General features: G+C 39.9%; 2 protein-coding genes across 8 annotated transcripts in view; both read right to left on the bottom strand.

Annotated features, from left to right (window-relative positions):
• The window catches only part of pcbp3 (poly(rC) binding protein 3), a 67594-nt gene extending 12825 nt beyond the window's left edge, over positions 1-54769 (bottom strand). For 2 of the 4 annotated variants that reach the window (XM_065962320.1, XM_065962323.1), the window contains exons 1-13: positions 54442-54766; positions 37167-37209; positions 31335-31387; positions 31109-31177; positions 29010-29115; positions 28638-28740; positions 9847-10011; positions 7252-7275; positions 7110-7142; positions 6420-6536; positions 5543-5674; positions 4539-4667; positions 85-159 (exon numbers count right to left, since the gene is read on the bottom strand). In XM_065962320.1, coding sequence (XP_065818392.1) covers positions 85-159; positions 4539-4667; positions 5543-5674; positions 6420-6536; positions 7110-7142; positions 7252-7275; positions 9847-9921 — 585 coding nt within the window. In that variant the 5' untranslated portion in view covers positions 9922-10011; positions 28638-28740; positions 29010-29115; ... (2 more) ...; positions 37167-37209; positions 54442-54766. Of the gene's footprint in view, positions 1-84; positions 160-4538; positions 4668-5542; positions 5675-6419; positions 6537-7109; positions 7143-7251; positions 7276-9846; positions 10012-28637; positions 28741-29009; positions 29116-31108; positions 31178-31334; positions 31388-37166; positions 37210-54441 lie in introns of all 4 variants that reach the window. The other 2 variants (XM_065962321.1, XM_065962322.1) reach the window with 2 other exon arrangements.
• Positions 54770-63078: 8309 nt separating this feature from the next.
• Positions 63079-139355, bottom strand: col18a1a (collagen type XVIII alpha 1 chain a). Of its 4 annotated transcripts, XM_020636557.3 has the most exons (43): positions 139184-139355; positions 139018-139091; positions 91346-91887; positions 89247-89333; positions 87017-87088; positions 82285-82363; positions 80008-80073; positions 78956-79092; positions 77359-77385; positions 76931-77128; positions 76645-76671; positions 76446-76508; positions 76254-76331; positions 76084-76134; positions 75767-75889; positions 75558-75620; positions 74787-74831; positions 74037-74168; positions 73836-73907; positions 72927-72953; positions 72168-72266; positions 71939-71974; positions 71574-71663; positions 71401-71433; positions 70695-70730; positions 69830-69889; positions 69653-69730; positions 69516-69551; positions 69366-69419; positions 69000-69071; positions 68101-68169; positions 67790-67820; positions 67350-67403; positions 67214-67248; positions 66987-67118; positions 66700-66850; positions 66435-66499; positions 66217-66345; positions 65936-65968; positions 65518-65838; positions 65134-65331; positions 64625-64740; positions 63079-64457 (listed from the first exon to the last, which is right to left on the bottom strand). In XM_020636557.3, the coding sequence occupies exons 1-43, from the start codon at positions 139192-139194 to the stop codon at positions 64244-64246; spliced, it is 4116 nt and encodes a 1371-aa protein (XP_020492213.2). In that variant the 5' UTR covers positions 139195-139355; the 3' UTR covers positions 63079-64243. The 4 variants fall into 4 exon arrangements, with proteins under 4 accessions (XP_020492213.2, XP_020492211.2, XP_065818267.1 ...); XM_020636555.3 differs by lacking the exons at positions 139018-139091; positions 139184-139355 and adding an exon at positions 101259-101730; XM_065962195.1 differs by lacking the exons at positions 139018-139091; positions 139184-139355 and adding an exon at positions 99771-100377.
• Positions 139356-144179: the final 4824 nt, after the last annotated feature.

The raw sequence follows: 144179 nt of genomic DNA, 5'->3' as shown, positions 1-144179 counted from the left end.
CCGGCAACGGCTGATGCTGCATTTCAAAAGTCACAGGTTTGCTGTAGGCACAGACTAAGAAAGAGAAACATGCTCAACTCTTACCTGGCCGCCGGAAAAAATGACCGGGGTGGAGGCAGGCTTTGGGCGATAAGGGATGGTGGCACCTTTTGGCGGAGACTAAGAGAAAGGGAAGACAGAGAAGAGGCAGTCTGCATCATCTTACTTTATTTAAAACAGGAAAACGTAAAAAAAAGTTCTTCAACATTTTGAAAAATGCTCATTGGCTTTTTTCTTTTTACAGCACGAGAATTCAAATCTGTACACAATCTAGTTTTATCTGCAAATACGTAAGATGAAAATTATATCGATCTTCTCCTCCTTCTCCAGGTGAGGAAGCTGAAAAACCTGATCTCACCCTGCTATCTGTTTTTTCACATTTCTTGAACCTGCTTCACTGCAGAATAACAGCAGGAGAACCACTCTGCGCTGAGATTGAATCTTGTTTTTTTTTTTTTATCTAAGAAATGTTTTAATTTGCCGGCACTTCAAGAACAACACTGGAACATGTTAATGAAAACAGAAGGAAGCCCTGGAGCTCTGAGGTATTAGTAACCTCTGTTCATGAAGATTAGAGAAATACGAAGACCTGGTGCTTGTTAACTCTGGGGATCACAGCATGAATGCAACGCCTCATCTCAATGTTTTTTGTTGTTGTTGCAAATACCTTGTTTTTTTTATAACCCAGACAACAAGGGCGTTGTTTCAATGAGAAGGCAGGGGAGTTACAGTTTGCAAAGTCACTATAATGACATCCAGTTATTGATTCACGCTATGCAACAGCAACAGGGCTGTTGAGAGGGCTTCATCAGATTTCCTCTGTAGCTGCTGCTCTGTAGAGGGAGGAGTGTCCACTTATAGGGTTGTGCTTTAACACAATATTAAAGGTGCACTTTGTAGTTTTGTAAATCTGAAAGTTGGAGATGTACATATTCTGTGGCATATGTCCAAACCTCCATACACAAACTGTCCTCAGTGAGGTCCCTGTAACACTGTCTGAAGAGAAAATGCCACGTGAGAAGTCATGGTGGGGTTAACAGAACAGTAAAAACCGTAACTCTCATGGTAGATTTTAAGTTTTAAACAGTGATCCATTTTCTCTTTGAATAAAGTTTGTGTATTCAGTTCAGAAAATCTAGCATATAATTGTTTAACTTCTCCAACTTTCAAATTTCACCACCAAAACTCTGTAGTGCACCTTTAAGATCCAGCAAAGGGTTTTCTCTGATAATGAAAGCGGAATGTCAGTTTTCATCACAGTTCAAATAAGTGGTGGGCGATATGGAAAAAATCACATATTAGATTTTCTTCATACTGATCTTAAAGACATATGTTGCAAGTTACCGACCAGTTCAACTTATTTCCCTGTGTAATGTTTTAAATGCACAAAAACTGTGCTTATAAGTCTATTTGAAACCATTTTTAACACCAATAATGTCTTTCCCTGCATTCTGGTAATACCCATGCACTATTTGTTTTCTGCACCAATTTAAAATTATGATTTAGTAATGTTTCTCTTTTTTGTCTTCAAATCTTTTGAGTGTGACAAACCATGACAAACTGTTTAGTTTTATCAATCCATAATTGTCCTACATTAGCAAAGGCATAATTCATATTACTATTATACATATTAATTTTTGGGTTTGGCCTACATACATCAGGCAACATGGGCCTTTCAAGGTGTAGACAACATGGGTAGAAAGGCAGTTAATAAATAATTTTATGTCACATTTCTTTCCTGAATGAGGATGTTTTAAATGTTTTAATATCGAGGGTGTTTGAACAGTGCGCACATGATTATGCCATTGCTAGGCTGTGTTTTTCTTTTATGACATTTTTACTGAATTAACTTTAGGGTTTGTTTATAGACTGGAGAAAAGAAAAATATATAATCAAACATTAACCAGAAAGTCATTATGTTATTGATGATTACTGTGACACATTAAGTTTTACTGAAAGAAGAGTTCTATTCATAGAAGGGGTGGGGCATCAATGATTGACAGACATACAGTCACCATGGTTACTCACTCTCACCTGCCTGCTGCACTCTGAAAGAGAGCAGAAAGAGCTACTGACTGAAATCAATTCAAGCAGCATGCATGGAAATCAATGCATGGAAATGAATGATTGTACTGGATATTGATTTAAAAAAGTCGAAGTCTGCAACAAAATAGAAAGTGCATAACAAGATAACAAAATGTCCCTCTATCACTCGGCAGATTGCATGTTCTGATGACATTTACAGAAAACAATAAGCAGGTGATTCTTCCCCAGAAAGTGTAACTGGTATCTCTTGTGACATTTCCCTGAGAAAAAGTCCCATTCAAAAACTGGTTTCTGAGAAAACGCCTCTACCACCACAGGCAGTGAACATAATAATTCATGGAGACAAGGTGCAGGAGTGTCTAGCCAGAAAGACAACACAGCCCTCACAGCCTAGAACTATTCAGAACTGGGTTGCACCATTTTCAGTTTATTCCTTTAATAACTAAACTATCCAGGGAGGTCTGAGGGGTTTCCCTCAAAAACAACTGAATAAATCAAATTGATGATCCTTCAACATAAACAGTATACATCTATCATTTGTGCATCACTGCGTACTAATGCATGCTTTAAATCAATAAGTTTAAATAGATGCAGGGATACAGATCTGCACAAAGATGTGCAAATAGAGATCCACAAATTATTATGAATGAGGCATAAGAAAGAAGAATAGCTGTTCAGACCACCTGGACCGCACCACTATAGGTATCCAAGCATGCTTTAGGCAGCAAATTAGCCACTGCGAATTTACACAATGAATGAGGGCAAATTCTCCTCCACTTCTGCTGTGGTCCATTTTGTCATCATCATGCAATGAAAGAGAACTTTTCAGTTAACAATCATTTAGTACATAAACCAGTTCGGGAGCTGGTTTGATTGAAAAACACCCCGATACTCGCCAACCAGTGACGAGCGAGGCCGGGCGGACACCAGTTCAGTCAACTGGTGCTTCAGTGGGACCACACAGCAAGTAGTGAGCCTGAGCTTTAAACAATCAAACACATACCACACAAACATCTGTGGAAGACATTACAAATTAAAGGATTTTAACACATTTTTGCAGATCTTGCGAAAGTGCAGCAAGAGTAAATAGAAAGCCAAGTGAGAGGTGTGACTGATGACTGTGTACTCTCAGCTCTTGGAGAATTTATTTTAAAACATTTTTTAGCTGGACATGTTTTTAGCTATTTATAACTGTGTGCGCATTAAAAATTGGTCTTTATACTTGTGTTCACATTTGTGGACCTATATAGGAATCTATGCATTTGAGGTGCTATTGATTGAACAGTTCTGCATCATTAATATTGATATATTCATGTCTCTGCTGCTTTCTTTTTTGTTTACATGGCATAAGAATCAGCATTTGGCAAATATACTAAACAGACTTAAATAGAAATACAGCCAAGCTTGGACATGCATTTTGGCAATTCAGCCAAATGGCAGATGGGCCGGCCCACCTACTGGGGCCGCAAGGGCACCACGAGCAATGAGGGGGGAAAAGTTTTGAAAAAGCAAAAAAAAAAAAAAAATCAACCTGTCTGCCGCTGCCCACTTGATGTCAGAATAATCAAATTTATCTGATTAGACTTTGCACATTCCAAGAATTGTCAATAGGCTTCCTATACTGTAAGGCGAGGGCAGCGGTGCAGACTGTTCTCAGCTCCCTGTGACCCTTCAAATCAATTCATCCATGTAGGAAATCAAGACCGAAAGGGCAAAGGTTAATGAAATGCAAATGGAAACGATAATAATGGACAGAGGAGGTGAAAAGAGCGAAATAAAAAGGTCAGAATGAAGAAGGAGAAAAATCTGAAGTTATACGTTTACTTCTATAAATTAAGGTTGTTAGTTAATGCCATTGTTGTTCAAAATCAGGTTAGGGATGGTTATACCTGTGTGCGCTCATTTCTACGGCTCACTTCTGTGTGCAGTTAGATCCTGAAGACAGCTGTGGAATCAGCTATCAAATGTTACATTTTGAGCTCCTTTTGCTTCCTGGTTTCCAAAGGAAAATCTTTTATCATAGCTGTTCACACATTTTCTGTTTTAAAATGGAACACAGGTCAAAAAGCTAGCTCAAAAAGATTTGGGGTCGTGCTTCGACCGGGTACAAGTTTGGTCAAGACTGCCAATTTCTCCCTAAAGTTTGAGAGACGCTTGTATTAGCTGAGCTGAGAAGTCCAACAGGGACTCTGTTGGACTTGAAGGAGTGAAGGATAAAGTGAAGGATGTAACCTATGCTTTATAGTTTCAAAAAAACTAACATCATGTCTAGCCACAACCCAAAGAGTAACTCTTCTCCTTTAATTCACTTTGTACGCCCAGGTTCATTCATGCACTGGAAATGATTGTTGAATTAAATGTCAAGATCATCGAAACATTGATTTTATTATATATCTGACGCCCCTGCAAAACTGACTTTACTAAGGCTCTGTAAGAAGCATGTCATACTCTACCTCCAGCATGACCACACAGATCTGCTTGACACACTGGATGATGGCTTCTGGGGTCCCAGAGATTGTCACGGCACGCTCTGTGGAGTTGGGCAGCATGTCTCCTGCCACCTGGACCTGGGCCCCTGTGGACTGGAGGAGAGTGAGGGACTTTGAGGGACAAGACAATGTTTGGTAAGAGGAAGGTTGAAGAAATGTAGAGATCCACATCATCAGTCTTACAGCAAATAAAATCTGTAGGGCAGCAAACTCAAATAAATGTACTTATTCTGCCATTGATCCTTGATCCGCTTAATGCCACCTGTTGCAGACTCAATGTAGCTAAATGTAGAGTTAAAAGATGAGATCTGGGACGAATGTCAATCCATGACTGTTCAGTTAAGACACAATCTAATACAGTTTGAAACACTTCACAGCCTTTATTACTCTCGGGGAAAAATTACACCTTCTTTCCCTGATGTTTCTCCTCTCTGTAATAGATGCCATTGGAAAAACATATTTTATTGTTTATCTAGGGCTTCTGGAAAATGTTGGAAACCTGACCCACTGGTGGCCATCCTTGGATCTGCAAGAGCCTTATCTTTTGACCAATAAGTATGAAAAGAAAGCTGTTTTGTTTGGTATGGTGTAAAAAAAAAATAAAAAATCTGTGTCTTAACTGCACCATCCTGCTGCGTGTATGTGCACTGCAATAGACGTGCTATTTTTCTGTTCTTTTATTGTCTTTTCTTTCCTTTTGGGAGGGGGGTGGGGGGTTGGCTGGTTTTTGTTTAGTCTGTATTATCTATGTTCATAAAAGCAATAAATATATCTTTTTTTAAAAGAGAAAATAAATATTTTGAATGTTAGATTAAAAAAAAAGAATAATAAAAGTGAAACTTGACGACTAAATGAGCGAGAAAAAAATTATTGTTGGACTTTTTCTTTCCCATTAGTCAAATATATATACTGTATATAAAAAAAATGTATGAAACTGAAGGTTATTAGTACAATGCTTGATGTCATACCTCTCTCATCTCCTTTATTTTGGAGCCTCCTTTACCGATGAGGGAGCCACACTGGCTGGCAGGAACTACAAGCCTTAAGGTGACTGGGGGCTTGCTGATTGCTGGGCTGTTGCTCATGGAATTGATTATGTCCTACAACAAAACATAAAACAAACATTCAACTTTTGAGTGCTAAAATTCTCCCAATATGACCCATAAAGAAAACACAGCATTTGTCTGGTTATCAATATAAATCAGTTCAGATCAGAACAAAGGTCAGGACGGCTAAGCTGCATTATGCACAAGTCTTAATCCTGGTCTTTTATGCCTTGTCAGTAAGAAACAAAGGACTTGATCAAGGATACCAGATTTGACTCCGGTCACTGAGGACACAGCAGTGGGTCTCCTCTTTGGTTCCAGTCACAGTGCTTTAGTGTATCCATTTAGATTTATCTTTTCAAAGGCAGGATCAGAGGAAAAGATAGCTGAAAGGGCACAATTTCAATTCACCTTTTATAGCCGAGAATGGGTTCACTTCTTTGATCACAGCCAGCTTACACGTGTCTAACAAAATATTACACAAGCTCACTTTGGTATGAATACTGCTTTTTGTCAGCTAATTAAACATGTAATAGAACCTGTTAAACCAGGTAATATGTTAACTAGGAAGTAGGATCATTTTCATGTAATAGACTTCTTTTTACAACTAGTTCAGCTGCCCCCTGCTGGTACTGAGAGAGAATGCAGGGTTTAAGATACATCCACTCCCTACATGCAGTCTGTGGTGTAAATTAAGAGACTTCAGCTACCACTGGGTTTCATTGATTCATGTGCCCAGTGAGATGTAAATCTTTTCCTTTACAAAAAGTCGTACAGTCTTCATACAATCTTATAATACCTCCTCAAATTTGTAGGCAATCATAGCAAAAGCCTTGAAGATGGTGTCCGTCGGCCCAGTGATGGTGACAATCCTTTCAGGACAGTTGCCCTCGGAAATATTGATTCGTGCGCCACTCTGGAAAAAAACAACACGTGCATGTTGTCAATAAAGTCAATTCAGTGCTGAAGCCTTAATCCAGGAATATATGTCTCTAATTTGAATAATCTATTCCTGGTTTATAAACAGAAGGATTTGTTAAAACATGTTGTTCAAGTGATTCATATTGTTTACAGAGCTTTTAGTGAATCACTGCTGTGGAAAATGTACCGTACATATTAGCCCGACATTGGGCGCATAGTTTAGGGGAGGCTGCAGCTCAGTCAGTTTTTTTTTTTGCCGGTTCCAAGTCTGGAAATTGGTCTGGTAGTTGGAGAGGTGCCAGTTCACTTCCTGAGCACTGCCCAAGTGCCCTTGAGCAAGGCACCAGCCCTCTTTACTAGCTCAGGAGCGCTCCCTGTGGGCAGCCCCCACACATCTCTCCATCAGTGCATATATCCATGGGATCCTTTTTGTGCATGTGTGTGTATTTCAGCCTATGTGTGTGTAGCATGTTCAACATTGGAGTGTAAAATTGAATTTCCCCTATCAGGTTAATAAAGTATATCTTATTGCATTTTAGAAATTGCACTTTATGAGACTGAAACCCACCTCTTCTCGCATCTTCTTCACTGTTTCCCCTTTCTGTAGGAAAGAAAAAATGTCATGAAAACTGTTCAATCATAAATCAGAAAACTTTAGAACACATATTTTTCTCCATACTGGCATGCATGATCTAATAAAATGAACCTACCTTTCCGATTATGCTTCCAACTTCCTGCAATCAAAACAAAAAAGTCATGCATTTTTAAAAATGATTCTGTAAAGATGACTGCAGATGTAGTTAAAGGGCTATCACAGTGTGGTCTTGTATTTTCCTGGGCAAAGAGCAGACACTACAGGGGCATGCAGAGGTTTCACAGCTGTGTGCTGGTGTCGAGGGCCACGCTCTCCATATGCATGTAATCACTCTTCATGAGCTTGGAGTGGCACTGTGGGGAAAAGGGCAGCAGGGCAACGCCGGCTGGCAGCATCAACACTCCCTGACCCCTCTTAGAGACTGAGAGGGTTGCATCCGTTGAGGCGTTAACACTGCAGGCCACTTCCTGCTTAATGCCAGGCTCTTCCCTTAGCAGTCATCACATTAATCATGACTTTTGTAAAGTCAGTTAGTAAAAATACTTTTAGGTGCCCTTAAATATTTAACTTTTAACATTTGGTACTCAATCCAAGTGTACTCGTCTGGCACCTGGACCAAATCTAAGCATAAACTAATCAAATAAAAAGCACATTTTTCACCAAGTGCTTTAAACATTTAAACTAGTGGTACTCAGCCTTGTTAGACTTTAGAGCCACATTGACCAAAAAATATTTCTGCAAGAGCCACAATCAAAAAACCTCTTTCTTTCCTGAAATATGTTTGGGAAACACAGTGACATGACTTGCAAAGAATCATTTCTGCTGACAATGTTTCCCTGATTTAAATTACTTTCGATTTTTTTTCTTTCCAAGTAGGACATAAAAGAGCCACAACTAGTCCCAAATGAGCCTCATCTGGCTCGAGAGCCACGGGTTGAGTATCACTGATTTAGGCCAACTCATATTTCTTACTGAAAAAACGTTCAAATTTAAGGGTAGACATAATTCTACCTCCAACAACTCCTATGTTCTGGGCTTACCAGTCCTGCTCTTACAGAATCCTACAGGAGGGATCGTTTAGGACACTATCCATCCTACATTCAAGTCTTCCTCTTGTCCTGGATAACACCAAACATTTGAAAAAGTGGAAGTGTCAGAATAAGCACCACACCTGCATCAGATAGTATATTTAGACCCTGCTGCTGACCTAGGTCATGCTGCCCAAGTTCCCTGTTGGAGGTTGAACATGTTGTGGCTCCATGGCCAAAAGGAACCTGTGTTACTGAAGGGTCGTCTAAACTCTCACAGGGTCACTGGTGTCTGTACTGAAGGTCCTGAATCAGCAGGCAGTTCTCAGCTTTCGGAAATTCACACTTCTTGGCACCGAAAAAAAAAGAGAGGGAGATTTTGGCTCGAGTCTATGTGGAGCACATCCCATCAAGAGAGCTACTTTTATACAACCCTAACCTTTTCTTATTGAAGACACTTCCCTTTTAAAAAAAAAAACTCATCCGACTTAAACAAAAAATGATGCAAGCTCTGCAGTTAGATTTTATCACAAAATGTGAACCATCGCTTAAAAAACCTCCTGCTGTATGAGATTAAAAAGCCATGAATTATGTTTAACAAGGGGAACCAAGATGCACACATTTACTCCTTACTCTTACTCTTAAGAAAAGGAGAAAGGGGAGGGGGAAGCTACACCTAAAGGACTTTATTAGAATACATGATAGGGAACTGGACCATGCCTCTATTTCAGTAATCCAGTTACCTGAGACTTAGGTCAGTCAGCTGTGCCTTCCTAATTCTATCACCTGTACTGTTCTCTTATCTCAGTTATCTCTTCCACTTGTCCCTCTCTCCTTCCCTCCTCTCGTTTCCCCTGTGCTCATGACAGCTCAAGACAAACTACAAACCTATCCAACCATTGTTCATGGCTTCAAATCCACCTCCAAAAAGACAACCTGGAAAGCCTCAGAAATTTAAATACATAACAAAACAGATGCTGGTGCACACTAAAGAGAGTGCACAAGTAAACCAAAAGAAGGGCTGACAGGATCACACTGAGGGAATTTGTAAAGAAGCCTCACAATCTTTAAGTTTTGAAGTGGAGTTTTCAATTTAAAAAAAAAAAAAAAACAACAATACATCCTGATGACGCTGGTACAGAAAGCAGGAAAGGCAGATGACATAAAACCAGCTGTTACCCAGCTGCTGAGTTGTTCACATGCAGAGAAGCCACACCTGTGGAAGAGCGAAGAGTGTCACACCCCTATATCAATTTTGTCATATTATATAAAGGTTTAAGACTACAAATTACAATAAGCCAACCAGAGTTGAAAGCCAAGGCTAACAGACAGCATCATACTTTATTCCCAGGTGGATTTGACATGTAGCGCAGAGCCTGTTGTCATGGTGAGGCTGGGTCAGGAGGGTAGCAACGCACCAAGGAGATAACATAAGGCCATTTAAATCTCATTTTTCATTTGGAGCTCTGAGAATGAAAGTAGATGCCAGGGTAGGTTGTAACAGAAAAACAGCCGGCAGAGTGTTTTGATCTGTCTGTCAAACCAATTCACTGAAATGTAACCCGCCAAAGACGAGTTGTTTTGGTATAATTATTTTAAGTGAATCTCAAGTGCAGCTGGGATTAATCCATATAGGCGTGACTGAACAAACTTCAGAGACTCTAAGCCGGTGGGTTGCTTACTTTTCCATGCATGAGGAGGCGGATGGTAAGGGTGACATTGAGGCCACCATCTGACTGGACTTTGGTGGGCTCCATGCTGGGGTGAAGTGACAGCAAAGCACCGTCCAGGAATGGGATGTCCTCAGAAGGAGAAGGAGTGGGATGGTATTCCAGCCAGCCAGTCACCTGCCAATCGCAAAACACACCACGACAAAACTTTATATAGACAGCAAACTATGAAATGTGTAAACATGCAGAACGTAGATACAAGATGCTAAGACAGTCTGATGTCAATTCATTTTAACAGCAAAAGTGAACAAGTCTTTTAATGTGATTATTGTGCATATGGTAAAACATATGGTACAATATCATATAGAGTTTTTTGCATGTTAATTATCCACAAAGTCTAATAACCCGAATGACTCTGCTAATGCAACACAGTAAGGCATGAATGTTGAGGTCCCAAAACAATGTTTTCTCTGTCAAAACAAAATTGTGCAGAGAAGGTGAAGTTAGTCTGAAGTCAAAATCAGTTCCGCCAGGTCGATTCCGTATCTCTAAAGTGTCATAATTAAAAATTAGTAGCTGGCTTGTTTTGTTTTTAATTGGACACTGCACCTTTTACCCAGAAAATGTTTATATTGATAAATGCTAATGATAAAGGGATCGACTTTACACATGAAAATGAATATTATGAATAATTTGATATTGTTCATGTGACGATGCAGCATGATGACCTGAAGTCTCCATTGAGGGCAAAGTCTTCAATAAAAGCCTTTTTTTTCTACGAGTCAGAGATTAAACTTTTCTTTTCACTTTTTCTCTCATGCCCTCATCACAGTCCGTCGCATTACTCCGCTCCTCTTTGCCTTTGCTGCAAAGGCAAACGGGGAAGTAGGTATGCATAAAAGGCTGTATCAAGAATCAAGGGTAAAATCTGAATAAATGGTAAATGGACTTGTATAACACTTTCCTAGTCATCTGACTACACTTTAACGCTGCAGGTCACACCTACACATTCACACACTGATGGCAGATGGATGCTATGTAAAGTGACTATTCATACACATTTATACACTGATGATGAAGCGGCCAGAGCAACTTGGGGTTGAGTGTCTTGCCCAAGGACACATCGGACATGTGGCTGCAGGAGCTGGGGATTGAACCTCCGACCTTCCAGTTGAGAGACAACCGACTTTACCACTGAGCCACGGCAACCCCAGGATTTGAAATATCACTAAGAATTGAACCATCAAGGGTTTTGAACCATCACAAATAGAATAGGTTTACAAAACTGACTTTTATTTTCCACTTTATTGTAACCTATTTGTGCATGTTGTGTCATCTAGTATATATCACAAAAATATCTTGTAAAAATGATTGCAGAAATTGTTTCTGAGTTTCTTCCGAAGTAAGGGCTATTTCATTTCAAATCTTTTTTTTTCTTTTAAGGCTATTAAGGTTTCTCAAAGTTCAAATGCCATCAAGATTACAAGCTCAATAAACAAAGCAAAATGAAACCAATAGGTAGAATCAGTCACAAAAACAACAGGACAATACTAATTAAGTCAGTTATAATTTGAAACACGGTGTCTAGAAATCAAAGACCTAACCTTAAGCAGAGAGGGAAAATGTCTACAAACAGGTATAACACAACATGCTGCATGTGAAATACATTTTTACACTGACACAAAAGTTAAGAGAGTATATAAATACTAGATATAACAACTGCATTTCCATGTCCTTCTTATGATATAATTCTTCTGCTGTACATTAATATCTCATGCACTAAGTGAAATAGAAGCTTGTACTTCGCTCTTTTTAAAAACCCCTTCTTGGCCACAGGTTTTTTCCCCAACCTTTTGACAATTGTCATTTTACTCACAAAGCATAATCTAAAGTTTAATTTCAAGACAGCATTTCTATGCTATCCCTCTGCTATTCCATTTCAAAGCCTCTAAACGGCCCCAGGGAATTTTTAACGACATTTGGACATTTTTGGTGACTGGTTCGGCTACTTAATTCACGTATACGAGAAATGCTAATTTTCTGCCAGACACAACCTTGGGCCATTGTTGTTTTGGGATGTTACAGAAAAAAAAAAAAAAGAAAAGAAAGAAAAAAACCTTTCCTTTGCATCTGAAAACGTAGCCCAGACTTAAGGCAATGGTTGCACTTATGAATAGCGTAATTCTAATTTATAACACCCAAAACAAAAGAAAAATGGTCAAACACGCCCCTTCATTTTTTGGATTTAGAAGAGGGTATACAGTGCACTACACCACTGGGATAACCTAAAAAAAGCCTACAGTAGCTTTCTTCAAGGGAGAACACCTGTGGGAATCCAGGTGCAGCCTTTCTTAATTAACTGTTACCAATGGGAGACTGTGGACAAACAGAACTGTTGCTTATTTTGAAATGGAGCCAGCCGTACAGTGAAGTTTTCAGTGACAAAGACCACGAAAGTATGTCAACAAGTTTACTTTTTATGACGCGGGTTATCGTGCTTTGGCTCGCCTCTAGCAGTAATGGAAAGTGGAGACAGGACTGCGCAACAAGTGGGGCATTAACTTCTGAAAACAGCGATTTGTTTTCGTCGTCAAACTGACCTTCATGAAGAAACGGAGAGTGGCCCTCATCTTGATAATGTGAGTAAACTATCCCTCTTTCGTTCTAACTCTCGCTAACTATGATCTTTACTGATGGTCAAGGGCAGGGGCGTTTCTAGGTTTCTGAAACATCCGGGGCTTAAAGGCCCAGAGGGAAATGGCAAATGCGCACAAGGCAAATTTTTGGGTATGCGCATGCAAACATTTTCATAATGCTTTACCTAAATAAACAAAATACACAGTTTATTATAGCTTTAAATAACTACCTGACTGCTGTGCGGCTTATCCCCAGACATCTAACATTCCATTCAAGTTATTTCAGAGTAAAATGAATACAAGTGAGACAGACCTTACATTACCTATATGGATCTGACTGGGGATAGGATAGGTTAATTCACTTGAGGTGGTAAACAGTCTGCTTATGTTTTTAAAATGTTTATTCTCTTGCTAGAAGGACTATCTAGAACAGGGATGGGCAACTTTGGTCACAGCAAGGGCCACATTCATTTAATTCTCACTGCCAGAGGGCCAAATTAAACGATTACAGTCGATTATGTCTCAAATTAACTCAACATATACCAGTGATCAGATATTATATTATGGACATATTTCTGGTTTTCATGATTTCATGGCAGATTTCATCATGTTTTCTTCATGTTTCCAATTAATTGATGTGTAAAAAATTAACCTGAGGGCCACATTTAAGGTTGATGGGGGCCGCATGTGGCCCCCGGGCCGCCAGCTGCCCACCCCTGATCTAGAAGGACTAGGCTACTTTATTTTGAGATGCCCCTGGAATTCCCATGTTTCTTTCTAGTGTAAAGCACATGGGACATCCAACAAACCACTAACTACCATTAGTGACTAGAATCATTTCATCACTTCTAGACTGAATTGAATTAATGCATTCTGTGGTTACCAGTAAATATACCAATAAATACCAATGGTAAAAATACCAATTTTCACAAACTTCCCTTTGCCCAAACACAAACGTGCCTCATTCACGAAACACCAACAGCAAACATTCAGCAAAAGTAAACATTGAGATGTTTAATGAGTCACACAGTCATGTATGTATTCTTTACATGTTTTTCTTCGTTCATTTATTTTCTTGTACGGTGTGTCTCTGTCTTAACTTTACACTTTACAAATTGTTTCTCCTTGTACATTTGTCTTGTACAGCACGCATCTCTTAACTTTTACTCTATACTTCACATTTTGTTTTTCTTCGTTCATTTATCTTGTACAATATGTCTCTGTATTATTAACTGTTACTCTACATGTATTGTCTTTCTTTGTTCATTTCTTGTTTGTACATAACTTTTTACTTTCACTCTGCACTTGCCCTTCTTCATTCCCTGTTGCTATCTGACTGTTTCTTCCTCCTTTATTTGGGCCTTTGTCCTTTGAGCATAAGTGGGTACATCCTTGGTCTGACTTGGGCGAACCGGTCAATGACTTCACCAGTGTTCAGAGACACTCGGAAATTCCAAGGTTGAATACGGAGATTTTGTTGCTCTGTTGTCGTGCGGTAAATGAGGGGCGTTCAAGGACCGTTTTTAATATAAAAAATTACATTCGGGGCTAATTAGATAAAACAGCCTAGTGACGCCACTGGTCAAGGGCTTAATACAGTTTCTGACATTGTGTAGGTTATTGCTTGAATACGCATAGCCTAAGTTGTGATTGGTCCCTCCTGCTGCGCAAACACGTAGCCTACTGAACGCAATTGCCATTTTTCTCAAGTGGATTTGGGGATTTCTTTCTTACAGACACTATCGTGGGTCTGGTGGTACTTTTGCTTTCTGTATTCAGATGAATGAATTGGCTATTTTGTATGGATATGGATTTGAGAGGTGTTTAAGTCATGCCCTTGCACACTAACACTGACTTGTTTTGCAACACTTAAGAATTTTCAGCAATATCAAAGCGTCTCAATGCAATTTGAGCAGAATTTCCCTTTAATCATTGAAAAAACTATACAGTAAAATCTGCTGAGAAATTCTAAGGACCGCCGCCAGGGACATGAGGAAAAATAATCCAGTGAAAGTTTCTTGTTTTAACATTGTGATTTATTTTCTTCTGTCAGCCGTTATTATTGAGGGTATCTTTTGCTGAAATACGCGGCCGCATTCATTCTTTTTGTGTGCTCCAAGCACCTGTACCGTAAACCATAGACAAGCATAGACACGCATCATTTTCTCCTCGGCGGCTGGCTTAACAGGGGTTTTACAAAAGACGGCTCATTTGATTGCAGTCAAGTGTCTGCATGGCTTCATCCTTCACACTGGGCTTTCACAAAAAAAAAACAAAAAAACATTTTTTTACCAACATTTTTGTTTGAGGTTTAGTTTAACAGCCCCTTGATGCACAACACATCCTAGTCCTGCCTTTGTGGTTTAAATTGCCCAGAACTACAAAAGCTTCACAACATTTTCTGTCATGTAGCTGATTCTCAATGCCAGCTGCATGAGCTGTCAGTTTAATGCAGCAACTTTGAAACATCACTGTCACACTCAACCACCTCACATCACTCAGCACCTAGGAATGAAAAAGATGTGCCTTGTACTGTTTCTTTCAGTCCAGGAAACACTGGAGCTCCAGCTGCGATAGTGCTCCCACTGTGTGTTTTAGTGATCATTTGATTTTGATTTTTCAAGAGTATAATTATACTTACATGGCTGATTTGGCCTTATAGGTCACCTGTACTAAAACAATCTTCTGTCTTGAGATATGTGCTTTTGGTATACATTTGACTTCTGTTCTACTATGGATTACTTTTCACATAAATATATTTTAATAGGAGTTGCTCACAAACATTGCTGTCAATGTTGGTTGTCAATGTTCAACTTGGTTTTTTGCACCTCCTCGAGATGATGTTTCTTCAGACTGTAGAGTGCACTGAGAAAATGTGAAATGTGCAGACTTAACTAGCAAAAACCCTTTTTCTTTTGTGTCCTTCTTGTGTTTGTTAAAAGGTAGCAGACAGCAGAGTGTGTGTAGCACCTCAGGGTGATAACAAGCACACGCGTCAAGTAACAATACTTTACAGACTATAACCAATCAGGGACATGCTGGTTTCACTAAATTTCAATTGAATAGCAGTTTTTCTGCATTTATTTTGAGACATTACATCGACCTCTGTTTGTTCGCTGCCCTGCCCTGTCTTGGCTCAGGCTGGCTATGAATGAGTGACACTGATAAGATAATCAGAACTATCTTCATGACGTCACCCATTTCTAATGATTATGGGCTGGCAAGTACTGGCTTCAGAATTTGAAGTAGCTGTTTGTTTATTACCTACTCTAGTTTTCTACACATTTGTTAAAAAGTAACTCAAAATGAAGTCCATAATGAATTCAAATTGTGCTTCTTTTTTTTTATTGTACTGTGATTTTGTTGGGTGAGAGTGCCTAATACCCAGCAAAGTATGCATATTTGGCATTCCTTCAAACCCAGAACAAAGGCCTAAAATGTCGGTGTTACTCTGCTAAATGCTGGTCCGGCTTTGAGCACATGTCCAAATTGGATTTAGGAACAAGGCTGATGTCCCATCCTTTGTGTGTTGATTATTGTTTACCAATCGTATGTTCTATTGTTTTGTTTTTTTATAAATATATTTGACAGTTACCTTCTGACTGTGACTTCAAGTGAACTGGTGCAATAGTATTTGTGCATTTTTTCTTGGTGTCTGAAAGGTGTCTTTGTCTAAGGGCACACCCTGACGTTGTTAGGTCAGTCAGTCCTTTCGAATTCTGTAATGACCTGTTTAAACAGTTCTTAAGATAGGAAGATTACTAGTTGACAGCGAAAAACGTGTTCCTGAATGTATTAGGCTCAGCAAGAAGCTCACAAGGCTTTAAGGAATAATTTAGCATTTTGTGCAAGCAAGTAGTAAGCAAAGACATTGCTGATTTTTTATTTTTTTTTGCCTTGCAACTTCACAGTGATTTAATGGAGTAAATTATTGCAACCCAAGAAGCACTGTATGGCACATAAATTTAGCTCTTCTAGTCTTGTATAAAACAATGACAGTGCTGTCTGTTGAATGGGCTGCAAAGGTGTTGGTATGATTTTTACTACCATGGACAGCTCCAGACTAGCTCTTTGCTTGCAGTCTTTGGGTGACGTGAAAATGAAACGGATGTGGAACTTCAAAAAATCCTGTTCAACTATCAGCGAGAAGGAATTTAATTTTAAGCAAGCAACAACCATCTATGGCTCACAGTCACCATGGTTCACATATATATATATATGCTCCCATTACATACAGTCATTGCCTTTTTGTAGCTATTCTGCTCGAATGGCTTTACTAAACGGGTGTTGCCATGTTTCCTATTTGTCAAGGTTGGAAAAGCTAGAAATGGCGAGTAAGGGAATTAGTACTTTAGAGTTTAATTTTTCTTAACAATAGTTTCTGCAGTTGCTTTTGCAAATAGGTTTTAAATGTCACTGCTTTTAAAAGAGCAGCTAATACTACATTTAATACCCCAATTATTCTTGTAAAACAGCTTTTTTTCATCCTTGAAAACTGATTGTTACAGTTGATCAAAAGGTAACAGTGGTCAAGTCGAGGACAATTGTTTTTCTAATCAAAGTAAGTTTGTATTATTTTACCAAAGCTATTAATTATGTATCCCAGTGATTCAGAAAATAGCAAGAACACAGAATAATTTTGTCCAATCTGTTGGCTGAAGACAATCTGGCTAAAAATGTTTTTCACACAATCTGTTTATTAATTCCATGGGTTGTACATCAAAAATTGTATTTGTCCTCTTTATTTAGTTTATTTATTTATATTTTGACCTTCAACTTTTACCTGTAAATAACCTTATACAGCTTCAATGTATGCTTGTGCTCACTGTTTAGAATGAGTATTGAATGTCTAATTTAGTTTAGTGTCCATTCACTGCTATTCTCAGGACAACCAGTGCTTAAGAGATGCAATTAACCTTTGACATGCACTGAAAGCACGTCAGCTTACTCTGTGAACCCAGGCAGGAATAGGAATAAAAGAATATTACAATAGTAAGATGTTTCCAACCAAACCAGCCACATACATTTGGATTTGAATGTCACATTACTGATGGTAACATGACTGCTTTCTACTGATGCAGAAATGCTCGTGTTGCTTTTTAGGCAATTTTTGTAACTGAAGAGATATTCCTTGAAGTTGCAGAAAAATCTATAAATGTAAGAATAGTCAGACTCTACAATATGTCCAAAGAACTGTATTATGTCAAGCATAAAAAAAAAGATTGTCGTGGCTTTGGCTGTTTAAATCCCAAGCTATATTTGATCATTAATTTAGCTATCTTTGAAAAGACATGATTGCACATAGTAAGGAACCACGCAGACAGCTTTATGAAACCCTCCCCACCCTTACCATGCAGTTCTGATCCTCTTCTTCTTTTCACCACTAAAAACCACAAGGCTTTTGTATTGTTAAAACTTTTTGTCTGTTTTAGAGATTTTTGAGAAAATATTCCATTATTTATATTCGTGTCAATGCAGATGAGCACACACCAGTGGCAAAGCTTAAAAAACATAATTTAGCAGGGGTTAGCAGTTCTGGTGGAAAATTGTAGTTGAACTGACACATCATATTTCAGGGAGCCCTTTGCTTTTTCTGCCTCCTGTAGTTTAAATCACAAGAGCCTGCTGTGTTTCTACATATAGAAGAGGACCAATTAAGTGCATTTTGAGCTCAAACCTTGAGGAATAAGTGTCATCTTTTTGTTTGGGTTAAACATCACCTGCTAGCTACTGTGGCTAATTAGTGCGCTCCGTCATTAGCGGGGCAATTTGTACAATTTTAAAATGGTCTCTCAGCCATAAAAAGCCGAGATGCATTTGTGAAGATTTTTTGTACAGGAGGAGAAAGCGATGGTTGATTATATGTGCGGATACACATGCTGGGAAGCCTTTTGTTGCAGCTACTCACAGTCTAGAAAGCAGCCATTATGTCAGACCATTTGCCTCCATAAGCAAATTGGAAACCTGTCTCCTTCTATCAGCTGGCCTAGTAATGATCTCAACCTAAATGAGTCGACCCCTTGCATTGTTCTTCTGTCATCTAGCATTATCATGGAGTGCTAAAGTAGTCTGCTGATGCATGCCTACTAATAAGCCATGCTAGTTTTCAGTGACAGTTTCCACTTTTTTTGCCAGACCAAAAAATATCAAAGAAAAGACGATACTCGTTTCTGTTCTTCATGCGATCGACAAATGGAAAACCTGAACTACCAGATTCAATACATTAAGGTAGAGATTCAGCTTAAGGAAAACTGTCAACCCTGTTTTAATAGAAATAGAAGTAGCCACTGGTTTCCATGAACAGTTCCAGACATTTTTAAGACGGTCATTGAATGTACTTTGCCACTGTGCAGCCGACACCCATGCTAGAAAAAACGGCACACATTGCTGCCTATACATTACAAGAAATGAAATCATTATTTTGTGATCTAAGGTAGAGCCCTATTAGTTTAAGCTTTAACCCTTAAGTGAATTAACCCACATTTGTGTTGCTTCTGAATCCTTCAAATGATACATTTATAGTTCAAGTAAGTCGTGTCAGGAATTGACAAAACACAACATCTAATCCAATCAGGGCGATTCACTGGAAGAGTTTAAATCGGTTGTCTGCTTCAATTATCACCCCCTTACGTTATCTCTATAGGAAAAGTCGCTAAGTGGAAGGAACCTAGAATAAGACTTAAATTCTGAGAAATATAGCATTAGACCCGCAGTAGTTTTAAAATAATCTGTGACATCTTTAATAAGTATTTTAAAATGATTTACCTTTATGCCACTCCTACCAGTTGACCACCACTTCAGCTGTTAACAAAAGAATAAATAGAATGGAATTTAATTATAACATCTCCCTATCACTAAGTCTATACTAAATACTGGCAAGTCATTGGACAAGACGTGGAGTCATGTGGACTTTACGTCATAACTCGTGACACTGCCTTTGGCATCCAAGCCGAAAATACCCAGTTTTGAGAAATGCTAATGCACATCTAGCCGTGTTGTGATTTGACCAGTGCATGGGCGACTGTTTCTCGCATCATGGGCAGGAGACTTGACGGGTGCCCCAGATTGCGATGCCTTTAGGGCGCCAAGGGGGTTTGAGGTGGTAAACAATTGTAAAGGGTGCCTGGCTATTCTAAGTGACATGCCAGTGAAGCCGTCAAACAAGCTAGCTACTAGCTAAGTGCTACTGTCAGCTGTCACGGCTGTTTTTGAGCTGCTGCTCTGATTTTGTATGTAGTTCCTTGCAATGATGATATGAAGGTTAACATTAACTCTGATATTAATGTAGCCCTTCATCCAATTCACCAATTCCTTAATTCCTCAACACATATCAAATTCAGCCTCATACCACAATCCTATGGCTCATAGTGGAGTAATCTATAACACTATATTATAAAAGTAAACCCAGGTGAACAAACAAAGAGCCTCATTAGTTAATAAAGTACCTAAAGTCTGTTTGTGTTACTTCTTGCAAACAGACTGAGTAATATCCAGCTCTGAAATTGAATGACTCCATTTCAATGCCTAAGGCCACAGACATTTTTCACCACAGTTATTAATTGACTGATAACACTTTTGCAATTACTTTCGAGGTCAATAACAACACTTGCAAACCTTTTTTCTTATCGTGTTGTACTGCTATCATATTTGATTTATTAATTTCAGCCAGTCTGCTAGTGCTCACGTCTCTCAATGTCTGTGAGCAATATTCCATTATATGACCACCTACACAGATACTTTGCATACAAACTGAATGTATGTATTTTGTGTGTACATGTTCATATTTGTATGTGATAAAGTAGTCTGTCTAAAACATTCTCTAAAACAAGACCAGGACAAATGTTTTAACAAAACCTAATCCATGACCTCAAACTGGAAGCTGCTAGAGTAAAGGCACAGCTAAAGTCAGCTGTTGGCTCTCTCTTTTTGACAAATTATTATTTTGAATGTATTATTTTCTGTTGTCTTTTTCATGAACTATACCCCTCAGCCCTTGCACATGTTGTGTTGTCATTGCTGTTATGAGATGAATAATTTTAGTAATGATTGAGAGAAGCAAAATCAATTATAAATACATTATAGATTCTCATTGCAATGTTCTGGGTGATTACTTGATTCTGTCTACCCTGTAGCTCCTGTCTATACTTGTTTCTGTCTCATTTTAAAATCATTTGAAATATGGATTCATTATTTTATCTTCAGCAGCAAAGGCGTAGCTCAACTTTCTGTCCAGTATGCAGTTTTCCTCTAACATGTGTCAGTCTCAAGCGACAACCTCAGTCTTGTAAAATGAAGCCCATGCGGACGTGCAAAATCCCCACATACACACACGCAAACACACACAAAATGAAGAGAACATACATTCACAGTACAAACGTATGCGTAAGTGGTACCAGTGAGGAATAGAAGTATTGCACTGGTATAACAGGTAATATGGAATTACATTATTGCACTTGTTTCAATAAAATTAGAACATTGCACTTGTACTTGTGCAGGGGGGGAAATCAGTGTTGTACAAAGTGTCTGTTGTGACTTCAGAGCGGTGTTTAGTTGGGTGATGGCTTTGGTATAAAAATCTCTTTTTCAGTAGCTTGCTGGATTTGTGTTTGATGGATCAGATGTGCTTTCCTGAGGGCAGGGGGTCAAACAGATAGTGGGCAGGGTGAGATGAGTCCTTGAGGATGCAGGATGTCTTGCGTAGGCAACAGGAGGCAGGGCAGGCAGATGTGTGCTTGTGGTTTTCTGTGCTGTGTTGATGACCCACTGCAGGGCCTTCCTGTCAGCTACAGAGCTGCCTCCGTACCACACCAGGGTCCCGTGCGTCAGCATGCTCTCAATGGAGCACCAGAAGAAGTTCACCAGCAGCTGTTGTGTAAGATTGACCTTTCTGAGTGTTCACAGGAAGTAGAGCCGCTGTTGTGCCTTCTTTAATATGTTTATGTTTCCAAAGGCTTCTGTTTATAAATGCTATTGTTCTGCCATAGCTTTCAAACACTACAATGTGATAATACTCGTTGGCCATTGCTGAGTACTCCATTGCATAAAGCCTTTTGTTAAATACTGATTTCCTTGTGCTTGCCAGCATCAGCTTTAAACAACAGATAGGCCCTTGATTTGACGCTTTACGTGTGAGGTAATGCAGATAAATATCATTTTTGACATCATTGTCCCCTTTACTTTATACCGTAAATGCTTGTAACTATTTACATTGCAATAAGAGAAAATATGTTGCGTAAGACTGATAAAGAAAAGTCTCCTACATGCCTGGGGTCTGAAACAGATTCTGCAAAAGTGGAGAGATACAGTCAGTAAAACATGTTTACTTGAGGCTGTTTTTATGCATTGTTTTAATAGGAACCATAAGCCGTGGAGAGATACAAAATATGTCTACACTTGTTGGAAGTTAGAACAAAACTTCCAAAACAAAGTCACAAGAGGAATGGGTCCAAAGGTGACAAAGACCGAATAAGGCTTAGAAGCTAAAAAATCTCAGAATACACAGAATTCACACACTATTCCATGTGTGGAAGGTACAAAAATTAAATAAAAATCAAGTTTAGAAGTCAAAAACTATATTTCCGGAGGTCAGACCCTCCCGTTTTGCATAAGGCATAGCATCTGATGGTCAAAGCCTGAACACAGCAGTTACACAGTATACACACACAGAATACACAGTAGTGAAGCATTACCACTGACATCACAACTTCATGCTTTAGAGTGTGACAGTGTCAGGAAAGTCATAAAGTTCCCAATGCACTCATGCAAAGGGGCGAAACAAGCAATGCAGCGCTTTGAGCTGAAGTGATGTTTTATAGAAAGAAGGTCATTTTGTGGTTTCAGTGCTCCCCTAAGTCTCGTTTAAGTGCACCACACAAAACTGTCATAACAATCTAATAGAAAGTGTGCCTGATCCCATGTGTGAAACTGTACTCCTCAAAATGATGATATAATTACAAAGGGGTGTTTTATTTACATAATGAATATTCTACAGCTTGTTTGGGGCCCTGCCTTCTGTAGCTGCGAGATACTGTGCAGACATACTATTCAGTACAAGTTATGATTGAATGCTTTAAAACCAGCAAATATGAATCTGCAACTTAAACCAGTATCAGATCAGTCCTAAGAAACAACCTCCCTGTTTTCTGCATTATGTTCCCCATTGTGTAGGTTACATAGTCCCAACTCTCATGGCCTCTCAGGTTCAAGCTATTATGTTTCCAAATAGGGTTAATATATTGTCCATCTGAACTTTGACTTTCTCAACAAAGAAGAAAAGGTTAAGTGTTGTAATAATCCCAGTGATGTACCCAGGACAAAAGAAATCCATCTTATCAAGGTATTCCTCTGAAAGCCAGCGTGAAGGAGTAAAAGAAGGAAGCGCAGAGAGGTCACTATGATTTTAGAATCATCCTTTTCTCCTTCCTTCTGGATTATTCTTGTTTGGCTTTAAGATGGTAAAGTGTGGCTGGATTGTCAATCGTGAAGAAAACAAAAAAGTCTAAACATGTATCTACCAATATAGAAGAAGCACTGTAGATCTAATATGATCTGTACAGAGGTGCTTTTATCAAACCTAGAAGGATTAACAATTGGGCGAAACAAATGACTCAACAGGCATGTTATTGCTCAGTGTATAACAAATAACCTCAGGCGGTGAATCTAATTCTAATCCCATTGAAACATGTTTTCCATGACTGCATTTTCAAAGATAAATCCCAAAAACTAAATGGTGTTAACTAACAGTAGATAATATCAGCAGGAGGGACAAAGACCAACTGTGATCAAATACTGAACCCAAAAAGGAACTGAAAGCAACATCCTCCATCCTTCTTAACTCCTCCTGTAGCAACAGCACTGAACTCTGAACTCTTTCATCTTTACAGGCTGATTAAATCCTGTATCATAAACATAGTTCCCAGTAGTTGTCAGACAACCCCACGGAGTGAATCTTCTCTGTGACCAGGCCTCTTATGTTGGGGCATAACAATCATATTTCCATATTTTGGGGGGCTTTGACTAATGTCTTCTCAGTGGTAATTAATATTAATATTCCTTGCATAAAGGTAAAAGACTGCTAACATGTCTGTGTCTGTATTGAGAAAACAGATTTTCTAGCTTAGTCTGCATTCATCTTACTCTTTAATGTCGACAGATGTTGTTTTCTGTCAGGCAATCCATACCTTGCGAAAATCTATCAAGTAGAGACAATTTAAAGGTGTTTCATGTAATTATGGGGTGTTTAAAGATTCATTACAACAACACAGACAGGAGGCTGGAAAATAATTGTGACTTTTTAAAATGAAGAAGAGTTAGGGGTTGAATTAAGACTTGTTAAATTTCCCAGTCAAGCTCACAGGTAGTACTCCTATTCCCCTTTCCCCATTCAGTTTTCACAGGGGGTGGGGGGGTTAACCTCAATTTCTAGCTCTGCTCCATTTCAAGCCCTTCCGCTGTGAAAAAGAGCTTTTTCCTTTCTTGAGACCATCAGATAACACTATGGCCGCTGGGAAATTAAAAAAAGACACCTGAAACTAGGGCTGGTTAAAAATATTGATTCATCAATGCAGTGCAATTATTATTTTCCCAATTCAATATTGATTCAGGGAAAACATGAGATCGTGTTTTTTTTTTTCATTGTAATGACGCACAACTCCACTAGGGAGCACTTTGGGTGCTGTGAATTCAGTTCAAGCACAATTGTGCAATTTACATACAGTTTTTGTCCAGGCCATTACAGCGCTGTTCTGTTTATTACGATTTTGCTGCAAATTTAGCTCAGCTATAAATGTGCACTTTAGATCATATTGTACTTTAATGTTTTATTCTTTGTTTATTAAAGAATAATGAAACGATAAAATATATTTTTGAGTTAGTTTGTTTCTAAACCTTGACAAACAATGCACACATGATTATTTAACAAATAGGTACTGTGATAAGTTATCTGGGTATTTTTGTCACCTGTATGTTTTATTAAATCAATCTCAAATCATATTGATCAATATCAAATATCGAATCGTGACAGAAAGAATTCAAATCGAATTGAAAGGTTAGGTCATGGACAATACCCAGCTCTAGCTGAAACTATGTGACTCATTGGAAACTGAAATAACATCTTATGGGAACTATGTGACGTACTCAGGTGTCAATCAAGTCTGTCTACATGCGAACGTCCGATTGGACAACATCAGTAAAAGCACCTGTGTGGTCACTTTGAGCTGAATAATCATACTCACACTAGGACGCTAGCAACACACACCAACACAGGACACACATCACCATTATCCCTACAAGTCATTAAAGTACAAGCTGAACTATAACATCTCCTTTCTTTAGTTTTATTTGAGCATATTTTTCATTCTGATATTCTTAAAGCTTTCACCAAAAGCATCAATATGGATACTTGTTGGTTAGCGAATGAAAATGAAAAACAGAAATAGTCGCTTGTGTTGGTAGATGTTTACTTTAACTCTTTTTTTCTGATCAAATAAAAAAAAAAAGTCTGGTGGATACGACTCAAATAACCAACTAAGTGACAACTTCTGCCTTTTCTGTTTCTACTTTCAAGCTGCATGTTTTTGCACTGGAGCGTAAATGTTTGAAAGAGTTCAATTTCAAAATCCAAAGTCATGTCACATCATGCTGGCTGTACTGACTGTCTCTGATGTTGATATTAAAGCGAACTAACGGAGGGGAATAAGCAGAAAATGCAGTTTATGGCAACTGATAAGAAGAAAGTATTTAAATATTTAATTCAGAAAATCTCTTTGGGCAGAAAGGGTAGCCCACCCGGCATCATCTAAACATAGTTAGGATCAAACAATCAAGTATGGCTGTTTAATGCAGATTTGAAACTATAAAGACGGGGAACACAGTGAATAGGAATCAGACCCACTCTTTTCATTTAGTGTATAATTAAAAGGGGGATGTTATACATCTGCAGTTGTTTGATCTAATTCAAACTGTCAGCTGCAGGGTCGACTGTAGTCAGTCGTATACTTAGGAGAGCTTTAACAATCTCCGTTCAAGACAGCAAAAAAGAAGCACTTTATTATAACACTTCAGAAACAGCCTGTCGACTAATAGGAAAAGTTTAGCTGGGCTGAACAACTTTAATTAGTCTCAACTGAAAGTACATTTAGTCATGACAAGCGATGACAGAAGGAGGCTATATCAGCAAGTGATTGCATGACCCTTTTAAAGTGTTTTTATAAGCACACAACAGTAGTTGGATTCAGTTGGTCAGACATGCAACTGTGCACACTTGTCATGGTATGAAAATATTATCTTTGCAGCTGAGATTAAACTGTCTGCACGTTACAGTTTCTCCAGTATGACTGATGATAGTGCCTATAGTGTCTCTCTCTGGCGTCTGTCCTAGTAGGATCATTTTGCACAGAATTGATGACTAAACACGCACATGACGTCAGTCAAACATCTCCTTCCTTTGTTTCCCATGTAAGCCCACACTGGCTGGGTTTTGATGCGTGTCAACCCACAATGACATCTGTCAGTTTTGAAGAAAAGCTGCAATTTTGTCACATTTGCTCCCTGAATTGGAATAACGCAGCGTCTGCACATGGGCTGCTTCTTCTGTCATGATGACTCATCCAGTCTGGGCTCTGTGCGTCTTCTGACACGCATCAAGTGCCTCAAGTGTCGGATGTTGGTTAAACTTTAGCCTTATTAAGAGTAGTCTCTAAATAGATGCAAACAAATCCAAGCTTTATAGAAATGTCAAACAGCTTCTTATTTCAAGTAAGTTCAAATCATCACAGTCTAAGGGCTGAAACCATCTATGAATGGTCTACTAACTTTGGTGTTACTTTAATGTCCTACTCGCTACACGGTTGTTTTTTAGTTCAGACTTCTTCACAAAAAATGAGCATGATCTGCTGCAGCTGTGTCTCCAGTAGCTCTCATCTTAAGCATCACAACGGAATCCTGACCCAACATCCGGCTCTTTTTTTATATTAGATAGACAATACAGGTAGCCAATCAGACAGAGGCATGTAGATGGTTGTTTAGCTAGCATTTGACACGAGGGAAATCTCCCTTGCAAAATTTGAGAGTTTAATTATGTGTCTGAAAAATCACGCTATGAAAGCAACTTTCAACATGCTCATTTATATTTGACATCTTTGTATTTTTGCAGATCTGGTTTTAACATTTCTCATTTTACAGTCTATGGAGCTAAAATAAATCGTCACAAGAGCTATGATGGTAAATACTATCCTCAACAAACTGCTCCCTGTAACAGCTTACCTGGTTATATATATAAAATCTGTCTGTATACAGACTCAGTAATATGCCCAGAAGTAGGACAGTGTTCATCCCTTCTTCCTTTTAGTGTTATGAAAGGAAGCCAGTATATGCTGATGTAGTCGCTGATCAGTCCAGAGCAGGACTTTGTGGAGACCAGCTTGGCTATATGTATTTCCTGAGGATCGATCTATAAAGCTTTGCTGCAAGTATTTTATCGTCAAAACACGCATGCATGTGTATGTGAAGGGATGTACAGACAGGCTCAAAGGATTGAAATTCAAACAGGCTGACAGCCTAATGTTTTTTTATGCAGAAAAACATTAAAGTGTATTTTTCCTCCTTCTTCCCCCTCACTGTATTGATGTTTATAGCTTTCAAATAATGCAGATGATACTGGGCTGACAGCATATGTTAACTTTTTCAGACAAAATTACAGCTATGCAATAATAGCCACAGCAATATATATTGGTTTGGCCGTGAGGCTGGTATTTATCAAAAGGCGCAAATTGCAGTTACATGCACACTCACTTATCCTCACATATTCTGATTGAAATTGTTCTGATAGATTTGTGTCATATGTAAGCATTGATCAGGCGGCTATCGTTCAGTGGAAGGTTGGTGGTTCGATCCCAGCTCCTAAAGTCTTCATGTCAAAGTTACCTTGGGCAAGTCGATAAACCCCTAACTTACTCTTGAGTATGAATGAGGCGTCTGAATGTGTATGAATATCATTAGTTTATACTGATTGACCCAATGTGACATGTTATGTAAAAGCGCTAAGATTTAGCGCAGAAAGACTAGAAAAGTGCTATAAATACAGTCCATTTACCATTTACCATAGTGATCTACAGTCTGGTGTCAAAAGTTGATCGCTGTATTTCATCAGAAAAGCAGAGTAACATGTGAACCCATTGACAATTCTTCTTTCCAAATAACAACTTTAAGCAGCAACACATCCCTGATGTCTCTCCGGCATGTTTTTAAGCCTTACAAGTGGATGAACATTTTCTGTCTTCACAGTAATTGCCGTTAGTACGCTGCTCTTTGTCAAGCTGCAGCTTACATCATGTGTTTCCATCCAACATGTGCTCGCAGTGCAAGAAGTGGTGTTAATGCACCTACAAACCAACGACCATTACTACTCAAACAAAAAGACAAAAAGTAGGCCAAACATATAGGTCAGCCAGGAAGATATATTACATTTTTATTATAACATTTTTATTCAGTTCAATGCAAATGAAAGTGTTTAAAACAAAGATTACAGAAAGGCCGCTGTTTCTCCATTGGAGCAATTCTTGTTGTCAGACCTGTTTCATTTGTAAATGTCTATTATTGCTTTGGCCACCCTTCTGAATCAGATTCTGCTTACAAATCTTTACCTCCCTACAGGCAACAAAACTAAAAAAGCTGCATCTTAAACCGTCCAACTTTTGATGTGAAGCTGTTACAAATACGTCCATATGTCATCTTGAATGAATAGTCTCGCCCAAAACAACATTATCTTACTAAAGGCACAATATAAAATATGAGCCATTCAGGAAGTGCATTGAGCTCTTATAGAGTTTTACTTGTCATTAACGGCTGTGTTAGAGGAAGAGAAAATAGCATTTAGAGTGGATGGGCCAAGAAAGTAGGAGAAAAAAGAGGGAGGAGAAAATGGAAATAATGAGCAGCCATTTGAAAATGTGACCGTCGACAAAAACAATAAGTACCCCTTCTATTGATGGACAATGTTTTCCATATTTTATCATTACCTTCTGAACAAATGTAATAACACAAATAGCCCACATCTGCCATCATCAACAGTTCAAGCACGGACACCTGCCTTCTTAAACTTCTCTGAAATGGAAGCGCGTGAATCCCATCAGTTTACTATCGACAGATCAAATGAGTGTCGTTACTCACCAGGTTAGCGCTGGTAGTGTTCTCAGGGCATATAGGACACCAGAGCAACGGAGGTCAGTTCATCAGCCTTTGGACTTCCCTTCAGGTTGAGAGCCAGCCCACGCTAAAGCCCAGAGAAAAAGAAAAGATGTGAAAAGAGACAGGATAAGAAACGTCTTAAACAAGTTTGTGTAAGTGCAGTTGACTGTGTATCAAACTTGTACTTCAAAAATGTTGATTTTGGATTCCAAAGCAACAAAATGGTGTGTTACACATGCAGCTGGTTTTTCTCTTAGGTATGTTTATGTAGGTTCTGTACATTTTGAAAGGAAAGCATCAATCATGTTGCTCAAAGTTTGTGTCAGTGAATAATAATTAGAGTGGTTGTCTGACCGAAGAGGGATCCAAAAAGTCTCCTAGGTTTTTTCTTCCAGGTCATGTGACCTGTGGCTGGCAGCCTTCCAGCAGAATGAGAGGACTGGACGTCTGGGCCGTACACCTGAACAGATCAGTGGAATAAGATGTAAAAACACAGGAACATGGCTGGATCTTTTTAAAAACTATTTAGCTGGATACTGGGGATAATGGTTTTAGCTAAATATTTATAATGACACTGGGCCTTGGGTCACTTTGGGTAAAACCTAATGTATTAAACAGGTCTATGATTTTCATTTTTAGTCATCAAACAAAGGGCTACAGGTGCCTAAACCTGACCAAAAGAAAATGTATTTTCTCCTGCAAATTAAAGGAATAGTTTGGTATTATTTTTGAAGTGGGGTTGTATGAGGTACTTTTCAATAGAAAGTTCTTGAGCCACAGGAGATACCAGTCAGTGTGGCCCCTTCAAGGAGAGACCGGCCAGAGAGAAGGCGGAAGAACATTTATGTGATGTGCTGAAGTAATGCTAAAACAAAAGAGCATGCTAGCAGAAAAGAAAAGTGTTGCACATTTTTTATTTATATATTTTTGTGTTTATTATTATTTTTTGGCCTGTATTAGAAAGGACAGCTGAAGAGAGACAGGAAATGTTAGGAGTAGAGAGCGGGGGATGACATGCAGCAAAGGGCCGAGGTCGGACTCGCACCCACAGCCACTGCAACGAAGATCACAGCCTTCATACACTGAGCGTGTGCGACATAACCACTAGGCAATCAACCTCGTCTGCATAACTGTAAGGCCTAGCTTCTGTGTTTGCACTCCGTCCGGTCTTTCTTTAGAGAGGATAAACGCTGTCCGACATCTCCTGAGGATTATAAAACTACTATGGACAAGTACCTCATGCAACCCAACTTTAAAAATACCAAAATATCCCTTTAAAAGCGTAATCTGAAGGGAGTTCATAAAAGCTAGATTTTATACACAATAAACACTATAAACTGATAACTGAAACAATGAGTCAGAAGCTTTAATAATTGTAATAATAATAATAATTTCTCAAGTGGAAAACAATTAAAAAGTTAAGACTTGTTACAGAGTCTATAATTGTTGATGGTCCAGGTGGTTCCTCCTCTCACTCCTTTACTGTTCAGGACCAAGACATTATTTACATGAATGAACCAATTACTGTTAAACAAACTAATCCGCTAATAAATCAAATAAAAAGTTGTAAATTACATTAATAGAAAAGAATATTCGACTCCCATCTGCCCCAGTACTACTATGAATCTGCTCCTGCCAATATTACCAGCTGTCAGTGATAAAGATACGGAGGCTGCTACTGATGTTCTGATATTACGGCTCGTTGGCTCCTGCTGTCACTGTCACAACTAAAACATTTTTACTACTGCTCTGAGTAACGTGTGCGCCACTCTCCTCACTCTGATGTCAGAGACACATTACACAGCGTTATCCACCGAGGGAGATTACCAGCTGGAGACAGCAAAACTTCTCTTATTTAACATTAAACATGGACTTCTTGTTAACAACTGTTTGAACACTCAGTTATTTTTGGGTTCGAATGAAGAGCAGGATTTGAGAACTGGTGATCCTGGACGTAGGTAAAAAAAACTATTAGATGCTAAGAAGCCAGTTAAGCTAAATGATGTGATTTAACCGATTACTTTAGATATTTTTTTTTCAGGAATATTGAAACTTTATGAAGATTTCTAAGATGATTCTGTACATAGTGGATTCAGACAGTTTGCAGAAACAAATGCTTTGATCAAATCCACTAGTGTAAAAATCGTTGGCAACTGCTGAATTGATGATACAGAATGATTGTTAAAAAAAAAAAACAGTAATTTGAATAATTATACTTTAGTGTGTTTGTAATGGCCATATGCTGCATTCAAATACTTTTCTGAATTGTCTTAAATTTGAATCCGCCTGTGGAAGTTTGTGCCTCAAACTTTCTTAAAATCTATACAATAGGCCATAGAAAGCCCCTGGTTATAAAAGTGCTCTTTCAGTAAGTGGGTTTTCTGACTTGAGGATAAACACTGGGCCTAATAACGCTTGTAATGACATAAATTCAATTTAATGAGACCTCTTACTTGGCTGCACCTGGCCAGCAGAAGTGTAGAAGATCAACTTAATTATAGGGAGTAGAAATGTCAGCAGATCTGTCAGAGAAAGGAAAAGGCAATTCTGAATATGTGAAAGCACAATAATGCACTTCTGTGCTGTTTAAATATTTTGTGCGTTATCATGCAGCATGAAGTGAAAAAAAAACATCAAGTGCTCCTTTTTCTGGAGGAGTTCCAATAATGGCTTTCTTACATTGTGCAGTTGAGTTGACCGAAAAACTCCAGGGGAGGAGAAGAGACGAGTTCCTGTGAATGAGATAAATGTATTCATTTAGGATCTCGTATAACTTTCACATTTTTACTGAAACAGCTCCCTCAATCTCCATCCATGAGTAGTGTTCCCAGCCACGCCCAGCTGTACGACGCACGCACACGCACACACACACACACACACACACACACACACACACACACACACACACACACACACACACACACACACACACACACACACACACACACACCATGTAGAGTATATACAGTAGTTTGAATTCCTGTGAGCTGCTGATTCTCTTTGCTTTAGTAGGAGATGACTGCCCTCTGTTGGTGATTCACATGCCTCACAGGATTCAGCTGATTTTTTTTATTAACAGTGAAGGCTGGAGGTTAAGTATTTATTTATTTATTTATTTATTTATTTAGGGTTCAAAAATTTCGGGGTGAAAATATATAAAGAAACGTAACAATAAGCTTCTATAATTGGTCACTGGAGATAACAGTGAAGTATTACCGCTGTGGTAACTGTGAAAAGTAATGCTTAAGTAATAAATTAATAAATTAATGTAAATCCATGATTTCTGACTATGTACACTCTCCTATCTCTGCGATAAAGGCACACAAAAAAACATGTAAGTATTTTTTTATTAATCCATAGTCCCTGAGGGGAAATTCTGTTATTTTATAGGGACATGCTTCTCACACGTACACAAACAGGACCTGTGGACATGCATTAGTGGAGGGGCTGCTAACCAAAGAGCGCACCAGTGCCTTGCTCAAGGGCACCTCGACAGTGCTCGGGCTACCAGACCACATTCCAGATTTGGTCCGCACCGGGAACTGAACCTGCGATTCTCTGGTTCGAACCCAAGTACCTACGGACTGAGCTACTGCCGCCCCGATTCATTAATTAATTAATTAATGTGTAAATCAACAACAACAAATTGTAAATGTTTTACAGTTAGTGAATTACCATATTTTATCTTGCAAACCTGACAACACACTCTACAGTTCTACCTTCTAGTTTGCTGGATTTCTGTCTTTTCATAAAATAATGATATATATGTATATATATATATGTATATATATATATATATATATATATATATATATATATATATATATATATATATATATATATATATAATATTTTGAAGTTGCATTTGTTGGTAAAGTAAAAATCTTAATCATAATATCACATTAAGCTATAGGGAGGTGGTTGGCCAAAAAATATGTAACCATGTTATGAAACCATAAATAACATCTGCAAGATTATTATCTATAAAGTTACAGGCCAAATGACATGTAAGTGCTTTTCCTTTAGATTAAAACATTAATGTATTCAGTTTTTAGGGTAATAAAGGCAATAATTTACTTATTTCCTGTCATGCAATTTGAGCTTTCTCTTCTTCAATTTGCTCCCAGGAGTACATAATGAAATAAATAAATAATTCAAATGTTTATAATCAGAATTGTTCTGAACAGGATTCAGGGATGTAAACAGAATTTCAAACATATCTTAACAGTCAGTCGATCTTCACACATTTTTAGACAAATGAGCAATGTGCTCAGTGATGCAGAATATTTAGTGTATTAGTAAAGACATGTTTGGTTCTAAAGGTAAAAAAAAGAGCAAAGGTAATCTAGGTCCAAACTATAAACTATATCCAGCCACACTCTACAGTATGTATGCAAGTATTTGAAGTTCCTTTTAGGATTAAGTGTAGGATTAAAATATGCAAATCTCTTCCAGCCTTTGATCGTTTTATCACACTTATAATAAACGTGTATCATACGTCATGAGCAATAGACAGAAAGAGAGCAAGAGAGAGTGCATGACCTCATATCATCTACACACACACACACACACAATAGCAGAGCCACTAATCTTATACTCAGAAGCGGGGGTGGCGATCAGATCTTGCTTTTAGCTTCAGCGCTGCACTGGGTGGGGGGGGGGGGGGGGGGGGGGGGGGGTTGGGGGGGGGGGTGGAGGTCCCCAGAGGTGAAACCGTATTAACACGCAGCATGAAAGTCAATGAAAAGACCCCAGTGCGCTCCAGCCCCCCCCCCAACACTATCAATGTTTAATAATATCTAAAAAGGCTAATACTCCTCCCCCCTTCTGCTTTTATCCTCTCATTAAATATCCTCACACAATATCATCCCCTCCTCTGATTAGGGTGCTGACCCCGACCACTGAAGGACTCAACCCCACTCTCTCCCTCTCTATCTCTCGCTCTCTCTCGCTCTCTCTCTCTTTTGCTCTCTCTCGCTCTCTCACTTTTCCTCATGCTCTCTCTCGCTCTCGCTCTCTCTCTTTCGCTCTCTCTCGCTCTCTCACTCTCCCTCACGCTAGCTCTATCGCTCTCTCTCTTTCACTCGCTCTCTTTCTCTCTCTCTCTCTCTCTCTCTCGCACTAACACAGAGACACCTACACAAAGGGAGGACCATCTAATGATATATAATGATATATATATATAAATAAACATGAAATAGTTCTTGTAATTATTAACACAAGAGTGTTTTAAAAGCAAAACTATGTCTTTGGAAGTGGAAGGGTTTTGTAAATCACTGAAACTTGTTTAGTTGGAACTACAGGTCAAGAGGTAGGATCATCTTATTTTTTATTCCATAGTTATAAAAACTAGTTTGTGGCTGCTGACAGAAGAAAAATCGGCACTAAATCACGACCTCATCACAGAATAACGTCCAAGAAAATGAGCTGAGATGGAGCATTAAAAAGGAGCTCTTGTGTTTTTTTTGACTGCATAACCCCCTGTTAAGAAATACTACTGTATCAATAATATGACTTTTGTATTTTGTCTGTGAACATTTCTGAGTCAGGGATCATTCTCTGTGATTGTGTCGATATTTTCTCTTTCTTCTTGTGTGTAATAATGAAAACACACCAAACTACAACACAATGACGCTGACGGTTAAAAATCACAGATGTACTCTCTCACACATGCAAACACAGCAAAATAACAACAAATGCACCAGTGAGTGTGCAGGCGCACGGCCTGTTCTCAAGGACACACACACACACACACACACACACACACACACACACACACACACACACACACACACACACACACACACACACACACACACACACACACACACACACTAAGAGGAGAGTACAAGCATGCAGAAAGTCAGAGGAAATGCTTATGCCTCCAAACACACTCAGGAGGGGCTGCACAGCACTTAAGTGGTCACTTTCACACACAAAGGCCAATCACAGGAGCTTAGCTTGCCCCATCGAGCTTTTTAGCAAATGCTGCCGTGCGGAAATTGCTTGTTTAGTTAACCCTGTCTGCTTCTGACAGAAATGTACTTCCATCACTCAAGTGTGTGTTGTGGCAAACGCTCTGCTTTGAAGTCATTTAGAGGGAGACCACTCATTGTGTGTAAGATGACTCGGCCTTGTCATGGGTGAGGGGGGGGATTAGTAACGCCACGTTTATTGGAGAGGGTGCATCAGCTCTCTTGACTGCTGCGTTTCAGGGATTTTTGCTTCAGAGGAGTTTTTTTTTTTTTTTTGTCGGATACTGCACACTGACACTTTAAAAAAACAAAAACTTCAGCGTCAAGAAAACTCTACAACTATAAGCCATTATAATAAAAATGCAGTTTAAGTTATTTAGTAAATGTCCCCTGAGTTGATTATTCAGGCATGTCGTGTTTTATTTTCAACAAAGTTATAGTTTTGGTGTCTGTAATTTTAAGAGATTGAGCAGCCTTGAAGTGCTTTTGGAAAGTGATGTTATTTTAAAGATCCTTGAATGCACGTTTCAGCAAGTTGAGTTGGGCCCATCCAACGGTCCGCACAGCATTACACTACTTTAAACCATTTTGTAACTCTGTTTCATGGTTCAGTTAGAATGGCTATTGATGGGGCGCTGATGGCCTGATGGTTGGGTCGGAGGCTGTGGTCCTCCAAGTGGACGGCCCAAGTTCAGTCCGATCTGCGGCTCCTTTCCAGCATATCAAGCCCCACTCTCTGTCCTTTATTTCTTGCTCTGTCCACTGTTCTGCCAAACCCCCAAAATACATCTTAAAAAAGGAGTCCTATTGATGGGGTAATTTCTCCGATCTCCACAAACTATTTCTTTCTCCCTGCAATAAAAAAAGGAATGTGCTCAAATTGAACCACCAAGATCAGTCGGCTAAGTAAGAACAGTAAAACATCATATGTTTTAATGTTTTCAAACATGAGCTGTGGTTTCTGAGCCTTCTTGCTTGTATTTGTTTCCTAAAATAGAATTTCTGACTTGTGAAAGCTCCACTTTAATTATAAAACATTTCCCATCAGCTTCAGTAAATACATGGAGCATACAGTACAATGCCCTCTGTCTTTCTCCCTGATCAATACTGCTATCACCTACTCAAAAGTGATGAACGTTCTTGAATTCTTCCAATGTGTGGCAGTTTTTATTTTATCACTTCAGGTGAGAGAAAAATTACCATCATGCTTTGCAGTTGCTTTCAGTTCCTATACTGTATTGTTTATATGTGTAGTATTTTCAATCACTCAGTGGCATGAAGCTTCTCGTAAATTATGATCTTTAACATTTCTGAATTCAGGCTACGCTCTATTTTGAAAAGTGAGCGAGTATTGCAAACAGTCGGGGATCACCGAAAGCTTGTGTGTGTGTGTGTGTGTGTGTGTGTGTGTGTGTGTGTGTGTGTGTGTGTGAAATTGAACAGAGGAGTGTTTGTATATCAGCTGTTACAAGTCATCAGCCACTCATTGTTTTGGATTCATATTGAAAGTGACCACAAAGCCCCCTGGTTCTAGATCTCCCATCCTGACCATGACTGCTCCCTTGGTTACAGGGTGCTGCTCTGCTGCACACACACACACACACACACACACACACACACACACACACACACGTCTGTGTGGATGGATGGCCTTGTTTGCATACTTCATTTTATAGATATCCCTTCTTTGACCCCTCTGCATTGTGTGTGTATTATGTGCCCTGTGTGGTGCGTGCACGTGTGCAAGGCCACCTTTTTTGCCGGTGTGTATTGCACGCCTGCATGAGTTGCAGGGAAGGGGCAAAAAGCAATCGACGAGGCTTCAACTGCAGATGGAATTGCCAGTTGTATATCTTGACGCTGGACATATTTATGCCCAGAGAGGCTCTCCTTTCTGCCTGCTCATCAGAGTGAATGTCGGGTGTGTGTGTGTGTGTGTGTGTGTGTGTGTGTGTGTGTGTGTGTGTGTGCGCGCGTGTGTGCATGCAGGGTCTGCTGGTGCTGTGTGTGCATGCAGGGTCTGTGCATGCAGGGTCTGCTGGTGCTGTGTGTGCATGCAGGTTGAAAAGACAAGGCCATGTGCATGTGAGCCTTTTCTCTTTGCATGTGGTGTCATGTTTTGGCTTATTACCAGTGTTTGTAGATATACTGTGCAAATACCTTAGAAAGGAGAAACTATAAGACACAATATAACATTTAAACTGCTTTCTCATCATACACACAAGTATCTTTATACCAAAGCATGGCCCACACAATATTTCAAATCTAAATCAACAGCTTGACTTCAGTACAATATGCCTTTCCACCTTATCTTTTTTAACTCTAATGAAGATATTTTAGAAAAAAACGTACATAAAATTACGTCACAGACGAATGCAGAGGACAAACACAACTCTTCAAATTAATCACATCTTCTTACTCATTCTATTCAAGAAGTTACTTCACATTCAAACAGACTTTGTGGCGATGCACCATAGTGACCGATAATTTAATTCTTCATCCCATTTTCTGTTAATTTGTCACAAAAGTGACTTACCTTTTCCAGAGAAGATCTAGTGAAGTCGGTCTTGTCGTGAAAACTGCAAAATAAAGAGAAAAAAACAACATTTGTATCATTAATGCTTTAATGCTTTAGTTCCATACAATTAAACAATAAAAAACATCATTTTAACACATCATGAAATTATGTTATTATATAAGAAAGGCAAAACTGAAGACCACAACAAAACAACATCACTTTTAAAACAGCTTTTTTGCTAAAAAAAACAACCAAGCTTATATAAGAGTGACAACAGGAATGATGAAAGCTGTGAGTGATCAATAAAAGCCTGTTTGTGTGTTTTTTAAGATCACAAAGATTTTGAAGACTGTTTCCTTGACAAACAGAAATCCACCTTGAGTGCTTAACCTCGACTGTAGTACAAATAAAGGGTCCTAACATGAGGCTCTTATATTGTAAAAAGGTTCATATGTCATATGATCAAATGTCACAAGTCTTATAAAAAAGTCAGCATTGTAGGTCGGGAATAATCTTCTACTGGTTTTATAAGTTAAGAAGACAGTTTTACATTTATAGGTAGTGTGTGCAGGCGTGTACAGGAATAAAGTGATGTCATGTTTATCACAGTGTTTCATACTTCAGCTGTATCTACAGCGTTGATGCTCAATATGCAAATAAGACTTGAATGTTTACTGAATGAATAAGAAGAAGAGGAGAGATGAATATATGATCAAACTGAAGCCTGTCAGGATCTTTTTATGGGCCGTCAGATCAATCCTGTTTCACTGTTTATTCACATCAGGTTATCCTTTGTGACGTCTGTGTGCGTGAGCAGTGAGGCACAGATAATATTATTTTGTATTATTCTGACATGCTGACACATCTGGGATACGTTTTATCTCATCAGGTTTTAAGACAATTGCGCCTGTTTTTTTTTTTGCAGTTTGATTGTTTTTCAGTCTGCCTCTAAAATTGTAAAGAATGATGATTAAATATATTCGGCTTTAGACTTCATCATCCCACCTTTCAGCTTCACGTGTCTGCTTAACCCTGATTTGTAATGTGGGTGCAGTATCCCCCTCCAACAGTTGGGGGTCACCAGCAGCTTACTGATTTCGGCACGGAGGATTTTGTGTGATCAGCTGTGACAAGCAACTCCTTCAATAAATAAAGTTCCACAACCAATTTATTCCAAGATCGACATCCTATCACGGCCCGCTAAATCAATTTTATGAGCATTTCTCAGATTTACAGTCTCTAGTCTGTTTCTAACTGCATGATATGCAACCTGCAAGCATCATTCTCATTTTGGGAAGACATTTTTTAAGGGGAATTTGTTGGGTTTTCTTTTTATGGTGTTGTGGTGTTCATTCATCTCCTAAATTCTCTGTCTCATTCATACAAGAAATGCATTGATGTTTCTCGTCACACCGAAGAACAATTTAATATGAATCATGCAAGAATTTTTATTTTTTTTGTAGTCTAAGGCACACATTTATGTAGTTCATGAAAATGATCTAATTACAGTTGAACTTATTCCTCATTGTAATATGAGAAACATAACGTACTGCCTGCAGAAGTGAATATGAGCCTCATTAATCCTGCAGACGTCTTCAGAATGAACAGGAAATGACTTCATCGCTCTACTAACGTGCAACACAGGATTCACATCTCGCTTTCATATATTTATTTCATTTAAGGAAAGTACAGTTCTATAATGTGCTTTATTAAGCCGTCTACACTTCTCTATAAATACACAGTCAGCCAAATGAGTTTTATGCATCGTGAGACATGCCGCCGTCTGTGCACACGAACTGCACAGCTGCCTTTCCCCTTAGTCGGACAATTTTTCTGCAGATGAAAAGCGCCAGTTTTAATAAATCTGATAAATTACCAGAAGTAAACTGTTGACCAGTCAATTTTCCTGACAAGCTGTATTACCTGATTTTCCCTCTTTTGGGAAGACGTACTGCAAATGGAGTCTGATTGCTCCCCAAGGTGCAGAGTTAGATTTAATGATGTTGAACTAACTCCGCTCTCTTCTTCCTCTACTGACTTTGCCCATGTGAGGACAGTGGGTTGCTTTGTTTTATTTGCCTTCCCCTTTTCTGTTACTCTAACATGTGTAAGCACAAAAGAGCTATTGTTCGAGAACCACAGGGCTATGATTACAGAGTCCAACACTAGCTGGGCTAACAGTTAGGGAATGATCTTTATGGCTTACAATCCCTGAAAAAGCAGCTTTCTTGTATTCCCTCATCATGGTTGGATGCATTAAGCATCATTATGTCCTGCAAAGACGAGGGGAATCTCCTTAATGTCATGTTTTTTTCGAAACCATGACAAACACCCCCATGACTTGTGAAGTTTAATTGATCCAAAAGTCTGTTAAGCTCGGTTGGAGTTGGCATCGCATGTGCTGAGACTGTAGTCCTCACTGCAACAACCCGGGGATCCCAGCCCTTCTCTGTCTGCATGAAATCATCACTCTCTCCTCCCTGCATGTCCTGTCTGTCTCTCTTACTCACAATCAAATAAAGACAAAATAGCCAAAAATAAAGAAATAGAACCTAACCACTACCCTTCCCCAATCCAAACCCACTGGAATGTATCAGCTGGTAGAAAACATTTGATGACGATCATAGAAGCACAATTTAGCAACTAAACATAACAATTCAAAAGTTTTTTGATAAGTCTGATTTTTAAATAGGCTGTCATCAGAGTTATGAACATGGATTGATTGTGATGGGGCTTGTCAGGGACCTCTAGTGGACAAACTGTAAAAATATCTCCTTCTTAAAGCTGTCTTTGACTTGTTTTGTTTTTTTAGATGTTGCTCACCAAAACATAGTGGAGCCTTGCGGTCTAATAATATGCATAATGCAGTTAATTACCCAAAAACATTTGCGAATAACATTTTAAAATCCTGCAGTGTGCATAGGTGGACCATGATTTTTAGTGTGTGGTCTGCTTCCTCTGTGTCTTTATTGGTGCTATGGGACATTTTTTAATCAATTACTAGGAACAGCACAAAGGATGGGAATTGCACTACTTCACATAAATACATTGCTCCTTTGTGTTACTATGGATCAGAAACTCCACAGGGTCTCTTCAACACTTACATTTACACAGATATTAGAGCTGTTTTCATCAATAAGCCTCTATATATACTGTATATACTGCAGGTATGGCTGTCTCTTTTGTGTGTGTTACAGTAAGTAAAAGTCCTCAATTTAAGACAGTCTGATATTTGAGGACACGTTAAACCACTTTAACTGTAAAATACTTGAAGTTCCCCGTTCAGGATCTTATTATTTGATTGTTGGCCGAAAAATGCAAAGCAGTAGAGTTATCCAAGAATAGAGGCACAACCCCGAAAATTGTCTTATAGCCCCCTGTGGCTTTCTGACCCTGCGGTGGAGAACCTAATAGCTCAATGTTAGATAAAATATGATAAAAGATTGTTTGATCTCACCACATTAATGAGGTCAGTGGCTAAGAAGACCTTTCAACAGCACTGCATGGTGCTCTGATGTAAATGTAATGAATGGAAATACACATCAAAGGTAAATCCCCCAAACCTGCATGCTTTGTATAGCCCCATTTAAACTGTTCAGATTCAGAAATATGCTTCTATATATATATATACCACTTAGTTGTAAGAGCCAATCATGAATGATGTATAGGCTTATAATGTATGGTGAAAGTGTGTGTGATTTATCTTGTGTGTGTGTGTGTGTCAGGGGAGGCCTAACATCCTGCATTAAGCAGCGTTTGACGTCTTCACACCTTAACACGACGACACTGAAACTCTTTGATGTTTCAGAGTCTTTACCCATAATCCCCACAGAGGGGGGAAAAAAATGAAGAACCTCCCACATTTTGCTGCATTTTTGTCTATTCTCTGCACACGACTATATGTTTATGACATGCAGAGTACAGAGATACTTACACAATGCTTTTTGTAATATCCATGCATTTATGTGTACATTTCAAATGGTTCCCTCTCTCCCTGCAGAAAGGAGTTACAAGATTTGCACACGACAACAGCAACAAGCTCATGGGTGGTGAACGATTGCGGGGGGGGGGGGGGGTTATCATGATGTCACACGGCCCTCCCTCTCACAGAGCGACAAAAGCGAATTAGCCGATGGATCAAGTTCTATCAAATCTGTGTGTGCAGATCACACCACGCTGGTTAAATAATCTGCTTCCTCTTTAGATTTTGCCTGCAGGGAAAACAGACTGTGCCTCTGCTCTGGAAAATCTTTGCAACATGTCAAAAAAAAATCATGGAAACATTTTGCAGCTATTGGCGTCTAATTAGCATCAGAAAATCTATTAACAGAAGTTGTAGCTGTTCCATTTTTCTTTTGACTTTTTATTGAACAACATCTTTCCAGTTGTTTCAATTGTTGTTTCCATTGACCAGGGCTGATCTCAACAGATGGTGTATCTCAGATATAGACCCCAAAATGTCATGTAATGTCATCAGGTGACTAAACATCACAGAGAAGGAGATAAGAAGACGAGGAAAGGGCGTGCACGCATAGAAGCAAAGTCTCGAAGGCAGGAGAGCAGGTCTGGTATGTGAGCAGTTGCACTGACACAGTTTCAGTATTCCATTAAATGAATAATAGAGGAAGAAGGATGGGTTAAAAGCATTTCCCTTTCCCTAATGTGAAAAGAAACATCGACAGGGGGAAAAAGGGAGTGTCCAACGAGGCTCAGCTGTAAGGTGAGGAATCTTTGACAGTTTAAAGTTAATGCACACTTTTTGCATTGTTTTAAATGTTACTCTTATAGTACATGATGGAATTCTTAAGTGGGTCCCCTGCGGGGGTCTCTGAAATTTTTAGTGATTAATGAATTAGGTTGTACATATGGGGAGGTGGAAAAGTGCAGTGAGGGCTAATGGGATTTTAAGCTCTCCATTTTCAGACCTGCCCTATTTCATTACGGCTGCTCTCTCACGTCAAACCCACAACCTAAGACTCTGAGCACCACCAGCGGCAGCGACCCGGGGAAGTGTTTTCTCAAGCTCCTGAAGCGCTCGCCTCCTTTTCTACATCTGCTTAAGCACACCCGGCTGAGTTCTCGCTGACTTAGCAGCCCCTCCTGCAGATGCTTCGGGAACGGCACAATAAAAAAATAAAAAATAAAAGTACAAAAATAAAAAAATAAAGACGACATTCAGGAAAAAGTGTGTCAGGGAAACAGGAAGCACAGCTGTACCTTCTCTCTCCTCTAAGATAGGAGGGCAGAATAAGAAATAAGATGCAGATGAGAGAGACTAAACATGGAGGAATATAAAAAGATGGACTTATAACTTCACAGCATGGTCAACAGCCTACCAACCTTACAGAGAATAAGAAACAGGGAAATATAAATCTATATCTTAATTTAGTTAGCTGCTGCATTCCTGCTATAAGCCTCTTTCTGCAGTAGCTTAAATACATTTTCTTACGACTTGAATTTTTGTCTTAAACACTCCTCAGTAATCATATTGCATTGATGGTTTTATGTCTAATCCAAGTGAAGTGAATTTTAAAGTCTGTTTGGTTCTCTTTTGGTTGCACTCCTGAGATGACACTACGTTATAATGCATCTAGAAAACCTCGTCCCTGGGTGGGTTTGGCTCCCTCTCTCTTCCCCCACGTGTTGGCAGGATTAATGGTTGATGAAGGAGGGGTTTGCTCGACCAACCATGTATGAAACATGTTGGAGCCACTGAGCGAAACATAAACAAGCTGAAGGAAGCGTTGTCCAGTACATATGAACACACACTGTAGCTGAGGAAAAAACGAATCAAGAGGGAGTTTGACTACACTCTCTTTAGGAAGTCATTACTCCACAATTTACTGTAACCACATAGGGTGTATTGGATTTTTGCAGTGTTAAGATTCAGAATGTCCCATATTATAATTTAAATTTAACATGGATTAGAACACTACAAAATCAGGACAGTGAATTGGGTGTCTTCTACTATTTTCATTTAAGCCATACTGCGCCTTTTTCCTCAGTACACCACAGTGGCTGCATGTTTGTGAAATATTTGAGGATTTCAAACAAAAGCTTCATTTTTAAAGATGCTGGTTTTAGCTCAGCAGTTACAGCATGCGTCCCATGTGCAGAGGTCCTGCGGCCAGTCCTGGTTCGAATCCGACCCTTGGCTTTTGCTGCATGCTTCCCCCACACTCTCCTCCTACTGCAGTATCTTCACTCTGAGCTGTCCTATCAGGAAAGGCATTACCCAAAAATAATAACCATAATAATAATAAGAAAATTATTTAAAAAAAACGAATTTTACAGATTTCCAAAACTCCGGAAAAATGAAAGGCAGAAGAGGGGGATTTTTCTGCACTCTTCCATTGTACATGAACATAATGTCAGCTGAATCTCTAGGTAAGCTTCTGCTGTGTCTGTTCCTCCCTCAGCCTCCAGCTGGGACCAATCTGTCGGTCAGGTGTGGCTCAGTGGTGGCAGTCAAGGCCTCACCAACCAGCTGAGAGACCGGCTTACAACACGGTGTAACACCTGATACAGATACAGCCTATATTGCCATTGTGGCATTTCTCTGTCACGTCTTGACATTTAACTGGAATGACAAACGTTCTTGAAAAGCTGAGTTAACAGGAGCAGCCTTTATCATTGCTGTAAATGAATATGGGCAGTAGAGTGGAAACTGTAATGCCAACACACACACTTGTAACGCTGAACAGGAACCGACTCGACATGCTGAAAACTTACTTTAATGGTCCCTAAACACAAAACACATGATCTAAGTTTTGCTGTAATGACAAAACAGCACAATGCTTTGACCCCCTTCTGGAGGACATCAGACAACCACTAATGCATTAAACCCCACTGGTGGGACTCTCCCTGTGGTCTGCAGAGTAGGACAACACACAGCCGGGTTATTGCTAACCAGCGTCATACAAGAAGTTGCGAGCGAGGACCCTGCACTGTGTGGATTATGTCTAAATAAAGCTGCAGCAGTGTATGAATCACTGTGTCACTGATCCCCTCTGCTTCCCAGACAACAGGTTTGCCTTCTGCAAGCTGTCACTGGCTTTCCACTCTTTCAAATGAAGAATAAAAGAGAGAGCGAGAGAAATGGAGCCTGTGTGAGGGAGGGAGGGGAGTTGACGTTCATCACTCGAGTGCCGTGGCTTAGCCTAAGAGGCTTGAATAATCAGTATGTTAAGCTGTCAGGGTGTGCGCTCGCACCTACCACGCGCTTACAAACTCCTGGGTGCTTTTTAATCAAGCAAAAACGCTGAGAGGCAGCGGCGAGTGCCAAGAGCCCGAGCTAAGAGATGAGCTTTAGAATATCTGTTACACTTTCTCCTGACATCACCAGACGTGAATTTTCACTGTAAGCTGCAGACATGTCTGTTTTTTTCCCCCCTCTTTGAAGAGGACACAGTGAATTTTCTGCAGGCTTTTACTTAATGTGAATCATCACATTCAGAGTAACTGCTGCATAGTTCTACAAATAGATTCCATTTATTGTGAATGAAGCTGTAATCTACATTGTTTTGGTGAAATACAGCCTACTGTGCATTTTTCATGACCCACTGCACTACATTTGAGACCCGTCTGTCAGCAGCAGCTGCCAGCACTGCTGAACTGTCACAGAGTCTGATTTTGATTATGAACATTGATTTATAACTTGTCAGCTTTTTTTTACAGCATTGGTGTGGCAATGTTTTTGGCTTTTTATGTTTCTCCATTGACAGATTATTACCTGACTCACCCAAAGACAACAGATTAGTAACAAGTACTATTTATTGCTTTCAGAGGATGATTTAAAAGGTCCCACTGATGGTGCATTCTTGAGCAAAGTTCATTTATAAGCTAATCTTTCATTAAGAGTAATTTGAAAAGTGAAGTGGCAGCTGATTGTTGGCATTTAAATTTGTCTGATGTGCCAAAATCTCATTGGTGTATTAGAAATCAGCTGTCACATATACACATACATTTTTATCATGTGTCCTTTGTACATCTTAATCTATACCATCTTCACCTGGACCAGTATCTGGTCCAAAAAGTCCTTTTATTGGTATTGCTAATATCATTTTTTCACTCTATGCAGATGTGGGCGGTAAACCAGTATCAATGCATTACGCTCTGACACAACATGGATTTTTTGGTTATAGTGCACACATGAGGCAACATCGATTGCTCAACCTACCTGCCATAATGATAGGTAAATAAAAGCAGTGTTCAATAGTGATTAGTGACAGACAACAACCCCGATCATCTGCAAGTTTCACTCTGACACTTAGAGCAGAGTCAGCGGTCTCACACACTCATTGATCAAATGGCTCCGCCTCCTCCTCGTATCAGAGCGGGTGTCAGTGCTTACAAAACACCACTCAGGTAAAATCGTTTAATCCCAAGTTTAAGTGGGTTAGCTCACTTGCAGCATGTGTATGGGCTGTAACATAGGCTACTGTAAGTGCTGGAATGGCTTTACGCTGTGTCACTTGTGCCCAGCACAGTATAGATTTGTGTCTCTACTACAACGAATCTACCTGTTGAACGTGTGTCTCGACTGATGTCTCGCTTGTCCTTGGTACTTGGTGATAAAAAAGCAGACTGTGGCTGTGAGTCGTGCTCAAAAGAGCGGCTGTAAATGCTGTTACGCAGTATGGAGTTTTTGAAAATCTCCTCTTGAAGCTTGGCTAAAGGTAAACTGATTTGATGAGACAGAACTCTGCATAAGAGAAAGGAAACTTCAGATTTTGTTACCCTACTTGTTTGCAGTGTGTCCTGCATCTTGACACTACAGGTCTACAGCTTCATGTAGATTTGGGTGAAGGGAATGAGTGTTTCAGATCAGTGAATCAAGGCCCATGAAGATAATTTGGAGTGAGAAATGCAAACAAACAACTCATCCTTTTAATCCAAGAAGCAAAACATCAAGGGCTAAAAACACCTTACATACTTTCTTATATACATATTCTGTATTAGAGGTAGCTGCATCAAGTAAACTTTCTGATTTGTAAGCAGAAGTTTTGAGAAAGCTGTGGGAATATAATGCTTCATCGTAGTAACATCTTTAATATCTGAGGTCCTAGATCCTCCCGGTTTTCTTTCTAATGACAAGTCAAACTAGGTTTGCTCAAGTGCAACTTTCTCATTGGACGAATAGGTTTCAAGAGGCGAGGAAGTAGTCACCCTATGTAACCTCTGGTTTTTGTTTTGTTTTTGATCATGGTGTGTCCGGGGTTCAAGTCTGTCTTCATGGAGGTGCTTGTTTGATGCCTCTCAAAGTTTGAGTTTCAGTAGTTTCTGTTGTGGTTTGTCTGATAACATTTCTGGGCGGTTTGTCTGACAGTTTGAGACGAACCAACAGTCCCAAAGATTCAGCTGAAAGGTTGACTTATTGGTCAACTGTGTAGAGTCAAGAAGGAGCTAATGAAGCCAGCTTCTGTACATCTTACTTTTTCCGTCTTAACCAACTCTTTCTTTTTCTTTTAAAAAGCAATCCAGTGCAAGAGTGTGTCTAAAAACAGGTGCCATTATTCAAATGTAATTAATTATTTAAATGTAAATTTGATATATCCACCCTCTCCATAAGGGCTAGCATTAACCTTTGTTGTCCTATTCAGCCCAGACATATATTGTATTAAGATACTGATTGGGTTGATTCACTTTTAAAACTAGATTATGAGGAACTCAGTTGTTGACTCAGGCTCAAAACACTCCCATTCATAATTCAGCCCAGATTATAAAAGCAATGCTTCGAGAAAAGTGGTAATTAGAGGATGAATGATTAATTACTTACAGTGTTAATAATGAAACACCAGCATGATACTATAGAGGTCAAACATGCAGAGATATGAAGCATATGTGGGGGTTTTAAGTGTTATTTTGCCTGCAGGATGGTGACACAGATTTGCCAAAAAATAGTTGCCGACAGGACTGAATCTCTGCAGAGAGGGGTTGGAGTGGTCCAACATTTTGAGTCTGCAGGTGGGTGCAGGATTAAAAAAAAAAACAATCCAGCTCAGACCTTTAAATAATTAATTACATCACATGTTGCAGACTTAGCCAAAGTGTGCAGATGCCTTTTCATCATAAAACTGGATCAACATCGACTGTGAACAACAATGACTGGTTTCCAGTTTACTGTCTAATCAAAGTGTTTTTTGATTGATTTAATTAATTAATATTTGGAAAATTGGCTGACAAATGAATGATCCCTCAGACAGTATACAACCTATAGCTCTAAAAATTATGCAACTTTTGCTTACATACATACATGCAAACAGCAATCTTAGCACAAGATATGAACAGTGAAGAAGCAATAAACGCCTGCAGACTGAAGACTATAGCTGTTTTTTTTGTCTCTTTTTGATCAATTTCAGCAGGATAATGCAAAACATGAAGCTGACAAGTCTAATAATCCATAACTAGCACTACGCTGCATTTAAAATATGTCAAACTTCTATCTGATTCTTGTGACTCACATTTGAACCGCCTCTCTTGGTCTCCAGAATGGTTTCTGCTGTTGCACATTTCCTGTTCTGTTAACCCAGAAAGGAAATACTCTGCACAAAAGTCAAGTGGTCATGAATAGAAAAAAGATTAGGCAATCATTTGGACTTGTTGCTGAACTTTTCACCTCTCCACCTCACTATCCTCACTATCACAATGTGGAAAAAGATCCAATATGTTAATGCTTCAACAGTTCCATAAATGAGAACATTTGAACTCTAATCTCATAAAAAGCAGCCACACCACCAGTCTAATTCTTCCACAAACACCCTTCCATGAGTATGTGCATGCTTCTTTTATCACTAGAGCTCTCTTAACTCGGAGCCAACAATAACATTTTCTTGTCACTTCACCACACAGCTGGTTCTCTAACCCCCCCTGTATTAGCGGGTATAAAAATAGCACTAACACAGGGGGCAGAGGGGCTGCCTATTTATGACCACACTGCACCACCCAGAGTGATGCTAGGAAAGCAGCAGGGAATGTTAAAGCTCTGTTGCTGCTCTCCACCTTTCCCTTCTTAACCAGCCTCTCTCTACTCCCCCCCCCCCCCTTCCTCTATCCTCTGCTGATTGATCCCATAACCCTCAGCTAGCTTGAATTACATCAGCCAGTGGCTTTGCATAAGAGACAAAAAGGCCCTCAGGTTTCACATATCATAATTCTCCCCAATAGCTTCAGATTTCAAAAGGTGCTGTGTTCAATTCCAGCCTCGGGCGATGCCTCAAATCCCCCACAACCCCTATATTCTGTTCTGAATTATGACTCAGAATAGATTGTTTTATTTAAGTTTAAAGCCCAGAACAGTGACGGAGAAATGCTCACCAATCGAGTGAGAGTGAATAAGGGCGTTAAAGATAAAAAACACAGAGGGGTCACAGGAGAGAGAGATGAAGTGTTTGAATAGTTTTCTGTGTCAGCAGCTGTGATTACATGCATACTTTCTTATTAGGCATAATGAAGATTTGACATGTGATATGTCTATGATCTTGCATGGCCTGACAAATCAAATTGGAAATGCTATGTCACATGTGCAAAAGCAATGAATACATTAAGCATTTTTGTATTCACAAAATATCATTTTCAGCAGCAACTAGTAAATGGCATTTACAGTAGTTTTACTATTTGAGTACTCTCTTTACTTTGTGAACGATACTTGATTCCTTGCAGATTACGTATTTTTTGTTTGGTTAAAAATATGTTGCATGTGGACCTCCTGGATCCAGCCTGCTATGTTTTCTGCTGTGTGCATCTCATCAGTTCTGTGAGTCTGTAAGACAGCAGTCCTCAAATCCCAGTTCTGAATGAAATAAGTGATTTGTAGTTCTTAGCTCTGCGTTCACACTGATGATGAGGCTGCGCTTCCGTCTGTCATGTTTTGCTCAGAGCTTCAAACGTGTTTCACACATGTTGTTTTTTTTGTTCACATGAGCCCCAACTTTCCAAACGTGAGCCCTTCCACCACGTGGGGGGAAGAAAGATAAGTTCGCCTCAGGACTGCTGTAAGTAAAAGTTTGTAGCAAGAGAACGATTCAAAGAGAACTACTGACATTTTGTCTTGGACCATTGGCACACACAACCAGCGGCCCTCAAACTTCAAGTAGATTAAAACTGCATCAGCACTAGAGCTCGGTATGTAGGGCAGCACCAGAAGAAGAAAGCGTAGCCAAGTAATTTATTCAACAAACATTTAGAGTAACATATGTTGCCAGCAATATACTATATGTCCCCACTCAGATCATACGAGCAGCTGGGCTTGACATATTTAAAGTCAAAGAGGATAAATGAATTATGAAAGAAAGCAGCCGAAAAGAAATCTGGTTAAGTTCTTATCAGAGCTTTATTTTCCTATGTATGTATAACTTGTTGAACAAACTCAGTGACTGTGATTTAGGTACTCTTAAGGCAACTTTCCTGAACAAACAGCTTATTATATATGTGTCATCGTTAAAGATGATCAAGTCAGCTGACTTTAGCACTGACCTCTGTCTGCTTCGCTGTTTTTCTCTGCTACAGGTGCTCCAAACAATAAGGCTAACTATGTGTACGTACATGATGGCTGCCTCCAATTCCCTTGCCACATATACTTTGCACTTGCTAAAAAAAATTAATGAAACGTGGACAGAGGCTGAGGGGATGTGACAGAATCAACACAGCAGCAAAGACAACAAGCTGCTAGACCTGCATTTATATTTGTTCAGTTTATTATACATGTCTGATTAGAATATTTAGACATTATGAAACACTACAAAAGAGGCATTTGGAAGGACCTTTTCTGTTTTCGATAATTGCTGTAACTACGACATCTACGGACGCTTCCTGCTGAAAGTCGTCGCATAACAGGGTCACTCATTAAACCGAAACACCAGGACTATAACAGCCTTCATGAGTATCAACATGTCTGATGTTTACGTCCTGCACATCAGGTAGTTGTATGTGAGTATATGTCTGGTCCTACTGGTGCAATTAGAAACTGGTTTGCAGTTTGTATTTCTGAAATGTGTAGACGATGTAGTGATATCATTTCTAGAATATCTAAAGTTTTTTTTTTTCTTGCCTAATCTGTACTGGAACAAAGTCTGCATATTGGCGTTTATTGGAAAGCTTGCACCCCAATAGCACTATATGTAAGAAAGGTCAATATGAGCAGATCAATAACTCTGGCTCCAGTAACAGTTTGTCAAAAATAGCAGGCATCGAGCTCCAATAGTAAAATAGAGTCATGTCAAAAAGGTCACATCTGGTCAGGGTTGTTTTAAGAGATTTCATAATCTGGTTTGCCAAGTCAAGAGAAAATAAAGATGACAGACTAATGTAATGTTAGCTTGATTTAAGATGATTACATTTCCTAAAAGCTATAGAGACATATACGTTATAGCTGTTATGTGACTGATGATATGATTTATTGGAGGAGCCCGGGATGAAGGGATCCTGTGACCCTGAACAGAGGGGAGGGGGGGGGGTCTTGTTGAGGGTCTGAATTCAGCCTTGACCGCAGGCACTGAACCCTTCATAATTGATTTTTTCTTTACACAAGCTTAGCAGCCTTTACATGATGTGCCTCTAGTCAGGTGGTCAACATAATCAAACAGCAAAATCACATTCATGTGTTACAAACCAGACTGACCAATGAAGAGGAGAATAATGACTGCATTACAAGAAACCTGCACGCTGGGCAGCTTGTTCAAAAACATTCAACTACTGAGTCCATAAGCAGGAGATGAGATGTCATCTGAAGGTATTTGATATTCAATTTACAAAGTACACGTGAAGGACATTTTAGATGAACTGAATCTGAAAACTGTTCCTGCTCCTGGTACAAAACAAAATGAAGATTAGATCTGATAAAAATGTTCTAATAAAATATATAAATAATTCAGACACATAAGTGTGTGACTCATCGGCAAACTGAACTTGCAAATGAAACTTTTTAAGTCCAAAAAAAAAAAAGTGAAATGGATTTACTTTCAACTTTGAATGTCATTTTCAGAAGCTGTGTTCATAATAAATCAAAACAACGACAACAAGCATCATTAACCTTATTAATCTCTACAAAAAGATCAGAATTAATAATAAAATATGTGTTTACTAAAAAAACAAGTCATAGAGTTCTGTTTTGTTCTGCGGTGATACTTTTGGGGGAAAAACATTTGGGGCTACAAGTGGCTGAAGATAATTTATGACCACATTTGGGTCGTAATGATGTTTCCTTCTGACTCATTCTGCAGCACCATTGTCTCTAGCTTTAATCCTGTCATAACTTAATAATTGAGTTTTATCAAATGTGACAAATGAGTACAATAAATGTATTCCAAATGTTTGATTTGGTTCCTCTTTTAAGAAGATAAGAGACCAGAGCGGGTACTAGACCAGCGATCATTTCTCTCCAGCCTTATGTCTGCATCCGTTCTTTCCCTCCATGTCTCTGTGTGAGCTGCTAAGACGGCAGCCAGTCAGTGTCCATGGCCTTCTTCACTCTGAGCCAGTCCCTACCCCGACAACTCGGTGTGCCCCGAGCCAGGCCAGCGGGAGATCCGGAACGGCTCGAAGGGGCCAAAGCACAAAGGGGCCAGCTGCTTGCAGAGCGTTGGCTTTACATGGAAGGAAGCCTGGCTGAATGTACTGGATGCATGTGATCCATTTTTTTTTTACAGTGCGGTTGTTCCCGAATGGAAATTTAGCGGCAGAGACAGGAAGGCGTTGCAAATGAATTCAGAGCAATAAAATGTATGTTACTAAGAATTCATTTTTTAAGTGACTGTGGGAGAAAGTAGCCCATTCATAACTGATGAATCGTAAGTCATCTTCAGATTTTACACCTCTTTTCTCAATGAAGTATGACTAAAACAAAAGCCTGTCCGCTCACATTTCACATACTGCCACTTCAATGCTTCACTTGTCGTCCTCACTCAGATGACATCACACCTCCACAACACCTTAGCGCACCTAAACTGACGCGTGTGTCAGCGTGATGACAAAGTATAAAACTGCCCTGACATGGCGAGCCACACTCATTGTCTGCATTAATTGCGCACAGCTCAACTTAAGCTCACAGCAGCGAGTAGGAGTGTGCAACCACGTCGCAGAGGCTCATAAATATCTCATCGTACAAGGGATTTTACGTATGCATTCTTATGAGAGCTTACCCTGAAAGAGTTGATGTGCTGTAAGTGCATTAAATATGTCTGCTGCATGGGAGCAGCTCGGCCAGAAAATGTCTCTGCATGGAGAGCTAATTCAGGTTTTTAACCCCCGTGCTTCTGTAGCTCCATCACTGTGTTTTAGATCTGTTAGCCTGTGACCTAACCTTTGTGCATTATGATTATTACAGAAGATATGTTGCGACTTCAACGTGCCACAAACCTGATTGATTTCAAGATTTTCTGAATATGTTTGAAAAAATAGGAGACAACTTTTCCTCTTTGACGATACATCATCCTGTCATTCATCCAAATGTACAACTTAATTCAGAAAATGCACAAGACTGCTTGATGCAAGTCAGCCTGCCAAGTATGCTGTTATTGATCACACACATTTTTCAACATCACTTATGTTTTTGTTTAATGAGAAACGCGCTGTAATGAGAAACTTTTTTTTTGTTGGCCTCCTATCGCAGGCTCTCTGTGATGATGCATGTTATTTGTAGTCTGGGTTAAATATGAGCAGGGTGAGCTGTTTTGATTTTGGATTTAATCCAGTTGAGCATCTGAGAGGAGCAGGCGCAGACGCACGCTTAACATGTTCCTTCAGGAAGTAGAGACAGCCAATTTACATTTCCTTAATAAACCAAACAACCTGACACCTGAATGATTCAATATGCGAATGCTGCCAAAAACATCATAAATCCGCCTTCCAATGACATGTTTATGTTTAAAAAACATCATAAATATGCAAAATGACAAGGCTGTTTGGAATTACATTTTGAAGCGTCAAAGGATGTCGTTCTGTCCCTAAGTTATTCCTCACAGATTCTCAAGGCGGTCCTTTTGGGAAGCCTCCATTCCCATGAGGCTTTGCGTCACAGATTTTTTTGTTTTTTTTCTAAATTAGAAAGTCATTGTTGGAGAAAGAAAGGTCAAATGAACTGATAGAGAAGCTTGAAAGTCACAGCCAGGAAAACTTAATAACGTTGTAAACATGCAAATTAAGATGACTATGATGAGAAAGGAAACTTGACATGTGATTGGAGGAGAATTAACTTTTGCTGGGATTATCTGAAGAATTTAAAATAACAGAACATGCTTATAGCTTTGCAGGTTTTAATATGGAGTTGTTTAAAAGATTATATGATATTATATATCAGATTGAAAAAAAAAAACACCTGCATTAAGACAATTGCCTCTTAAGAACTCTCCAAAGATTCAGAACAGCATGATTAGCAGATCAGCAGAAGCATTTCCTCAGTTGTTGATGTTGTAAGGTCCAATTTTCAGAAATGATAGAGTGGCTTTAAAAACTCCTGTCTGCCAGTATTGATGTCTAAAGCACTTTAGCAGTATCTCTGTCTCCCTCACAAACACACACACACTCCACTTCCCCTTCCTGGTAAAGTACAGGATGTGCGGATGGAGAACTAAGCAGTTTTTCTTTCTCCTCGGCTGTTGCCAGGAATGCTTTATGGGCCATGTTAATATTGGAGTTCTCCTCCTGGAACGATTGCTTGATTCAATCAAGCGACTCACTGCCTTGTAAAGTCATTACACTTTGTGCAATGTCATGCGTTCTGGAGCCAGTGGACGGTTCTCTGTTCTGTCCCGGCATTAGGAAAGTAGCCTAGCGATAGCACGTGTGTTTGGTACGTCAGCGTCTATAAATAGCCATTACCAACTAACATAAACACTCTAAAAGAAATCAATTAGAGATGCTTTTTTTTTCCACGACCAAAACACAGCATGTTGTCCTTGTCAACTTGTGCTCCAAGCACAATTGAAAACAAAAGATTTGACTCACTTTCTAACTGAATTTTGCACGTTGAAAGCCGGAGGGTATGCAAAAGACACGAGGAGATGAAGATGAAAAGATTGCGGGGACCGAGAGGGAGGGAGGGAGGGAAGTTGTTATCGGAGCAGAATATCAGAGGAAGAAGGAAAACTAGAGTGACCTCACTGATATCATCTCCTGCAACTGTGTCACTTTTCCGAGAGGGACAGAAGTGCTGCAGGGGAAACTTGAAATATACATGCATGGAGGACGGAGAGGCCGGAGACAAGTAAGTGTTAGAAAACAAAACAAGAGAAGAAGAGGAGAGAAGAGGACAGAGTAGGAAGTACTTTTTAAAGCCTGAAAAGAAGTCCGGTCTTACCTGCTCAGAGGTGGGACGGAGAAGTGAGGAGAGTCAAAGGGTCCCGGGGTGGTCTGGGTGGTGGTAGGGGGTCTCGGTCTTGGCTTGAAGCAGGGCTGGAGGGTGGTCCAGGAGAGGGGAAGAAGGATGGAGTGACAGGGAGCAGGGAGACGGGGAGGCTAAAGGGGGGAGAAGAAACGCTGCTGGTCTCTCCCTCCCTTACTCTCTCTCTCTTTATCTCTTTTCTCCCTCCAACATACACACTCACACACACACGCACAGGCTCGGAGGCAGACACCAAAACCCCGAGTCACTCAGATAATAGGCAGAGAAAGAGTCTTTACATTTACACGCTCTGCCACAGGGGGAGGATGGGGAGGAGATCTCCTCCCACTCTCCTCTAGGCGACCAATGGGAGACGGCTCAGGGGTGTCCAGGCAGCCAATGGAAGCGGAGGCAGCCGGTGCCTTGCCCCAGCCAATAAGTGCAATCGCTCATATCCAGTTGGAATAATTACAATATGGAAGGAGTCATGAAAAGCTTCCCCCCTCTTGAAGGACAGCGTGAGCGTTCTCTGCAGCCAGACTGTGTGATTTAGAGCTGCTACAGACATTAGAGTGATTAGATTGTGGGCCACTTAACCCGGCACTGTATCCCTGCACGCTGCACGCTGCACGCTGCACGCTGCCCCTGCAGACCTGCCAGAAACCAGAGAAGAAGAGGCTTCAGCCAGGAGTCACTCATGAACACATGGTGACACATGGCACATTTGCAGTAATGCTGAAACTAAAGATTATTTTCATTATCAACTAATCGGTTAATCTTTTAGTCTCTAAAATGTCTAAGAGTCATTCAGAGATTCCAATATAACGTCTTCAAATAGTTTCCTTTGCCCAAAACAGAACGACTCTTCAGTTTCTGGATCAGTGTTTAGTCTTGATAATATGTCGGAGTGTGGGGTCTTTTACCTGCTCTTTACTGAAGTGTCTAGAAATAACATTTGTTATTAACTGGCAAGTACATATAAAGATTGATTGATTGATTTCTGATATTCAAGATAATAACAAATACTCACATATGGAAAGCTGTAACCAAAAGCTGTGACGTTTAATTTTCTTTCAGTCAAGTCATCAGTTCATTGATTAATTGTTGCAGCTCTAATTTGCAGGCTCTCGCTCACAAACAAATCATTGATGTCCTTTTCCTCTTACAGTACTCCAACGTACAGCCAGGCCAGAAAGAACAATTAGTGTCTTCAGTGATTACTCTGTTGGTTAATTTACGGCTGAAATATTTCTGTATTTTTGTCTGTAAAATAGTCAAGCAATTGTGAAAAAGCACATTTGCAGGAGCTCAAATTTGATACTTCCATTTGTATGACATACAAATACCCAAATAATCTCCCTCGCCTGTTATTGATGGCAAGTAGAAATATTGAACACTAGAAGCCTGAACCAGCAAATATTTAAAAATTCTGTGTAGAGAATTTAGTGAAGATGTATTGTATTCATATAGATCACTTATCTTCCCAGATTCTTACATAAAATCAATCTGACTCTGCAACATTAAAATACCTTTGCTAAAAAACTCAGCGACAGCAGTGTTTATTATTTTCTTTCTTGATTAATCTGCCTATTATCTTTTGAATTAATAAATCTCTTAGCCTAAAAAATGTCATACCTAATCATGCCTGAGAGCAAAGTGACACCTTCAATTTGATTTTCTTCTCCAACCCCAAAACGTCTTAACACTTCTAAATGACTTTTAAATGACAAGAACACACACACACACACACACACACACACACACACACACACACACACACACACACACACACACACACACAAAGATCTCTCATTAACAACACTGTTTTCAGAACACGATTAAAGTATGACATTTCAGCAGGCCTTGATGTTGACTAAAAATACACACAACACATCCACATGTCATATGTCAGATCTCCATTCTGCTCAGTCGATGACTCTGGCTCGCTCCCAGCTTGATATATGATCAATGGTGATCGGTCAGTTTGAGGAATGAAACGCACATCCCCACCTCACTCCTCATTTGAATCATAGGAAGTAAGGGAGACACCAGTTATAATGTTTAAAAAAGTGCAATGGAGTTTTTCTTACCTCGTTCTTTTTTTTTTCTGTGTCAGCAAACAGCTTGGCGACTTGCTGAAAGGTAGATTTTTTTCTTTTTTCTTCGAGGAATGGAGGGAATTCTCAGGGGCCACCAGCTGTGGAGGATGCAGGGTTTTTCTCCTCTGCTGTGAAACTCTTTTTGTGTTCACAAGATCCGACAAAAAGCAGGCGTTACTGTAGCCCTGATAAAAAATGATCCACATCCACATTGTTTTTTAAAGTTATATTTTTTGGGCCATTTGACTTTATTGGATAGGACAGCTGAAGAGAGACAGGAAATGTTTGGATGAGAGAGTGGGGGGGGGGCGGGGGGGATGTCTTGCAGCAAAGGGTCGAAGTCAGATTCTAACAAACGTAGCCTCTGTACATGGGGCAAGCTTTATAACCGCTAGGCTAACCATCAACCCATTTTTAAATCATTGTGTCTGGTGGTCAGCTTGAGTCTACCCCAGCATGCATTGGACTAGAGTTCAGGAGTATCTGCTGGACGAGTCAGCAGTCAGTCACAGAGTTCAAATAAATGAACAGATTAAATCACAGTCACACTCAAACCTGTGGACACCCGAGTGTTTACTGTTTATCATGTACATGTGTTTGTAATGTGAGAGGAAACACTCAGCGAGACAGTGGGTTCGAATCTATAATCTTTGAGTTTCCCTTTCCAAACATTGACGTGAACAGAATTCATAGCCCTTCATTTCACATACAGACATATAATAGGCACCGTTGTTGAATACATTTTTCTGTAAAATGGACATCTTTTTGGCAATCGAAGACAGTTCTCAGTTACAGGAATGTTACAGAAATAACCACAGTGTAAATGTGAGCTGGTCCTGAAAGGGAAACATGAAACAGCTGATTTCCTGTTTGCTCATATTTCAGGGGGGAAATGTTTTGTGTGCTTTTTTTTTTTTAGGAATGGAGACTACGAGTTTTTAAATTAGCCTCATTACAGTGCTCTGTATGTGTATGTTTAGGGATGTATGTAATGTATGAGGTTTATATTCAAAATATTCAAAATTAAATATTTTAGTTATGATATTATTATTGATTATGATAGTTATTATGATATTTTGGTCTTCGATGATGGTCACTTTATGCTTACACTGTAATGCAGACATGTGCCACTAGGGGCCTCAAGGGGCTTGCTCTCCCCACTCTATAACCTGGATGTAAACAAGCACATTTTCTTGTCTTTCTCTTCTCTAGTAAAGGAAATGTACTTTTTACGTTAACCGACTTATTAGTCAGCAAGGAACATCCCTAGTTGTATTTACTCTCAGATGTGTAAGGTTTTAGACAAAATCATCTGCCAAATGAAAATGTAGGATTCCCACAAATTGTGAACATGGCAGGTTTTTACAGTGCCAAGAACAAACTTCCCTTTTACTACAAATTACTCAGGGCACCAGGTTATAGCAGCTCCCTGCCAAAACTCTTCCAAACAGATATTTTTCTGTCTCCCATCCAATCAATTTATCCACTAATAGATTTCAGTTCTACTCTAGAGACAAATTTATTACCATACTCAGATGTCCCCGTGCTTCTATTAGTCACTGTGCGTCTGCATTCACATCACTCTGAGGGTTTTATAATCACACTTTATACTGAAGTGACTCGACAACAACAAGTTGAAATGGACATCACAATAAGTACTGATGTGCACTCTCCACTCTCCACTCTCCTGTTCAGTAGTTGTCTCCTACAGGTTAGTCTCCCCATCCTAAATACTAGATTGAAAACACATTTTACACACTACACTAATACGCAGTCATCATCTGCTAACGAGCTCAGAGGAGATAAAACAGAATTGGGATCAGATGAAATGTATATCTGTGTGATTAAACGGTTGCATGTGTAGAGCCTGTAGATAACCACACCTCTCCCCACTGACTGATCTCTTGTAGGGGCCTGCGGATCAATGAGGCTGTCGATACCTGAGTGCATTATTACATGATCGGATGTGCGCGGCACAAGTGTGGCATCAAACCGTCAGTTAAGCGGTGAGTAAAATCAAGAAGTTTGTCTTTCTTTTTCAGTCGATATCAGTAGGCAGGAGTTGCATGGGAAAAATGTGCCTTGTTGGTTTAAAGAAAGGGCCACAATGGAGTCTTCTTAGTATAATAGAATATTAGATTTGACATACAGGCATTATTCCTAATAAGAACTTCATGGATATTTCTAATGATTGACAGGATTTTCCCCTTCCTTAGCTGCACCCATTTGTCTCTCCAGAACTGATTTTATATTATTTGTTATTGTGCATAACAACGTGTCGGTCTGCATGAATCCAGTCAGTATGGAAACCTGCAGTGGAGCAATCTATAGTTATAACAACAGGACACAGAGGGGTCACACACTCCAAAGGCGACACTGTAATTTACAGTAGCATAGACTTACAGAGCAGGGCTGATACGAGCCCCGTCTGCGTGCGAGTGGGAGAGGAAGCACATAAAAAATTCATTAGAAGATGGAAGGAGATGTCACATCGAATATGTAGCCAGCTGCGATGATGACCACGGGTAGTGAGCTGTGTGAGCTCGGTGAGGTAGTTGTGAACCGGCACTGCAGACCTGACCGGGGGGAATTCTGAGTGACGCAATCATGGAGGGCTCATCCCAAAAAACAGAGAACAACAACAGCTTCCTTTTTAGTGCTTATTTTGTAATTTGAAATGAAAAGTCTGAGAAATACCGCATTGAGGAAATCTTTGTTGGATTAAAAACGTACATTGGTACAGTTTGTTTTGAAGACGATTCCACTTAGTAGAAATAAAGGAGCATTTATTCTGAGCTCTGCAAAGTGATATTCTCATTCAGAAAAAAAAACACATAAAAAAGCAGTTCATAGGTCTAGGTTAAATCGATTTGATAAGTACTGTTTATAGAGAAGACGATCAGCAAATAAAATCCTTCTTGTCCTTTTGTTGAGTCATGATCTTTCCACCATTGTAGAAAACATCACATTGCCTAAAAAAAAATGTTTAAAAATAGCTTTAACAAACTGAATACTAAATGTGAGTGTTGGTGTTTGTATCCTTGGGATGGCTTAAATAGTTAGATTTTTGTATGGTTTATATGTTGTCATCAGAATATGTCAATAAAAATAATGTTTGAAAAATGGACACAACCAACATCTGATGTTAGGATATTTGTCCACATACAGGAAGAAAAAAAAAGTATTCATTCCAGAAAGCTAAAACGTGAATGAAATCAAAAAGATAAAAAGACAAAATAAAATAAACAAGATCCCCTCAGTAATCTGAATAATGATAAAAATGCTACCAAGTCATCAGCTGACTTACACAAATGACCAGAGGAGTGTATGGAGGGTTTTAAATCATTTCCATCTTCACTTTTATTTTTCCAATTTCAGATACTTTAGTGCTACTTTATAAAAGTTTCCATAAATTATTTTATTTTACTAACAAAAGGCTTAAAATAAAAAAATAAAAAGGTATAGGTTTAAACTAGGGCCAGACAGATCTGGGATTTTTGGGTCTGATACCGATATTAGGGATTTAGACAACCCAATTTAATATTAAGCATATCTAAGATTCATGTCAGCCAGCCTTATCACTGATATCAATCCACAGACTTTCAACATATGGACAGCAGACAAACACATTCAAAAGGAAATGGTTTCCACCTGACTATAATTCTCTAACCCTAAATGTAAAGCTGATAGAAGACCTCGGAGAAACACACCTGAGTCAGTGTAAAAGAAGAGAGCATGATGAAGTGGTCACACAGCCAGGAATATCCACTCCTGATAACACCCTCCTCATCAAATATTTAAAGACAGGAGGGAAAAAAAAATAGACTTAAATGCCAGAAGATTCACAAGGGGATTTAAAGACGGGGAGATTGTTGCTCATTATCTACCTAAATGTCAGGGAAATGTGAACGCCTCGCAGAAGGTCTAACACGCTTCAGACGCTACGCTAACGTTGCTTTAGGCCTCCTTATTACCCTTTAATTTGATGGGGAAACATGTTGGTGTAGTTAAAGGCAGAATGCATTAATATTATGACACTTGAAGACGTTTACTAATGATTCATGGCAGGAGCTCTTCATATACATCCCTGTGTATATGCTGAGGTTGGTGGGAAGCTAAAATAAAAGGTCACGAAACAGAACGGGCTCTGTGACTGCACGAAGATATTGTTAGATGTGGGTTAATGTGACAGTGAGTCACCAGCAGTGAATAAACACAGAGCAGCACATCTGACAACGGGCTTTTATTTTGCTGCCGCCCAAAAACGTAATTAAGCCCCCCCCGATATGGGCATGTCACCTTGTTGTATCATTAACGTGGCTGGATCATTTCACTGTGCTTAGTTATTACTTAGCGCCCACTAAATAGAGCCTTCACCAGGCAGCCTGTGTGAGAGCTGCAGAGCCAGCTGTGGGTTATTACATCGCGACCACCCTCTGCCCCCTCTAACCTCGCAGTCCAGAGGACTTAAGTGGATAATACGTCACTCAGTAAGTTTATTTTATTCCTGGAGATTTACTCAAACGCGGGCCTTGAGGAATTGGACAGGAGTTGTGATGCTAGTTTATTTTTTCTTTCAGGCGGGGACACTGCAGCGACACTGAGCTCCCCCAGTCAATTAATTTAATCCTTATAGCTCTCATAAGGCGGCCCAGCGGGTGGAGATACTTAAGTGGCAGATTGATGGAACTGAGTGGGAAGTGACTGTATTTACTGATTATTTTTAGGCAATCCCTCGCTCTTTATCAGGATGTGGGAGCATGGATAAGGTTTTGGGACCGAGTCTGATCAGCACTGCTTGATTCTTAAATGACATGTCGCTCAAGATGATGCCTTCAGGCTCCGAGTTTTTTTACTATCAACTTTGACATAACTACAAAAACTAGTCCTGCAAAAACTTTTGAAGATGTTTACTGCCGTGTGTAGTTGAAAACAGGCTCAATTAGTTTCCATTTTCAAGCTTTTCATGGGTCAGCAGTGTGAAACCAAAAATCTAATGGGCCCAGAGTCTCAATCGCAAACTTGTAGTTTGATCCTTATCAGTTATCGGTTACGACCTAAAGTGATAAAAGACCCTGAAGCCACCATGAACTGGGAGCTGACCCAAACCACATGACCGTAATGAAACATGGAACTGGACCCGTATACAGTTTTACATCCTCGGTTCTGGGTAGATGAAGACCTTAAGTCCGCATCCAGAAAATGAACTGTTTATTGACACCGTCTGAATTACCCGATATTAGGTGCTCATTTTATTTTATTTGAATACATATCATATCTAATTTCTGCCCACTTTAAAGGGGAATATATTAGACATGGAGAACCGTTTCCCTTCAGTGTCTGACCTGAACCGTGACCTTCTTTAAATACATCGTGTTAAATGCTGCATCGTGTTAGCCGGCCCTGCTGTTGACCCCGTGGCGTTCCCCTCAGTGCTGTCTTTTATCGCATTATTTCATCATATATGATTTCCATGTCACATTGTGAGAGTCTCTCAGCATTGTCTGCAGTCAAAGGAAAGAAACCGTGGATCACACATGGAAGGATATAATTAAAGTATCACTATCACCTCCTGAATGTATGAAGCTTTCTTATGGCGGGCATATCATTTTAAAGTGGCTACTAAATGAGGCCAACTCTGTATCATTCAAATTAATCTGCTTAATCGAATATTATCTTGAAAACGCCTTCCTACTTTAAAGACGAGATGTAAGAGGATTTCAGAAGCCATCATTAAGTGATCGGTGACCTAATTCAGTTCTCTTTTAAAACCCACTTTACATATAGACCCGCAGTGAGTGTATCTATGATCGACTGCTTACTTCACTCTTTTAACATGTTCGCATGTTTCGGACTATTGTGCTCGTGAGCAATCCGTGAATAATGTATCACAACAACAGTTATTGTACTTACATCACATGTAGTGTAGGTGTACACTAAAGGTCTCTCACACACCTTTTGGGTGCATGGGGTGTTGGATGAGCAGACCAAAACGGGTTCTGTCAGTTCTGTAGCAATTCCCGCTTCCTTATGTAGCGATCTTTAAAGTAACATCCGGTGTTTCCACGGCAACCATAAACTCTGTCTGTCATGGCGGCTCTGTACTCTGTAAGACACTTTTAAACAATAAAATGAGGTATTTCTCTGGCTTTGATAACTGTTGGAAATATTTGAGGTAATGTAAGTAGTCAACAAACAAAAAAATATAACATAGGTTTAGTCAATTTGAAATTAATTTGGATATTTGAATGTAAACATTGTCATAAAATTCTACATATTGTACCTTAAACTGTGAAGGTTAGTAAATGATATATGACCAGAGCATGTTGTTGAGCGGCCCTTTTTGACACTGGAGACGCTGATTTGTGGTGGAGTCAGCAGCTTCAGGGTCACATGGTAGAATAAGACATAAAACGGCTGGTCAGAGCTGCTGAGTGTCACACATGAAGGTCACGGTGCTGTCAGAGGTCAACATGAGATGAGATGGTACAGACATGTAGAGTACGTCACAGTATTGTTGTAGTTGTAAAATACTTTTATTCAGTGCCTGGGAGAAACAGTATAGCACAATTTGTTATAAAAATGGATATCCACAGGTTCAGTCAAGACGTCAAGCAGCACTGAGGCCGGGTTAGTGTCTGAGATTCAATCCAAAGCTGCTGCTGCACAAACATGCTGATGTCTCCGTCCCTAACACTTGTGACAGCAATCACTCCAACAAAGATTAGCAGCAAACTAATCATTTCCAGCTTACTCACTGATAGGCTCTTATTAAGTGGTAGAAAGGAAAAATAATCTTTTTTTTTTATTTATTCAAAAGGCTCAATTTCAGAGGGAGTCTTGCCCTCTGGATGTGGGATTATTCATTACAGCAGTGTGTCCACAAAAAAGTCATTTAAATGTAGTGTGAAGTAAGAGCGCTGCAACATTTACAGAGTTTGTAGAAAAATGCATGAAAAAGTATCTGTTCACTACATGAGCGTGTTCTCGTCTTGTAATAAGGCACAGTTTCTGTTCAGAGGCTCCTTTGATAAAAAAAACAAAAAAAAACAAAGCTGAATGTTCGGTGGTGTAAAGAATATAAATGAGGGTTTTTAGCTTTTTTTATTGCCCAAATCACGTCCTTACATAACTTCATTTAAAAATAAATATCTATTATCTTCTTTAAATTTAAAATAATCTTTAAACGTTTGCTCTACCCCGTCATAGCCCAAAGTTCTAAAAATGAAATCGGAAAAACAAATGTAGAAATGATCAATACCTAAAATAAAAAAACAGGATGGATATAGCATTTTTATAAACAGTTCAAAAGGAAAAAACATTGATAATGTCAAAATTTAACAAAATAAAAGCACAAATAACAAACATGTAATATACAGACTTTTTAAAAAATGGATACAATTTGAGAACATGTTAAGCCTCTTGGCTCTCGTTCCACCCCTTGTAGAAAATATGTGCCAATGCCCCCGAGAATAAAAGGACCAACACCCCCCTCTGTTCGACCCATCTCTTTGGCGTTTGTGGAGGGGAGGAGCAGACGATGCAAAGCGTCTATGCCAGGCAAAGAGCCTCAGGGCCAGTTCATCGGACGCCACATGTTCACAAGGCGTGTTGTCAGGGAATTAAAAAACTGTGTTTACCTAGGGCCCAGAACAAAAACAAAGACGGACGGACGGGATTTATTTTTTGGAGTGTGATGTGAAGGCGTTCTCGATACAGAGGATGATGTACGAGCCCGAGCAGCCGCTGGAAGTCTGCTGCAGGAGGTGTCCGCTCTGTAGCGATGATGCCAGACCAGACACAGCGTGCTCGCCCGCCCGCCATGTTTCACAGTAGTGGTCTGTTTGACGGTGGCCTTTGGTGCTCGATCCGTGCCAGACCATTTTCTCTGGCCTGGAGGAACAACACAAGAAATTAGGTTAGAATATATATAAAAGCTATTTAGGATTTTACCAGAGCACAGAGGCTGTAACTGCATTAACAGCTACATTATAGTGCACAGGATGTTGTATTAAGGTGAAAGATACAAACCAAAAAGTATCCAGTTAACAAAGACTCACCATGCACTGTCCCTGAGGGTGTCTCTACCATCAAAGGAGTAGATCGGTACATTCTCTCTCATTTTGCTCGCATTTTCACCAAATATAGACTCCCAGCTGCTGAACAATACTTGGTCCTGCAAGGAAGGAAATGCAATAACTTCATTTGAATTCCTCCAATAAAAATCGTTCCTATCTCACTGTTCTATAGAGATGATTAGACCACCATGAACTCAAAGCAAACTCAAACCCACCATATCTAAATTAAAATTGTCTTTATGTAGTACTGATAGATTTCCCACAATTTCTTTTTTTTTTCAATAAAAATCTACATTTTCCCAAAGTTTCATGTCCCAATTTGTCACAGAGGTCATACCAAACTGACCAAGGCCGTTATGCAAATAAGATGTGGTATCATTTATGTCAACACTTTTTCTGGATATGAATCGAAAGCTTGAATTGTAAAAACACAAGTCAGAAAAACCACTGATACACAACACTGCCTCTTCCCCCGGAAAAAAATGTCTCACCTTGAGGTTGACGATTGGGTGGCTGTCCCTGTCCGACCTCCGGACGATGGTGTAGAGGTCCTGAAGTTTGGAGGACAGGAAAGCTCTAAATGTCCCCTTTAGACCTATGGCACGGGCCTGCTGGAAGCACAGGAAGTCTGCCCCGCGAATTCCTCGCATGTTTCCACTCTGAGGGGCGTTCAGGGCGATGAGGTGTAGCTGATGGAGACGAAAGATGGAATGAGTTAAATGTAGGCAATGGAATATTTTGATGTCATGCCAACTTACTGTGCGTTAATTGTATATGATCAGCTGCTTAACTGAACTGTACTTACTCTCTGATGTACGTCACTTTGGATAAAAGCGTCTGCTAAGTGAATTGTAAAATTGTAGAATTGTACTCACTCCTGATCCTGATGTGTCCAGGTTGCCTGCAGGCTGGGGGACAGGTGGGCTGGGACGTCTCTGAGGTGTGACGGGTTGTCTGTTCTCGTTTTGTTTGTTGGCTAATCTTCCATCTGTCTGGCCTGTCTGTCTGGGGTCTGGGAATCTGGGGTCATAATGTGGGGGGTATCTGGGATCTACAGGTGGGTGAGGTGGAGGCTCAATGGGACGTATGGATGAACCACCCTGGGAATAATGGCCAGCTCCGTTGTTGTGGGACTGGTCCTGGGACTGAGGGTACTGGATCACAGGTGGAGGCTGGACCTCTGCGACCTCATTCTCCTTCAAATGAAAATTTGAATGATTAGAGAACAGTCATTGCAATTTAAAGTAGAATACATGTTTATTTTATTGACTTTTTATCTTTAGTGAAACTTACCAGATGTCTGAAGAAAGGACTGTACTCTCCAAGCTGAAAGAGAAAACATCGTGTTTAGTTTAGCGCCTTATTGTCATCACTGAGATAATTACTCCCTTTGCACATGTTAGTCGTGCTAACTTTTGGAAAAAGTAGTAGTTTGTAAACTTCCTCCAGTGTTCTGCCCTCTAATGACCAACAATCAAATACAGGAACAACTTCATATTTTAAAGAACCAAAGCTCAATGTTCTATAGATAAAACAGCTAGTTTGAGCTGTGAATTACAAATAGACCACTGTACCATTACTTGGCGCAGTCCGTCTCGTACTCTCAGATACAGGTCTGATTGGTCGATGATGTAGATGAGGCTGCCCTCTGTCTGACGCCTGGCTGTAGCAATCATCGTGTCGTATGATCTCAAAACTGTAACCTGTGGAAAACAAAAACACCCGACTTACTTAGAATTCAGTGATGATGCATTTTAAGGAACTAATCATGTAGTCAGAGGATGGCACGTACCCCTGAGGAAGGACCAGGAGTTCCAGGGGGACCAGGGGGACCTGGAGGTCCAGGATTATTGACGGCTATAAATAAGAAAAAATATATATTTTTAATTAATTGGGTTATCAATGGTTCCATTGGAGTGGATTCAGTTGTAGAAAGTAATGTGAAAACAGCAGCTTGAGGTCACCTCACACTAGCAGTGGTAGGGACAGTATAACTGCAAAGAGCAGTGAGTTTAGGAATTGACAGAATAGTTAAACATCAAGAAGAAGCCACTTACAGTGATTGGGCCTGTATGCTCCGGGAAGTGAGGAAGACCCTGGCGGCCCAGGTGGTCCTGGGGGCCCTGGACGGCCATCGTAACCAATCCCTGGTGGTCCCTGAGGCCCCTGAGGTCCGGCAGGGCCAATGACAGACTCTCCCTTTGGTCCCTGACACAAAAGAGACAAATTTAATATGAAACACTGGATTATTTGGTGATTTTTAAAGATAAAACCAGAAATCTGGTTAGTATATATTTACAGATATCTGTGAATATCAACTCATAATTTTGCTCTCAGAACTTACCGGAAGGCCTGGTTTTCCTGGAGACCCTGGTTGGCCTTGAACTCCTCCAAATCGTGGGTCATAAAATCCACCACCTGGCTCTCCTTTTTCTCCCTTCACACCCGATTCTCCACGATCTCCTTTCAGTTCATTCTGTTTCAAACATTTAAACATTATGATTCTTCTTCTTACAAAACATTGATCGTACTAATGAAACTGGTTGGTGATGAAACAATAAGACGGTTTACCTTGAAGGCGTAGATATCAATATTAGGGGATGTTCCTGGTAGAGAGAGACGGGAGAGAGTAAGTACAAATAATTGACGTCTAAAAGAAATCCTGCATTAAAACAAACATGAGACCTGTATGAATATTCGGATATACCTGGGATTCCTGGAGATCCTCTGTCACCACGCTCTCCTTTTTCCCCTTTAGTTTCTGCAACAAATACAAATGTGAACCTTTCTCAGTAAGACACAGCAGCTCTCAGGTGTATCTTGACATTGAGACTTAAAAAACTGTTAGCACCCTGTGTCATTGATAGTGATGTCTTCTGTGTTTTATCTGTTCATTCTTCAAATCTAGAAAGGCTTGACGGCTTAATCTCTTGACAATAGAGTGAATATCCCCGCCGGGCTGAGGCAGCTGGATCAAACTCAAATTAAGATAGAAGTGTTCATCTGTGCAGACTCTTTAAACCTCTTTCTAAATCTCTCTTCCTTGACTCGCACAATTACTTAACTTCAGCATTCTGATCCCCCTCTATCTTCCCGTATTATGTTTGATCTGCTAAAACAACAAAAGTTGTGTGTTGGAGGTCATACCGTAGTAATTCCTTGAATTTTCATCGTAGCGCTACAAACAGAAAGAACGACTGTCAGTTGAGGAAATTCAAGGCAACAGTACAGGAAAAAGTTTTATTGAAAGTGCATGCTACGTTATGCAAATTATGCAGAACATAAGAAGCAGATTATGACTCGTTCACTGCCCAAAAGACTCGAGTGTGATCTGGTTCAGCGAGAGGGTACATGAGGGACATGAACTTTGTGTCATAATCTGATGATTATTCTCAGCTGTACAGACACGTTTCCAAAATTGAGTTCAAAATAAGAGTTTTGGAAACTTGTGTACTCACGTTGAAGCGATCTATAGCTGGCGCAGAGGGTCCGGGGGGGCCGGGTGGTCCTGGTGGGCCAGGGACTCCCTGATAAAGAATGAGGTTGTCAATATTTCTTACCGCTCAGTGTGTGTCTGTGTGAGTGTGAAGAATGATTCCAATTAGGTAGTTGTGAGGGTCACAAACCATCAATAACATGCACAGTGACACTGTGTGCATGCACTGATGTAAACATTGTGTATGTTTTTACCATTAGCACAATCCTCTAGTAAAAAGTGACAAGTCTGTGCAGTGTACAGCTTGATGAGGATTAAAGATGCCCACTCCAGAAAAGGACTCGTTTATTTTAGTCATGTTATTGTCATGTCAACATTTATCACAGTGGCGTCTGCAAACTCTGCGACTTATTTAAATGAAAAAGGAAAGGTGCGCGCATGCTTTCCAGGCCACATACACATCAGAGCTGCAGAAAATACTTCCTTTCATTTCTCAAAACCCAGGACTCCTGTAACTTTTCCAAAGACTAACAGGTGTATACAAAGTGCACATTGGTTAGCTGGCCACTTGAAGAGATCTTAAAAAGTGTCTTTGTGGAAAATGTTACATTTAAATAAAATAAGCTAACAGGTTTACTGATGTAGCCAGCCAGCCAACCTTCACTCTTCCTTTTCACTGACTGTAAGTCCTAGTGAAAATGTCACCTGTGGCAGGCTAGCCTTAACCACCTCTGTTTTGACAGAATGCAGGTCACAGACGGGTCACATTTAAATCTTATTGAGACACTCGAAGCCGTTCATGACACACTGGCATGGCTCGGGGGTTCTACAGTAAGCAAGATTATGTCAAACTGTCTGTTTCAAATTCCCCCAATGTCACATCAGCTTTTCATCAAAGGCACATATAATGTTAACACTCACTGGGTAGCCAAAGCCAGTTCCAGCCGACGCCTCTCCTTTCTCACCCTTGTATCCATTTACACCAGGACGACCCTGAGGGGAGACAATCGTTAATGTTCACCTGCACTTAGAAAAACGGACACTGTGCGGTGGAAATGAGAAGGGGAAGCGTCTTTGTGTTTATTTTGAGTGTATCAGAGTAGTGTTACATATTTCAGATTCGGATTCCATTAATTATGAATACAACAACAAAGAACACAAGCACAGAATTAGTCACTTGTAGAGCCAATAGCAGCAGGGACAGGCTGATATCTGCGGCTGATTGGTTGCAACTTAAACTGAATAATCAAAGTGTACCAACATTACATATCAGGTCAGGGTACTTACAGGTCTTCCAGGCATTCCAATTTCACCCTTAAGTCCAGGAGGTCCATAAGGACCCTAAAATATAGATAATGAAAAAACAAGGTTTAGATGGAACAAGTGTTAAACTGCATAAGTGTAGAAATCTTTTTTAAGAGAAGCTCAGACACTTACAGAGGGTCCAACAGGTCCAGCATGTCCTCTGTCTCCCTACATGAGCAAAGATCATTTTCAACAACAAAATTCCTGAATGCAATGCAGTGCACCAAACTTGAATGTGCAGCGATACACTGAGACATAGGGAGACTCACCTTCAGACCCGTCAGCCCCTCCAGAGACATAAGGTTTCCGTCAGGCCCGATTACTAAGCCAGGCTCACCTTTCTCACCCTGAACACAGAACAGCAGCAGCACACATAAAGACTTAATAATGGTGGCATCCTCTTGATGATGAGCAGCTTAATTAATAGTGAACAACCAAGAGGTTACCTTCGATGCATAGCCTGGAATGCCGGGCTCTCCTCTATCACCCTTTGGTCCAATAGGACCCTGCAGGACAAAGATAATAAAAAGTTATTTACATACAAAAGGTCGGAGTAACAGTCCTTTGGCAGCAGGGAAGACTCTGTTGCACTCGATCAATTCAAGCCCACACAATCAGCCATTCTATTAAACTGTCTATACAGTACCGCTCCTGAACTGCTGAGTGGACTGATGTTTAGATATCGAGTGTAGAAATTAGGGCATGAGATGTTTTGAGCTTCACTAAGCAGATGCAATACCAGTATGTTAAATCAGTGGTACGGAAAAAAGCCTTTGAAGCTTGATAAGGTGTGTGGGTGACAAACTGTGCTGTTAAATTGTCTGTAAGAACTGGCCCTTCTTTTGGGCCAGAAGCAGTCTGTTTCTGTTTCACTGCTGTGTTGAAGTCAAATCTACAAAGACCAGATATTTGTTTGGATGAGATAAAGTTTAAGGATGCAGTTAGGTATCCATGAACAAAACGGTCAGCACTGTTAGATAAAGAACACAACTTCCCCTTTGGTCTGAGAGGTGGACTGACTATTACTATTACTGGCTCTGATCTTTACATGTGATGACGCCATGTAGTTTAGTTAAATATTGTCAGCTATCATCTTTTTCTGGTTAGATATTTTCTGGTTGGATATATTTGGGCCCTTTTATGACTTGAACAGGACAGTAGAGAGTGACAGACAATACTGGGAGGACAAAGTGGGGAGCGACAAGCTGAAAACATCTAGGCTTGATTCCAGTGCCCCCATTTATGTTTTTTTTAGGATTCTTGTAACATTTATGATTAAGATAGGAAAGTACAGAAACACAGGAGACTTACAGGGAATCCAGCCTGACCAGGTATACCAGGTCCTCCCTGGAGAAGAAAACACATCCAACATATAACAATATATCCTTTTGTTTGCAAATAAAACAAAAACTCAAAAGTGAAAACACAAACATCTTTTTCTGTCCCTTAATAGTCGGACATGTTTGACATGTAGTTTGTCAGATAGTAACAGCTTTCACTCGCTGCACATGGATGATATACGTCTGCGTTTAATCACAATGAAAGTTTAGTTGTGTTATTTTGCGGTTGTCTGTTAAAGGTCACACAGTAATGATGAAGTTTGATATATCTGAAATAACGACACCCTGTCATTACTGATGGTGGGTCAATAATTAACCACAGACAGCAGAGGACAAGTTAATAGTACGTTACCCCTCGTATTAAAAAAAACTTGTCATGTCTCAGCTGATGGACGTCTCTACAGTTATAATTACAAGGTCATGTACGTTACACAGAGCTCTACAACAAACATGATGCTCCAAGGATGAAGTTTTCCATATGAACTTAGATTTCTGTTTGAAAGAAACCACTGGGAACACTTTATTAACCCATGTGAACTTTAAGCTGGAAGAAATCAAATACCTGTTCCTGTACAGACCTGCAGGCGTGTGAAAATAAATCACTCATGTGTATGAGCTATATTTAAAGTAGAGTTGTTTCTCTGTCAGTATCACAGTGTAATAAAAAAAATACAAACCTGAGGTCCAACACTGCCAACAGTACCATCAGGCTGAGGACACACAAGGGCACACAAAGTTAATAAAGTGATTCAACTGTTTTGATTTCAGTCATACATTCCAGAGGCAGAGCTGGCTGTATTCCTTTAAATGTAGTTTAGTTACACGCCTGCCGACACATTGTGTTACTCACATTGCCAGATATCTGATAGACAATTTGACCTGGAGGTCCAGGCGGGCCAGGTGGACCCGGAAGTCCACTCCCGTCTCGACCTGACTCACCCTAAAAACACAAGATGCGAACAGACAAGAAGGATTAATACGTTTACCATCTTAGAAGACATCAAAGATTAAAACAATGCTCCATATGAAACTTCAATATTTGTTCTATTAGTGTATTTCTTAAAAAAAAAGATAATCAGTGTCTTCTTTTCCCCTCTGAGGTTTAAAAAGAGCGATAAAAAAATAAATAGAAAATGCAGAATAAGATGGTGTGTGTTGCAATCCAGTGAACTCTATAAATGAACATGTATTATTGAAGGTTAAATGAGTATTCACCGTCTCTCCTTTGTCACCTCTGTCACCCTTTGGTCCCTGTGAACAGGATGAAAGAGAAATGAGATAAAAGATGAAAGATTCATCCAGAGCTTTTAGCATTTGTTCAGCACCTTCATAACACAACAGGCTCCTTTACAGTGTTGTACTCCTGTCGATTCATAATGAGTTCAATCGAGTGCAAAATAACTGATTATTCATTTTCACACTCATCATCAGGCCATCCTCTTACCTGAGGTCCAGGGAAGCCATCCAACCCGGGCTGACCATCTCGTCCAACAGTGCCTTCATTGCCCTTCTGACCTGGAATACCAGGGAACCCAGGTTTACCCTGCAGAGGTACATTCAAACATAAAAATCAATTGAAACACATACTTGTGCTAGCTGCAATATATATCAATGGACCATATATTGATATGCGATGAAGCTGGTCCTGCTGACCGTGAAGGTACACACACATGGAAGCTGCTTGTTAGCGTGGTAACAAACCGACCTCTGGGTAAAGCCTCTGTGTTGCTGTGAGGTTGTCATAACGACCCCTATATTTTCCCGTCTTCTTCTCAATATGTTAATATCTGTACATTCCTATACATATTATTCCTCTGCTTTGTAGATCAGTGAATCCATTGTTATTAGCAGTATTGTTGCCTCTTAATTCCCCTAAAGAAGCAATTTTCTGCAGCTCATTTTTCTTTAGGCCTTTTTGTTTATTTAACAAACTTGTAATGACAGCAGAGGAGAGTCACAAGGAGACGTCGACAACAAACCTGAATGTTAAAGAAACTCATTAAGACTCTTGAGGGGGCACGGCGCTTAAACACTCGCTTATTGTCTTGACTCAGGTCAGGTAGGCCGACATTCACTTTTCCACCAGTCTCGCATACACATGTGAGCTGCTGTGGTTCAAACTATGATCGTTGTAGAAGGGGGCGTGAGGACCAGCTAATAACAGATAACTAAAATTCAGATTACTGAAATGTAAGTTACTTACTGGAAGTCCAGGCAGGCCAGCAGGACCCTGAAAACAAACACATGTGTCTTCATTATTGGTTAGCTCATTTTTCTTCCTCATGTATTTGCTACCTGTACTTAAAATTTGAACTAGTTCCAGTTAAATAGTCGGATTAAAGCTTCTGTTCTATTCGATTTCTACTGTTAAAGAAATGTTGTTTTTTTTTACTTTTCCCGAGAAGGCCAACAACCAGTGTAAAGATTGATTTAATAAATATCAAATGAAATGTATACTGAATGAGTGCTGCACATTTCACAACTGTGTTTTTAGAAGTGTTCAAGTACCAGTACATCCTTAAAGGAGATCTATTTGCAGCCGTGGAATCCTGCTTGATCTGAGCGAGACGTTTCTAGAACTTGCTGAGATTTGGCCAGAATCTGATGTCAGGTTCTGATGACGTATTAGAGCAAAGCATGGAGCGGAGATGTAGGACACGCCCACCTGGAAGCGCACTCAAATTTCCCTGCGACTGCAAACAGAGCTGGCCAATTAGCGGAAAGTGGGAATGTGGGGAGGCGGGCCTTAAAGAGACAGCAGCTGAAATGAATTGTTTCAGGCAGAGGCTGAAATGAGGGATTTTAGTGACACCAGTGTCAGATAAATAGGGAGGTTTTTGTGTGTCACATCTCGAAACTAGGTGTCCCAAACTGACATCATTAATGGTGAGAGTAAGGATCATAGATCTCCTTTAAGCGGTATTTGAATTGGAGAGAAAATCTGAATACATGAATCAGATTTTTAAAATAAGATTCAAGAGTATGTTTGTTGTTGTTTCATCTGATTTTGCTACTGATACCTGAGACTTGCTTTTTTTGTAAAAGTTTTTGTAAAGTTTCTTGAGATAATTTCATCTTCACATGACCTAAAAAATGTAGTTATATTACTGACCTGTATTCCTTCTGGTCCTCTGACACCAGGAAGTCCGTTGCTAAAACCTCCACCCGAGCCCTCCATGTCATCCTTCAGACACAGACAAAGATTTTTTTAAGGTGACATCCAAACAACACTTTATAGTTTATACTTCTCTACATTCCTGTTACATTATTTTGGAGCCGAACAAAATGTATTTTCACATGTAGAAGAACTCACAAATCCAACACGATAACTTGGTCCAGGAGGTCCTGGAGGTCCAGGTTGACCAACTGGTCCTATAGGTCCAGGCAGACCAGCCAGTCCAGGTTGTCCAGGCGATCCTGGTAAACCAGGGTCTCCTATAGCTCCCTGTAGGATGAAATGATAGAAGTTAGTACAGTGAAGATTCAAAACAGGATTTAATCTTCAGTGAGTTGTTTAGGAAACATTGTGTAAATCTGGTAGTTCACAGGACGGCTTCTACATGTATCATGCAGCATTTAGTTATCAGGTCTAGAAAGTGTGAGGTTTAAGTATTCAAAACCCATGCTCATTGTTCAGGAACCAAACTCAGACATCAACAAATGTTAAACCAAACCACAGCTAGCACTCAGAATAAACTGTGTGTCAGGTCTGCTGCAGACAATATTTGAAAAACATTTGCATATTGTTAAGACACAAATCCCCTCTGATGGCTGAAGTGCTGGAGCCCAGTTACCTGAGGATGGGAGGACTTAGAAAAGTAGGAGGAGGAGAAATAGTGAGGCAGCAGATCGGAGAGAAAAGAAAAGTAGGAGCTTGGCTGGAGAAAGAAAATAGATGAGAGAAGCTTTAGAAGTGGCGGGATGATGGTCGATATAATACTTATGAAACGGCCACCATTATACTGTTTTGGTGTTTTTTGTAGATCCCAGAATAAATGTGCAGCTACTCACGGCTAAACTGTTTAAAGAAAGAGAACATTCAAGTTCACAATAATATCCTCACCTTTGCTCCAACTGTTCCGGGAAGACCCAGATCACCTGAATCACCCTGGAGTGAGAAAAACAGTCAAACAAGACTGTTAGCAGCAACACCAGTCAAGCTCAAGAGAAAAGTTGAACTTCTACTTAAAGTTCAAGGAAAAATAGTCTTAAATAATGCCATGGCCATTGTTTATGTATTTCGAAAGAGACAGGGGTTTTTTTTGTTGTTTTTTTTTTTTTTTACATATTTGGCTCAAGAGCATCTTTGGGATGGCGGTTCCAAAGCGGCAGTCATTCTCAGACACCTGAAGCCGACTTCATGAGTAAAAGCAAACACACTGCTTTAGCCTACCTATACATGTTTTTATAAAATGCCATTTCCCGCCTCTTTACACTATTTAACATTTAACATTTTAGGAGTGATAACACTGGTGAGTTTGTTTTCCAAAGAGGAAGTTAGTTAGCCTAGCCCTGCTGTGACTGCATAACTACTACATGGCTATTGTTATTTTTTCAACACCTGCACCTCAATTATACCTCACTCTGTTCTAGTCTATAATGTCCTGAATATGTGCCTTTCTAACCACAGACATCACTAATCAAATAACACACTCTGAGGTTTTGCACACTTATAACTAAAACTGGCATGTTGATATTGTGGCTTCAACAGGTTCATTGTGTGTTTTCACTACAACTAACATTAAGAAGCTTTGTGGCTTAATTTCTAGGATTGAAAATGACTGAAAATGACTTAATCCAGACATAGAAACAATGGTTTTCAAAAGATTGATACCTTTTCTCCCTTGGGGCCACTAAGTCCTGGAGAGCCATCAGTACCTGGCAAACCGGGCAAACCCTGCAGTCCAAAAAATTAGTTTCAGTACAATACCATACTTGTTTATGCGGTGAGAATGAAAATGATACAATCAGGATTCAGACAGATTAAATGTTTAGAGAAATGTTTGGCTCTTTGTGTTGGCAGACTGAGAAGTTGATACAAACCTGTTGACCAGGCGCTCCATCTCTCCCTGGAGGTCCAAATGCCCCAGAACTGGACGCTGTACCTGCTGTAGAAGGACCAGGAAGGCCGGGGGGACCAGGGGGACCAGGAAGGCCAGGAAGTCCCTGAAACAAAACAGAAAATATTCATTAAAAGTGATCAATAATGATTTACAGGTGACAGATTTCCATCTCAGATGAGAAATGTCTCACACAAACATTGGATCTTTCTTCTGCTTGAACTTTGAAAGATGCTGGTAACTATCTAACCACAAGTACAAGTGTTGAGTGTTATTAGTGAAATATCTGTTTGTTCTCACCCGCACAGATTCCAGATCAGGAAATCCTGAGCCCTCCATGTCCACAAAGGTCTGAAACAACATCAAGTGAAATCAGCTGAAGTCCAAAAATGATTCATAAGAGCTGGTAGTCATGTGCTGATACAGTTTGATAATTTCACAGCATGTGACTGAAGCAAACATTCACTCACAGATCTCATCCCTGGGCCTGGAGGTCCAGGAGGTCCTGGTGGTCCCCTGAGGCCAGGTTGACCATCTCCACGATCTCCCTGTGTTCACCAGAGTGATTAAGAAAACTCAAATACGACTCTATTACAAGCATCACTGTGTGCAGCTAATATGTTTAGCATTTCAGCTGGTGTGTTTATCAGTGAGCATCTCACCTTCTCTCCTTTGAGTCCAGCGTCACCTGGAGTTCCTGGGAAGCCTGGAGGTCCTTCAGGACCCTGTGGTGAGGAAACAATATCGTGTGAGAAAAGAAGGGACTATTGACTAGGCTGTTTACATTATCTTTGATTCTTGGTACATGTTAAAGATTTTTGATCAGTTTTGTTGATATCTTGTAGAAAAAAAACAACTTACAGTCTTTCCATCCTCACCAGGATCACCCTGTAAATTGAAATACGGAATGAATGAATAAAGTCCTCTTTAGAATATTTACACGAGACCATTCACATTCCCAAATGAGTATACATTTTCACTTTGTAAAGATCATAAATATCTCTAACATCTTGTCTGATACATGTGCTCCACAAAACATATTTCATCAAACAACATGAAAAACAGGCCATCTTGGTTAAACAACCACAGCACCTCTGTTAAACGTTCGGCGCTTCCAAGTAAAGAATTTAAACTGTAGTCTACTCACTGGCTCTCCATCAGCTCCTGATGGCCCCTGGGGGCCAGGAGAACCAGGTGGCCCTCTGGGTCCAGGGACTCTGGAAGCAACTGCACCGTCACTGCCGACTGAAAACTCTGTTGCAGGCCCTGGAGGGCCGGGTGGACCAGCTGGCCCAGCAGGGCCGGGCTCTCCCTTGGTACCTTGGTAACCAAAGCCTGCAGAGCCCTGAAGATGAAGAAGCATAACAGTTAGCTGAGGTAACGGCATTGATATCGTATACAGTATATGCCATATTAGAAAAGAAAAGAAAAGAAAAACGATAAACACAAGTATCACATGGAGAGGATGAAACACCTGCTGGGTAACACAGATGTTGTAAACATGGGGACCGTCTCATGAACTTTGTTTCAAGGAGAACAAAGATACAGAAAACAAAGACTTTGTCTGTTTCTTACCTTTGTTCCTTTTTCCCCTGGTTCACCCTGAAAATACAAGAAGAAGAAACAGAGTAAACAGTCATTAAGCTGTCATATCTCTCTTGATTCACTAATCCAACGATTCAGAGAACTAAAGTTAGAAAAAGCCAAAGATAATATGTCGATTCTTAACCCCTAAACCACGATATGATTGATACTTTTTGCTCTTGTTTGTTTAAATATTTGTTAATCATTTTTACCATTGTATGTCTATATACTGTATGCCTCTTGCTTGATTGTAACTCTACACTTTTTATGTTTATGTTTCTTTTTTTGTGTAAATTTAAAAAACAGAGACTGATTATGCTGAAAAAAATAATCCTTGATACGTTGTTTTCTAATATTATTAATTTAAAAATCATTTTAGACATAATAATTATTTTATAATTTCTATTTTATTTCTAAAAAGCCTCTGGTGAACAGGTGTTGCATATTAGCTTCTCGCTATAAACACTAAGAGCAGTGCATGTGGGACGTGTGCATGGTTAAATATCACAGCCCCAATGTTACTGTACGTCCATGTCAAATAAACAAATAAACAAATTCAGTAGACCATGTGACCTGAGCTGTAAAATGAAGGTGAACTGAATTAAAGAACACTTGAAGGGTTAATGACTTTATTTGTATGATGCTTTCGGGGTTGAGGTTTGAAGAACATATGATATGCTTTGCATTTAGTTTTGTTTTTACACTGCCCCCTCCTGGCTGTTGAAGAGAGTTGTGAGTATGTGAGGAGTTCACAGTAGGTGCTGTGGATCTGTCACATTGATGCTTTGGACACTAACTGTTTGTAGGTTCCTCTATGTTTGACTTCTTTTACATACAAAGGAAGAAACGTCAGTTTTTTAGTTTGTCGCTTTAGAACATTTTATTGCAGTAGATTGATAGCTAGCAGAGCTTTAAGCTAGCAGCATGAATAAGACATTTTCAGTTCAAATTGTCGTTTAACACCATGCCTTATTTTCTGTCTTTTCTAATGTATTTTGAAATGTGTGCTTTGTTGCAGTTTTACAAAATACTGAGTGCTTGGAAATAAAAGGACTAATTTGTTTGTGGGTGTATTATCAGTCCTGTGTATCTTTCATCTTTATGTTAGCATACTGTGTGTAAAACTAAATATAAACATATCATGAAAAATCCAAATGAGACCTTTTCTGGGAGAAAATCGACAAAAATCCTGAATATCAGTGTCAGGCCTACAATGATGTCATCATCTTAAAATCATTGTGATGACTAGAGAACTTATCACATATGAAAATGTATCTTATACATTTAATAAACAGAAACCAGCTGTATAACAAATACATAAAAAGGCTTAATATAATGATGAATAAGCCTCCATAAATTAGGGCTTGCAGCTCCCTCTTGTGTTCCTTCAAGTTCAACACAGCTCATATACAGTTTATATTTCTTCAGTCCATGCTCATCATGGTTATATCCACTAACTCACTGTAAGCTTCAGAGGGACATATTTGGTTTTTCTGCATCACCAGTTGAACCCAAATCTTAAACTGCATATCAGAGTATTTCTCTTGCACTACTATATCATACAATATTTTAAAAAAAGGATCCAAACCTTCTCTCCTCGGGCTCCACCCCGCGAACTGGAGCTGGAGCTAGAGCTGGTTTCTCCCTTCGGCCCAATAGGACCCCTATCTCCTTTCTCTCCTCTATCACCTTGTTCGCCCTTCTCTCCTTTAGACCCGACTGGCCCTGAAAACAACAACAAAGAGACAGGGCCATTAATACTCTCATGAAAAGACCTTTCAAAAATGATGAATGATTGTATCCCCAAACCCCAAATAATACACGTGACATTTCCTGCAACCCAAAGCAGAAGAGGAGGACAGAGGAAAGGAAAACCACTTTCTGCTCGATGGAGAGAGAATCCCAGCGTGCACGGCTGCAGCTTAAAGGTCACGAGAAGATTTAAAGATGGTTACAGAATACACCGTCCCACAGTTGCATGCACTTCCAAACCAAAAAGTGTTTTTGGTGTGAGCTGTATTGACCATAAACTCTTCACAATGACTGTGTGTGACACCGCCATCAGTGAAGCTTGTCTCAACACTCCTGACACAAAATGGTGCATACATGTTTCTTTTTATGGTTTAGAGTAGAACAACACAAAATGTAATCCTATGCCTCAAAACAGATACATGAGCATAGAATATTAACTGAAAGATTTATGTGTCAATTCATTGCATTAGTATCCAAAGCTAATATGCAATCCTTGTCCTTTTCAGCAATAAAAAATCCTCCATCTTTTCCCCCAATTTCTCTCATTTTATCTCCCTCTTGCTTTTTCTCTCTCCCAATTGTGCTCCTCTATTTTCCCTCTCTGTGCATAATTCTTCAGGGGATTACAGCCGGAACAACCCCAATATTTTCATCCCTTTGGCTTATACACAAACATGTCTTAACACCCTTGGTGAATTCAAAAGCATAAAGCTGACAGTTTCATGCTTTCTTGAGTTTGTGTGCTTTTGAAATCCATGTGAGGTCCTGCAGGAGGAGTACACATGGAGGAGGCAGAACACCAGACCAGAGAGTAAAAAAAGGAAATGAAACACAGGACTTCTGGATACTTGTTTCTGTGGGGCTTGTTTTTTAGTCCCCTCGACCCACCTGGTGACCCAGGAAGTAGTCCAGGCCTGGACTCCACAGAAACTGAATCCTGGCGGGCGTCGCTTGCTGAACACAACGCAAAAGATTGTGTGAAAAAAATGGTCTCCATATAAACACGATGTAATGTCAGATGTTTCAGGACACGATGTAGGAAATGTTAAGCCAAGTCCTATTGTTATTGGACCATCTTAAGAAGAACATTTTCTAAGTTTCTAAGTTCAACACTACTGCAGCCCCTCACATCACAACTTAACTAAACACTACTGCAGCCCCCTCACATCCCAACTTAACTAAACACTACTGCAGCCCCTCACATCACAACTTAACTAAACACTACTGCAGCCCCTCACATCACAACTTAACTAAACACTACTGCAGCCCCTACCATCACAACTTAACTAAACACTACTGCAGCCCCTCACATCACAACTTAACTAAACACTACTGCAGCCCCCACCATCACAACTTAACTAAACACTACTGCAGCCCCCACCATCACAACTTAACTAAACACCACTGCAGCCCCCACCATCCCAACTTAACTAAACACCACTGCAGCCCCCACCATCCCAACTTAACTAAACACTACTGCAGCCCCCACCATCCCAACTTAACTAAACACTACTGCAGCCCCCACCATCACAACTTAACTAAACACTACTGCAGCCCCTCACATCACAACTTAACTAAACACTACTGCAGCCCCCACCATCACAACTTAACTAAACACTACTGCAGCCCCTACCATCCCAACTTAACTAAACACTACTGCAGCCCGTCACCTTTCTCACCACAACATGAATTCACACATCAACTCTCTTCTTCTTCTTGCTCATTATTTTACAAACATCTTTATCGTCCTCCTACACAATGTTTTGTATTCTCTTTCCTTGTATTGTCAAGCAACTTCACACATTAAAGCATTAAAAAACATTTATAGATATTACTTGGTCAAACTTGATACCCGTCAGCACCACCTGGAGGCAGAATCCAGGAGGAATAATTATCGGACAATTATCAAGTAAAAAAAGGTAAATTCAGCATTTTGAAATAGCACCCATCACAAATTTAAAAAGAAACTTTCAAAAGGATCCTACATCCCACAAACTGACATTGGAAGAATAGTGTAGTATTAAATATTGTTATAATAATAACTAATCATAGAGATCAGAAATACATTATCCCATTTCTGCTGACAAGATGCTGGGTATGACGTCTTTGCCCCATGAGCACTGTTGTTTTTAACATATAAACCATTTTGCTTGCTATGACCTCATGTCCGCATCCCTTCATGTTTCACTGAGTGTGCAATTTAAGAACCATCTGTATTTAGCATTGTGGCTTTGTGGTCGCTGCTCTCTTCAAATCAGGTTCAGTAAAATATTATAATGTTAAATAGTATTATTTGTTTGCACACATTATGTGGCAGACAACACAACCACAAGGTTATAAACTGAAGTGAACTGTGTTCTTATTTTAGATATCAACCTGCTCCAGCTGTCGTTCACATCAACACCACTAGGTGGAGGCATGCGGCTTTCAAAGTGTTTACAGGACACAGTCATATATTTTCTGCACTGGAATACAAAGATGCTACAGAGCAGGTTCATTATATGTTTTTATAATTAGTATTAAAATAAAACTAACAAGGCGCAGCACTGGAGAAATATGTAAAAAGTGTTGAACCAAACTTATCTTTTTAATTACAGAGAAAACCAGGGTAACATTATTTACTAATTTTACTTAACCCTGAATTTTAGAATATGTAAAAAGGTTTAATACTTTAAATATTTGACCATTTTCTAAAATTGATAACTATATAAACAAGATTAACCTTTCGTGTTCATTCTGACTTTGAGCCTGTGGTCCTGCATTACTCCTTTTGTCCACTAGATGGAGACCTGTATCAGTGAATCTGTCTGCATCTTCTAGGAATATGAACTCTGCAACAGCCTGCACTGTCATTAACTTTACCCTGCATACTCAACAGGTGAGATAAGTCACGTTTCAACAGGTGAGGCTACAAAAAAATGTTCTCAACTCTGTAATAAAGATTACAAATAATGTCCAACGCAGTGACATTTGCCAAACAGCAAGGGGCGAACCCAAAGACATCTGTGAAACACTTCAGTCAAGAGCTTGCATACATACATCTAGACTTATAAAAAACTATTTCATTTTAAGTTAGTGAAGCTTTATCTCTGGTAGAGGAATGGTGGAACTTCAAGTAGATGTGTGTTCTTTGTTTTTGAGGACTCGATGGGCAGATATACTCACCAGTTTCTCTTGAAATTGACACCTCCTGTTTGCTGGTCACCGGTGGCTGCTGAATGGGCCGGGAGGATGGAGGAGTGGTCTGCAGGAACATAAACATGCCACAGGGAGAGAGGTAGAAATTTAAGAAGGGGAACACATGACATTTATTGGAAGCAACACAAAGCCTGTTGTAGATTCTAAGTCTCTTTTTCATTGAAGGTCCTTAAGACAAAACAGGAAACCTCACTTTGCATGGGAGAACGTTGGCCTCTTCACATTAATCCTAAACAATCCCAAAGAAACATGACTCATGTCGTTGCACTGTGTGACCACTGGAATACTTGAAATGTTTATTGTTTGTGCAGCTAAAGCCGTTTTCCAGACTAACGAGATGTTTTCTATCTCCTCTACACCAGACTTTTTGTCTTCTTAAAAACAACTGAGTCAACATGTGCAGGGATAGAAATAAATTCCTCACTTTTTTGGCATGTTGTAAAGTTTTCAGTAATTGCAGTTTATGTGTGAGTCACTGTAAGACATCTCATTGCAAAAACTGCTCTAAATGTGAACATCATTAAGGGGAACACAGCGCCCAGTCTGTTATGCAAATCATTGCGAAAGCGAGAAAAAAAACATCCTGAATACAATAAGCAAGTTGTTTATAGGATACAAACACCCTCATTTATTGATTTATTTTTGTGTTTTTTTTTTTTTTACTCGTGACATAAACAGTTTATTAGGAGCGGCTGTATAATCTAGGTCTGAAAAAGGGAAGCAAATGCATCTGAATTGTTTTTATGACAATAATTGGCCAGCAGGAGGCGACTGCCCTTGACGCTTGAAGACATCTGGATGCATAACGAAACACTTAGACTACTACTCAGTTCTTTATTTACCTCAGTTATGATTTTTCTAATGAGTTCACAATGTTTATTACTAGTTTCGAGACTTTTTCAATACAGCGTGACTTTAAAATAGTTACCGTATTTATCATTTTCAATGAAGTGTAAAACTAAAACAAGCTGAGTATCATATATAGCACAGTGATCTGAAAAGAGTCTTTTTACTACAGAAACTCAGGAGTTGGCTGTTAATTATTCTGGTCAGTATATCTACAGGACGTATAAACAAGACGTATTTACAAGACGTATTTACAAGACGTTTAAACGGCCATATGTCATATGGATGCACTTTGCTAACCATGCTAGTGCTAGTTGGAGCTGGTAACTTTGCTTCTCTTCACCAAACACTCGGCAATTGCCAAACTGATGCAAGACAGGAAATATAAGGAAGCGAGGGTGGAAGGGTGTCATGCAGCAGGGAAAAGGCTGGAGATGGATGGTCAAACTTGGGGAAGGATGTTGTGTCTGCTCATAAGATTTATGCCTTTCACCTATGAACTGTATGCGATGAAGGCATTTATGACTTAAACTTGTTTTACCAAAGTAAATGTTCTTTGGAAATTACAGTTTAAGACTTGTTTCCTTTACTGTGTAAATTAGCTCTGTGGACAAAGAAAAGACAGACTAGCCTTCATCTAAATTCACAGCGGGGCTAAGAGAAGCTATAAGGAGTAATTGATGTTTGGGGGAGTCGGGATCCAAACAGCCTGTGGGTGAAAATGAAACACAGGGAGGGGATAATGCAAATACGCCCCCAGCGGCTGCAGCTCATTCTTCACCGGTGACACACCTCACATTGTCACCTGAGGAATCCAGGACAGGGGGGGGGGGGGTAGGCATGAAGAATGTGGAAGAGGGGGCAGCTGAAGGGGCGAGTGAAGCCAGCGTTGATAATTAACCAGCTTCTTCACTGGGACACTTTTCTCCCCGCTGTGTTTCACAGCGCTGACTATGCCAAGAATTTGGTCAGACCACTATAGACTGTCTAAAGTTGATAATGTATATTAATGTGATAAAGAATACCCTGCTTTCACTCCTGAAACTATCCATCATAGCTGCGTCTGACGGGTGGGAGGCGCTGATCTTTAGAACATACGTGTTGATGGATTTGAACCACACAACCCCTGAATCTTAAAGCAGGTATGCAGCTCCTTCGGCTATGAGCTTATTGCAGCTTCTTTCAATGCTAGCTTAAGAAGGATCGCAAAGAAAACTTTACAGAATATGCACATTTGTTGGTGGCTTGTCTCTACCACCCCCAAAAAAGTATTTTCACAACGACTGGTTTGACTTTTAAAAGCTCTTAACACAAAAAACGGGCTTTCAAAAAACAATCTTTGGCCTAAACTTTTCTGCACCATTAAAGGTTAAAGACAGAGTAAATGCAAAGCAAGCATCTCTAAGCCAATCAGTTAGCCAGCCTACATTTTCAATTAATAAAAAACTGATGGCAAGGCTCCATGATTACTTTGTTTCACATGTCAAATCTAATGAGCTGTCAACAAGGTTATCAGCCTTGGAAACAAAGCTGAATTAAAATGATCATTACAGCACACAAAGTCACATTATGACTTTACATTTCTTATAATCTGTCATCCATGAAAACAAATCTAATGGAGCTGCAGCAGCGCTCCCTGAGGCCTGTATTAAAAGCCACAGTGTAGAGCATTAGGTTATAGAATAGCAGAGAAGCAACATTCTGTTTCATACAATTATTACTGTTTATCAAATTCAATGTTTACTGTTTAGTCCCAGACTCGCTCTGCTCAGCGTAAAAAGGTAAGATTGTTACAGAGCAGCACGCTGAAGCCTCTTTGTACTTTTATTATAATTAAACATTTATAATATAAATGGATTGGAATATGTCCAATAACTCAGAGTAATGCAGTCCGGGTATATCCCTTAAAGATTACAGTTAAAGATGTGAAGTCGATTGAACCAAGTGCTAGTCAAGGTCATCCTCAGAAGTTAAGCCAAAGTCTCATTAAGTCTTTCTTGTCTTTCAGGAGGAGGAATATAATTACAATAAAATAATTAAGTCCAAATTAACATTGAATACTGACCCTACTTTTACAGATGTGCTATGTGAATTTGGAGAAGCCAAAAAGAGTTTGCTAGATCTGTACATGTGAGCCCTAACTGAACTGCTGGTGGAGTTAAGAGACAGTGTTTGGAAGCAGAGCAGAGACCCCCCCCCCCCCATTGTTCTTAATAATCTTTGCAGGCATTTCTTGATATTTTGTAATGGCCATGTGGATGTCATCTCCAGCTAGAGATTTGTTCCTGGGACTCTTCCTGTTTAGGCGTCCCGCTGAAGGAGACACTTGGTATCCTGCAGTGACACTGTTAAGGATGACTGACTCGCTCTGCCATCTATCACCATGAATTCCAGGGTGACAAAATGGAAAGTTTCACTTATTCAGCCCCCCCCCCCCCCTGTCTAACATGTCTCTGCCCAGACCTGCCTTTATTGCACTAGTTAGACAACAGCACACTGAGTGCAGGCTCTGCTCTCTGTGAACAGACATCAGATGGAAAGACGTCTGCAGGTATGCATTAAGATACCAGCTGTTGTGTTTTACATTGCATATTACATGATGTTAATAAATGCCTACTGAACAGATGGAAAAGCCCCTCGTAAAGGTTTCAGGGTATCAAGGCAGAGTGGAAGCAGTAATGATGCGAGAGACGCCCTCTCTAACCGTCTTTCCACCTCTTGTCAGTTCCTGTGCACAAGCTGATGGAGAAACCAGTCGGAATAACAAAGCCTGGAGGCCGGGGGGGGCCTCAGACTTGGATCAGATCAGGTCCAAATTGACATCTGGTTTTTCCAACTCTGCACTATGATCGTGAGTGGGAGTGCACACGTGCACGCACAGCAACAGTGGTGCAGGGTGGAGGTTGTGCTACAATTCAGTCTGCTATCTTTGAGGGTGGGAGGATGTGAGTGGGTGTCTGTGGAATCTGATTGTGTGTGAGTGTGGGGGAGACAGAAAGCAGAGAGAGTGAGACTGAAGGACAAAGAAGAGAGGGTAGAGAGAGTGAAAAGTGAAGGAAGACACCTAAAGATAACATGAGAACATGGGTTGATTTACAGAGTTTACAGAGATGGCTGTAAAATGATTTTGGATAAAACAAAAGTGTGAAAGTGTGAGAAAGTATGACAGAAATCTATACTTTGATTTATCCACACACACCTGACCTCACACCAGGCACATCTGCCTTTTAAACATGACAATTTAACCTGAGGAAATATACTGAGACTTACATTCAAATAACTCAATTCTTCATGCTTGCCTTGTTTCCTGTTCACAGAGCGAGCGCATATAAGGACAATAAACACGTCTGAGGATGTTATTGTCAACTCCTCAGTTTTAACCCACAGAGGTCACCTCCTTTGTACGCAGATCGGGTCAGACTCTCTCTGTAAAAAGCCTTTGTTTCTAAATGTATAAGACAGAAGCGGCTCGATCTCCAGACATCAACTCAGCAGTTTTAAATCTCTCTTAAGGGATGAGTGTTCGCTCACTTATACTGGGTAACTGGAGACATGAGTGGTAGATCTAAAACTGGGACGACTCCATTCACAGATGCAGCGTTCTAAAATCTTCTTAATATTTTAAAATAAAATCTCAGGTATACGTACACTTAGAGCTGTTTGAATCCTCTTTAAATCTTCATGAGTTATTAAGCTCATTCATTTGAGCATTTAGTCAAACTTATTCTCAGTGAAATAAAAAAAAAACATTCTGTTTCAGAAGAATGTACCAAGAAGAATAAGCAAGAAAAATAGTGCTTTGGCATTATTTATGAGGTAAAATGACTCATGATAAACAACAGTTGTCTCTTACCGCCCATCGATGTTTCTCCACAGTCGGTTTCGTGGGTCGACTTTCTGGCAAGCCGCTTCCTTCACCTGAAGCCTGGAGAAATAAATCATACATTTTATATTTAATTGTTCTTTTATTTCCTTGGTGTTCTGAAGTGTTGCTGGAGCTTTTTGACCTCTTTCACTCTTCTTGCACCTTGGAGGTCGGTGAAGTTATGCCACATAATCCTACTACCAGGATCATTTGTTTTTAGACACAGGTCTTATTGATTAAAATTAACACTGATTGGTCAAATAAGTGCAGGACAGTCCAAATGTCGTATATGGAGGTCTCTGTTTAAGTAAATATAAATGTGCTATTATACTGTTTTTTCCCAAAACGATGAGGAAAAGGTGTCAATCCTTGCTTCCCTGTTTATAGTGACCGTCTAGTGTTGGTTATATAGGAATGTTTGTGTGCTATCCTTGTGCAATGTGTGTCAGTTCAAACCTGTTATGGTGATTAGTACATTCAGGTCAGCTTTAAAGGAATTACGCTAATCGGGCATTGTTATTCTTAAAAAAGACATGTTTGTGAACACATTCCTCTTGAAAGCAATCTTTGACTCTCACTGAGTGTTTTCTGGTTAAAGGTGTGTGTTTACACCTCTGTCAAGTGTGGTGTCCTGTGTTCCTGAACCATTCTCATTAAGTTCAGTGATGGTGCATGTGTTGAATCAGAACATGTCATGAGCATTACTCCCTTCAGACTCAAAGTGTTCTTGGTGCTTCAGTACTTTGAATGTGTCCTCTGGCAGCTGTGTGTGTGAAGTTATCATTTAAAAGATAAAAGACGCATCCTGAAATCAGAAACCGCTCATTTCCAGTTGGAATGTGATTTTCCCCCGTCTGATCCCAACAACATCTAAAGATTTGATGACAAACAAGTGGTAAAGTCCTGAACCGTACTCTGTCAGTGAGGACCAGGGTTTTGGTGGTCTCAGCGGGCAGAACAGCTGCGATGGCAATGTTTGACTAAATAACAGTCCAAGCTGCTGGTGGGCTGCAGGGAGGCACCTGTGTTTATGTGTGGGTGGTCACAGTCAGTGGTGGAAAGGCTGGTGTCAGACTCTTATCTGCTACAGATTTACTACTGATTATAAGTGAAAGAAAATAAATGATACCAGTCAAGGGGAGTTGATTCGTTGTGATTTAGGACTGCACTCCCCTACATCAGCACAATATTTGGCTATTTTTTTACAATTTACAGATCAGTTAGTCTTCTGACTCTTAATATTTTCACTCCTAGGTTAATTTCTTTTTGTGCTCTCTTGTTGATCAAGCTTTCTGTTTTTCTACCAGCACTAGCCGTTCACAGTGATAACTAAGGCAGATACGCCATCAAAACGTTTATCAGATGAAATTCGATAAAACCTAAATCAGTTGCTGCTGTGACTCATGTTTTCCTGTTTCACAATGTTTCACAGTTAGTTACGCTTCATGCACACAGAGGACTAAACAGATCTGGGGACTTTTTGAAGAGGAACTATCCACTTGGGAGTTCCCTGAGAACTACACAGCATGGGGACTTTTTCTCTTCCTGCATTCGTATCGCCATGGTGATGGCTGAACCTAAAAGTAGCATTACCTCGGTAATAGTTGTAAGAGCTTTTGCCGACTGTTAAATTAATTACATTTAAAAATGGTGATCCCTGGTTCTGGATTGGCTCTTGTGTTTAACCAATCAAGTTACATGGATGCACTCACGGTCCCTCTTGTACTTAGAGAGCACCTACTCTGTAGCAGGAGCTAAAAAGGTTTCTCTAAACTGTTCTGGGAACTCTAATAGTTTGAGTTCCTGCAGTGCAGAACGAATAAAAAAAGGGGAAGAGATCCAACACACCCTAGAACTTTAAAAAAGTTCCTGTGGTGGGAAAGCAGCGATGGTTAAATGTTGCTGAGGACAGAGATCAAACTGTAGAATCCTGTGGACTATTTTTCTTAGCAGACATCATTTTAAAATCATAAAATAATTTAAAAATCAGTATTTGGAGTCAAATTATTTATTTTTTGATGTATATAGCTGTGTAATTTGAAATAGAATGTATAGTGAGCGGGTTGATGTAGCAAAGGAAACCTTAATCACCCTGATGAGGTCCAAACATCATACTGTACATCATCCCTCACTTACCCTGCAGAGACACAATGTTACTCGTGTTATCTTATCCTAGACAGTTATCTTTAGAATGTGATTCGTAACGAGTGCCACTCACCCCCATATCCGAGTCATCTTCATCCTCCTCACAGTGTCTCTCAGCAGCGCGGGGGTCTCCCACCACCCTCAGCTCACCGATCACCCCCTGTGTCAAAAAAAAAACACATGGACGTTTTAATGTTGTGACGATACATATAATAAAGTCAGAACAGCAGTTCTTCTCACACACAAGATGTCTTACTTTCAACATCCAAATATGTTTGCTTATCTCTGAACTCTCTGCCAGCTACATTTTAGGGGGAAATTCCCTCTTTCCACAAAATGAGAGAGGCTATTGATGTCTGCAGCTCTCGCCTGTGTCTGTGAAGTACCACCATCTTTGTCCCACATGTACGATCTGATACATGTTTCCCACACAGGATACTCACACTGATAGCTTGAATGCTATCTGAGTGTCTATCAAAGGGCCATTAGCTCCGTATGAGGGGGCGCGTTTTCTGCTCTGGAGTTATTTGAAGTCGACTCTTCAGGACACATTTATGTCCTGAGAAAAAAGTCAAATGGACATTTTTAAGAGAGCTTTGAAGATAAATAGAAAAGATCTTTGACATTCAAACCCTGACTCTACAAAGGCTTTTAATGGATGTACAGGGTTTTTTGTAACATGTAAGATGTTTAGTCGATGTGTTATGGGCTATTTTCTGACATATTGCTTCAGATCTTCTCGATAAATCTTAGATCCTGAACAAGAAAGGCTAAACTGTCCCTTAAGCATGATTCATACTAAAAAAGGACACACACTTAACAACCCCTTGTAAGGATGGAACGTCCAATTTGAAAAAGATAAAAGATAAAACATAAATAAAAAGATGCCAAAAAAAAGCTTTCCAAGTCTTAATTTAATTTGGGAATTAAGTTAACAAGACTTCTCTCGCTCAGGGCCACGCCCACAAAAAGCAAACATCAAACAAAGTCCTGAAAAATGGTTACCGTCTTATTCCAAAAATGCAGTTTATCAAACAACTTTCTGACAAAATATCCGACCATTATGAAATGCCATGGATGGTTTTGTGTGACAGTGGAGTAACAAAGAGGTTCAAAATAAACAGCTGTCTTCAAACATGGCAATAAAAAAGATTCAAACAAGAAGTCCAGCTGGGAAAAACACTCAAATCTTGTTTCAAGAGCTGAGGCAGCTTAAATTTGGATATATTTAGCCTAGCAGTGTAAACATTTCTTCTTTGAGATACAGTTTGTGTTATTTATATACTCTTTTAACATGGGACATTTTTCTTGGATCCACTAAAAGGTGAGTAAATCTGCTGATTCCTTTCGGCCTCATTCAGTCGTATTAACAGAACAGGAAGGTCTTTGTGTCCATAAGGCAGCATGTCTTTGCTATACTGGGTAATATTGAAAAGTGGAAACAGCAAAGTAAAGCAGAACTATGAGTGAATTATATTGTTAAGCAATCAAGTACTTAGTATGATTTTTAAATTGACCTTTTTTCACTCTACACTTAAACTGTGCAGGTTGACACAGATTATTACAGCTTTGAACTTTAACTGTTGTCTGATTTGTAGGCCTGCAGTTGCATGTTTTCTCGTGCAGGTAGCCCTGGGTGAACCGCTATAACCCTTTAACTGCTGAGGTCACCAGTTGTTGCGGTCATCTGCTGGGATTTACAGCAGTCAAATGACTGAAGTTAATTACATCCCAACTGTGAGGTCCTCCAATTATTTGTAGACCACTTTCAGGAAGATGGAGAGCTGGTTTAGACATTTATGTTGTGGTTTAGAGTAAGCCAATTTGGGCAATTCAATCATAGGAGGGTTATTCAGCCAAGATGTTACACATGACTGGATTTAGAAAATGAAAACACGGAGCTTCACTCAGCAGGAGGCTTGTCTCTGCACAGTTCTGATTAAAGTTGATTTGGCATTCCAAGATGTGCTGTCTTCTGACTTCAACACAAGATTATATCTGACTTACTCAGTGCTCAAGAGTCAATTTCTTATGTCTATCCTTCTCTGTGAACGCTTTTAAGTAGGTAAGGTCTATCTCTACATGAACATGTCATGTGGCTCTCAAATAACTTAACCTTCTGATTTCAGGAGCCTGATTATTGTTCGGCCTAAACAAAGCCCGTCTACCCACCAGAAATTTGTCAGGATCAGCTCCTCCAGCTTGTCCAACAAAGACTCCAGCTCCAGTCGCCAGCTCCATCTCATCCGGCGACCTCTCAATGCGCATCACTTGAGGGTCTGTGTCACAGTTGAGGTAGAACATCACCTTGTCGTCTCTTACAGCAATGGCAAAACGAGTCCAGGTATCCCTCATGGAGGGAACACGGAACCTGGCCGCCTCGTAGGACTGCTGTGAGTCGGGCTCTGTGTAGTAAAGGATGACGTTTTGGTAGCCTCCCTGCACTGCTGACAGTTTAACCCCCACGTACATGATCTGCTGTGAGGAATCTGTGACAGAGAAGATGACGCCGCCCCTGTCAGAGGTGGGTTTCAGGTGGAAGATGAGGGCGAAGTCTCTGTAGAAAGGACTCGGCAGGTGGGCGCGGGCCAGCTGGCCCGTGTTGGCGTCAGGACCAAAAACATACCCTGGACTGTTGTCCGGGCCATAGACCTGGGTGATCTCATTTGGAGGAGGGTCTCCAATCAGCTGTAGCAGAGAGACTCCATTCTCCTCTAGAGGGGGAGAGAAAAAAAGATGTGAGTGTAAAGTTAGAAAGGAATCGAGTGATGATTAGAGGGGAGGGCTGCATAACAGGGCTTCGTGTTAGACCAGGATCTATTAGGCTGCAGGGACGTGGCTTCAAGTGAATGTGCCTGATGGATGGATGGAAGATCATCTGCTGTAGCTTGTGGAAGAGTATTTTGGAGTCATTTAGTGAACAGCCCTCGCTGTGAGGGACTCTGCACAGGGGACCACCGAACAAACTATTCTATGACTTCTAGACATAAACAAAAAGAGGATTAACATGCCCAAAGAAGGCGAAGGATAGGCTTGGATGAGACAAAAAAGAATCACTTCAGCAGATATGGCAAGGGCTGAAATCGAAAGACAAACACAGCTAGCGCCAAACTTCTATCTCCTAACTAATGAGCACACAGGTAGAGTCCAGAAACGGAACATTTAGATATGACCTCAAAGTTGATTCATCTGGCTCATAAAGTATCTAAGTTCAAATAAATGCACATTCACAGGTCAGTGCAGTAAGATTTAAGGGTCGGACACAAAACGTGCAAGAAGATCTCAAAACCAGAGAAAGTCATGCAGAGCTGCAGCCAACAGATGTGTTCTCTGCAAAAAAACTGCAGATCAAAAAATTCAAACAGAAAAATCATATATTTCAAAACTCAAAGTATTTTCGATCATTTGGAGCACTGATTAAACCACTGTCTGATCAATATCGTGAATAATAATATATGTGGGATTAAATTACTAAAGAGTCTAAAGAAATGCAAAAAAAAACTCTTCTGAATTTTGTCACAGCTGTTAAATGTCACTGCTCAAGGGCACGCAGGGACCAACAGCTGGGCCTCCTGCATATCTCTGCTCACCCTCCTGTCACCCTGGGTGACTCTGCCGAGGTCACTGCATAATAATCGGAGTTGTTTAGGAAACACAGAGAACACAAAGGGCGATGTGTATTCTTCCACATACTGGGTGGAAAATTGTTTCATTAGTTCTGAACTTGAGACAAAAGCCTTTTTGATCAAAAAGTCATGTTTCCTCGTGTTAAAAGAAAATCACTGTTTTGGGAGAACGCTTGACGTAGTGTCTGCTGCTTTGAAGAAATGCTTTGCTTTACCACCTGGTGGCTAATGTGCGAGCTCTATTGCTTGGTTCAAAGCCTCCCCGCAGCCCTAAGTGCTGGAGCTCAGTGGGGTTGACACTTGGCTTTGTGTAGAGCTTAAACACACGAGGTGTTCGGCTGAACTCAAGGTCCTGCTTTCTGCTGTACGACCACAAACACGAGTCTGATTGTTTCTGCATGCTGTCCGAGAACTGAAGATGCTTTCATTTGAATCCGAGCTAACAGAGGACCGAGAGTCAAGCAGTAACAGGACAGCAATAAAAAGACTTTCCGGTGTTGATTATGCAGTCCCCTTCTGCAACATTCAGACTGACATGTACAAGCAAGATTCACCAATGAATGCATTGTACTCAATTCCATGTGGATGGACAAATATAAAGATGTTGCAAAAATACCAACAAAAACTGGATAAGCTCTTTCAAATAAGAGCCGCAAACGCCATTGTTGACTCGTTATATAATCAATTAATCTGCACATTACTTTTAACAATTAACTGAAGAATCATTTAGTCAACACAATTTCAAATGCCACAATTTCCTAGAGCCAAAAACAACAATTTAAAAATGAGTTATTATGTCAAACCAACAGATAAAAAAACTGAAAAATCAACCAGAGAATTCATTCAGTATCAAAATATAAGTTTGTCGATCTATCATCATATTTCTTGATTCATCATTGCAGCATTACGTGCATGTTCAATAGAAACAAATACCTTAAAACGCCTGTGTTAGCTAGCTTTAGGCAAGATCAAATCTCTACCGACGACAAAGTTGCTTTTACATGTCAGTTGATAAAACCTTGATAATCCTGAAAAAATGAGTTATTTTCTACCAATGAAATGACCTTAGGTGGACTGTTGGTGTTCGACTGCTGCACGAACGGCATTAAACAACAAACTGTCATTTGCACCAGGCCGACCAGATGTTTACTCTGATAAAGTCAGAATGAGAAACCTCAAGGGTCTCTTCAGCGGGCCTGTGCTCACATGTCTGAACCTGGCTCTCTCTCATGTGCACAATCTCTGCAGGGGTAGGGTTGAAAAAGGCAAAACGTTGTTGTAATTCAGTGGTCAAAATCCATCATGTGGGAAAGCACGCCGTTTTAATTAGTAATCCTCCTGCTACGGGTGCCGACGCTGACATGAGAGATAACTTTGAAGTCGATACCATAACTGAGCAGGGATTGCAACAATTTCCGCACTGACACGTAAAGAGGAAACGTTTGCAGTGACATATGTCTCTTCTGCCTGCAATTCATTTTCTCTATTAGTTTGCATTAAACATGAAATTTGTTTAGTGTGAGCAGCAGCTTGGTCATAAATAATATTTGATTTCCCTGCAGATTAAGCTTCAAAGTCCTTAATAGGTTGGAATGTGTGGCACATCTCTGAGACAAAGCCTGGTTGTCTCTCAGCGTGCAGCATGCCTATAACCATCTCTCTCTCTCTCCTGCATTTCAAACTGATTTTTCTTTTTCATTTGCCAAATGAACAGCAGACATCTTCACATGCGCCCTCACGTTCCAAGCTCCCCAAACCCCTCATTAGAGAAAAATCTCACCTATTAGTCATCCCTCACACCGACCAGATGTGCACTCTTTGGGACTACGTTCAGAATTGACCAAAGAGAAGATACAACCATGTGAACCATACCACCACCAAGCAGAATGTAACAAATTCTCTTTTTACTTCAAATCTAATTAAGTCACAGATGTAACTCTGCCACATGCCACTTAATGGGAAAAAATACTTGGAACTGTAAGAAAAGATAATTCTATTACTAGATCAAAAGGTTTGACCTGCTGTCCACTTGCAAAGGAATGCTTTTGCTGAAAGCCCGCTCAGTGTGTCTGCATTGTAAGCAAAGGGGCAGCCAGTCACTCCTGCTCAGAGATCAAAAATGGTGAGGTATACAAAAGGTTCACCATTAGCATTTTAAGTGCAATTTCAATTCAGGTTTTTTTTCCCAAAAAGCTTTTGTTAACCAATGACAGCTTCAAGGCCAATCTAGCTTAGAAAAGGACTGTTGATGAATGGAGGGGCGCTGATTTTATGGTGCTAGTTTGTCTTGTCAAGAAGGCGGCTTACCGACCAGGAATGAGACTTTTATAAATTCCCAACCATTCCAGAACATGGTACCGCAGTTTGTGATGCCCTGTTGATAAAGCTGTATATACAGGGTGAGAATGTATAAACAGTTTGAGACTGAATATACAACTTTGGGGTTTGTACAGGATTCTGTAATATCCATGGGAAAACATTTGACCATCTGGACGCTCATAGAAAACTTTGTGGTTTCTCTCACCACGCTCCATCACCATTTAAAACATCCCTGGAGCCCTGCTGACATGGCTAATAATCTCTCTCCTCACTCTGCAAAAAAAAAAAAAAAAACACAAACTGTCAGTGGTTTATGTGGAGGGTCAGGGTTTTCCTCAAGAGATGAGAAAATTGATTTACGATTTATTGCAAGGTATTTGGTGGAATCAATTTTAACTGGAAAAAAATGAACAAATGTATTGATGTGCAAAATTTAACCAATTTGTTGGGGGGAAAAAATGTTTTTTTTGCACACAGCAGGGCTTTATTAAACTGTATCTTTTGCTTGGAGACAGAGATAATCCTTTTCTATAACCTACAAACAACACAAATAACGTAAAATCTAGAGTGGCAAATACGTGTGTAAATATTCTCTTCTTGCTTTATAGCCGATAGAGTTCTCTGACTAGTTGTGTTCTCTAATGTTTCACTGAACTGGATAAAAAATGAACACAGGATGTTTTGAGTATAAACCCTACAGTATGCATAAATTGCTCTTGTTGTTTTGGCAACAATATTATGTGAGCCTCTTGGCAAATATTGTAGAACCCTTAACCTTACGCAGCAGAATGCTCGAGGGAAGAGAGATAGCAAACCAAAAACCACATCATAAGCCAGGAAGGAGACTTCATGTTGGCTCGCCCTGAAGACTGTAATTCACAAACCGCACAGAGGAAGATGGGCCTACCGCAAGCTGTGCCCTTTCTTCTTTGGAGAAGAAGTAATATGATACAGTTCAAGTTCTCTACCTGTAAGAAACACAGTTTGGGGGGCAACATGCAGTGTGTAAACAAAACCCCTGCCATATTTTTCAGCTTTAAAAGCTGTGTCTTTTGGTAACTATGGTACAAAATAGTAGGACATAAGATATTTGCAGACGCTGGTTAAATGCTTTAAAACAGGTTTAGAAATACTTCACAATTCTTTCCTTCAGACTGTTAAACAACGAGTGTCACAATTGGGCTATTATCCAATATAAAACATCCCTGTGCCCCACTGCTGTGTGTTGTAACACTTTCTCAGCACTTCTTGTTTTGCACTAGTTCATCACTAACCAGGGGGGGCAATCAAGTTCCTGGCAGCAAAGAAGCTGGACCTAATGTGCCCATAATTGGATCCCTCATGAGAGCCAACTCTGAACGATTCCCTGGCAAGCTGCCCGCTGAAGAACTTTGGGCTTTCCCTGTCATGACACACAACACCAATCCCTCCTCAACAGAACCATGTTGGTACAAATCAGTACCAGACCACCAAAAGGGCGAAACAAGCCACAAAACACAGACTAAATATACACAGACAGTCGGATACTGCCAGAGAGGCATTGTTTATGTTCACAGGATAACATCCTTTCATGCTTTGAGACCACCGCAGAGGTGGCTGGGGACCGGATTTATAGCGTAATCACAAATAAATAGCCTATAGTGACAGATAGGTGACATACAGGATATAGTTTTACCATGAAGAACTAACTCAAATAAATTGCAGTTGACCTCCGCACCCTGATATGAATGACTGCTCATCTTTCAAGCAGGAGCCTGGTAACCATGGAAAAACATCATTAAAAGGGCTATTGTGCGCTAACAATCCTGTCTTTGGCCCCCTGTAGTAAAAGGATCACATCTGACAGAGTTTCCATGCACACGCTGATATCTCTGCAATCTTCCCACAGTGAGCTCCGTCAAACACACACACACCCCTACTGGCTACAGAAACATATCTCAGTGTGTTTCCACCCATGCCAGTGGACCTTAAATGACATTTCAACTAAAAGACGATTGAGTATATCATGAGACATTCCTCTGTGACATGTCATAGTTAAATGATGTAGGAGTAGGATGGTAATAAAGCCCAAAACAAAAGGAGAATATGAGCGCCCTTCACCTACACAGCAAGCAAACACAGCTGCAGACGGTGAAAAATGTCTGAAATTCCCCACAGTTAGGGCTCTGATGGGTAGAAAACAGCCCAGGATAAAGTCATTAAGCCAATGAAATGGGATTTAAAGTTAAAAGGGAAAACATTATAGAGTTTTGAATCACATTATCATCAGCTTTTATGTGTGACCTCATTCATTTATAAGTCAAAGCCCACCAACTTATTAGCGACTTTAAAAAGTTACATTACATTACAGTATGAGTTCCTTCAGCGAGACTCTGAGAAAGGCACTGTTAAGAGAAACCATGTGGGGTTCGAATGCTCATAGGCAATGTCTCACTGACTCCAAAGTTTATCAGTCATCTCCTGCATTTCAGCTCAAAGAGACCTCACAGGGGCAGTGGTAACTCAATAGCAAAGTAGCTTTCTACACCAAGTTGATTAAGCCTCCAGATTTCATCTCAACCATCACTTCAACATGCGTTGTGCATATAGACTTTAGATCTGTGTATTTGACTGAGTTACTCCAGATGGTCTCCACTGCAGTGGCTTTCTGTCTATCCAAGAATGATTTAGAGTGACTGAAGGCACTCAAGTGATACCTTGAGGCTTGTGTAACAGATGATACCCAACACGCACATCTGTGTGGTGAACCAGCCTTTGGAGAATCAATAAAAGTTGTCCTTCAGGTTAAAAAAATGGCAACAAGATCATACGCCTCTGGTGTGTTTGTACTGTCAAGACTGATCCTTTTTGAGCTTTCTAAGCACAAATATGAAGCAGTTTAAAACTCTTTACACCTTAACTATCACTTGTTTCAAACAACTGGAGCGTGAAGCTATTCAGAAAAGCTAACAATACACTTTAGAGTGAAGGCAAACTATAAACCGTCCTTAACCGTTACCCACCAGATGTAGAAAACCACACAACCCCCTTTGCACACCAACACATTAAAAGTTGGAACAATTAAAACAAATACTGAGCTGTTCTGGCTCCTCAGGTGCTTCACTTTGTCCTGCAGCCAGAGACATCGTGTCCACTCACATCTGTCAATGAAGCCAGCTGTCAAAAAGATAGCGGCACTGTAAAAAGACACGGCTATGAACTCACAGTGATCTACTGTGTGAGTGGAGCGCAGAACCGTAGCCCATCAAAAGATCTAAAATTATAGTTGTTTTTTTCTTTTATCACAAGGGGTGCACAGTGTGCTTGGTTAACTGGTTCAGTTTATTTTCTGATTATATTGTGAATAAATATTAATATAAATGAGCATACATCTTATCATTTACTGTTATTTATTTACTTAAATAAATCTTCTGTCTCTAACATTTGATAAAATGATAAATGATGAGACAAGACAGAACATAATTTATGCTAAGGGAAGTTCCAGTCAGATAAATGACCTTTTCTGGTATTTGCCATGCCATATTCATTGAATCTATGTGCAGTTTTTACACAACGTTCAAAGAGTAGAAATCCTTCAATTAATGAATCTACAGACTCTTATGGTACATTATTCCATATCAGATAGAAAAAGCGCCTCGACTGGGAATTCAAATTGTCATCAGTTTACATTCAGAACATGCAAACAGCAACTTCACAGCTGTCAGAAATATTTTACCTGGTACAAACCATTGATGCAAACATAACTGCTTCCCATGCGTGACAACTTTATCTGTCCATTACTGGACAGCAAATGCACATCAAGCTGACTGCAAGCCACTCACTGTCAGAAGAGACATGCAATGCTACATGCCAAATTATCTACACTACTTCATGCATAAAATGACTCTGACTTTTATCAGATTTTAGATATAAAATAGATAGAATAAATCCAACTCGGCAAAATCCTTTAAAATTGTTTTTTTTCTTCTTCCGATAAGTAGAATTAAACCTGTTTTCTGATGATTCTATAATTTGAAACAGGTAACTCAGAAGTTTAACTGGAAGATGGAGTTTCTTTCAGTTCTCTTTTTGTGTGGCAGGTTATGCTTGAAATTTGAAACTTCTCAACATAATAGATTCTATGTCTGTCAATGCTACGATTGCACTGTAGGATAGAATTTTTCAGAATGAAGAAAACAGCATGTAAGGAAAATACTACTATTGGAATGAATTACCTTGGGAGGAAATACACATCAGTTGGTTTGTTAATGAACCATAATGGACTGTTCTGTGGCTGTGTGTGTGTGTGTGTGTGTGTGTGTGTGTGTTGATGACCTTCAAAGCTTAAATCACATGCCAACCCAAGGACAAGGGTAACACAAACATGCAACACCTTGAGGAGAGTTTGGTACCATGCGTGTTAGAACAACAGGATATACAATCTTGACACATGCTTGTTTAATAAAAAAAATTAAAAAAAATAAAACATTTCTGTGCATGGGAACAAAGACCTTGTTAATTTCTTCTTTCAGGGCTGACAGGGATGAATGTCAGTTTTCTTTGGGTGGGTATTTGGTAGTGGGTGGAGACACCAGACAGACTTGGGAGTAGGGACATTGAAAACTGGTTCAAAGTGTATCCCAGATCTTGGATTCATTTGAACCAGTGATTACCTTTCTGGTTACTAACTGACAAGCACTGATACCCATCATCGTCCTCGTCTGGTAAAGTGTGACACTCCACAGGGAGGCGTCCCTCATCCAAGAGTGTCCAGCAACTATCCCGCAAGGCTTCGCAGAAACTCCGGCAGGGCAAAACCGGTACTGGGACTGAGGGACCACACGTTGGTACCAAGAGAAGGCAGAAAAACCACTCCAAACTATGGTGGCAACTTGACCTCAACAGCCATGCCCATTCCTCTAAGAGAACCTGAACTTCCTCCACACTACTCTGGTTGAGATAATTGGGCATAATAAATCTTTCTCCTACCATGGAAGAGCAGAAAGGAAGAGCAGTATCTAGCAACAAGCATGTGGGGGATTCTACAGCTAGAGCTGATTTAGCGTCTTCTGGGTGGCTTTCAGCTGTCGGGCTAATAAAGGTTGCCTGGCTAGGTCCTTGGTCACTTGATTTTTCCGATGTATAAAATATATGACCAGTTGGGTTGGTTACTACTGTCTGGCTAGTTTGAAATTCTTGACTTGGCACTTGAGTTTGGACAGGTGGACGCTGAGAAACTTCCAATAATTGGTTGGTCTTAGCCATCTGGGTAGTGCTGACAGAATTGGTACTGAAATTTGGAGTTTGTGAATCTTCTGAAGAAGGGAAATTAGAGTTCCAACTCGAGGTACTGTTTGATTGTAGACTAACTTTACTTTTATTTTGGGGTTCAATGGAATAATCAAGATTTTGCTCTGATTTTGGACTACCAGCATCATCAGCTGTCCTGTTAAGAACAACAATAGTACTATTTTGAATTAGATCATTTAATTCGGACACTGTTAAAACTTCACTATCTAACCCACCAAAATCAGTTGGCATTACTGTTCCTTGTTGGCTTTCCCCTGAAAACACCTGGGATTCAAAGCCAGATGCCCCACTAGTGTCAGCTTCTGACACAAGTGTGCTGTTAAGAAGAATCACAGCACTATTTTGAATTTTGAATTCTTGATCCTTTGAATCAGGCACTGTAAAGGCCTCAGCATCTAACCCACTGAAATAAGTTGGCATTAATGTTCCTTGTTGGCTTTCCCCTGAAAACAACCCGGATTCAAAACCAGATCCTCTGCTATTGTCTGCTTCTGACACAAGCACCCCATTAAGAGTCATTTCAACATTATTTTGAAATTTTAAGTCATGATCATTTGAATCAGGCACTGTAAAGGCTTCAGTATCTAACCCCCTTAATTCAGTTGGCCTTACTGTTCCTTGTTGACTTTCCCCTGAAAACCCCTGGGATTCAAAGCCTGATCCCCCGCTAGGGTCTGCTTCTGTTGGAAATCCAGATTGAGACTCCAATTTTGAGCCAGACCAAAGGTGTGGTCCAATGTCAGGGGCAAATCCAGACTCAAGCCCAGATCCAAGTCCTGAAACATTTTCTATAAAACTTAATTGACCAGATCCTCCAGAACCCACACCCCTTAGTGAAGATTTGCCATTACCCGATTCACGAATTCGAGATGAAATCCTTGCTGTTCCTATTTCTGATGCACGATCATGTTCCTGTTGTGTTGTAGGTTTTAGAGAGGTCAGTCGAGGAGCCTCAGTGGTCTCATCCCAGGTATGCACAACCTTTGCAACCTCATGTCCCTCATCAATGATCTCGGCTCCAACTCTTTCAATATTCTCTGATGGTGGTTCTCCACTACCTGCTGGACTGCCAGACCCCTCCTGTTCCACTGTTGGGGGCACTGGGGTAGTACCGGTCCATGCCCAGAACCAAGCACCAGACTGGACAGGCCAAAGGGCCAACAAAAACAAAACTCCAAAATTGGTCCTCATCTTAGTTACAAAGTCTTAACCACGTCCACCAGCTTGATTAGGCTCCCAGAGATGACATGTCCATACAGCCCCCTCACACACACTCTGCCCAGCTCTGTCTCCACACACACTCCACCAGGCAGAGAGGAAAAGTGAAGAGGAGTGCCCCATTCAAAAGAGTAAAGGGGGATAGCAGGAGGAGGTGCTGTCTTGGCAATATTTCCTCTCCTGACTCCTCCTTCCCCCTCCTTCTCCTTTTGTCACAGCACTGAAAAGCGATCTCTCCTGCTGACTTATACCTTAGAATTACCGTAAAGCAGCCTTTCCTTTCAGTGTACAATACTGATGCCTTCAGTGTTTTAAAGAGAGGGGCAATTTGTTCCTCTTGACTTGTTTGCTTTGTTTAAACATGATAATAGGACAACTACAGATCTAGATCTTTGAAAGACTGCAAAGTGAATTCACAACAGTAGAAAAAGTTGTGTCCATTCCATTTGTTGATTTAGATTTAAATATAAGGAGCTCTAATGGATTCAATAAGTCTCTTCCCACTATGCGCAATGCAACAGATTATCAAGCAAAGTTGCTGTTTCAATGAGTAAAAATAAATGTAATCCAACATGCATATTGTATCTCATTACAATAATTGTTTGATTTAAAAGGACGTAGGTAGAATTATTCAAAACACCACAATTCAAGTACACTGTTAACTCTACAAATACAATCTTCTGAAGCCACAGAAAGTTTGATCAATTTGTCTTTACATTTAAGTCAAGATAAATCTATTCCAGGCTGATCATCATGCAACTTTGTCAACTTATATCCTTCCTCTAGTTAAGATGCACCACCAACCAAATGTCCCTGCATACATTGTCCTTGCTCTACATGGTGTCATCTATTGTTCAAACCAGTTTAGACCCCTTTTCTTCCACTCTCTGTGGTTACACAGTAACTCAGGCCTCACTTTCTTGTTCGGACTAGTTTCTCATTCTGCCTATGTGATCAGTTGACAGAGACCCTTGACGTCTGCTAACAGGAGCTTAGGAACAGGAGGTTTGTGCAAGTGTTTCTCCAACACAACCAGGGTTTAAAACAAAGGCGGGTATGTCGTGCATGTACCCTCAGTTGTTGATAGAAATGAACTCTGGTCATTTGTGTACTGCATGGCCTAGTCCTTGTAAAAGTTCCAGACGCTTATGTTAGGATATAGATGTCTTAACATGAGCTTGACAACTTTATCCTGTGGTTCTCTGTCACTGCCCGGGGTCAGTGTTGATCCAAATGACCCCTGTCTGCAAGATGAAGTTTGTTTGGTCTAACAACTATAGAAGGGGGGTCAAAAATGTTATAAAAAAAGGTCAAAGAGAAGAAAAACTTTACAAAATGGTATCTCTTAATGAACTACAGCCTTCATCAACAGGCGACAACGTAAATAATACAACATGGTTGTCTTTATAATCACATGTAAAGAAAATCATTTTTGCACCGTTTGCTTTGATGAATGAAAAATGTCCAGTCATATGGAAAGCAGCTGCTTTTTGGAAAACATGAGCAAAGACTTGTGACTGCCTTAGTTAGTGTCTGACTTAATTTTTTCAGAACATCTATCCCTTTAAGGAACAAACAAAACAAAGAAAGTCTAACTGTCATCAAAACAAATATTCATGAATAACTCTATTTAAGACTGGAAGATCTAAGGCTTATTTTTATCTCAGGTTTAGAGACAACATCTTGAGGGGCATGTTGTGGAGTGATCGCAGGGTAAATTAGATAAGATGGCCCTCTGAGCATGAAGTGAACCCTCTGTACCGTGACATTCACTTTTACTGCTTTAAAACAACTGTCAGAAATGTACTGTTCAGTTAAAAGGAGTTGCGTGACAAAAAAAATGAAGATTCACAACTTTTATTGGAAAATTAACTTGTTTTCCAAGGTGAATTCAAACAACGTTTTGCAAGAAAGTTACCAACACAAGATGTTTCAGGAGACACGAGAAGTCGACTGCTCATTTACTGTTGCTGTGGTCGGTCAAACTCAGTGATCAAAGTTATCTGTGGTTAGTCTTTACACAGAAAAAAACAATGTTTAAAGTCAAGTCTTGGATAATAAACCCAGAGAGTAATAAACTCTGAAGTGCTGTAGGTAATGATTAGCCTGTAACATAGCTCTGCCCTCTAATGGAACCTAATGCATTGTATTGATTCCGGTAAACTATATATTTAATGCCCTCTTCTAAATGTCAGGGTTTGTGTGGTCTATAGTGCTTAATTTGTTTTCAATGTACATTCTTGTATTCCTGTTAATGTTTTTTTTGTGGACCCCAGGAATCAAAGCTGAGCTCTAGGGTACAGCTAATGGGGATCCTACCAAATAAACAAATGTGTGGGGATAAAAAACAGAATGAACACCAACAGACACATAGGTGATTACTGAAACTTAATGTGAAACTTCCCATTGAGGCTGTAAAAATGGTTGATTTAGCAGTGATAAACCATTTAAGTTTGCATCTCCTGTGGACAGTTTTTCTGTCCTTTAGCGAGACAACAAGCTAAATTGGAAAACCCAAAGAAGGAAGAAATTGTCTTCACGTGAATGTGTCTCCACGAGCCTCCAAACAGGGTGTAATTATCCCAAAGATGACGATATATTCACCTGAAGGTATTTCTGTGTGACAGGGGAAGGGATTATCCAGATCTGGGGAATTTTCATAAACATTTGAAAAGTGGGAGATTTGTTGGAAAGTGGGGGGGGGGAAAGACTTGGGTGGTAAAGAGCATATACCCTGTCACATGTGAACGAGGAAACTGTCTGCTTTTTTTAGGGGAACACTTGACAAGGAAAAGACTAAATTGCACTTAATTATGGAAGTACAATGGTACGTTTGGAGAGACAGTTTTTTTTAGCATAGGAAATCTGCATCAATCAAACTATCAACATCCCCTGAGCTTTGTCAGAACTCTGTGTCAGTCTTTTCAACATCCCCTTTAAGTCTGCTGCTGCCCGCACAGAGTAGAGGCTGAAAGCATCATAATGACAACATGGCAAGATTTCCTGTGTTCAAAGTGGCATTTGTCGTCGGAACGGGGTAATTACAGTAAGAAGAGTTGAAACGTTTTCACTGGGCATAGAAGACACAGAAGAACAATGACAAGCATCCACTCTAACATAAAAAAAGAATCAAAACACAACAGATTAGAACTCATTTGGATATGTGTTTCTTCAATAAAATTAAGGGCAAAACAAGATTCTAAGAGGGATTAAAAATTTGATTTTGTTGTAGTTTGACAGAGAACCTAATCTGGGCACATGTCACTGAAAAGGATCGTCAAATGTCGAAAAATGCAGGATAATAAAATCTTTGAAACTAGTGTGAATAAAACCCTGGGTAAAGATTTTAACGAGAACATCTCATGTGAGTTATAGTTATTGGTAAATCATCCAAGATTCTTCTGTTTTGTGTGCCAAATAGAAAGAATCTGCAGTTAAACACGTTTTATACGGGTTCCAAAACTTCCCCTTCACCCAGTTCACACACAGGTCACCTGCTGTTCAAGTCCTGCTAGAGGACCATATTCTCAGCAGGGGTCTCCAGTAATCTAAAGGGCCCGCTAACCCACATCATGAAAAACATCATGTCAACTTTTTTGGCATGGCAAGTGGTGTTCTGTTCTCTACAGTCATATTTGGGTGGTGGCAGAAAATGTAGCAATAGAAAAGTAATTAATAAAACTAATGTATCCCACATGGTCGTGGTTACAACATGGTTTTAATGACTTTGGTGTAGTGACTCTGCAAACTGAGAAACTGAAGGAAATCAAATTACACTAAAGGCAGAAGTCTCTCAAGAAGAGTGAGATAAGTAAAATTCAGATTCATTTAGAAAAACACAAAAAGATATAATTTTTAGGAATCCGGGAAATCTATTTCAAAGTACATTTTGACTTGCTTGATTTCGCCCAAAATGCTGTAAATGAATCCTCCTATAGGAAAAAGAAAAAACATTTTTTTCTTTTGTGAATTCACTTTGCATTCACAGATTTTGCAGTGGTCGGTATAAATAATAAAGTTTCCTCATGTCTGCGACCTGTGAAATCTTTGGATGTCTGAGCAGGGGATGAATTGAAATTCCAGGCCTCCCCAGTGTCTGTCCTTCACAATACACGGACAAAAGGGTGAAACTTAAGACCAGGAATGACTCCGAGGGCTAAGACCATCAATGAGAGGATGAATGATCAACTAATTACAACACCAACAAAACCTGCTGAACATAATCCACCAGGGGGCAAAGGCGTCCAATTATCTGTCACCGCACAGCGTTGTCTTATGCTGCCCTCACTGTCATACAGATATTGGATTTCATAAGCAGAGTGCCAATTTCTTTGGTGCTAAATATAGCTTTAGTGAATAATTTAAGAGTACGAGGACATGTGTATGGAACTTAATCTCCTGTGCAATGGATGGAAAGTTAGTAAAGAGGGAAAGTATATATTTCTATGTAAACTTGAACTATCACTAAAGTGCTTAAAACATCTAAACGATGCATCTATTGAACGCTTCACAGCTAATAAGGGCTCTATTGCAATGCCACATTTTACGTTAGAAGTCATTTTGACCTTCCTGCACCTTCACTGATGTTGTTTCAGCAAGTTGGGGTCGTCGACCTCTCGCTGTGAGTCTTCGTGGTTATACGAGCATTAAGCTCTCAGGGATGGGAGTTTTAAATCACACACACACACACACTCACACTCACACACACACACACACACACACACACACACACACACACACACACACACACACACACACACACACACACACACACACACACACACAGATTAGGATATCCACAGACACTCAGGAGCGACCCCACATATGTGCAGACACACACACACGCACGCACACACACACACACACACACACACACACACACACACACACACACACACACACACACACACACACACACACACACACACAGACTTGGGCCTTAGCCGCACAGCATGTCACAGCTGAACAGCAGAGTAAACAGTGAGAGGCAAACGAACACAACTCTAGAGAACATATGGCTGAAACACACACACACACACACACGCACACACACACGCACGCACGCACGCACGCACGCACGCACGCACGCACGCACGCACACACACACACACACACACACATACCCACAGTCCCCTGCCTGACTTTTAGCCATACAGCAAGTCACAGTTGGGCAGCAGTGTAAACATATCTCAGTTTGAATCAACCGCAGGAATAAAGACACTGAAGGAAAAGCCTGTAAAACAATCATCTGATAATCTCTAACACTGTGTATCCGCTCACACTGCATGCTGCATTCCCTCCTCTGACCCTGTATCCCTGAGCAACAGGTTGCGAGAGATCACTTGTGAATCACTGTACAGTTAGGGGACTATTCAGAGGCCTTCAAGCTAAATGTAAGGCACGTTGTGAATCTTTAACTAGAGTACATTCGCTGATCTCCTCCACTCTTTGAAGGGACACAATCAGCAATATGAGGTCCCTTTTGGTCTTTACAGGCTCACAGGAATTAAAGTATGAGAACCATTTGTTTAAGAATGTAACTTTATCAATCAGGTAAGGTCAGACTTTCTTGATAGCAAGGTTGGTGGCATCAAATTGAAGGATAAAGAATTGATCAAGTGGTGAGACTGGAGGTCAAACTGCTTTTTGTCACACATGCACTCAAAACATAGGTTAACACCTGCATGTGACAGAGTTAAAACTAACTCAGCTTGGCAGCAGCAGTGTGTTCTGTGTATTGTGCCATTCTGCACAGGAAAAATGTTTGAATGAAAGAGCCTAATTCTAACGACATCTCAAAGATCTCCCAACAGTGAATGTGTGTCGCTGACTGTGCGAGGCTGCCAGAGAATGAGAGAGGTGGGGGGTAGGCTAACAGGAAGAGGGTCAGAAGGTCGCAGCTATCAGATTAGGAGGGAAAGGAGTCCTGTTTCCCACAAACAGAGACTTATCACCATCTTTGAATGGCCTGTAGGAGCAGGTTGTGAATGAGGAACCCTGCCTGCAGTGTAGACGCCTCTCGTTCAGACGTGATGATTGTTGTAAACCAAAGCTGTTTAAGTGTCTTAAGATCTGCAGAGAGCTAGAGGCAGTTTGACTGTCTAACTGTGCACATCCAACTCGCTTCATCTGGGACCTACCCGGCATCTATGGTCTCAGGGATTAGAAATAACTAGTAATAATCAATCTTCATGCTGATGGTTTTGTTCGTCATATAGAGGCAGCAGTATCTATTTCAGTATGTTTCAAAACCAGTTAAAAATCCTCACAGGGTTTTGAAAATAAACACATTTGGATACATCTTCCTTTCTGCCACTTTAGATTGTCACTAAAGTGAAGCATCAGTGAAGGAAACAACACTCATTCTATATTCAGTGTGTTTACATGCACAATTAAGTGGAGCTACAGTTACAGCTCGATTAGACTATTTAATTGAAATACTGTCCGTGTCCCAGTGTACATGCACGGAGGAAGAATCGAGTTAGTTACTATTGGACCTTCTTACAGTTGACCGTGCTATCTATCAGATGGCAAAGTGGGGTTACATGCGCCACGCTTTAATTTTGGTTCAAATGATGCACACTATCCCTCTGACTTGTGGTGATAGCCAAAGGCAGACGAAAATGTCATTGCTTGTCGTTATGCTGTTCAACTTCCAGGTCAAAGCCCGGCATGCAGACTGTGGAGCATGCTCAGAATGCAGAGTCCACTTTGGGTCTGACTCATGTGTGTGCATGCTCGAGTTAACTGACCTCCAACTGCATTATCGAGGGGTCTTAGGCTGACTTTGAGAAATTCTGTTAAGTACCATTTCATCTAGACGTTTATGTTTACATGGATTTTAAATGTCCACTTTTAGTCGGACTAACACAATAAATCAACTTTTTCTTACTGCATGTTAACCTACTGACTGTAGTTTAGACTATGGTGGGCTCAAAATATTTTAAATATTACCACTTAATTTTTTGTGAGAAAAAGTGACCACATTGATACACTAATGCAGTGTTCTCTTACAAATCAATGAGGATCTCTTGTAAATGTGTTGCCAGAATGTAAATAGTAGTCTGAGAGCATCTGTTTTTTTAGTTTAAGCAGATCAGTGTTAATTGTAAAAATGCAACGATTAAAGCCTTAATTTATTTAAATGTTACCCTCTAACAAATCTCTGTGGTTTTTGGGAATTCCCATCGATGACTGACAGGTTTACCGAGCACCAACTCCAAAATCAGGGAACCTCATCACATGCCAAAGGAAGCACTCAATTGTCATACAGTCCAATCAAATCCCAGCAGGTTCAGAATATTTAGGCATCTTTTTGTCTAGAAGCCACAAAAAACAACTGAATGCCTCTTTGGAGAGCGCTGAGCTGCATCTTTGCATTTCCACAGAACAATCCAGTATCCCCGTGGAAAGAGACAGACAGTCAGAGCCCTGCAGGGTTCCTCTCAGTCCTGCTCAGGCAAGCAGAAACAGCTTGGCTGTCACTCTGAATAAGACACATTCCATAACAACAGGAGGATATGTAGCCTGTGGTGCCTAAACTACAGTTACAGTAGAAGAGGAGATCGACTTCATTGTCTGTGGGACAGAAGGGTTGCATCAATGTTTAACCAGCTTTAATGCAGCTTACAAAATGTAATCTTCTCACTAAATATGATCAGGACTGAAGCGGAGCACATCAAAGCTCGACAGCTTTGCACAGAAATTGCGCTCTGAGAACATATACGTTCCACTTACTCGGACAGAGCATGACCAATTGGTTCTTTTGTTGAGTCTTTGGCTCGAGATCTTATGAAACCCCGTGAAACATGCATGTTTTGGGAACTGCTTCCCATGCACAAGCAAGCCAGAGTGTGTCAAATTCTTATTATATCGGTTTCATATCAGCAAACTTCAAAATAAAATAAATCACAATCAAGTAGCCATCGACATTAAACCAGAAATCCAAGACACACTCGGTTTATCTTATCAGGCAGAACAGATACCTCAACATCAAACAGATAAAAAGAAATATCTTATTATGTGATGTTATACGGAACAATTTAAATAAAACAACTGCCTGGCTCTCATACTTAAAACTTGCCAGGCTAAAACAGCTACCTGAAGAGTTCTTGTACCTGTAATGACTCCACTAATTACCGCAGTGTCAAGCCGGAAATGTCTGAACTGTAATTGGCCTGCAGTGCCTGGGAGCTGATGTCTTAGCTCATGACAGACACAGAATCAATTTTTCCGCTTGAAACAAACCAACTGCAACACACAGCAAGACGTGCACAGACTGCAGAGCACATGACTTTAATAGATGTTTACCATGTTTCTGTGTGTCGGATGAGAAAGATTGCTTTTCAGAGTTGTGTGTGGGGTTTATAAATGTTTTTAAAGAGTTTACGTACAGTACAATCATAGTGTTATTGCTGTCTATAAAAGCTGTTTGATGGAGATGTTGGAAAACAAGAATATTTCCATTTCCTCTTCTGTAGAGCCCATGGGAGAACTTTCTTTTACAACAGAATTAATCATAGTAAGAAGAGGAGTCCAGCATCACAGCTGATAAAACCTGATCGAGCAAGTACCTCTGCTTCATATCCCAGAGTCATGAGGAGTAGAAGTGGGGAAATGGCTCCCTCTGTTGTCCTAACATTGAGCCACAGACAGACGCAGTGAAACACACAATAGGCAGGTAAACCGCCTCATCCACACGTTTAACAGTTACTTACCAGATAGACAAATCATTAATCTTAAAAAGCTCAAGTGAAGAAATCTCTGGAGTATGTATTTTAAAATATTAGGCAAAAGTTGTAATGTGGTAACGATGGGCCTGGCTGTGAGTTTACAGTTTTTTACTCGCTCTTCTATTCAATACAGAACATTAAATGGTTCATTTGAAGGGTAGGTTAATTTCTTATTTAGTCACATAACAGCATAAATCATAAAATCACATCAGTCTAGAACATAGAGTTGAATGATTTGTTTCTCTTTCCTCTGTTAAGCGTGTTTTGGATCGTACTCACACGTGGTGAATGTATTAAAGTATGTGTTTTTGGCAACAGTACATTACAGTATTCTAAAAAAAGAGAGAGAGAGAGAGCAGGTTTATACGTTTTTCGTCTTCCTGCACCTTTTTGTTCTTTGTAAAAAAAAATGGAAATAAGTTATTCCTCTACATTGTACAACTTAAAAAGAACCAAATAAAACAAATGTAATGAAATGAAAACTGAGAAATAGGTAAGAGCAAACCTGAATTTCATCTAAGTCTCAGTTTTCAGCCCGAGTAAAGGGTTCATTCAGTCATCCATGCATAAAAAATACAATAGACATAAATGATTTCTTTGTTAGTTTTTTGTCTTCTAATGCAGAGCTACACACAATGCTTAATCCATTAAAACTAAACAAGATGTTAGAATGTATTTGAAGTTGACAATGAGTGATAAATTGATTGCTCTTTAAACACTCTATCCCACCAATTGAAAAAAACAAAAAACTTCACTGGGCAGGCAGGCAGTGTCCCCCCCCCCACCCCCCAACATTCACGCACACACAAACACACCTGTGGAAAATCAAACACTGTGTGCGAAAAAGCAAACAGCGTATCACGGTAGATAAGGCCCTCGATCTGAGGAAAAAAAACACAATATTCAAAAATGCTTTGTAAGGAACATGCTTTCCTTTGTGCATGACTGTGTTCATTGGTTAGGTAAGAGGAAGTGGCTGGATTACACGCACTCTGAGTTGAATATGTTGCTGACTAAGATAATAATCTCATCACAAGGTGTTTATTTTCATCAGCTGCAGCGATGTGGTGGCCTGGGCCTGCAGCAGAACGCTCAGCCCACACACACACGCACGCACGCACACACACACACACACACACACACACACACACACACACACACACACACACACACACACACACACACACACACACACACACACACACACACACACACACATCTACTCTGTTGATGTCACAGCACAAATGGAAACCACAAACAAGTGATCACAGTTATTGTGCTTCCTGAATGACGGGACGCCAGGATTCAGTCCCTAAAGGCGTCAGCTGTTTGACATTCAAAAGAGCGCGAGATGACGTGCAGGAGGACATGTGGATCGATTGTAGAATAACCACCACTTCATAAGTAACTCAACACACATTTTCATCTTTGTGCCAAAGAATACACTGAACATAATCTCAGGCACAGAGAAACATGTGGTAATGTATGTATCACTGCTGGATCTCTCTTGCTATTCAGTGCTCTCATCAGCAGAGGGAGACTGAATCACTGTGAGGGGTCATGGAGGGGTTTAAAGGGACACTGACCTCATTACAGTCCACAGCACTCAAATCACAGGACCGTCATTAGCATGCACACACATGCACAACACACACAAATATCAAATGAAAGACAGGTGGGGCGGACAAACAGGATGACAAAGTCCATCCTAGTCGTCAGAGGAAAACAGAGACTAAATATTTAGTTTCATTGACCTGCAGCAAAGAGTCGTGTTGCAGGCAAAAAGTTTTAGATGGTGATGATCTTCTCTGAACCCTTTCTCAACAGAGCATGCCCCATTTTGTTTTTGTTAGGAAGGAAAATGTGATCCATGTAATAACAGCCATTTATTTCTACTTAATTTAATTCAATATGTGTGTAATCTTTTGCATGTAGCTGATCCCAAACTTTCACTAAAATAAAAAAGGAAGTTATGTAAGAAGTAAAATACCATTTAACGCTAAAACAAAATGAATAATGTCTAAATAATTTCTGTTCTTATTCGATAGCTAATCTTCAACTTTTAAATTGGTTCAGGTTGGTTGTCCATTAAAGAGTTCATTCTTGTTTCAAATGTAGGCTGCCGCAGTTGAACTTGAAAGGAAGGGTCACCCCACTTTGACAAATCATTGACCTGCTTTCTAGACCTGAAAAGAATAAAGAGGGACTCTCCCACACCTGGAATCCAGACACTGTGCTTGTCTAATAAGGGCAGGGTTAGAGGGTCACTGGGTTGGAAGTGTCCCTCTCAGGTTAGCTACATATTTACTACAGAACATGTGGTAATAATGACCGCTTTAAGAACAAATCACTCCCTCTACCTCTGAAGAGTTCAGGCAGGAATAAAGACATTAGATATGGTATCATTAGAGAATATTGTGTAAAAAAGATAGTGTTTTCTACTCTTTGTGCCAGTGAATAGTGTCATTATAAGGCACCAGGTGCCTACAGGTAGAAGAATTGGGCTTTTTAGCTGGAGGGTTAGACCAGCTGGAAAAATGTGGACTGGAGGAACAGAGGAGTGACGGTGTCATCGCCTGTAAAGAACTGGCCTGAAGATGTCTTCAAGCAAGGCACTTAACCTCCAACTGGAGCTGCTCACGGGCTCAATGATAAATGACTGAGAGTGTATCGATCACTAGGCTCTGGTTTCATGTATGTTTATAAATGTATTTCTTTTTAAGCTGAGTTGCATGCTTTGACAGTGGTTGTATGCAGGCCACACAAATGGTGTAATGCTGCATTAACGCTTCTTCAGACTTGTCTAATGCAGCCTTTCAGTGTTTCCTCTTCAGAGTATCAAATTGTCAGTCCATTGAAGAAAATACAGAGGAAATAGCTCATATTTTTATTTTCCACTAGGAAACACCAGCTGAGGTGAGACTGGAGGTGGAGGGGTTAGCACAGGAATTGCACATACCAGCTGTGACTGTGACAAGTCTGAACTTTTCCTTCTTCAGACATTTGACAAACATGAAAGAGGCCAAGGGGTCCAATTTGGGGCTAAATGCTTAGCCATATTTTCTCACCTCGTAAAAAGCAAAAGTCAGATTCCACACAAAGCCAATATAAAGAAAAATGGACTAAACCTTTCCAAAGAGTGCCAAGGAAGTGAATACTTTCAGGTTTTGAAATGCCGATCAGAACAAATCAAAGAGAGTTCCTGCTGCTTGCTAACTGATCAGCTACAGCGCCGTGTTTGGGGAAGGGTTGGCCAGCGGGTTGGTGATGACAACGCTGTCATTCTCACTCCCCAAAAAGATGAAACGACATAGAGATCGGAAGTCCGGCATAGGGACTGTTGACTTTGGGGATTAGGATCCATAACAGAAAAGAGAACAAATCATCCAGATACTTCTTTGAGAGGCATCTGTAAGTGATTGCAAGGAAATGGAAAAAAAAACAGACAAGACATCTTTAAACAATCTTTTGACCTTTTGTTTTCTTTCAAAAAGGCTGTGTCTGTGACTCTGCGTCATGTCAGTGCTAATATACACTGAGTATGTCCCCTGAGGATTCATGTGTTCACATGTTTGTTTTTGCGTGGGTTTTTGTTTTAATTGTCATACTTTCCCAGATAAGAACAGACACAAAGAACAAGGTTTATGAGAATCGCTTGGTTCAGTTCTAGGGAAATGATGTGATGAGCTTAAGTCTTGATCCTCAACATCAAAACAAACAGTCTCAGTTTCTCATCCTAATATAAAACACTGGTAAGCAAAACTATTTATTATACTTGAAAACGTAGGCGTACACTAGGTACAGAGTGATATGTCTTTGTCGATATTTAGACAGGAAATAAGAGCTTTATAACAAGGAGAAAAGTGCATTATTCTTTAATGATAAATGAAGCAAGATGTATGACTAAATGCATCCTAAATGTCTCCAAAAGGAACTTTTATGTAAAAAGGAAAAGGAATGGGCTGTGCACGGGGTACCCTGTTCTCTATTTCAGAAAAAGGAGTGGTGTTTGTGTGGGGATGAAGAGCACACTAACATATAAACCATCATGTTTGTGGCCATGTCCCCTCTATTCTGTGGGAAGTGACTTCATGTCTCAGTTTGGTAGAGATTCTTCCCCAAATTGGTAATTGTCCCATATTGGCACATCATTTGAGAACATCCTGTCTTGGTATTTGGCTTTTGTTTCCAATGGTAACTTCTTTATTGTTTCTCACCCATATTGGAAAATTCATTGCCAGACATGGCGGGGCTGGTAGACCTGGCGTCAGAACAAACCAACCATCGACTCTTTGCCAGGAATGGATCGAGACAGTGATGCGCTGAGACATGAATTACAATTTATTTTATCATTCCTTACAAAGATCTGAAGCATCATGTGTGGCTATATCCACCTCACACTTTGGGCATACCTGACAGAGCCTCATTTACCTGATGTATCAAACTGCATGGTGTCTAACGTACACACATGCTGAGAAGTCCTACTATAACTACTACTACTACTATCGTTCAGAGTAAAACAGCCTTGTCTGTGAAGACTCAGACGGTACTGTTTATTCCCTGTCACTGACTCATGCTGAAGTGAGTCAAACGCTGCTTTTGCTGTTAAAAAGCATGAGTCAGGATCTGCGGAGGGAAACGGAAATTTGTCCTGCTTGCTAACAGATGGAGGGGAAATCCAGACATCACTATTACCAGACAGTCAATAACACGGAGATCAGCCTTTCGTGCCTGAAGGATTTGCAAACATTTATAGGCCAACAAACATCTAAACGCTGTCTGCCCTTGAAAGCAAATCATCTGTTCAATCTGTCTAGTCTTTAAGAATAGAAAAAAAATTTAATCATGAGACAGGGATTTTTCAAATCACAAAATGTTAAGACTTTAATTGCAGAATTGGTGGGAGACACATCGGTGTCAGTGTTATTCAGACATGCACAAAAGTCCTGAACATTCTGGATTTTTTGGGGGGGTGAGCTGCATGTGTAACCACAAACGGACCACATGTGAGAATAAGAAACTCAGGCAGAGGTCAGGGGCGGGCCATCCTGAAATTTTCTAAAAATTTTCAGGACTGCGTGTGTGAAACCAGCTTATGTCTGGTTTGAACACTTTTAGGTACTGTACTTGAGTCAATGTGTCTGAGCTATTGCAGTTACACAAGCGAGCGAGTCCAGTTGACGCTAAATAGGCAGGAATTAAGCCTTGGACTTTACAAATCATTGGGTAATTCCAAACAGGCCATTTCCTCAGCCTCTTAATCCTAAAGTGAGTGAGGCATGTGTTTAAATCAAAAGGTCCTGGGACTGTGGCCGTGAGAGGAGCATTCTTCTGTGACTGTGCCAATGAAAGGGAGTCATTTCAAGAAGCTTTACTCAGCCGACCAACCATTAAAGGGTCTCAAACGATCACTTAGAAAGAAAAGAATATACTGCATAATGAATTTAAACTATTTGTATTTTTGGGTGAGGTCCAAGGGTGGATCGTCACTTTGTCATACTGTAATTATGAACCTTAAGAAGGCCTCTATTAGCTTCTCATTTCACTCAGATAAACCAGAGACAGTTATCAAAAATGTGCAGCCTCTTACTGTGTTATAAATGGAATTAAAAAATGATTTTTATAATACTTTTGAGAATTATTAGTACATTGTGACAATAATAAGGTATCAGTTTTACATTGGAAGTTAATAAATAGCCAGGTCTTGAAAGGAAAAATTGGAAATCACTCAACAAAATGCTGTCAAAATTAACTGTCTGTAACATAATCAAATTCAGTCAGACATTCAAACATTTCTTGCAGGCTACTTTATTTAAAAGTCAAGTCACTTTACTATCAGATTCCCTATTTAACCAGATGCAGGATATTGTTCATTGGTTGAGCCCCTTCTGACATCCTTTGTCAAAACAAATTTGAATCTTGAAGCTACTTTATTCAGTCTGTTTATTGGCTTTTATTATCAATTCTGCTCATTGAAGACCTCTGCAGATAATCCAGCTCTGAGTAACAAAACATTTTTAACAAAGAATAGTGATGTGTGCATTTGAGACTTTGGTCTTAAAGTTTACAGCCCGCCTGATTTTGCTGTAAAAACAGATGTGCAGAGATTTGACAAAATTGGGGTTCATTTGAGGTCTTATCCTCCATAAGTTCCTCTCATGGTGCGATTCTCTGGAGATAAAGATTGGTGCTATTTTATGACACACTTTCTTTTAGGAAATATCAGGAACACGTGCAATGGCAAGGAGATTCAGCACAGAACATCAAGTTGCACAAAGATTTAACCAAACTAATCACAACCATTGCCAGCACAATGAACACGATGTTTCCCAATAAAAGATATCAAAGGGAATTGTTCTCTTAGCTGAGCAGATCGGCTCTGAAGAGCAACTTGAGAAGAAGTTGGATTTAAAGAAGAGGAAACTCTGTGGCTTTAAAGCTCAATGGAACGTATTCTCCATAATCCACTGAAAGCAAATAAACAGTTTGCAGATGAAAGCCATGGTGTAAGAACAAGACAAAACAAGCATACAAAAGCAGTGGGAATAAAACCTCAGAATAGTGCTGACTCATTATCAGAACACAGAAGACTATACCAAGCCACAGAATTGAGAGCAATGGAGGACAAATGAGAGATGAGGGGCAGGTTCACCAGGGGCAGTGAACTGGTCTACTAAAAACTCTTGCTTTTAATCATTCCTTAACTGAAACTTAAAGATGCCAAGAAACACCTCCGCAATATGAAGTAAAAAAGTATAATGACTGAGAAAGTATAATGACAGCTGTTTCAAGAGTGCAGCAGCTATCATTATATCAAAGTAGAAATATTTGATTTATAAATCATATCCTAATTTTTATTTACCATCGCTGAGGTGTTTCTGTGCATCTTTTAGTTAATGACACCTTCGACAGAATGTTCTTCATACCTCTTGAGATCATTAGCAAACACCTAATTACAAAACAAACAGAAAAGATCTGGGTAAACATGTAATTGAGTGTCGGAGGTATTTATTAACTGAATGAAATCTGCCTCCCATGACTCGTAGACTTGTTAAGGTTTTGAAACTCTCAGGAACACATTCAGACAACTGTTCTCATCCTGATTTTGGTTTTATTCTTTCAGATCAGACAGTATCATTTATTTACTTTCCATTTTTCAAAGTAGGAAACGGGTTTCCTTGAACACACTAGTTAGATGAGCAGACAAAACAAAGACACCATAAGGTACTGCTACATCTTAAACACTGATATATTTATAACAATAGTTAACACTCTTTTCTGAGGACTAACTGGTGACCAGGAAAACAGGTAATCAAACATTAGATCAATGGTCCTCCAACCATTTTGATAAAGCAATGTATTTTCAGTTTTCTAACCACAGTGGTTAACCATAGACTTTATAAAACATGGACAGAGTGTCAGTGACATTAACCAGTGGTTTTAGAAGCGTCATTATTTAGCCCAACAATGGCGGTCGTCATATTAAAAACGTTATCGCCTACTAACATTAATCAATAAAGAGGTGGAGCTGAGGTGGTCATTATCATTCAATCTTTATTTGTATAGCGCTAATTCATAAAAAATTATTCAAACAGCTGTCAGTCAATTCAGCCTGCCTCCAATTATGCAAATGAAAGAGTTCATGAATAACTCTTAGCTTTACTATATAGAGACAAATCTTTTTATTAAAACCAGGATGTTAACGTGTTTATTTCTGCTGTAAAGACTGACATTTTAATATGGGACCTTAATGGCGATTCCTTTGCTTTTGGAGCAAGCCTAATGTGGACACTCAAGGAACTGCATGTTTTTTTGCATTCCTGCATTGGCCTTATTTTTCAACACTGGAGGTTGCTGCTTGGGTGTATGTAACAAAGTCCTTTTGTATAAAATTGTTAAATTATGACATAACGTCACATCCCCTTTAACAGTATAAGCAGGCATGGCCGTTAGGTAGGACGCACTGAGAGATTTGATGCCAGGACAGATCTGTGTTGTATAGAATCTGTGGTGTGTAAATGTTCAAGACATTGGCCTTTTTCTGAGTTTAATGAAAGAAAAGAGATATATAGACCGGAATAAACAAACCACAGTCAGAGGCAGATCATCTCTGACCAACTAAAGTCTTTGTGCGTGTCCATCTCTTCAATCTTCACGCACAGCTCTAAACACCCCCAGCTCCAAACCCCAAAGTGAAAACATTCTTCTTAAATTATCCCATTAGAACAAAGGAGCTTCTCTACAAAAAAAGAGGACAAAAGAGGAAAAAAAAAGACATTCCAATCATGTTGGTTCAGGCTTTGCAGTACCAAAATACTGCATGTGAAAGAGGAACGGCAGGCAGGCGCACCGAGAGTATCGCCCCTAGGCTGTGGATTTGTGTGGTCAGTGAGAGAGGGGTGGAGATTTCTACCACCTACAGTCTCTTGGAAAGCAGACAGTATGATTCAGTTTCATTGAAGGAAAGAAAAGGTTACATCTGTTTGTCCTTAATACAAACAAGAGTACTTTATTTCAATCTGGCAATCAGTGGCACATCAACAGTGCTACAGTCATTGCATGGCTGTTTGTACCTTGAACTTCCCAAACAGTTTATCAGGACACACTTAACAAGAGTAGGTTTAAAAAAAACTTGAGCCCTGAGTCATTGATGAGAATATCAGGGAGCAACACTAGCCCTCCCAAACGCCTCCTATTTCCATTCAGATGAAAAACCTGAATCTTTATTCTGCAAGTGGGGGAGTCCCAGGAACTGAGTGTCAATGATCGATTTAGCATGACTAAATTATTTCTGAGGGATTTAGGAGAGGGGGAAGATGGAGGGAAGTCTTAAACCACATATGATTTACTCCACATTCATTACACTTTCACTACTTGCAGTGTAGGAGGAGAGAGAGACAGAAAGAGCAATGTTGTGGCATAATTTGTCACCCTCAAGACATATAACCTCGATTTCCGTGGGCCCAAATCTCTTAAACAGACGTAGAGGGATTTCCTTCATCATTGCTTTGCATTAGTCATATGGATAAATGGCTACAGATGGCTGGCTGTAGAAATGTTTTTCACCACCAAGAATTGAGAAAGGGCCACTTCAGTTTCCTTTTCCCAAAATGTAAGAATTGGACAAGCTGAATTCCCTTATAGTGGACCAATAAAGAATTATCTTATGTTAGTATCTGATATTTCAATACTTTCAGTGCCACATGTTTTAAAACAATATAATCTTCTTTATTTTAATCAATATCTTAGTATCAAAGCTTCAGAAGAATAATCAGCAAATACTGATGCCTATAACTACTATTTTTGTTGTCTTGGCATCAAAACAGGTATAAATAATGTTTGATTCTTACTAGTATCATACACTATCTAGTTCTAAAAGTCTGTTATTGGGATGACCCTAATGAATAGTGAGATGTGATGTCCTCAGTTGTCCTCAGCTGGCCAAGGTCAATCACCTGACCTCAATCCCACTGAGCATGTGTTTTATTTACTAAAGGCCAGATGTGAAGCAAAAAGGCCCAAAGAGACCCTCACAAGAAGTGAAGCTGGCTGCAGTCTGAGTCTGGCAGAGCATCAAGCGTCACACTGTTTCTTGCATTATGCAAAAATGATAAATATATATTTAACAGCTTTCAATATATGATCATTTGAAACACTTGGGACTTGAGTGTTTCATATCAGCCACTGGATACAGAATAGAGATGTTCATCCTCAAGGACAACTAAACATACAGTTAAAAAGAAAACAACAGAACAAATCAAACACCACCAACAACTTACAAGGCAGCAGTAAATGAACAGGAAGAGTCCCACAGACACAATGCTTCCTTTGAAAGTCTGGGTGGGGTGGACAAGTCTGGCCCATCTGAATACCTGCACTCTTTACTTGTCCCTCTTTCTGTGTCCTTTGCAAGTGAACTTTTATGACCTGGTCCTAGTGGAAATGCAATGGGCGTGGAGGACACTTTTAATGTGCACAGCCTGTCCTTGAAGACGACAGACGTGATGGGAAGGCCGCATCCTTTCATCCCACGACTTCAAAGATTTGACAGAACTGAGCGAGCGGAGCAGAACCCCAAAAGTGGCAGAGCTCAACAACTCACACATTCTTGCACTGTCATTCAGAAGAAGTGGGTCACTTCAACATGGAAACTGCCACTGCTGCTACAACATAAAAAAGAATATACTGCCCTTTAATGCGTCTGTACATACACAAACAAAAGCCGGCTGTGTTTGCAATGTGATTGGTTCTGTCAATGTTTGTAACGCATGTTTGTGTCCTTCTTTTCTAGTTACCAGGAGACTTAAAGTGATTACTTCCCCAGCTGTGTAGCGTACACTTATCATTTGTAAATATTTGTGCACCAGTGCAATAAATCAAGATGGTGAATGTGGTAAACATTGCCCGCTCAATCAATCTCAGTCATTTTGAGCATGTTAGCATGCTAATATTCAATTCAAACAAAATAAAGATTTGTTGTTGGGCTTTTTATGCCTTTATTTTGTAGAGATAGGACAGTGGATAGAGTCAAAAATAGTGAAGAGAGAGCCACAGGTTGGATTTGAACCAGGGCTAGGGGTGCCTGAACTAATTGCTAAGCTAACAGTGCCCCAAAACAAAATAAATGAGTGCCTTTGTCGATACTCTTAAGTTATTCTAAATAGCTGAAGACTTTCAGTATGATTTTCTTATAGCTGATTGTCTGATACTTATATGAGGGAAAATAGACCTAGTGAGTAATTGTATTAGTGGCAGCTGCCTTAGAACACTATAAACAGCCACCTCTTCAATTTTACTTAACCTGTTTTATTTGTGCAGCTTTTTTCACAAAATTATACATATTTTGGTTTGGTCAAAGTCCAACAGCTCTTGCTGCCTAAATTCAAATGTGAGAATGTGAATTAGGATTATTGTAACTGACGCATGCATGACTCTTAATCATTCACAATTTTATTTTTCATGTCTACCTGTCTTAAGTTCTGCGAATCAGATTGAATTTCAAATAAATTCAAGCAGCTTTTGTTTAAAAAAAAGATGAAAAAAATAAAGCCCTACTTTCCCACTCATGTCTGTGTTTCAAGAGGAAAAACAAGTCAGTGCGGGACACTTTGAGCTAAGAGAGAGCACAGACTAGATCTCAGAGTCCTGCAGTGTTTCTGTTGGACAGTGTGAGCAGTAAGTAAGAATACATGGCTATTGTCTGCTCTGAGGCATTCCCCACAAGCTGTGACTACTCACCAAGGCGACTTCACTGTGTGTGTGTGTGTGTCTGTGAGAGAGACAGAGAAAGCATGCTGACCCCTCACTTCGACTTCAGACACTGAGCTGATGGCTATTTGGACCCACTGAGGGGGAGCAGAGATAAAGTAAAGTCAGGACTTAAGAGATGGGCCGAGAGGAGGGGTAAGGGACCGTTTTGGTTTGACTGACAGAAATCCTTAATCTAACCAACACACCACAGTCTGTAGCTGCACAGTGGTGTTTTTGGCAGGAAAGGGAAGGTGAACTCCAGTTTGAAAGGAGGATGATGTGGGTGTGTGTTTGTGTGTGGCCTCATTTTCTTCTTTCTGACAAACAATGCACCATTCAGCTAGAGAATAAACGCCACAGAAACTACAAAAAGGTATGCCGCCGCAGCTACAAATTGCTACAGGAAGGACTTTCAGAGAATTTCATGACGCCAAGAAACAAATCTAGATAATATAAAAGATTTCATATATTCTCGCATGATAAATTGCTCATCTCTTTTGAATGTGTCAATTATGTGTTTGTTTCTAGATTAATGTATTCTGAAGAGAATAACTGGCCAGAACTTCTTCATAAAGCAAAGATGAGTGGAAAACACATTTCCTGCCCCCTCCTCCTCCTCCTCCTACTAGAAAAACAGAAGCAAGATCCCACCTTCATAATAAAATTCTAGGAAACTACCAGTCATGGCTTGTTAGTATGTGATTAGTGTTTATAAAGATTTAATAACCCCTGGGTGGACTCTGGGCTTCTACGCACTCTGATTTAAGGTAAATCCTATAGCTCCCTCTGGTTCCACTGAAAGAAAAACACTTCTATTCTCAGGTACAGTAGGTGTAAAGTTTTGGCTCGGCCTTTTCTAACCTACATTTTAAAAAGGTAAAGAGGTGCAGACTTTTCTGCCTCCTTGACTTAATAAGGAAGCTGATCTTACAGCTATGCCGCTTTTGAGCCGGGATCAGACCTATTAGATAACCCTGCAGTAACCCAATAGTGCTGCTCGGCTGTATGGGCTGAGCGGCGGTATGCGCGGTCGGAATGTGTCCAAATACCTGAGCCGTGGCATGAGAAAGGCGTATGGGAGGTAAGGAGAAGGAAGTGGAGGAAAATGCACACCTCATGTAAACCCTATGAACAACAGATGTAACCAATTCAACACTAAATGATCCTCCTTTTCCTATCTACTTTAAAAAACCATTTCCATCAGCTCTGCACTCAACCTATTGTGTCAGGAAGTAATATGTCGTCAGTGTACTTTTCACCCCATTGTGAATTCCTGGTGATGTATTCAAGTCTTGGAAAGTGTCCAGTCTTTAAATGCAAGACCCCGTGGACCCCTTCCCCCCTGTCCATTCCTAAAGACACACCTCAGCAGCCCTCTTCTGTTTCTTTTTTTTCCTGCTGTCTTGGAGACACAGTCAGTAGCCTGAGGCCAGTCTTTTTAGAGGGTGGGGAAGTGAGAGGTTTGACTTGCCCTCAGGGGAAGCATACTGCAGTGGTGTTGGGGGTTAAAAGAGACATCCATCAATGCAGGGTTACAGCAGGGCAACACACACATCACATTCTTTGACTTTACAGACGATAATACACACGTGAATGCTTTATTGATGCTCCCTCTGTGGTTGATCGCACAATATGTCAACTTAAATGACTCTTTACTCTCAAACACAATGCAAATTATCTGCTGGAACCTGTCCAGTAAACACACATTAAGTGTCATGACTGTAAATAAAGTACATAAAAGTACATCAAATTATCTTGCTGCCGTAGGGAGAGTTTGAAAACATACCACTGCCGACCACAAAAAAGCAAAGCAATCCTGTATGCAGACATCTTTAAGTGTTGCTAGCTGTGAACGAGCTGATGCCTGTTAAATGAGAGAGTGGGGACGAGGGACTCTAAAGTGATGCTGCATCAACTCCTGTTTTATCCTGTGGTAGACCAAAAAAACACACATAGGGATTGTCCTCTATACTCAATCAAATTAAATATAACTTAATAGTAATATAAGAGCAAGACCAAAGCAAGGCGAGACCGAGACAAGACCAAGACCATAAATATCACTGAAAAATCATCATCATGTGTTTTGAGGATGTGTCACTAATTTAGACTGTAACAGTGGGAAGGGTGAGAACAAAACTGGGGGATCAAAATCAAATTATGAATGAAGTGAAGTTCTTTGGAAAATAGCCTTTAAGTGGTGATCTTGACCGGTCTTGAATTGAAATCCAGAGTATACCCAGTCTGAGACCGACAAGACAGAGTAAAAATTATTTAGATTCCAAGACGAGACGAGACCTTCAAAAAGTGGTCTCAAGACCTTGACCGATTTCGAGAACACTACTTTCAAGTTTCTGGGTGAACACAGATTCTCTTCCGTCTGTATGTCCTCTGAAAGTAACCAGAACTCACAGGGGTCTGTTAATTTTAATCACCTAAAATAACAACATATCTAGAGCTGAAACAAAAAAAAGTTTCCTACACAACATTAAAAAAAACAGTACAAAGTCTAACCAGAATCTGCTGATGTGGGATAAACCACTAAACAACACAGGTCTAAACCACAGGGTTAGCACATTGTGTTCTTGAGTTCTCACTTAATCTTCCCACTTGACCCAGAAAAAAAGTCCTGTTTATTCAGGCAAAGAAAACGTGTTTAATATCTGTGATCCTGTTTAATCTATAGGACGCAGGTCAGTACATGTACTTTAATATTTAACATTTTGTCAAAGAAGAATGTGAAAAAAAAAGAGAAAGCTCCTTTAAATGTGGGATTTGATAACTCTGGCTAAGCAAACGTCTACCATTGGTTAGACAAGGTGTCTGCGGCTGAGCTTACTCAGTTTAAGTGTAATTATCAAACACCAAAGAAGTATTTCAAGAAATGATGATTCAACTTTTTAACCTCAAATTTAAATCAAAGTAATGGAGCCAAGTCTCCCAAGGTAGCTGTAAGCCAAGCTCTGATTCACTGCTGTTAATATATGCCCCTGAGCAGAAGATACACCTTGTCAGAGGGCCGACTGGAAAATTGGCTTACATCATGTTGGCACAAGAAGGTTTGGTTTCATAGTTGAAGTCATAATAACAGTTTAATACATGTGTAATACGTTTGACTTGCTTGAAGGGTTGGATAAAAATAGATATTTTGATAAAATTAAATTGTTTGCAAAAGGACCAACTCAAATCTGAAACTGCAGGTACTGATCTCTACATGTATTTTACACCTCAGTGCTTTATATTGTGGGTAGGCAGTGGTCACTTGAGGTGTGGTTCTTGAAAAATCTATAACTTCAACATCCACACAGCTGTTTCCCTCAGCTGAAAAGTAATGCAGACAGATGTCGATATAACCCACATCGAATCATGACAGTCCAAGAAACTGTGATGTGAATATGTATGCCGTATGCAGACCCACTACAGTTCACAGGACTGTCATGACTACAGATTGCCAGCTGACTCATTCACTAAATAGTATACTAAATATTGAGCCTCGGACCTCGGCACGCACGGAGTATGTGTGAATTGCGGGTAAGCGTATATGATGGCTTCTTCTTAAATATTGTGATTAATAATGTCTCCCAAACAAGTGTTTCAGGACATTATTCTTTCTCAACTGTTCTACATGTTTATTTTACTTTGCAAAAAAATAGACCCTTGGTCTTAAGCTTAATAAACAGGCATTGTGTGCATGATTTGGGGATTGATTTTACAGTTCTACAGGAAAATAACGTGTTTTTAAACTGCACAAGGTAAAAGAAAATGAAGTTTGTAGCATTCATGTCAGAAGTACTTCATGAACAGTAGTTATTTATATAATGTAACTGAATCATCAATAATCAAATCAAACTGAATTGATAATGGACTTTGTGAATGGGAGTTAAATATAATTGGAACACAAAAGACAATGTGAAGCCCTACGTAACTGAAGACTTTAATTGTGAAGCAGCTAAATTAAGTGTTGAGTCTAAACTGGCTTCATACATGAGTGAATACACCTGCTGTCAGACAACAGTTACCTGCTACACACAGTGTTTCCTTATAGACAAGAGAAAACCCTTTAGTGTGGAAGTGTACTGATAGCAGTGTGGACATAATAAAGTTGTGGGTTGAGATTTTATCCTTAACCGCATAGCGCATGCTACAGCATATATTACTTTGTGAACCCACTGTAGCTAAACCATGTTGGACGCATTAATTGAACTTTTTCAAATATTAAAGAATTATAATGGCAAAACAAAAGATGTATCTTAAAGTCAGGAATTTCAAGGACTTGAGAAGTTCAAGAACCTGCAGTTGCTTTGCTGGCTCTTGGGAGTCAAAAGGCACATTATGGTCACATTCCAAGACATGCTCATATCTAATAAAATAGAGGCCCACCTCTTTGGCCTGCAAACTGTCCACTGACAAACTTCCCGGGCTATCAGCATTCTTAAGATTCTCCTGTCAGTCACACGGGACAATTTATTGACTGACCATCTAACAACCTTGATGCAATGTTTCAACAAGGATGGTTCAAGGTTTCTATGTTCTTTCTCACATACACAGCATTAACATGGACTGCACAGTAATATTTTGACGATGGTTTAGCAACTCTATTAAAATGACACTTAAGGGGTTAACCCGTGAAAAAAAAAGGTGTGTTTCCATCAGCCATAAAGACCAAAGACAATGACTCAAAGATCAAACACCTTAGAAGATGTCTGGATCATTAGCTACAAATTGTAAGGACCATGTCCAGGCATGTGCACAGACACCGATTCCTCAAGTGATTTCCAAAGGTCGCCTACCAAATTAAGAGAAAGGCAGACAGGGTTTTGTTTGATCTTGTACAGAGTTTCGTCAGCGTCTGAAGAAGACCTGGAAAGCTTTGGCTTTATAGGCTCAGATTCAGTTTTTATAAAGAGAGTAAATATTTAAATGTTCTTTTCACCGCATTCAAAGCTCCACTGGCAGTGTTTGTACAGACACATTTGTTTGGTGCTTTTTTTTTGTCAATGGAGCATAGTGAAACATTGGGACCATGTCCAGATTTGATTGAAGCAAAAGTATAGTGTTAGTATAGTTAACTATGGTATGTTATGCTAGTTGTTTGATGTATCAATGCTGTTACAGTTAGAAAGGAAATAAGTCATCATGCCAGGGCTGCTTTATGTTATTTAAACCTTTTTTTTAATTGACTTGGTTTTCATTTCAGATACCTATTCTGTGATATAAACTGTGGTTTCCTCGACTTACAGTTTATTCACCAGTTATTTGATGCAATACAACTAGAAGTTAAACCTTTTGAAAACCTTTGAGATATAAGGAAACCTTTATTATGAACTGATCTTTTTGGTGGATAGAAATAAAAGCAAAATGATGGCTTTGATTGGTGACGTTCAAACATAAATTAAACATTCAACAATATTATTTCATCTTCTACACATTTCTTTCTTTCTCCATGGTGTATCCTATCCTCACATTCATCAGAAATGCACAAAGTCTACCTGCCTACACAGGTCTACGATGCACCTAGAAATGCTGGCAAAGGTGCATATACAGCAGCCAAGAATGATTTCCAACTATTCCCATTGGTGTTCCTGAACGCATAAGTAAATAAAATCCTCCAGTGAAGAGGTGGGCTTCATGTGAAAAGAATGTGCATGCAGATCTCATTCGTGTGCATGCAGCAGATTTGTCAGATCAGTCTTTTGGCCAGTCTCTTCTCTTTGTCCTTCTGCTGGTTCTTTGAAAGCTGTGAGGCCTCACTCAAGTGTTGAGTTTCAGCTTTGCACAGCACTTCAGGAACATGTCAATGCAGATCAACACTTTGACAGTAAATCCGACCATGAAAGGCGGGCAATACACTTCTCTTTTTGTCACAAAGCTTCCTCTTTGCATTAGAGAGAATCATGGATCCAAACCCCTTGACATCTGCAGCAGACTGATACAAATTCCACATGGAGGAATCCTCTACAGAATGAGATGAAAGAGGTAGATGTGAACTGCTCCTCTCAATTCCTTTGCACTGGACAACTGCATATGTAAATGAGTTTAAGTTGGTTGAAGTGATGATCAATGTTGTCAACCAAAGGAAAGAGAGGCTCACTTGGGTGACAGAACTTATTTCCAGAGTCTTGAGTTTTGTTGCTGGACCATATTTTAATTAGTTGATCCTTCTTTCAGATGGTGCCCTCCAGTCACTAAAAGCCAAAGTCTCATCTCTGAGGTGTTGACGAGGGCATAAACTTTTAGCTTACAAGTCAAAACGCCTTCAAACAGCACTCAGTGAATATAGCCGACTAGCTCATACTTCACCTTCATCTGACACTTTAATCCCCTGTAATGAATAGAGACAATGGCTGCAGGGGAATGACGTTATGCCTATGGCCATATCAGAGGCCCAGGGGGATACAGTAGATGAAGAGAAATAAGTGGGACAAAGAAGGCTTTCATCGACAAGACAATATCAGGGCCCTCAATTAGTACAGGCCAGAGCAGGGTCCAGGGTGCCAGCGTTCATTGTTCTGGGCACTTCAGCACAAAAAAAAAAAACCACAGGTCATGCTCTTCCTCTGTTTCAGATTAAGCCAAGCAAAGGCATGTTATAATCCACGTGATGGAGCTTTGAAGGGCTAGAGAGCCAACCTGATCTAAAAGTAGTGAACTTTGTGAACCAGTTGAAAAATATTAAGCTTGAGTTTTTCACATATTATTAGAAAACAGTATTTCAGGGGGCGCTGAAGGTCTAGCGGTTAGGATCACGTCCAATGTATGGAGGCTGGAGTCCTCCAGGGCGGGTGGCCCGTGGATTCAAGTCGGACCTCTGGCTCTGCATGTTATTCCCCGCTCCCTATCGAATACAGGCAAAAAGCCCAAAAATAAATCTTGAAAAAAAAGAATAAAGTATATCAGAATATATGAGCCTAGGCAAAATGTTTTTTTTTTTTTTTTTTTTTTTTTTTTTTAATCAAACCTGTATTAAAACTATGTTATGTAAATATATGTGACGAGTCAAAAGAAAACTTGTACAATCTTTTGCCAAAGCAACATTTGGGTTTCAGGGGGGACTCAAGATCAAAATGTAAAGACAGCCTCACCATATGATCTGATCTACTGTGCCAACAGTCAGCCAAACCAGGAAATTTACATTTGTTCTCATTCAGACCTTATCTCTTTCAGCGTTTCTCAGAGAGAAAGAGAAGAAAGGAGGAAACAAGAGACTGAGTGAAAACAAGCACAGAACCAGCCAAGACCCAAGGCTAGCATGTGCTTGTTTAAGTGTCCTGACACAGAAGCCAACGGTGGACTGCCAGCTCGAGTTTCCTCAGGTATTGCTAACTAAGTCTAGGCTTATTTCGAGTTATTTTCCACTCTTGTAAACAAATAATAACCTCTTAGAGCATAAGCATGGGTAATACTGGATGTGGTACATTGGCAGAAAACTAACAAAGAAGCCAAGCTTATTCCCGTGCTGAGTAGTCGTGCTTCTTCAAACCCTCAATGAGTGATGGTATAACTTTGGTGTTTGATAAAATGTCTGCACAAACTTGTGTCTTAGAAGTGTTTAAAGTCTGACACACAACTGCTACCTACAAGTCGCTTAAAGTCAACTACACTGATTAACACAGAAGTCGTTCTGTTCATGCTGCTGTGGCTGAGACCTACTGAAGATCTAATCTAGCGTCAATGGGAAAGGTTCCTTAAAAGTGATCAGTTTTTGTTGTCACATTTACTTTTTACACATCTTTAGTGCAAACACGGTTCTATTGATGTCAATACATCTTGGTACATGTACCCTTTGTTGTTCTACTTTCTGTATTGAGTGTACTCATACTACATCAAAATAATGCAAGCACAGCAAGACTTACTGCACACCCTGAGTTGTTTAATCTGAATATTTATTTTTTAACAATCTCTAACCTTTGCAAACTATTTCGAGGTCATGAAAATGTATTCATATGTAGTGTATCGATGAAGCATTCTGCTATCAATGATGACACTTTTCTCTCCCTCACAGGTGAGTAATACAGAAAATTTTAAGAATTGTACATAACAATGAAGGCAATTCTGGCCCTGCTTTACTTTGAAGAAATTGACAGCAAGGTTGCGTTATCACCTTCCTCTCGAACTGAGATTAGACAGAAGCAAATTATTAACAATGAGGATTGAATCAACACAGACACTTCAACAATTTGGTAGTTTGCCCAATAACCCCATCCCATTCTTCTCTTCTATCCAACTGTTAACATGGACAGACACTTTCAAGACAGGAAGGTCAAGGTTACAACAACTGAACACAGCAAGTCTATTACCAATGCCAAATAACAAGGCTGTAAAGTGGACTTGTGAAACCACAGGGTTCTGTTGAACGTGGCACTAACGGGGTTTCAGGGGATGTCTCAGAAAGTCAAGTGGCCACAGAGGGAGGAATGTGACTGCTGAACATTTAGCCCATCTCCTGTCTGATAAAGCCACTGTATCAGCAGACGAATGGCCCTGCAAATCTTTCACTGGACCTCTAAATATTTAACGTCCCCATGGTTGGCCTATGTTCCTCCTCTCTAAACCTCTCAATGGATGGCACTGTGCCACCTGGCCCAGAACAACCAGCGAGTGAATAGAGGGCACCCTTTATTGTCTGAGAGCTCATGATTCACACAACAATTAGTAGCTTTCAAGTTACGAGCGACTGAGGCATTCACTTTGAGAAAAAAAATCCAGGCTCAGCAGATGATCCCAGTGGATTCTGCAGGGGTGAAATGTAACCAAGCACATTTAGTTAAGTAACTCACTTAAGCACTACTTTCAAGGTACTGATCCTTCACCTAATTAACAACATTTTATTATTCTTCACCTTCTATTCCACTATTTTTCAGACAGAAATATTGTACTTTTACTCCCCTTGTTAAAGTCGTCTTATTTACATTTTTATATAACAATATTTAAATCACTTTGTTTGAAAGAATACATTAAAACGAATAAACTAGTCGTGTCACAGAATATTGTTTTGGCTTCTTGTCACATTTCAGATGTCTACGTGTTGTCGGCAGGAGTTCTACCGAAGACAAATTTTTACCACTTTTAACTTCTCGGATAAATATCCATTGAAATAACTGTTGAGGATTAAGATTAAATCCCACATGATCTGAATTGAATCTCCCCTTTTTTAAATGATCAATAGTATTGAAAAGAACAGAAGCGTTAAAAAAAACAAAAAAAAAAACATCCACACTTCAGTAATATTTTACCACCAAGTCGCCTAGCGGGAGAGAGAAAGCAGCTGTGATCCATTCAAATTTCACAGGTCAGAAAATCCTGGTACTGATGTTTTTACGTCCTTCGGGCGTTTCATAAAGATGCAAAATTTAGAACTGTGTCTCTTACAAACAGGCAGAGAGTAAAGGAATTTGCTTGCAATTCTTTCTTTGAAAGAAAAAAATTGGTAGCCTGGAACTGATTTTTTATTGTGTTGGTATCAAAACAGGGATTTATACCATTTGATTTTTACTAATATCAGACAAAGGTTAAAACACCGACACTGTGACTGACTGACAACCTTAGTCCTTGCTGCATTACTTGTCAGCCCTTTGATGCTCGTGAAGCCCAATCTCCCTCTTCCCTTCGCTTCCGCTATGTCTTTCGCCGTCTAATAAAATAAAATAAATATTCAAATAAAATGTAAAATTGACTGTTTGAGGCTCAAAGACATCCAAAGTATTCAAATTGATCAAAAGGTATACAAAAGTGAACACTGTTTTTAGATATTTTAAGCTAGTTTAGCTGAATATTTGTTGACTTTTACGTTGGGTACTTTCTTCTTTACTTTACTTCTGACTCTATACCTGTATACTGCCAGTGTAAGCTTTATGTATACACAAGATAATAATAGATGAAGGGATGTAGCTACGCCGATTCTCTTGAGTGCAGAAGATTTGATGTTGAGCGGTACTTCAAGACAAACAGTCAGAATGAATCAATGATAGGTTCAAACTCAACCAATATCAACAAGAAAAGGCTGCTTCCTCTTATTTGTTTGTTTCTCCACAGCTTTTTCTTTATACCTTAATATATCTAACGAATGCACCTGGAGAGTCCAGCTCTCAGTTTCTGGTAGGTACAGTGAAGATAGGCCATGTCATCGACTCACATACCACAACCAAAGTTGAACTTCCGGCAAGACCATACGAAAGTGGACGACAGAGGTGCAGGACTCAGCAAATCCCTCTTTTGTCACAGGAGCTCTTGGCTTGATGGTAATCTCCCCGTCCCATGGGATTCTCCTCAGTTCACACCCCCATGGTGTGAGATTTGTGAGGGGCTAAAAAAAAAAAGAGAAGTGCCTACAGACATGGCAGCTCTTGAAGGACGGGTGAATGAGTGGAATTCAAGGATGCCTTGAAAAGCAGCCTGCACATCAGGAGAGTCAATCAGAAGATAAGAAGATGTGGAGAGCAAAAAAAGAGGGATATAACGACAAAGTGAGGTTCAAAAACGCACAATGGCATTCCCGAGAGGGGCCTCGTGAAAATTCTGAATGGTCTATTCATTCATTAAAAAAAAAACGCATTGGGTGGTAGCTGCTGCTTGTCACATTTGACATTTAAAATATGCTTATTGCAGGTCTGAATCCGCAAAGCACCTTTAAAATAACATAAGAGGATCACATCATAGCAGCAGACATAAAGTGGGCTAAATAGTCTTGGTCACTGTGGATCAGTCCCAGCTCATGGAGGGTGAAAAGCTTATGGTATAGATTTCTAAGGACAAGAGAATGTAAATGGGTGGATGGGTGGAGGGGGTGGGGGTCTCTGGTTTCATGCCTGCCTGTGTTCAGCAGGCTGTCAATGAGGACAAGTGAACACTCCCAAAAGCTAGAGACTGGGGACAAAGTGCCAGGTAGACAGATCTAGTTTCTTTAGCTGCGGCCAAATGTGGCTTTGTGGTGGAAAAATCTGCACCTGGTGGCCATGGAGACCGCTGTTCACCCAGGCTGTGGCCTCCAGTGCTGACAAAATGACTACAAAGGAAAAGAAGTAAGCCTGGCCTGAAATGTAATGGTCTCTAAAAAGCCTAAAAGCACCTTCACCAGGGTAGTCTGGGTGGCTGACATGTCTATAACAAGTGTGGCTATGTTCACCCACCACAGGTTTCATTGTGGGGTTTTTCAGTGCTTAAAACAGCTCGGTATCATCCTCAAACTTGCTGTTGTTTATCCCTGCGGCAAGAAATCTGTATGAATCTTGAAAAAAAAAGTCAATTGTTTCACAATGAGCAATGCTACCATTTCATTGTGTCCACTGCATTTTAAAGCTATCTTTAAATATGAATAACTATGGTGACAGAGCTGTAAGTGGGTTAGTTTTACTTTTGAAAGTCACAGTAACGCTTACATTTTCCATCTTGCTCTATGTTCAAATCTTTAAAACTAGAGTCCTGTTATTTGCAGAGCCGGGCTTCACACCTTCCTCTAGCTGTTAGCTCGATTACGGCTGGGAAAGACAAGCAAATAAGTGAGGGTTTGGTCACAAACAGGAAAGAGGTGCTGAGAGGTAAGAGGACACTCAGTGTGCCATTACTGCTGGAGATAGTCGGGTGTACAGAGCAAGTGGTCCTACAAATCCACTTCTCCTGGAACAGAAGCGGTAATTATGGTGTCCCTCTGTATTTTGCCACTGTCAAACCAGCATTTTACCATCAGGGACAGCATGAGAGGGCAGCCGAGCGCACCTGAAACACTGAGTGGTGGGAGCACATAAAAATACAAATAACAGCTGTTAGCGACATTCAAAAAGGCTGCTCTGCCCTGAAAAAAGAAGATGATAGGGTATTGCAAATCTGGGACAAATACTTAGCAAAGTGCTGCTAGAGCACTGTTAACAAATCTGTGCTGTTTACATAATCAATATCAGCTTGGTATCGTATGTCACAGTTTTCATTAAGGTTGGTTTTGTTTGTGATTTTTGTAAATCCGATCTCTAAGCTCTGCAAACATTCGGGATGTAAGCACTTGCAAGCTCAAAAACTGGGCCAGATTCACTGCATACAACAGACATACTGTAACACAACGCTTACTATGACTAGCTTGCAAAAATAGATTATGTTGTGAAAACAAGCATGCATAAGCTTCCTTTTAACTATTCAGTCAGTCCATCTGACACATTTAACACCAAGAAAGCAAGCACAACCTTCATCTTCCACAGTTACTTTAACATTCACAGGCGTTTTACTTAAAAGTGTCTTCAAGACCACTTTTTGGAGGTCTTGGTCTCCACTCTATTCAGTCTTTTCTTGCCCAGAAAAGGAGGCTCAAGAATGTATCTTAAAACAACTGCAGTGACTTTACTGAATTGCTTATGTACTGTGTGATTAAAAAACTCCATCACTTTGAATGGATGCCAAATGGAGAGCTACCTTATTAAAGTTCATTCATCCTAATTTTGAGGTTTGTAGCTTTACTGTACTAACCATGAGGGAAGATGTAATGTACAGGTGACAAATTGTTGCATTTTGACTTATGATAATAATGCTGTAAAACTAATTTCTCCCAGCAGGTCTGGTCTCTTTCCCTGTCTTTTTTGTCTTCCCTTCTGAAACTTGGTCTTGGTCACAAAACACATTTGTCTTATTTATTCGTCAAGGTCTGAGTTAAATAAGTTTATGCTACAACACTACCATAAACCCGTTGGTGCTCTTCTTCGGTTTGTTTGGACGACCACATGATAGAGGTTCTTCACTGGCTCTGGCCAAAACCAATCCCAAGAGTTCTCTTCAAACACAGCTAAAATGTCAACATAGCAGGATGCCTTAGTGCTAATAAAAAGCTAATAAGTGATCGAGTTTTTCATGATCCGACCTTGAGCCAACAAAAGTCCACTAATATATAAAGTTTGTCTTAAGTCTGGCAATTAAAAGCATCAGAAAAACTAATAAATTCAAGTATTTCAAACAGAGGCGTGCTGCCAAGCTGAGGCAGAGTGTTGGACAGCACATGCATAAGACAGCAGAAGCCTAAAACTCCTTTCACAATGGGGGTAAAACTGAAGCACCAGTTACTAATGAGTAGAATCGTTACTGAGGAGTGATGACATGAAAAATTGGAGATGATATTTTAAGGCATCTCATTAATCTCCCAGCCCTAAGGGGGTCAGTTGGTTACGTGGTTGTTCTCAAATTGTTATCTTTGGGATAATCTAAACTCGCACACATATTTAATGATTCAAACAGTGTTCCTGCTGACGCTGGGACGACTGTAAAACTGGGCCATGTTTTCAATGTCCAGAACAGATATACAACTCGACAGAGTCGCTGCGGGATCCAGATGGTTTGAATTAACTAATCAAAGCAGGATGTGACCACCGTGGTTTTCTTACAAAAAAACATCCACATAAAAGTAAACTACACCATATCTAGGTTTCCTCCTCAGTCTCCCCAGTGAGTGTGTTTCTCATTAAGAGACGCTTCTTTGTCCTGCTTCTTTGACAGCTGTGCTGCTTTGAGTGTGGTCCTGTTCCGCTGTATGAGTTTGGAGAGACAGACGCGAATGGCCTTATAAACATAGTTGTGACAATCTTTTTGAATCCAGAGTGTTTTTACATCAAATGGGTTTTTTTTTAAAAGTGCGTTCAGTCCATTACCACATCTGAAACCTCGGGCTCAAATTATAAGCAGACAGACGGTAGCTGACCTGCATCTTAGTGACTGGCAGACAAAAGACAAGTTAAAGACATGCATGAGTGAGAGCATAAATCAACAAATGAAGGGTCAATTGTGTCAAATTCTTAAAAATGCAGAGAAAAGGCAGCCAGACAGGGAGGTTCAAACACCCACTTGACATTTTGATAACCCCCACCCACAACCTCACACATGTAATCCAACACTGAAAGTCACACACCCAACTATCCCCACACACAAAGATAGAAACAATCATTGTCCTGGCATAGGTATTATGGCTTTTAAAATGCTAACAATGCTATTTGAACCGCCAAGCTCGATATGAGGCACCTCCAGAGATGTCGATAGTGAATAAGTAGGTTTACTGACTAGAAAATCCAGGGATTAGACATCACAAGGTTCACTGAGTCAACAGAATCTGTGCACAGTCGGTCCATTTATTTCATTTGAGAGTTACAATGATCCGAACAGAGGCACCAATCTAATGGGCATTTACCAGGGAAGCTTTCAGAAATTACAGTACATACTGTGGCGTCTGGAGTTTATGTCTGTGGTGTCATCATAGGAAACCAGTATTTGTTCAAGTCTTAGGTAAGAAACAAAAAAATCATTTACCATGCACGTGCAATGAAGCTTTTTGCAACTAATATATTTTGTTTGTGTATCTAAATAACAGATTTCGGTTGTATATCAAGTCATATGGAAGGTGTATTCAGATGGGATTAATACCAATCAATTACCTTTAATATTATATGTGACACAATATTTGGAGTAGCGTGGAGTAAGAGTGTCGTGTGCTCATTGTAAACGTCTTTATCCTTTTCTTCTACACATTTTCAGTGTCATCTGGGATGTCTTAATCCATCAAATAATGCATTCTTGAGTTTAAAAATGTTCATCTTTATTGATGCTACTAAGTTCATTGGTAAATTTAGTTAAACTGCATATCTTGATACCAAGCTGTTGCTTTTCTTTCTGTCTCTTCCTTTTTTTGTTGGCAGAGAAGAAATGGATCTTGCAGCTCTTCCCTTCCGTGTTGACAGACCTCCCTCTCAATGTTGGCATGATTTTGTGGTTATTAGATCATGTGCGTCTTGCAGGCCATTCATTGGAAACCACCTGGCCTATGACTAAAACTAGAAAGGCACAGGTAGGGCATCCTTTGTGCAGGGTGGGCCTCAGCACATAATGTGTACGTCACCACAATGTGTCAGTTTTGGGATGGGTCAAGACCCAGTCCGTCGGTCAATTCCCTCTCTGTCTGTTTCTGAATTTCACACCACTCTCTCAACTGTCTAATAAAAGTAAATACAGGACAGACAATACATTAATGATATATTTTATTCTGATTCTAAAGAACAAAGTGCAATTTCTTCTCAAATGGGTGACGTGCCATCAATTATTTCAATGTTTTGCTTTTACTTACTTGCCTTAAAGATTACAATAGTCATCACTTTGGCTTTTTTTTTACCAGTTGTTCAATGTTTTATGTTTAAGCTATGGGCACCTGAATTTCCCCCAGGGGATGAATAAAATATATATCTGTCTATTACAACTGATCTAGTAATGCAGGGACAAAAAAAAAAGAGCTAGACGACAGGAAAGTTCAAAACCTCATCATTTTCAGGACACATCTGAGGTGTGTGGAAGCAGATGTTTTCCTGCTAATGCTGCAACTATACTTGACATGTCAACACATGTTTGTCAAACGGTGCTCTGCTTCAGACCTGCTGTTCCATCATCTATCATTATAACAACAGCATCACCAACTACAGCTCATAGAGATGAGTTTTAGAAACCCCGCAAGAAGGAGAACTTTCAGTCCAAACAACCTGCAACTTGTCTTCGTAAATATTATTTAAATATCTGTCTGAAGCAAATACAGCTCTACAGGGATGTATATGATGTTTGGTTATTCTTCCCCTCGCGCTGAAAGCCTGTCATCATGCTCCTGTGCTGAACGAAAGAAAAACCACAAGCCAGCTGTGGTTTTTAATGTGGCATCTAATTCAGCCATTAAAAGGCACAGTGGGGTGTCCCCATACAGCCGCTCCCCTCCCCCCTTCCTCGTCCTGCTCCCCTCAGGGAAAAACCACGCTGGGTGCATGTCAAAGATCACATGACAATAGGGATTCCTGACCCAGCCAGGGACTGGGAATGAATCAGACCTAATTCAAGCATGTCGCAGGCGGCCAAAGGCATTGCTCTTGAGACGGAGAGACTGGCCTTTTCAACCTGGACACACACACACACACACACACACACTGACGGGACGGCATTCCTGAGAAAGTGTCACATTGTGGAAGTGTTACTTGCAGTATGTTTAAGCCATTGCAACTTTTTTTTTCTCACATGCTCTGATCCCCATTGATGTCGAGGACAGGGTAAAACTTTGTTTAAAGAGAAGAAAAAAAAAGAGACCCAAGAGAAGGAAAAATGCAAACAATGTTTGATCAAACACAGTTCTCTGTCCAGCAGTATGCTTACAAAAGACAATTGATTTGTACTGGGAGGGGTTCAGCTTGACATTCAATGTGTTTCTTCTCCTAAAGTCACTACGGTATTGCGTCTGGTGGTGATCCTAGTCAATCAAATATTAATTGAAGCCCTCTCAGTTTCCTCTACATATCATCTGACAGCTACACAGCTCTCCAAGAGCACATTTACTAAATTAATCAAAGGACATAAGTGAGGTTAAGAGATTAATTATTCAGCAGCAGAAGAGAGTTTTGTCATTCAGTGGCTCAAATCAGCCTCAAACATATGTGCAGGAAACAATGTGTGCATAAAGGAAATACTCTTTTCTCATCACTTCTTTGTTCAATTATACTGACAATACAACAGCAGGAAATATCAACTTAAGAAGTCTGCTTGATGTGCCTACAGTATCATGCAAACAGATCGGTACAAAAGCTGACAGTAGGGGGGGGGGGAGCATCCTTCAGTAATGTAGCAGCAACAAGTTTCTAGTCTGTGGTCAGACACAGAGCAAGACTCGGGACAAACAAAGAAGGAATGTAGGTTTCTGAGCGAAGCAGACTTTGGACTTGAGAAAAGCCTGTGCACAATCTCAGAGCCCCCTTTTGACCTTGCAAGAATGGACAATTTGCGGTTTGTTTAGCAATAAATCATAACAATGTGTCATCCAGGCTTTGAGGCAGCCATGCCAGTCAGGCAGTGAGTGAGGAATGGAAAGAGGGGTGCTGCAGATTCTTGCTCAAGAGAGTCAAGATTACTTAAAGGAAAATTAGATCCAAGCCAAACGTACAGCGAGTCAACAACATGATCAACATGCATCAGCACAATTATTAAACCCAATGTAGCTGCAACAAATAAGCTTTGTAGAACACCCCAGCACTGAAAGGGTAAATTAAGGGACACAGTTTTAACAACCTAACTTTTAACTTAGACATAAAGATGACACAACAAATTATTGGTCATCTGCAATGATTAGCACAGACTACAACACTAAAATAAACTTTTTCACGTCCATATACCTTAAAGTATTTTATTCTGAATATAGGCTAAGTCAGATTTTACTATAAGTGAGATGTATAGGCTACTCTGAGGTGTAAGGAAACTTAAGTGCACTAGAAAAAAAAAATCCAGGAATATTTTAAGATACAGGTGTGTTAAACCATTTGACAAATCTGGGTCGCTTGAACTCGCCGGATGTTGCAAAGGTTGCTGTGAAACTTTTCTCACGTTAAGGCACACCATCACTCAATTCACGGTTTTTTTTTTTTTTTGGTCTTACCTGGCCATTGCGATGCAGCCGGGCTGACAAGAACAAGGAGGCAGCAGAGAAGACGCTCCAGCCGTGAGGAACACCTGCAGAGGTAGCAAGCAATCAAATTTCACAACTTCATCGCTTCATTAAAAGCTACGAAGAAAAAAAAAAGTCGAGTTGTAAAGTTTAGTACCTCGTCTTCATCTCGTCTTTCACAGAGATACGAGTGGGGGGACGCTACATGGACTATTCACGGGTTAACGGGAATGTAAAAGGAGTTCACAGCTTCCTCTGGTCCAGCACCGCTGCTGCTGCTGCTGCTGCTGCTGCATGCGGGGAGAACAGCTGATGGAGACGCAGCGCTTTGCTGGAAACAGAGAAGAAGAATTGTTGCGCGCGAGCGAAGTGACCTGCACGAGTTGAGTGCGCGGACTTCCGCCAGGTCCTAAAACGAAACACGTTCAAACCTCCGTGACTAACTTGGCAAGAAATACGCAAAAACCGCAGCAATAAATTCAACAGTTTAACAGTCATTATTCAAGTTAGGAATACTGTGTGGCTTATTGTTTTATTTTATTTTATTTTATTTTTTTATACTAAAATCGTATAGTTAATACGGTTAATACTTCTGTATCACCCAACACATCAACATTTTGGGTTCGCTTTATCAAAACTCATGGGCTACATCTTTAACATTAAGTGTCTTAACATTACTTGAAGTGTGAGCGGATTGATTTCAGCCACTTTAAAGTTTTGCACCCATGCTTCTGTAGACCCACTCCATTTTTCAGCATAACTACATTCAAAAAGAAAAGTGTTATTTGCGGTTTTATCAGCTGTTTTCTAGTGTATACAATACATGTAAATACATCAAATATATATATTTTTAGTAATATGAAGTTAACGAACACAATCATGCACCATACATTAGTGTGGCATTACAGTAGAGCCTATAGTATGACTTTGATGCTCTAAAGTGTTAAACAGTATTACTATTCTTGTATATTTTCGGTTGAAGACTCCCCCCCCCTTGTTGTCACCTTTAAACAATGAACAGAGAAGAGATAGTATTAGCACAGCTTGTGTCTCCTGCACACTTGAACAAAAAAGCACACAGGTGCCCCTCTACCTGTCAGAAGCAGGAGTGGATGTGAAAGGGTGACAAACTACAGCATGAGCTGTGTAAACCTGAGTTTTCCTGTGGAAAATCCTCCGTCATTCATGCAGAGTTTACATAGTCACTTTACCGTCTCGAGCTGTAGCGGGGCTCACAAGAAGGGACTTGACAAGATAATGACAACATGGAGTTTCAGTGAACATATATTTACTTTGGTTGGTCCTGCTCAGAGGCAAGAGAGAGATGAGAGCTGCATAAGATGGACAGACTTTTTTTTTCTGTATCTTTAAAAGGAAATACATTTGTATTCTTGAAGTATGTCTGTGTCGGATTGTATAAAAAATCACTTCATTGTGTGCAGCTACAGACAGAGCTTTACATAAATTAACATCAGTTTAAATATCAAACCTGCAAAAGAGCTGAGTGTAGTTATATTACCTACCCAAGAAAAATGTACAATAAAGTAAGTTTACTGCAACACATACAGTAAATGATAGAAAAACGTAAGTATAATAGGTAGAACATTTGACCTTAAAAGCACGAAAGAAATGTGGCATGATGCACTTACACAAAACGACCACTAGAGGATGAAGTTGGTTTGGTTTTCAAGACCAGCAAAAGGAAGTGTGATGTGGTCCAGCACTACTCATCATGTTCTTTCAGCCTAAAGTACAGTGTTGATCTAGATTAGATTGTTTTTTAATATGCAAGATTTTTTTTTTATCTGCTTGGTTTAGGTGCAAATGCAGTTTTTTGTCCTTTTGTGTATAGTGATGAAAAATATCAAGAATTAGAGCCCGACAACGTGTCCATGCTTTTATCTTAAGTTGACTTTATTAACATAAGAGTGTCTTTACAGGTCTGGCTTTAACATCAGTCAGACAACTGCAGCTGATTCCAAACGCTGCCTTTAAGAGTCCTCACCAAGTCGTAGAAAGTGGATCACATCACTTCAGTTCTGAGGTCTTTACACTGGCTTCCAGCCTGTCAGAGAAGATGTTTTAAAATACTGCTGCTGGTTTATAAAGCACTGAATGGTTTAAGGCCAAAATACATGACTGACCTTCTGATTAACTATGAAGCATCCAGAACACACTCGTCCGGGACAGGTCTGCGTTCTGTCCCCAGAGTCTGAACTAAACATGGAGCTGCAGCGTTCAGAAATCTGCAGGTCTGTCAAACTCTCAGTTCTTTCATTCAACGATTTAAATACATTAATTTAATAATATTTTTTAACTATTATTTTTTTAATATAATGTAGCTTTTGTAGCCCTTTTTATATTTTCTTCTCTGGTTTTTAAGGCTTTGTTACATCATTTCTAAATGTCCTCTTTTAATGTGTTTTTCTGCTCTTGATGTCTTGTGTGAAGCACTTTGAATTGCCTTTTTGCTTTGCTTTATAAATACATGTCCCTTGCCTTGAAAACACACTGCAACTTAATTAGCACATTCTTTGAAAATAACTTTTAAAATTCATATTAAATGTAAAAAAAAAAAAAAACAAGACGGCTGCTATAAAAAGCACTGAAAAATATTCATCTTATAGTTGATTGGCACTTTAGAGCGTATCAATAGAAAAGTTTTATGCAGACAACATTATTAGAACTCGTCAAGTCATCAGTTTGATGGTACTTCCTTTCTGTGTACCAGGTACCACCTTCTCCATGACTTCTTCCAGGTGAGTTAGTTATCACAGGTAAAGGCACTGGGTTCAGTCCTCTGGCGCTGTGTTTTTAGCCTCTGCTGTATTAGTGGCTCTTATCGGTAGGCCTCCAGGCTGCTGTCTGAACACGTCTGCAGCTCTGTGATTGTCTGCTTTGCTCACATTCCTGTGTCAGGGGAAAAGAAAGGTAAAATGGTCTGTTAAATGCTATGTTACAGTGTAACCTTACAGAGAGCAGGGTGGGACCGTTTCCACAAAATAATATGTGGGTGCCTACTACAGCTCTATAATGATGACATAACTTCTGTCATCATCGTATCATGACCAATGTATCAGTCAATGGCAATTGAGTTATTTTTGAATGGAGAAAGTATAACATGTTTAGTGTATTAAAATGGAGAGTGCTGTTTAGTGTGTCATTAAAAATGAAAGAGTACTGTAATGAAATGTTAGAAGAATTAGAACAGGAACTCACTCCCCCCGTTGCTTTTCTATTTTCTATTATTTTTGTTCTGTTCATTTGTTTTTTATGCTTTGTCTGAAAAAGTGTGTTTTTAACATTTTTAAAATTGTTTCAGCCAGACTTTTTATTATAAATAAAGGGGGTGAAACAGTGGGCTTTGAGCTGCAGTCTTTCACATGGTGGGTGATCTAAAACCCTGCGGTGCCTGACCAATCAGAGACATTCAGCACTACAGGGGCTGCATGTCCTGGCCTCCAAAGTCCCTGGACCTTTAGAAAGGTAGATCTTTTACCCCAGAACTACATTTAGACCCTGGTTCCTGTGTTCAGAATGCACATAGTTCCTCAAAAGGTCCCTAGTTCTGGGGGATAGTTACTCCTGTCAAAAAGGGTGCCAAAAAAACAATAATGCTCCACTATTTAGACGAAGACCTTTACAACACAAGCTGTACCACTTTTGTCCACAGGGGGCACCAAAATAAAAACAATGATAGTTCCTTTCAACTGCTTTAAAGGGTTAAGGTATGAGGATTTGACAAAGATCTTATGGTGCCTCTGTCCTCTCAACTGTTCATTTAAACATTCAAATAAATGTCTTGTAGTCTTGTAAAGGTTTACTCACGACATTTCAGCTCTGCTAACCACTTTTACAAAGCCCAAACAGGGAATGATCCTCACAATATGTACACCAAATAACCTTGACCAGGTGTAGTTCATCTTTAGTTATCAAAGGTGAAACATCCTTTACTCACTGTTGTACTTTTACTCACTAAAGTGTTAACAGAAAAATAGTTCAGAATAACCAATTGTCCAGATTCTGCTGGCTGAATCGAACTAACTTGTGTCTTCTTGACAGAGTCGCTGTTGATGATACAGTTTTAGTAACCAAGTGCTTGTTTTGCAGATTCTGTCAACACAGCTCAGATTTAAAAGCTTCACACCCTTTTCTGGTCCACTGATTTACTGGTCCTGTGATACAGGGTGACAGCCTGACTCCGGTTTGTTTTCCATCATAGTTGTTTCTCTGTTTATCAGCGACACCAATCTGACTGATGGTTGACAGAGAATGTCAGAAATGTTCCGACGACAAACACTAATCTATCAACATATTGCTACTGTAAAATATGCACTTCTTTTCTTTAGAAACAGGTTTGAATTAGAAGTGAAACGTAGAATGAAATGTGACTTTAGGGCAAATTAATAAAGTATCAATAAGCCATGAATACCTCGGGAATACTCCTTGATGCGATAAACATAGTAGCCTTAGCCTTAGTAGCCATATTTAGAAACCACAACCCCATAGATACTTTCATTTTGTTTTCAGCTCTACTTCTGATAACATAACAACTCTGTAAGTTTGCACAAAGAGTTTCATAACCAGCTACAGAGGTCTGAGTTATATATCAGATTACTTCCAACAGCTGAAATCAGGGAGGAGGGAGTGTTGGGCTGTGGAGCCACTAAACAGCTGAAAGGACACTGCAGCCAATGCTTGGAGCAGGTCACACAACAGACTCACACACTGACAAACCCAGACCCACGTGCTGCCGTGCAAATGCTTGAGCAAATGCTGCTCATGGACTCCTTTAAATGTAAATAATACCAAACTTGATGGTAGTATAAACCAATTTGGAAGTTGTAGGTATACACATGACCCGTACATGTGGTTGAATTATAACTTAGGGGTGTGTTAACTTGAGAGCTGGTATTGAAAAGGCAAACCAACTTAAGGAGGGCTGACATATGGTATCTAACATCAGAAAGAGTTTCAAACTAGCATAGCGCAAGTTCTAACTTTCAAAAGAGAGAAAACAAAAAAAGTAATCTTCCATTTACACTTTTTTCTAAGTTTAAAACATCCATTCTCTATTTCCACAGCAGCTGTATTTTGTTTCAGATTTTAACCCATCTTATTTTTGCAATTTTTTGTTAAATGACTTACTTGGC

The sequence above is a fragment of the Labrus bergylta genome, chromosome 13 (genome assembly GCF_963930695.1).
Source record: "Labrus bergylta chromosome 13, fLabBer1.1, whole genome shotgun sequence".
Lineage (NCBI taxonomy): Eukaryota > Metazoa > Chordata > Actinopteri > Labriformes > Labridae > Labrus > Labrus bergylta.
This window is presented reverse-complemented; position numbering and strand designations above follow the sequence as displayed.

Bases quoted from the DNA above. Each gene is read 5' to 3' on its own strand.
- col18a1a (XM_065962195.1), bottom strand. From the start codon at position 100,362: ATGGCTAAGACCAACCAATTATTGGAAGTTTCTCAGCGTCCACCTGTC. The intron at 76,509-76,644 runs GTAAGTTGTTTT...TCCTCACCACAG, and splicing joins CTGGTGAGGATGGAAAGACT to GGTCCTGAAGGACCTCCAGG. The intron at 75,621-75,766 runs GTTTGTATCAAC...TTTGGACTGCAG, and splicing joins ATGGAGCGCCTGGTCAACAG to GGTTTGCCCGGTTTGCCAGG.